Genomic DNA, 137,931 nt, shown 5'->3' on the forward strand with positions numbered 1-137,931 from the left:
TGCTGGAATTCCTCTGTCTCCCTCTCCCGTAATGAGGGGGCCGAGCTGTCCCTCCGAGGAAGGGGCATGGTGTGGATAAAAGAGCCGAAAAAGCAGGAGGAGGTTTCCAAAAATAAAAACCCTCCGAGTCCCCTTCGGACGGCTGCAGAGGGAGTCGCAGCGCCAACTCCAGGCTTTGTGGGGACAGCGTGGACCCCCTCCCCGCTCCCACCGGCTGCCCCAGGAATCCCCTAGACGAGCAGAAGCCGGTTGCTGCCCGGGCGAGTCAGCAGGGCGGTCCGCGGGCGGCCGGACGCTCCGACGACTAAGCCCCCCTTGGTCGCCCCAGCGCACTCTGCTCTCCTCGGTGCCATGGGGTCACCGGCCACCTCCAGCCGCCCGGCGGGCACCTGCTGGAACCCCCGAAAGGGCTTCCTGCCGCAGCTCATCCTGGTCCTCCTGGTGGCCATGGGTCATGCCCAGAGGGACCCGGTGGGGAGATACGAGCTGGCTGGCAGGGACGCGGCTCGGCTGCGGCGCCCTGGAGCCAGCCACCCCGCATCAGCAGCTGCAGCCAAGGTGTACAGCCTGTTCCGCGAGCAGGACCCGCCCGTCCCGGGCTTGCCGCCCGCGGAGCGGACGCAGCCGGGCTGGGGGAGCCCCAGGAGGCTCCCCGAGGCCGAGGCCAGGAGGCCGTCCCGCGCGCAGCACTCGCTGCGCCGAATCCAGCCACCTGCGCAGAATCGGAGAAGCAGCGCCCCGGGCCAGCCGCAGCCCGCAGCCTGGAGCCGGGCGGCGCCGGCCCTCACGCGCCTTCGGACCCCACAACGGCCCCCGGCGGCGCCGCGAGGGCGGCTCACAGGGTGAGCACCGGAGAGGGAAAGGTAGATGGGGAGGCGGGGGTTCAAATCACAGGCGCCGGAGCTCTCGCGCGCTCATTGGGGCAGGGGGTGCGCGGGAGCCGGGAGCGGGCACCGGGTCGTTCCTCAGCTCCGCGGGGGAAGCAGGCCAGAGTTTCCAGAGCCAGGCTCGCGGCTCGGACCGGCTTTCGAGGTGTTTGGACGAAGAGCGAGCCAGTCTTCACCCTTCTTGGCCGGCTCGCCGCGAACCTCGACGCTCGGTCCCCACACGGGGCACCCTTGTGTATGCACGGGCTCTTCTGTCCGCGTGTTCTGGCACACAGAAGCCAGCTGCGCCACCGGCTCTTGAGGGGGTGGGGTAGGGATCGAAGGGGGCACCGGGTGGGCACAACAGGCGCTGGAGGTCCAGGGAGGTTGAACCGGGGCCGAAAGGTGGGTGGCATTTTGGGATAGGAGACTGGCAGCGTAACCGTGCGCCGGGAGGAGTGAGTGGCTTGGGGCTCTTGTGGGTGTGGGAATGAGTGCGCGCTTAGGAACACTTGGGGCAGGATGCCCACCCGGATGTGGCTCCAGCCCAGTGGACCCAGTGTGTAAGCCAAGAATATGTATCAGCATGACTTGTAGGGCTAAGCTTCCTTCCAATCCTCTTGGGGTGTCACACCATTGCTCACATTGAGGGGCACTATCTCAGGGTGCAGGCCCCTCACCCAGACCCTCAACCCCGGATCGTCATGGCCTGGCCCGAGTATAATAGGCATTTTCACAGTGAAGGTGGGCACTGTGTGTGTGTGTGTGTGTTGGGATGGGGGCCGTGTGGGGGGCATCCTTGACAAGTCTGGAATAGGCAGCCCGTCGGGGCTGGGGTGGGGGTGGTTTCTAGTGGGGTCCAGTGCTGGAGAGCAGCATGAAGGGCTTGCACTGTTGAACTTGGCTAGGGCAGCACTGGCCTCATTCAGATCTGGATTCAAGAAGCCTGCCCTGCCCCCCTTTCTGCCCCAATGAGGCACCCTCCCAGAGGGTTTATACACCTCGTTCCATCTGACATGTTCTGTTTCTGGGTTGGGGGTTCTGGCCTTCCAGCCCATCCTAGTGCAAACTGTAAGGGCTTGGCATTGCTTGTTCCTGTCTTACCAGCGCTCAGACCATGCCTGCAAACATGGTTGGCGTTTGCTGAATGATGCCTGTAGGAGCCAGTGAACTCCCTGCTGCCCGAGAAGGGGCACCGGGTTAGACCCGGACACGGCACACGGGCAGAGCATTCAGCAGATGTTCACACACACCTGCTGTTCTCATCTTCCTCTCTTGACCTGTGCAGGAGGACAGGTGCTTCCAAAGAAGGAGTGTGGGAAAGGGGCTGGGGGCCCACGGGCCATAGCAGCCCAACTACAGAAAGCAAGTTGGAGGGACAAGGTGGATGGTGCAGTGTAGCAGGGGCAGCCACAGCCTTGGCTGCCTGCAGCTCACACCAGAGTCTTGCTCCAACCCCAGACTTACAGTCTAGCTTCCTGCTGCTTGCTCCTGGGTGAGCAGCAGAGGATGGCTCAAGTGCCAGGGCTGCTGTCACCCATATGCAAGAACTAGATCAAAATTCTGGCTCCTGGCCTAACCTTGGGTGTCATTTCGGGGAGCAATCCAGGAGAAAGAACTCACATAGATGGCCATAAATGAATGTTTAAAACATTCAAATTGGAGACATGGACATATACAAGTATGCAGCTTTCCAGAACTAGAAACTTCATGATAAGTGTTGGAGGGTTCTCTTGCAGCATGATGGAGGGGCTTATCCTGTAGGCATTCTGGTGGGAGAGAAACCTGGGGGATACGGGGTGGGGATTGGATGGGGCACCATCAGGGTTTATGAAATGAGCTGTGGGTGAGCCGAGTAGATTGTGGCTGTGAGGCTGGTAGACATGCAGAGGTGTGCAGGAGTATGGGCTGGGTGCCACCTGCAAGTACTTGCTGTCTGCAGTGCACACTGATCAGCACAGACTGGCATTGGTGCCTCCCTGGCATCGTCCTCTATGCAGCTTCCATAAAGAGTAGGTTCTCCTGGAACTCTGGTCAGCTGGGGAGGGTTCAGAGTGGCAGTCTTGTCCACTGACTTCATCTCCAAGTCCATTCTGGCTTGTGGCTTTGGGCCAGGCCCACTGCTTTGACCTTGGCCTGGTGGGATATATGGAGCCAATGACTAAGTGCCACCTGCTGGTGAATTCCGGAACTGCATCAGTGCTGCCGGGTAGTTTTCATTGGGGCGAGGAATGCTAGGCTGTGCTGGACCCCAAGCAGTGGCCAAGGCAGATTGTGTCCTCATGGTACTTTCAATGTGGTTGGAATTTAGTGCGCAGAACAAAGATTTTTCAAGTATGTGCCAGGCACGGCACTAAATGTTTGGGTTAGAGCTGTGACCGGGGCCAACACAGTTTCTGTACTAATTAAGTTTACAGTCTACGGGAGACTTTTAAGCCATGGCATGACCTTCATAGCATTTCTCTCCGATTCTAATATTGTTTTTTAAGTTTCTATGCTGTTAAAATATTAGCTGGAACTGGAGTTTTATTATTATTATTTTTTTTATTGGAAAGGCGGATTTACAGAGAGGAGAGACAGAGAGGAAGATCTTCCGTCCGATGATTCACTCCCCAAGTGAGCGCAACGGCCGATACTATGCCGATCCGAAGCCAGGAGCCTCTTCCAGGTCTCCCACGCGGGTGCAGGGTCCCAAAGCTTGGGCCGTCCTTGATTGCTTTCCCAGGCAACAGGCAGGGAGCTGGAAGGGAAGCGGGGCTGCCGGGATTAGAACCGGCGGCCATATGGGATCCCGGGCGTGCAAGGCGAGGACCTTTAACCACTTGCGCCACCGCGCCGGGCCCTGGAACTGGAGTTTTAAAAGACAAAGTTTTTGGAAAATGATAAACATATTGGAAATATTAAAATTCACAGTCCAGCTTTACCAAATCTCAATACTTTATTATATTTTGCTTCTAATTTAAAAATATTTCTGTCTTCATTTGAGAGGTAGAAAGACACAGGGAGCGAGTTCCCATCTGTTGATTCACACTCCCCAACCCTAGCTAAGGCCTGGGAGGGGTCAAAACTGGGACCCAAGAATTCATCCAGGTCGCAGTAACTGTCCCTTGAGCTATCACTGCTCACAGTGGGAAGCTGGAGTCAGGAGCAGGAGCCAAGTATTGAACCCAGGCACTGGGATGTCTTCACTGTTAGGCTGAATACCCAACCCAGTTTTAAATATTCTTAGTTGAATTGAAATTTCCTCTATAAATTTGCCTCTGTCTCTTCCCACAGTTATCTGGTTCCTCAGATTTAGTTAATGCTCATGCATACAATTTGTTTTTAAGATTTATTTATGTTTATTGGAAAGCCAGATATACAGAGAGAAGGAGATAGAGAGAGAACGATCTTCCATCTAACTGGTTCACTCCTCAAGTGGCTGCAGTGGCTGGAGCTGAACCAATCCAACCCCAGGAGCCAGGAGCTTCTTCCAGGTCTCCCACGCGGGTGCAGGGTCCCAAGGCTTTGGGCCGTCCTCAACTGCTTTCCCAGGCCACAAGCAGGGAGCTGGATGGGAAGAGGGCCAGCCGGGATATGAACTGGTGTCCATATGGGATCGCAGCAGTTGCAAGACAAGGATTTAATCACTAGGCTATCACGCCAGGCCCTAGTGCATATAATTTTTAAAATATGTTATCTGTGAGGAAGGGGAGAGAGAGAAAGAGAGCAAAGCCATGTGCTGACCTGCTCAAAGGCCCAATACAGCTGGGGCTGGGCCAGGACAAAGTCAAGAACCGACAGCCAAGGACGTGATTCAGGTCTCTCACATGGATAGAGGCAGGACTTCAACTGCTTGAGTCATCCCCACTGCCTCCCAGGGTGTGCATTAGCAGGAAGCTGGAGTCAGGGGAGGCAGTGGGACTTGAACCCAAACACCCCATAGGATGCAGGCATCCCAGCGTGTCTTAACTGCCAGACTAAACTCTCACCCCTCCAATTCGTGTTTTCAGGGTATAGATGTGAGTGCTCGTGATACACAATTCGACTTTTACATGGTTAAATTTAGATCATTGATAACTCTATTGTATTCTTTCACAATTTGTGCCCCTCGTTGCTACATGTCCGAGATTTAATCATGTTAATGTACAACTCACTCAGATTCATTCTTCTTTAACTGTTGTCCATTATGCCCTCGTCTGAGTATAGCATGGCTTTGTCTATCCTCCTGGCTTGGGATCTTCAGATTGCGTTTTGCTATTACAAAAAGGGCTGCACTCATTCTTCTATATGAGTAAATTCCTGATGGAAAGGAAAACTTCGTATCATTGTAGTAGATTGAAGGGTGGAGCGCCTGCGTGAGCCAAGTGTTAGGATGCTGGCAGTTTGTACTGTGGGGTGGGCACTATGTGGGATTGCAGAGGTGCAAAATGGAAAAAGAAGACCCCCCCTCTGCCCCCCACACAGAGCCACAGAAAACCCGCAACCCCAGAGAACTCAGCCTCCCCACTCGCAGCCTCTGGAACCTGGGGTGGGGACTGGGCAGGTGTCAGGGCAGGCGTGCTATCAAGGTAGGGACATCTGACTTGGCAGTCCTGTAGCATGCCAAGGATGTCAGTGAGTGCGCAGGTGAAGCCGGGCTTGGGCAACAGAGGGACCGCTTGAGGGAAGACGTGGCTGACCTTGTGTCCTCTGCAGTGGATGGGGATGGGCAGGGTGACAGGAGCCTCTGGCCGCCTGGTCAGGGGGAGCCGTGGGAGGTGCTGCCGTACCTGGGTGTGTTCCAGGCTGCTCCTCGGCTGTGTCCACAGCAATGTGACCACATGGTGGGCAGCTAATGGTGGCTCAGTGTCAGTTGGGAGAATTGGCTCGTGTGAACTCTGACCTGACACGGGAGGCCAGAATCCCAGACCATCACACTCGTCCCCCCTGCCAGCCAGATCCACTAGCACAGCCACCTCCTGGTGGGCCCCACATCTAAAACTTTTGCATTGGCCTCAAAAGGGACCTCTCAGAGGCTATCACATGGCCCCTGACTCTCTCAGCTAACCCCTCTGCTGGTGGTTCTGGGCAGTGTCCATGTGTCCTGACATCCCTTGGGGATCTCCTGTAGCCAGGTCAGCCTCTCTGCCTCTCTCCTGCCCCCCGCCCAACCAGCTGCGAAGCCATCCTGAAGGGCTCTGGAATGACAGCTGGCTTGGTTGCCTCCTTGGGCTGGGCAGCATGCCATGCAGCTGTGCCAGGCCCCTCATTTCTTTCCATCTGGGTACCCTGAGCAGACTCCCAGGGTCTGCATCCTGTTTTTTCCTCAGAGTGTCCAGGCCCGAGGAGGCCTCCTGGCCACTACCGGGGTGATGATGCCCCTTCCACCGGGGTTCACACTACTGAGCCCTGCATGGCGAGAACAGCCCCTTCCCCAGACCCCAGTGACTCCAGCCTTGGTGTTCAAGGCACCTCCTTGAAGCCAGCAGGCCATCGAAGGTGGCGGAACGTTGTGGGGGTGCCCTTGGAAGGCAGTTCCCCACAACTTTGGACCAAAGGGCCAGGAATGGACCTCAGCTTGTTTAAGCTCCAGGAATGTGATTTTGAATTCTTTGAAAGGCTCCCAAAACCGCACAGGCTTTGGGGTCCACTTCAATGTCAAACAAACTCCTAAGTGGGACCAGATGCTTGTGGCGCTGGCCACCAGGAGCCCAGCCATGACCACCAGGCTCTACCCTCAGTCTCTCCCTCTGGCCAGTGTCAGTGGGTGCTTGTGGGACTGCAGGAGACCTTGTCAGTGTCCCTCAGGCCCGCACCCGAAGCATGAAGCTGGAGTCAGTCCCAGGGAGCCCTCACTGGTGCTGCCGATGCCAGAGGCATTTGGGTTGGGGTAGGTGATACCCCAGATTTGGTGTCTCCTTTGGGTGCCCTCAGTGCCAGCACCAAGGTGGAGCAGGGTAATCAGGTCCCCCACTGTACCCTCCGACAATCTTGCTGCCTTGTAAGTTTTCCTTACGCAGTTCTGGAGCCCTGTTCCTTGTGGCCTGCCAAAGGCCGGGGCACCTCTGTGTGTAACTTTGGTGGCAGGTGATGCTTCCATGTGTCTTCAGGCCTGCTTCAGGCGTGTCCCCCAGCTTCTCTGAGAGGATCAGCATCTATGGGGCCAGCAAGGGTGCACTGTTTGTGTTTCAGTGAGCAAAAATGGAAGCCAAGAGCCAGCCCAGGTCTGGACTGAGCTGAGGCTCTTTGCTTCTGGATCGCTGGAGCAAGTGCCTGAGCCTCGCTGAGCCGGCCTGTATGTCGTCTAGATGATTGTGGTCCTTTTGGCTGTCTTGGCATCAGGTGGTGTGCATTTTTCCCTGGTTAAATGGTCACAGACCCCGAGCAGGCAGGCTGGACAGCGGGCACCAGGGAGCTGCCTTGGGGATGTGCCAAGACAGCAGACTCAGAATTCAGTGTTAGATTGGCACAGTCCTGTCCCTTAGCCATGTGTGGTGCCTGCGCCTTGGCCCCTTGGGGACAATCTTTCCCAGTCCTGCTGTTCCCCCATCCCAGCCCCACCTCTGTAGGGGGTGGGGCCAACAGGTGTCAGCGCTTAGCATCCTTGTACTGATCCTATGTTGGTGACCCACAGGAGGAACGTCTGCGGGGGACAGTGCTGCCCAGGATGGACCAGAGCCAACAGCACCAACCACTGTCTCAAACGTGAGTGCCTCCCACCCTGTCCTCTCTGTCTCCCGTGGGGCAGGCTGGGGCCAGCGACTTCAGCCCAGAGGTGTCTGAAATGGCTGGAGGAGACTGAAGATGTCTCCAATGGGAAGGAACATGTCAAAGCAAGCACCTGCTCCCAGCTTCTAAAGCTTCCTGCACTCCCTCCGCCTGTGCACCAGGTCCTCAGGGTGCGGGCGCTGTTGCCTGTGTCTGCAGAACATGTCTGGCTCTAAGTGCTCCACCCTATGTGGTCCCGAGGACCCCATTTGTGTGCATTGGGAATTCGCCTTCTCCCTGGTCCCCCAGCTGGGCAGTGTGGGCCTGTGCCCAGTGCTCTGGGCCACATGATGATCATTGGGGTGTGGACCCTACACCTGCAGCAGTCTTCTCTTGGCCTGCTCTGCCACTTAGCAGGTGACCCAAATGAGAGCAGAGATAGAAATTGTCATTGCTATGTGAAATTGAAGGTGAGGATGGAGGAGCTGGGGCCTCCGCCATGGACCCCTCCACCAGTGGCTTCAAAGGCAGTGGCAACGAAGACAGAGGCCACCACCTCTGCAGCAAGCGCTTTGTGTAAGGTGCACATTATGCAGCCAGTCTCACGAGCCTCTTAAAGGCACAGACAAGTAGTTGCCCAAGGTCACCTATGGCCAGGAAATGCAGCGCTAGGAATTGATCGTGGATCACCTGACTCCAGGAGCCTCTTTGGAAAACTTACCTAAGGTGCAGTGAGTTCAGCTACTGCCTCCAATGCTGGCATCCTGTATGGATGCTGTTTCATGTTCTGGCTGCTCCACTTGTAATTCAGCTCTCTGCTAACGAGAAAGCAGAAAAGGATGGTCCAAGTGTTTGTTAGACCTTTGCCATTCACATAGGAGACCCAGACAGAGTTCCAGGCTCCCAGCTATGGTCTGGCCTAGGCATTATGGTCTTTTTGGGAATAAACCAGCAGATGGAAGATCTCTCTCCTTCAATAGAGAAATAAATCTGGAAGCCATAGCGACAGCTTACACTCTGCTACCTGCACCTGGGGTCTGGGATGACAGTAGATGAGGACACTTCGAAAAGTTCTTGGAAAATGAAATTCAAGGATGAGTTTACTTTGATGCAAAGGAATTTGGAGTCCACACATAGTTTTTTCATAACATGAACTTTTCATGCACTTTTTGAAGACTCCCTATACTTGCTGGTTGGCTATTCATAGACTAGTATGAAGAACTTCACAAATTCACACAAAAAATGTGTGTTATGAAGAAGGCAGGCATAGGTTGCTATATATATGTACACATATACTTATTTATTTATTTATTGGAAGGGCAGGTTTACAGAGAGAAGAAAAGAAAGATCCTCTGTGTGGTTCTCTTCCAAATGGCCACAATGACTGGAGCTGAAATAATCCGAAGCCAGGAGCTTCTTCTGAGTATCCCATGTGGATGCAGAGTCCCAAAGTTTTGGGCCGTCCTCTAGTGCTTTCCCAGGCCATGGGCAGGGAGGGAGCTGGATGGGAAGTGGAGCAATCAAGTCATGAACCAATGCCCATATAGGATCCCAGCATATGTAAGTTGAGAATTTAGCCACTGAGCCATTGCACTGGACCTGGTTGCAACTTTTTTTTTTTAAAGATGTATTTATTTTTATTAGAAAGGCAGATTTATAGAGAGCAGGAGAGACACAGAGAGAAAGATCTTCCATCCACTGGTTTACTCCCCAAGCACCTGCAGCGCCCAGAGCTGAGTTGATCTGAAGCCAGGAACCTGGAGCTTCTTCTGGGTCTCCCACATGGGTGCAGGGTCTCAAGGTATTGGGTCATCCTTGACTGCTCTCCCAGGCCAGAAGCAGGGAGCTAGAAGGGAAGTGGAGCAGCTGGGACACGAACTGGCACCCATATCCTGGTGTTTACAAGACGAGGACTTTAGCCACTAGGTTCCTGATTGCAACATTTTTAAAAGATTTATTTATTTGAAAAGCAGTTAATAGAGAAGGAGAGACAGAGAGGGAGATATTTCATCTGTGGGTTCACTCACTGAATGCCTGCTACAGTTTAGGGTCCATGGCAGGAAGTCCTGGGGCAGGTTTAGTTTCAGCAGAGCTGGGACGGACTGCGACCCCCAAGCTGACTGCTTCCTGGGGATTCTGATGGAACCGGTCCTTGGCCTTCAGGGACTGGGAGGGACTCCGAGAAGGAGGGAACCATGGGCTGGTGTGACCTGGAGGGTCTGCAGCATGCAGAGTGTGGTTGAGGTCGGGCTGGCAGCCGGAGCCCCATGACTTCCCGGGGTGGGGACTTCGCTCCTCTGCCTGCAGGATGGGATTGGGGGAGGCTGGCTCAGATCTGCCAAACCACGAGGTTCCCAGTTTCTAATTTGCTCATGATTGCCCAGTGTTCCCTGCTGCCAAACTACAGTTTCCACACGGGGGACTCAAGGCTGGGAGAGCATGTTGGTTGTCACAGCCTCACCAGGGCATTGCTCCAGGATGGCACCCTTCCCCACTGTCCTTGTGTCCCCCTTTCCTGGCCCTGTCACCTGCTACTCCCTGCCTACCCTGGGGCTGTCCATCCTGCCTGGTCCCTCTCCACCCCGCTGGCTGGTGGTGGCAGCTTGGTGGCAGTGGCCTTGTCTGCTAGAGGGCTGTGTGCTGATCAGCCAGTCTTTTGGCTGTTTGCTTGTTGCTGTTTTGCTGCTAATGAGCCTAATGAGAAGCACGTGGGCACCAGGGTGTTGGTCTGGATGGCTGGGTCCAGGGCACTGCGCAATATGGAGCTTTTGGCTGCACACCCCAACAGCTGGCTATCTCTCCCCCTCCCCTCTCCACGGCGGCCCTCCTAGCTGGAGGGCAACTGCTAAGGCCAGGAATGTTCCTGATTCCCAGCTAGCTGCTCCATGCATGAGGGGTGTGCCAATAGTGAAGTCTCCTTCCAGATCCATGCAGAGACACAGTCTCTCCCTGGCTTACCGCCCACACACAGGATAGTCCTGCCGCCTCCCACTCCAGTCACCATGATGTGCTAGATCATTACCCAGGTGGCCTGCTGCCATCTGCCTTGCACCAACTATGGGACTCCTGGGAGCACGGGGTCAGTACTCTCCTACCTCCCTGCAGGAGGAGGCGTCTGGAGCTGGGCTGTGGTCCCTTCCTCTGGTCTCAGGGCTCTCTTTGCCTCTCCTTCTGTGGCTGTGCCGGCTCTCCTTAGAGACTTCTGTGCTTACATATTTGGGGAAGCAGCTGACTGTGGCATGGCCTGGCCTTCAGGGTGGGAGTGACTCTGTGGGGATAAACATCTGTCTCAGGCTGGCTTCATCCTCACCCTGACCCCAGGCAGACATCTTTGGTTATAGCCTGAATCCCTGGGGCAGAAGAGTATGCCAACAGCTGCTGCTGCTGCTCTAGGGGTTTCAGGGTGGACCACAGCTCCCTAGTTCCCACCCTACTGTGCAGCGAGGTTCAAATTTAAGACCCTGTGCATCGGATTCTGGGAGGAGCAGGTGCCTGGTTCCTGGCTCAGGGTGGTTGGGCAGTTGAGCATTTCTCCCAGATGTGATGCGAGGGTCGATGCTGTATTGAGTCATCTGGTGGAGCTCAGTGACGACGCTGTCCTGTAGCTCCTGCTGTGTGTTGAGGGCTGTGTCAAGCATGTTATATTATTAATTTTACAATCATATTTAGTTGAAAGGAAGAGAGATGGAAGGATAAACACACACACACACACACACAGAAAGGCAGACAGACAGAATTCTCACCTGCTGGTTTATTCTCTAAATGCCTGTAATGGCCAGATCTAGGTCAAGCTAAAGCAGGGAATCAGGAACTCCGTGTGGGCAACAGATCCAGTGACTTGAGCCCTCACCTACTGCCTCTTGGGGCATGCATTAGCAGGAGGCTGGAATCAGAAGCAGAACTTGAACGCAATCCCAGGCACTCCTATTATATATGGAGATTGAACCTCTGGACTGAATGCCCACCCCTGTGGTATTGGCACACAGCCGGGCACTGGCAGAGCCTGAAGGTGAATCCAATAGCCTGGCTCCAGAGCACAGGGCCTCACCACCATGCTGTCTGCTCAGGGAGCAGCTGTGGACACGCTGTGAGGATTGCTGGAGCTGGGACTCCCTGCTCGACTGCCTGAGCACCAGTACTAGTCCTTCCTAGCTGTCTGCTAATGCACACACACACCTTGGGAAGCAGCAGATGAAGGCTCAAGCACCTGGGTCTCTGCCACCTACATGGGAGACCATATGGAGTTCCTAGCTCCTGGTTTGTCCTGACTCCTCTCTGGGTATTGTGGGCCGTGGGGAGTGAACTCACAAATACGAGTATTGTTGAACCCTTCTTTCTCTGCCTCTGCCTCTCTTTCAAATGATGCGGTTCCAACAAGGACCAACGGGGACCTCCCTGGTGAGCAGGCAGGTGTCCCCCTGAGACACTTCACCCAGAGTTTAGAGACATCCTTGACCACCGGGTACCTGTGAAGTCCCATCCCATGGCCTGTTGGCAGTGGATCCCCCATATCCACTCAGCTTGTGCTTGCTTAAGGAACTCAGTGGGCAGCTCATCCATGGGGCACCTGGCACTTTCTTTTCATTTTTCTTTTTAAGATTTTTACATAATTGTTTATATTGCAAAGACAGATTTACAGAGAGAAGATCTTTCATCTGTTGGTTTCATCCAAATGGCTGCAATGGCCAGAGCTGAGCCGGTCCAAAGCCAGGAGCCAGGAGCTTCTTCTGAGTCTCCCACATGGGTACAGGGACCCAACACATTGCGTCAGCCTTTACTGCTTTGGGAAGTGGAACAGCCGAGACAGGAACCAGCACCCATACGGGATTTCAAGCTTGCAAGGCAGAGGATCAGCCAATTGCGCCATTGCCAGGTGTAGGACCTGGAGCTTTCCTTCCTGTATCACCAGCTCCTGTCGCTCACCCCCACTCCTGCTTTGCTGCCTTCACCCCCACTAATAGCCTTACAAGAACACTTTTAGCCTATGGAACTGTATCATAAAACAATTATAAAAATAACTAAAAAAAATTAGAGATTTACTTATTTATTTGAAAGGCAGAGTTAGAGAAAAGTATCTTTCTGTTGGGTCACTCTCCTAAATGACTGTAAAAGCCATTACTGGGCTTGGCCAAAGCCAGGAGCCAGGAGTCTCCTCTGGATCTCCCACTTAAGTGCAGGGGTCCAGGGGTTTGGGTCATCTTCTGCTGCTTTCTCAGGTATATTAGCAGGGAGCTGGATTGGAAATGGAGCAGTCAGGAATCAAACCCCAGGATTCTGAGATGTTTTAACCTACTGAGCCACAATGCCAGCCCCAGTACCCAACATCTTAATGTGATGCTTTTCTACAATCTTCTAAACTCCTGCCCCTAGGAAGGGGCCATAGTAGCCTAGCCAACCTAAACTATCACCTGTTACTGAGCTCTGGCAGGCCCTGTTGTGCCAGGCAATTAGCTTAAAGTAATAAAAATTAATAATAATAATAAAATGATGCTGTGCAGTGCTCACCCTGCTAGAGATGTACCAAATGACCACCTTCCTCCCTCTTCCAAGCCTATGAGTGGCCCCTCTGTGGGTCTGTGTCCTGGTGCCTGGCTGTGGCCTCTCCTCGACCCACTGCTGAGCCTTGGGCTTCCTTCCCCGGGTCCCCAGGCCCAGGGTTCCCTTGCTTCCTTCATTCCTGCTCTGCTCCCCAGCTGTCTGACAGGATTCTCATGAATGGAAAGCCCACCTTGGAGCTAAATGTGCCCAGTTCCGTCTCCATGCCCCACCAGACTGCCCGCTGACCCCAGACTGCACGTGTGCCCTTGGTGCCTCCCTCGGTGTCCCCTGCTCATCCAACACGAACTCATGATTGCTCTACTTTGGAGCCAGCCATCTCCCCTGCCTACCTCCTGCCCACCCTGGGCAATGGTGCCTCAGTCTCCTACCAGCCGCTCTGGCCTTGGCATTCAAACTTGGCCCCTTGCCTCTTTCTCCACCCAGTCTCACCTCCCCCATTCCACCTGTCTGCCCACTTGTCTCAGGAGAGTGCCTCTGACTGTCTTGGAAGCCCCGGTGCTCGTCTTGTTTACTGCCCTGGTGCTGACCGAGTAGATACTGAGTAGTTATTGACTATTGACTGCCAGACTGTGTCTAAGACCAGCGGCAGGACCTGGCCTGAGGGCTCGTGGTTGGGACCCCAGGCCCCCACTATACCCCTTGCCCCTCCAGGCTTCTACCCTGGCCTCCTCTGAGTCCCCAGCCCAGCTGCAGCTCCTAGCCCTCCTGATTGCTCTGGCCTGGGCGAGGAGCTGGTGCTGCCATGGAGGGATGAGGGCTCATGTCTTGCACACCCTTCTTCCTGGGGCTCATCTCACAGTAGCTGTCCCAGGTCCCCTGCCTGTCTCCTCTCACTTTCCTGTTTCCTCCCAGAGGAGGAGCTAGGGACCGACAGGGCATTCTGCTCTAGCTTTGGGGCAGCCACTGGAGACACAGCCCCCTGGTTGGTTCAGGAAGTGGTGGCATAAGCTGTGGCCAGAGACCCCCTCCACCCACATGCTATCCTAAGCCCATATCCATATTCCTCCCAGCGCTGGAGCATCTGTTAATACAATGAGCAGGGCAGTCCAGGCTGAGGGGCTGTAGGCCAAGGTCTGACTCACGCCCTCCCTTCCTCCCCTCCGGCCGCCAAACGGTAGAGGCCCACTTGGCCTGCCAGACGCTGTCTGCAGAGCACGCGCAAGGGGCCAAGAACGGCATCTTTCTCTCATTAGAAGCTTTTATGTGAATACAACTGCTATTCTGGAGCCGGGCGCTTGGCCGGCCTGCAGGTCCCCAGTGCTGTCTCCAGCAGGCCCAGTCGGCTGGCCGGCACAGCTGAGGTAGCAGCAGGGTGAAGACCTTGAGGCTGACCGTGGCTTCTCCTCCTGCTGTCTGGGGCAGGCTCAGCTGGGAGGACAGGTCCTGAGGGGACACAGCTCCTGTGAACAGGCTGAGGCTGTGGCTGGACCTGAGGGTCTGCATGGGGAAGGATATTTGGTCCCCCATCCCTGCTGTCGGCACCCCCTTCCTGTGTAAAGGCCAGGGTTACAGAGAAGCAGCTTAGGGCTGCTGCTGGACCTCCCAGCGAGCAAACTCTAGGGGCCAGGTAAGGTCTCCAAGTTGGGGATCTCAGGTGGAACACCCAGGCAGAGGTCAGAACTGGAGGAGGGTTGGAGAAAGTGCAGCCTTCTGGGTAGAGAAGAGGCCAGGACCATGGTACTGAAGCCTTGGAGGAAGAAGGGAGAGGCTTACAGGACCTCACAGAGAACATGGATGGAGTACAGGTACGGGAGAGTGAATGACTAACGCCCTGCCTGTGAGTTAGGGGGAGGCAAGGAAGGGGAGGGACTGCACCTGTGTACTGTGGTGCTTGCTCAACCATCACTCTAGCTGTGGATGGAGCTGACATGGATTTTCTCTGGCTAAGAGACCAGGGCTGGGCAGCTCTGAGGGCATCTTGCCTTTAGGGGGTTGGTAAGGTATTGTCGTGTGACAATGGACATTTCTTTCTCATAGTCCAGTATGGTAGCCAGGAGTCACAGGCAGCTGTGGAGACAGCTGGTAAGACTGAGGCACTGAATGTTTCATTTTACTTGATTTTAACTGGGTTACATTTAAGGAACTTATAGACGGCTTGTAGCTACAATGTACAGTTGTGGAAGACAACACAGCTAAGGGGTACAGAGTCCCATGCAGGATCTACTCTTCAAGAAATGATCAGCCCCGTTTTATGGGTGGGACAGCCGAGGTGCCGGGTGAGGCAGTTCCATGAGCTGCCATGTGCCTGAGGCCATGCAGCTGGCACGTGGCTGAGCCCGGTCCCAGTCAGCTGCCAAGCTCATGTTCTCTCTGCTACCAAGTAGCTGGTTACCAGAGAGGCTGAACAGATGCTAGGAGGATCCGGCCCAGCACGAGCTGTTTCTAGAATGTCCCTCAGGCCTGCCCATTCCTGGCTTGGTCTTCTTCCAAAACTGAGAGTTTTGGGTGGAAAATCTGAGTAAAGCCTGTTTACTTGCCTGCTCTGGAGCAGCGTGAAGGCAGAGGGGCACAGATGGGAGGGCAGGGGGCTCGCACAAACAATGCCTTCTCTCTTTCCTTTCTAGGCACTTTTGGGAATTTCTTCTTATCTTCCGTGTCTTTTGGTACCTGGCCCCCTTGATGGCCAGACTTGATGTGCATGCAGTGTTTGTTGAAGTAGAGGGTGCCAGGGAAGGATGGCAAGAAAAAGAATTCTGCCAGAGCCCAAGTTGTGAGTTGCTGAGGGCTGGCGCTGGCAGGAGGGCCCAGGGAGAGTGAGCTACAGCATGGGCCTGCATTGCCCAAGGATGCTGTCCCCCACCAGGAAGGGGCTGAGAAGAGATCTGTCCCATGATGATCAACCTGCAGGTGACCAGGTACGGGCACTTGCAGTGGCAGTCATCAGTCCATGAGGGTTAGGGTTTGAACTGTGAACATCCCCCCCACCTTGGGCTAACTTCCCCCCTTTCTGTAGGGAAGATGGGAGCGCAGAGCAAGAAGACTTCTCATCCCACCCTCTCTTCAAATTCCCACTGCTCCACATGGGGCTGCCCTTCCTGGTCCCCTTGGCACGCCTTTCTTGGCTTGGTGCAATGGTCCCTGGCACCGGTGATGCTGAGATGACAAATTTCCTTTGGGACACTTGGGTGTTGAAATCTGTGCTCATTGGACCTGGGAGTGTTCTAGGATGGCTCCCTTGAGACAAAGAGACATGAGACCATTCGTGCTGCTTCCTCCCAGAGGGTCACTAGCGTTTAAGCATTGGTAAAATCTCCAGAAGTTTCTTAAGTTGCAGACAATGGCCAACTTTCCGTTCCCCCGCCCCACCCCAAGTGAGGATGTTAAGGAAGGAAAAAGACAGCTGCTGTTCTTCACCATCTTCCACTAAAAAGAAAATTTTGCCATCAAAAACACGGGAAAGAAAGCATTTCAAAACAAAAGGTGCTTTTGTTACAGGGCAAAAATATCCTAACAGAAAGCACACACACAAGAAGCTCTGTTTTTGTTTGCTTTCTGGAAAACCAGTCAAAACTGCCAGGATGCTCCTTCCATAGATAGATACCTGGAGTGACCCTTAGGGGACGCGAGGGAGGAGATGTTTACATTCTAATCTCGTGGAACAGCCACTCAGCACAAAACAAAACATATTACATATTTTTTAAAGATTTTTATTTATTTAAAGTCAGAGTTACACACACACAGATATTTTCCATCCAGTGGTTCACTCCTCAAATGGCTGCAGCAGCCATGGCTGGAGCAGGCTGAAGCCAGGAGCCTTAACTCCCACATGATGGCAGGAGCTCAAGCACTTTGAGCCATCTGCTGCCACTTTCCTAGGTGCATGAGCAAGGAGATGGATTGGAAGTGGAACAGCTGGGAATTGAACCCCTGGTGCCTATATAAGATGCTGGCACTGAAGACAGCAGCTTAACCTACTGTGCCATGACACTGGCCCAAGGTCAAATCACTTTAACTCTGTGGGGTGAAGCTATGGGGACTCCAGTTGTTACTGAGATCTGTGTAAACCATCCCAGGGATAACACGAGCACAGTTAGTAAGAGCCAGTCCAAAACCTCAGACCATTAAAGCTAGTTGGTGACTCAGGCTCAGCACGTGGGGCCCTGGTGCTGTCTCCTAGAGGGTTGAACAGAGAGGGGACACCTTCTCTTGGGAATGTGGGCTGTCTGCCACCAGCTCATTGGCTGCCTTCGAAGCCCTTTAGACTCTTGTTATCTGTGATCCAGTGAGGGGACCCTGCCCCTGCAAAGGCAGAGACAAGAGAGAGCAGAGGCTGCGTTGGGGCTGTAGCCAGGTGACCCAGGGGGCTCAGACTCAGGAAGCTCTTCATGATTTGACTGTAGACTCCAGTCCTAATGGTACTGGGGAGCCACTGCAGGTCTCTGAGAGAAGGTGACACAAGTCAGATGCATTCTGGGAGAGTCATTCCAAGCTTGTGGATGTGTGGGTTTGACCTCAGACAGGGGGGTTTAGTGCATAACCCTCTAGGCACTTGCTAGGAGGGCAGTGGAGCATAGTGTTTGCACAGACGCACCTGGAGCAGCAGAAATGACATGACCTGTGGGTCTGTCCCCACTCCCTGGCTCACTCTGCCTCCTGCCTCCTTCAGCTGCAGGTCCCAGCCCCTCCTGGAGCTCACTGTGCTGGCCTGGGCTGCTGCCCTGTCTGGATCGTCCCTGTCCAGCCCCTTTGAGCCCCTCCCATCTCACCCTTCAGAGAGGTGCCATGCCCATGCCCTGCCCCCACCTCCAGGACCCCCTAGACAGGCCTGGAGTTCCTGGGTGTGAGGTTCTGCAACCTTGCCTGATGCTAGATTGTGTTCCCGACCCCTGGCCTCCTATCACTGTTTCTTACAGGTCTGAAAAGCCCATGGCAAGCCCTTATCCCAGCACCTAGCAGGGTTGCAAATCTGTCTGGGAAGTGAATGAGTAATGGGGTGAATGTGACATGGAGTTTGGAGGATGCAGTATGAGGTGGAGCATGCGTTCTCTGGAGCTCAATCATGGAGGGTGGGGGAGGGAGGGAGATCCCTGGGTTCTAGTGTGAGTCCCTGCATGGGCCTCCCTTGAGCACGTCACAGCACCTCTGGCTCTGGCCCTGGCCCCGTGATGAAGGGTGCAGGCTGGCTTGGACAAAATGGACCAATTTTAGCCCCACCTCTGCCTAGGCTGGACTTCATCCAGGTCTCTCATGCTGGGGGGAAAGCGGAGACCAATCACCACCTGCTACCCTTCCTCCCCGGAACTGAAACCCACCCATGCACTCTCCCCATATGGGATGTAGGCTTCCCAGGGGTCACCATAACCCAATGCCCACGGCCAGGAGGCAGTCGTCTCGTGGCCCCTGCTCTCACCACCCTCCTCTCCCTGTCTCCCCAGCCGTGTGCCAGCCCCCGTGCCAGAACCGGGGGTCCTGCAGCCGGCCGCAGCTCTGCGTCTGCCGCTCGGGTTTCCGCGGTGCCCGCTGCGAGGAGCTCATTCCCGAGGAAGAGTTCGACCCCCGGAACGCGCGGCCCGCACCACGGCGCTCCGCCGAGGCCGCCCCCAGTCCGCGCAGGGGCACAGCGCCCAGGGAACACCCCGAGGCCAGAACCCAACCGCGGGCATCCCAGCTGCCACCGCCACCAGCTGCCAGGTGAGTTTCCCTCCAAGGCGGCCTGTTGGGTCTGGAGGAGGTGGTGGAGGAGGAGCTGTCCTTGGCTCTCCCCTCCTGCCCTGCCAGGACTGGCTCCAAGATCATGCCTAGGAAAGTGGTTATTGCTGAGGGTGAACAGGCTCCTTAACCAGCCTGGGGCTGGGCGCTTTACTTGTGTGGAAACAGGCCCTTCTGTGGGGGCAGGTCTCTCGTTTTGCACACTGACCTTGCCACTCCCTGGGTGGATGGCCTTTGACAAGTTTCTTTCCTCTTTCTTCCTTCCTCCCTCCCTCCTTCCCTCCCTCCCCCCTTCCCTCCCTCCTTCCTGTCCTCTCTCCTTCCCTTCCTCTTTTCCCTCCTTCCTTCGTTCTTTCCTTCCTGTTAAGATTTATTTTATTTTTATTGGAAAGACAGATGAGATTTATGGAAGGAAGGAGAAATAAAGATCTTCCATCCACTGGTTCACTCCTCAAATGGCTGCAACAGCCAGAGCTGAGCCACTTTGAAGCCAGGAGCCAGGAGCTTCTTCTGAGTCTCCGACATGGGTGCAAGTGCCCGAGGCCATTCTCTACTGCTTTTTCAGGCCACACACAAGCAGGGAGCTGGAAGGGAGGCAGAGCAGCTGGAACATGAACTGGTACTCATACAGGATCCCGGTGCTTGGAAGGTGCAGTTTTAGTCATTGAGCCATTGCATCAGACCCTGGACAAGTTCCTTTCTTACTAGTTAGAGGGGATAAAGCTAGGAGCTGAGTAATGGCATTATTATGATTAGATGAATCTATGTAAGGAAAGTACTAGAACAGTGCCTGGCGCAGTGTCAGCTGTCTCTGATGCAAACTCCTGCTTTATCCTGCCTGTGGCCTTGGGACACTCCTGTACCAGAAAAGAACCCTTCTGTTCCTTCATCACCCAGCCTGTCCCATTAGCAGGAACCTGAGGAAGCATATGGGAGCAGGAAGAGAGGAAAAGGAGCAACCAGGGGCAAGCAGACGGGCAAGATTTGCCAGTGCCTGCCCGCCAGCCAATCTGGCCAGACTTCTTCCAGTCCAGGACAGGAAATCTGAACTCTGCAAAGCAGTCCACTTCTAGGGGCTGTGTTTTGCTATTGGTTTTTCATGTCCATTTTTCCAAAACCTTGCTACTTCGGAGTCTCTCTCTCTGAAATGTTGCAGCCACGTCTTGCTGAACTAAGGGGAAAAAGGACTTGCTGTCTTAGAGGAGGCCAGGAGAGCCAGGCAGGAGGTCAGCTGCCGCAGTGAGAAGGGCCAGGAGCCAGTCCTTGAGTCGCAGGGAGAGGGAGCCAGCAGCTCAGAAAGCCAGAGCCAGACAGACCTGGGTCTTGGGTAAGTCGGGTTCCAAAGACCCCAAAGCCAGCCAGAACAGGAAGAGCCTAGGTTGAGGTAAATACAAAGCTGGGAAAGTCAAGGCTTGAAGGTGAGGCCTTAGCAGGCTGTGCCGGGGCCAGGTGGATAACACGAAGCCCAGGATTGGCTGGAGCATGGGGGAGGAAGGGCTGGAGCCTCATTCAGGATTGGTCCTGGCCGCAGGTGCAGGGTGGCTGGGGCTGGTGTGGAGGCACCTGGAGGAGCATCTGAAGGCACCAGCTTGAGGCCTAGCTACAGGCCAAGTGGCTGCTGACTCCTTCCAGCCGGGCATTGCTGGTCTCGTGCCCGTGCCTGTGGCAGGTACTGATGCCTGTTAGAGGCTGCTTTGCCCCTTCTCCCTCACTCAGAGCCCTCGGAGGGGACCTGCTCCATCTCCCAACCCAGTTTACTCCTCTACATCCTGCAGGCCTGGCCCCTGCTGCTGCCTTCCAAGCCTCCCACTTGCCGGACCCTTGAAGTTTCTACTTACTGGCATGACCTGTTAAGGACTGGGTGCTGCACTTCCAATACCACTGTGGTGCCTGTGCCCTAGAAGGGGACAATGCAACCTGCACAAGGGGTTCTCCACTCCTAAGCTTTTATGAAGGGCCAAGTTGTCTGCCTCATTTCCAGTGCTTGGTCAAACCCCAAAGCTGAGCTAGCCAAAGGGCCCACTCGGCATGGGACCCTTGTCCTGTACCTGGAGCCAAGAGTGGGAGAAGGGCTTGAGCTTCCTAGGCAAGGGTGGTCATACATTCACTCTCCCAGGAGCTCCCTGGGAGCCAAAGCCATGATGGTATCTGTGTACTGAGCACACTGTAAGCACATGGAAGCACAATGGATGATGAATGCAGATGCACGTCATGGGACTTCCACCCCTTGGGATGGGTGTCCTGTGTGCAAGGGTCAAGAGAGGGTCAAGGTCCTGGGTGGCTGTCTTCCTTGCCTGTCACAGGCTCCCTCGTTGGGGGCTACTGTGATGTCCTTAATGAGCGGCAGTCTCCAACCTGGTCAGATCTTTTTCCCTCTGCCCCAGGGCCTTGGTGCCATAGTATCCAGGAAAGTTCAAGCGCCCAGCTGTCGGCCCAGCTGTGTTTTACTTTGGGAGGCCAAATCTCACTTGCCTGGTGGTGTCAGACATTTCCTGTGAGCTTGGCCAGTTTTCCCAGGCTGTCGCTGGCCTCTGTTCCAAGAGCAACTTGGACCTGCCCAGTGTGTCCAGAGAGCATTGGAGGAGGGCCTTATGCTCAGGGCATTCTTGGAGGAGAGGGAGCCGGGAGACCGTGTGCAACTGGGGGATGGTGGCCAAAGCAGGCAGAGGCCGGGTCACTTGTGTCCCCAAGGGAAGGACAAACCCGTGGGGAAACAGGCAGCAGATGAGATATCAGAGTGACATTGTCCAGTGGCAGCTGGGGATGGCTGCCAGGTGCCTGGAGACTCCCCTGAGTGGTCACCTGGGCTTCCTCCCAGAGGCCAGGCAGCAAGAAAGGCCACCGGGGAAGGAAAGACCTCGGAGATGGGGAGAGGGCTGCTTCTAGGAACTGGAATCAGTGAATTTTTGGAAAGCTGGGATTTAGGCCAGGAGGAGGGGATGTAGGGGCAAAGAGAGATTTGTGTGTGTGTGTGTGTGTGTGTGTGTGTGTGTGTGTGTGTGTGTGTGTGTGTATAGTGGCTCTAAGAAGGCAGTTCCTACAACCAGCTCCATGTGTATGTGAGTATCAGATCCCACGGGAACTGATTAATGTGGGAGCAGCTATATCCCCAGGCCTCACATGTGGTCATCTGCTCTCTGGGAAAGGGGCTTGCAGGGACGTGTAGGGAGGGCTGGGTGACCTCTGCTCGGTTGCTCCTTAGGCCAGGTCTGGGGATCTGGGGACATCATGGCAGGCTCAGTCAACCCATGGGGAGATGAGGGACCTGGACAGAGGGAAGGATGGGGAGGTGTCCTGGGGAACTGGGCCCCCTCCTCCCTTTCTGCTTACCCTATCTTTATCATCCATCTGCCAGTCTCACTTTCTGTCTGCCATAGGAAAATACCATGAAACAAAGGTGCAGACGGGCCTGGTTTCTTACCAGCAAGGGCCTCAGCTGGTTGTACCCAGAGCCTGTAATGCTGGAGGCCCAGGCCAGTGTGCTGCTCCCTGACTTGCCCCAAGACCTGGCAGTGTTCAGTTCCTTATCACTGTGGGTCTCAGGTCCCTGCTTCCCACCTGAATGGCCCTTTGAGGGTCCTTCCTAGCCTCAAAAAGCCAGCCCCATCCCTCAACTGGTTGCCGCCTCACTGCATCTTCAGTGCTGGCCTCAACAGGTGCCTCCTGCACAGTCTGTCTCCCCCTCTGCCTCCCTCTTTGCTGGCTCTCCCCGTGGCTCTCTTTACTCCCTCTTTCACTTTTAAGGGTCCCTGAGTTGATACCAAGTCCACCTAGATAATCTAAGACCCTAATTTAAAAAAATAATAAATAATTTCTTTATGTGAACGGCAGAGAGGAGAGGAGAGGGGGAAGAGACAGAGACAAGTTTTCCATCACTGGTTCACTCTCCAAAAGGCCAAGAGGGTCAGGGCTGGGCCAGGCCAAAGACAGGTACCTCAACTCCGTCTGGGTCTCCCACGTGGGTGCAGGGTCCAGCCACTTGGACTACACCTATTGCCCATCCTGGGTGCATGAGCAGGAAGTTGGATTGTCCTAGCAGAGCAGCTAGGACTCAAACTGGTGCTCACGTGGGATGCCAGTGTTCCATCGCTGGTCTCCCCGCCCCCTATTTCAAGATTGGTTCATGACAAGAATAGCGAATATTTTACAGAAATGGGAAAGGGTTACTTGGATACTGGAGAGAGGGCAGCTGGAAACCACACTGCATGTGGCCAATTAGCCTGGCTCCTTGTCTGTTTTCTCTTCCCTCTAACACAGAGCCTTCAGGGCAGGGACATCAGGGCCAAGGCTCCCTGGGGACCTGCCATGGACAGTTGTCCTGATGATGCTGCGAGCCCTGGTGGGGAACTCAGTCCTGATTGGCAGGAAGGAGGCCCTGTGTTTCCTGGCTGTCCCAAGCATGGAGGTCTGGTTGATGGAGGAGGGGATAACAAAGGGGTGCCAGGAGGAGGTGGCTCTGTGTACACAGGCCTTTGGCATTGGGTAGGACTGAAACCTTGGTGTCCTCACTAGCGAACCCCACAGCCACTTTAGCCCCCAAACTCCAGGTCCGTGCCTGCCTCAGGGGGTGTTTTTGAGAGAATTCCAAATCCTGCAAGGAGAGCAGTGGATGGGCATCTGTCCCACAGACGGACCAGGTCCTGTAAATCTCTAGCTATTTGCTCTGCGCTTGTGTCAAATCAGAGTAGGGTACCCCATCTGCCAGGATGCACTTTCCTCTTCTATGTTCTCCAGGCTTACAGATAGGGAAGCTGAAAGAAGGCAAAGGTTGACAGCCAGCTTGTGTGCCCACAAGGGGCACCCAGGAATTGCTGCCTCTGTGCCACCTGGAAGCTTGTGCTGGCCCCCTGTGCTCAGCTGCTGCTCCAGCCCTCACCTAGACTCCTTCCCCAGCGCTGGACATCCTTCTGCTTGCTCCTTTGAGCCAGGAGACCCCCTTCCTTATTAGAGTGTTAAGCTCCTCCCCTTCCCAAGGCTGGCCCTGGTTGGAGTGCTCACCAATGCTTTTGCTGTTTCCAGTGACTGGGAAGTAAGCTTCTGCCTGAGGCCTGCCTCGAACGGCTCTCTAATGTGAGGGCTAGCCTTCACTGCCGGATACAACACCAGGGCCATCCTTGCTGAGGTAATCTCTGCCACAAGGAGACCAGATGTTATGCAGTGCACCGCTGGGGCAGCTGTCCAAAAGGACCCCAGACCTGGCATCCTCCCAGAATGGAGAGAACTCCTGTTTCCAATATCCCCATTACTGGATATTGTCAGCCTCAACTTAGGAGTGCTTTCATCTGGTTTGCCTTTTATATTTGCTGCTTCCTACACAGCAGATAATGTGTCGATCTATTTTGTTTGTTTTGTGTCTGTTTCCCCACCCCCTGTTTCTGAGCGCTCCTCCAGGGCGGGCATGTTTGCTGTGGTCACCAACCTATCCAGGGCCCCCAGCTTGCAGCGGGCTCTTGGGAAGTGGGGACCTGCCAAGTGGACATTCCTTCCCCAGGTGTCCTCCGTTCTGTCACCTGAAGCAAGGCTGCTCTCAGTCCACTCCGAGCTGACCTTCAGCCGGCCCCCCAGCACTCCCTGCTGGCGGCTGTGACTCAGAGGAGGCAGATGCTTGCTGTAGACTTCCAGCCAGAAAAGTGGCAAAGGTTCAATTCTCCCAAGTCTGAAGCTGCAGACGCCCAGCTACCGCTTGGGGAGAAGAGCAAAGACCTTGACCTTTACTGTCCATGCCTCTGTCCCTACTGCTCACCAGGGAGGCGTTCTGGAAGTACATCTGTGCCACATGAAGGTTTCTAGAGAGTTCTTTGACTGAATTCAGCTCTGTCTGCTTGGCAGAGACTGCTTGGTGTGGCTGGGCTGGGCTGGTCAGAAGCACTCTGTTTTAGCTGGGCTCGGTGGGGAGAGAGAGGCAGATTGTGAGGTCCTGAATCTTACAGCTGCTGGACACTGTGCCAGGGCCCGTCCTTCATGTTGCAGTTTCTAGGATAGTTATACTGAGAGTTGTGCGGTCCACAGCCTGTGCAACTGCAAGTGGCGACGCTAGACTTGGCTTCTTTGCTACAGAGAGACAGAGAGATGCCTCATTTCTTCCACAAGGCATGTGGCTTCAAGACTGTCTTTTATCATAGGGTTTAGCTTACTGAGACTCCTTCTGGGTGCCTCTGCTGTGAGGAGCATGGACATTTAGGCTTTGTAATATTGATGTGCATCTCCCACCCACACACATACCTGAAGCACAAGGCGTCCAGTTCCTAGGCAGGGCTGAGGCTAGTCATCTAGTGAGCTTGTGGGTGAATTACAAAAAGACTTTTGTGGGCACAGTGTGCAATCTGGCTGTGCTTTGACCCTAGACTTAGGCCCCCGAGGAGAGGCTATGGGGGTGGGGAAGCCTCCTTGTACCTTCCTCTTCCCATGTGCTTCCGCCTCTGCCTTCTGCCCCCACACTCTGCAGCTACCCTGGGGTAGGGAAGTACTGAACTCAGGCCTCTCAGAACAGCATTAACGCTGGATCCCTGCACCAGCAGCAGCAGCAGTGGCAGGCTGGGACAATGGCAGCTGGCAGCTACTTCCTGCTTCCACTTATCCCTGTTCTCCCCCACATCTCAGAAGACCTGCAGTACCCCTTTTTCCAGGAGCTGGGGTTGTGAGCACCCCCTCCCTTCCTGGCCCAGCTCCTTTGCTGGTCTCTGCTATACTCACAGCCTGCCTCTGGGGGACAGCAGGCTCTGTTCTGATTCTCTTGCTCTGTCATCAAAGGTACTGTGTCCTGTGGACAGCGTGCCGCAGGCCCTGGGCTAGATGTGTGCTGACTTTGCCTTCCCCTCCTGTCCTAGTTAGTCTCCACATCCTGGTCACTGGCTCAGGGACAAGTAGGAAGTGGGTATTGCATAAAAGCCTCAATGGTTGACTGGGCGCAGGTGTTACATCCACCAAATGGGGTGGAAGTGGACTGGTCTGGCGTACTGCACCTGCTGCCCAGGGCAGCAGAGCCGGGATATCCCCGATCCTCACCACAGTGTTAGTGGTGTGTCCAGAATTCTAGCTCCGAGGGTGGGTGTCTGGTTAGGGTGGTCATACTCTGTGGTTAGGGTGAGATTTGAGGTAGAGCTGAATGAGACATGAGGGTGAGGTTTTAGAGCCTTGGGATTGTGGTTGGGCTGAGCTGGGGTTATGCTCCAGGGGAAGGGAGGACTATGGGTGTTTTGGAGTCCACTGCGGTTGCTGGTTGGATCTGCCACTGGTGGGCCCTTTCATGAGTGAGCTGGCGTTTTATGGGCTGCGTGTGACTCAGTGCTGGGGACATCCCAGTGGAGTTAGTAGTGCAGCTAACTTGTGAGCTGCACAGGCCTCCCATCCAGCTAGCCTGCTGCTCTCCAGCCCTTTATATGTGAAGTGATGCTAATGCTAATACTGGCGGCATAGGGTTGTGATCAGAAGAAAATCAGCTATGTGAAGATGAGGCTGAGTCACATACTTTAGGGCTCTGTCCTGGATGACTAATTTTTTTTAAGATTTATGTATTTATTGGAAAGGCAGAGTTTACAAAGAGAGAGGGAGAGACAGAGAAATCTTCTATTTCCATCTGCTGATTCACTGCACAAACGCCCACAATGGCCAGAACTGAGCCAGTCTAAAGCTAGGAGCCAAGGGCCAGGAGTTCTTTCTGGAGCTCCCTTATGGGTACAGGGACCAAGGACTTGAGCCATCTTCCCTTGCTTTCCCAGGTACATGAGCAGGGAGCTGGATTGGAAGTGGAGGAGCCAAACTTGAACCAGCTTCTATATGGGATGTCGTGTCACAAATGGCTGCTTTCTGTGCTGTGTCACAATGCTGATTCATAAAAATTTATTTTCTTAATTATTTGAAAGACAGAAAGACATACAGAGACAGAGATCTTCGATCTGCTGGTTCACTTCACAAATGCCTGCAACAGCCAGGCCTGGGCCATGTTGAAATCGGGTCCCAGGAGCTTCATCTGTTTTTTTCCATGAATGGCAATCAGCACCCGCTGCCTCCTGGGGAGTGCATCAGCAGGAAGCGGGGTTGGAAGCAGAGCTTTGACTTGAGTCCAAGCACTCTGGTATGAGATGTGGACATCTGAAGTGACATCTTAACCTCTGTGCCAATTGCCCACCTTGATACCTGATACTCTTCTTGTCTGGATCAGTCAGAGTTCCAGTGGCAAGGGGCTGGGACACTAGTTTGAGACTGTAGAATACAGAGTCCACTTACAAGTTTAGATGGAGCCAACACAGGGTTGAGCACCCCAGGGGAATCCTCTGGGCCCAAAGAGGCCAGGGACCAGGAGTTTCTGGGACCCAGACTAGCCACAGCCATGGGGCAAGGGTGCTGGCAAGGCTGTGCGCTATGTCAGAGGAACACAGCTACCTGCAGGGCCCTCCACAGGGAGATTGGTCTGCCTGTCCCCACTCTCCTACCTACTGCCTCTTGCTGGGACTCCCCATTGGCTGAGCTAGCCTGGAGAACGGCCAGAGCAGAGTGTAGGAGCCACACAGGGCCCAGACTGGGCTTCAGAGGGTTGGATAGGGTTCTAGGGACAAGTGGAAGGCCTTTAGTGCCTTCTGCACCCCACGGTGGCCCCATGAGCCGAGAGAGGACAATTCAAACTTACTTGTATCCAGCTTCGTTTGCTGTGCTCCCAGATGCTGAGTCAGCTTTAGGTTGGGGGAACAAGGCCAAGTGCAGGAGCGCGCTGCATGGCCAAACTCTGCACAGGATCCACTTGTCAACCCCTCCCCTGTCCCAGTGTCTTTGCAGAGACACAATGAAAGCCTGGGGCAGCCCCATTCACAGCCGTATAGAATGGCAGGGTGGGCAGCTTCCGGCAATTGGCCCGAGGAAGGCAGGGACAACACTCTGAGTCCTCCCAGCAGTGGCCTGACATGAATCCTACATAGGACTTTTATTCATAAGTCAAAGGTGAGGAAGCCACGAGGTAAGGAAAGACTGGAAGGAGAGACCAGGCTACTATTGCAGAACTCTGTGTGTGTGTGTGTGTATGAGAAAGGGGAGAGAGAGACAGAAGTTGTGGAGTGAACATGCCTCAGAAGTCCTAGTGGAGATTCTTTAGATCCTGTGAATTTTGTTTGTTTTTAAGATTTATTTGTCTTGCTTGAAAGTCAAGGTTACAGAAAGAGAGTTTTCTCTCCACTGGTTCATTCTCCAGATGGCCACAATGGCCAGAGCTGGGCTGACCCAAAGCGAGAAGCCTGGAGCCTCTTCCAGGTCTCCCACTTGGGTGCAGGGGTCCAAGCACTTGGGCTGTTCTCTGCTGCTTTTCCAAGCCATAGGCAGGGAACTGGATTAGAAGTAGAGTACCTGGGACATGAAGCAGTGCCTATATGAGATGCTGGCACTGCAGGTGAAGGATTAGTCTGCTGCACTAGTGTGCTGGCCCCTGAAATCTCCTCAAGTTGCTCACATCCATGTGGGTTTGTTGTTGCTTGTCGTACACGGAAAGGAGCTTCTGGCTTCCGGCCCACCAGGCTGTGCAGGCACTCCTGCTGTAAATTGGCCATCCACTAGAAAACTTGGCACCACCAGAAAAGGCCCTGTGAATAGGGGAGCATCCCTTTAGCAGAGGAGAGACAATAGGGTCACAATAATTTAAAAAAGAAAGAGAGAGACTGAAATAAACATGTATTTCCATGTGTGGTGCTAACTGGATCAGTGCCACCTCTTTACCTCCTGTGCCCCTGCCACGGGGCGTGTACACACACAGACACAGACACACACACACACACACACACACACACACACACACACACACACACACCTCACCTCTCAGGAGCTAGAGATTTAAGCCTCACAGGATCATTTTTTCCAGAAAAGGATTAGGAAGTAAAGGAAAAGGGAAGAAGTTCAAAGCCATCTGATGACCTCGTGGTGGGTCCCAGCAGGGTGCGGCCATGTGTCTGTTCCTGTTTGCGGATGACAGAGTGAAATCACTAAATGGTTCCCAAGCAGGAAAGGCGAGCGCACACAGCCCTCTTGTGGGCCACATAGTTGTGGTTTGGTGTCGTGATTCATTGTGGAAGTGAGTGGCTCTAACAGGCATGCTGTGATATTTTTTTCCCTTCCTCTCATGGTCGCTTTCTTATTCCTCCTAAAAAAATATTTGTGAAAGGTCTAAAATTCAAGCAAGTCGAGTGCTTTTTTGAAGAGAAAAATCCCTGGCCCTTGCAAAACAGAGATTACCCATCAAGCCCTCCGGGTAACCACATTTCTGTGTCCAGCCAGTTTGCCCACGCTTCGTTATCCTCCCCGAGCCTCTGCTCCTGACCACCGCCTAACGCGCATGCCCATGTGTGCTCTGTGGCGGGTGGAGGTGTACCCCAGCCTGGCCATTCTCTCCTTCTGGAGTGGCAGACGTGTGAATTCCATATTGCTGGGCTGAGGCCCCAGGGCACAGATCACATGTGAGGATGAAACTGTGAAATAATTTATGTCCTGCCATAGAATAAGCCTTGAGAGTAAATCTCTGTTCTGCCTATTACTGGTTATGCTCCCTGGAACAGGTGACTTCCTGAACCTCAGTATTCTCATCAATAGAATGGGAATCACCAATTCCTTCTAGAGTTGTTGAGAGGATTCCTATTTGGATATGTATCAATGCGTCTGGCACCTTTTAGGTCTTCTGTGAGTGGCACTTCTCTGGCACTTGTCAGTGGCTGGCACCCACTCTTAAAACTTCCCTGAGCAAAAGTGGCCACTCAAAGTTCTGAGCTTTTGCCCAGAGTACTCAAGGGTATTTCAATCCCTGGTGAGGTTCCTGTCATAGCCAGCCAGAGGTTGAATAGTCAGCTGGGACGGCGGGGGTGGTGAGGAAAAAGAGCCCAGACCTGCTGGACATGACCTGGGGCAGGGCCATAGCTTCCCCATGCTTCCATTTTTGTCTTCTGCAGAACAACCACATGAGGTCACAGGTGTAAAGGACACAGCAAAGCAGGAAACCGGAGATACCGTGGCAGGTGTTGCGCTCTTGGCAGAGTGGTGGGGTTGGGCTGTGTTGGCGACTCAGGTCACAGTCATGGTTTATGGTCCTGCATGCATTTCTAGCCCCCGCAACCGCAGGCAGGGCAGGCCAGCTGCAGGCTGCCAGGGCTTTAGCCATCACCTCCTTCAACCCTTTCCCCCTGGAGGCAGTCCTTGTCCCAGGGCCTGCTGCAGTAGGCTGTTCTGGAAGGGCCTTGGGAGTGAGGAGCCATGACTAAAGTCACAGGCCTGGGTTGGCCAAATGTGCACCTGTGGGAGGGTGCATCACGGCAGGTGGAGAGAGCCCAAAGGTTTAGGAGGCTTGTACCTCTTGGCCAAGTTGGTGGAGATGAAAAGACCACATACAGGACCATTGTCAAGCTTCTTAGAATCCACCTGGCTGATTTGGCTTCTTCTTCTTCTTCTTTTTTTTTTTTTAAGGATCATAATGGACAAATGAAAGAAAGTTGTCCCCTTGATTTGGCTTCTAAGGGCTTCGGCTCTCCAGACACTTTCGTCTGCCTGGTGTGGACAGTTTCATAGATTCTGCTGCAGGTGTGGGAGGGGCAGGGCAAGATTTAGAACACTGGGTCTGGCCATTCATGAGCCCAGTCCAGCTTTGAACTTGGAGCAGCTCCTTCCCCTCTCCATCCTGAGCCCATCTTACCAAGCATGGTAGTGTAAAGAAGCCTGTTTCTTGGCTTAGAGAGGGGCTTCTGTAAGGTCAGGTGTAGGGGAGAGTCTTCAAAAGCTTCCTGGGGGGAAAAAATAACAAACCTTGGCAGTGAGTTCAGTTTCTTTTGCACCAAGATAAACTTGTTATTTAATTCTGTTTTCTATGAACTTTATGAAACACTACCATGTGTTTGCTCCCTGGTGGTGCTCACTGTATTCAGCAAGTGTAATTGAGTTTGGTCTTTTGCAGGGGAGGGGGAAGATTTACGATCCCAGATTTATGTCCCAGGCACCCCCTGGAAATAATAGTCACCCCAAGAAGATGTCACCACCGGGCAAATGTCATACAGGTGGGCTCTCTGCACCCATGATTGTGGGACGAGGAGGAATGACCTCGATTCAGTGGCCAGAGATGGTCCAGCTTGCCTGCACACACCTGGTTTCCTGCAGTTCAGCATTCCCACGCTCCCCAGGCAAAGAGGGTGTGTGCTGCCCTCAGCTTCTGGAGCAGGAGCTGTAAACCCTAGGAAGAAGCACTCTCCAAGGTGGCTGCCATCTCCTGCCATCCCCGCCAGCCACTCAGTTGTGTGTTTTGCATGTCTTCTGCGGACTAGGCAGGGTTCAGAAGGGATTCTCAGAGTGGAAACAGCCCCTGCGGCGGGTGGGCCATGCAGACTTCCCTCCCTGCCTCCCAGCACAGGGACTACTGGATGACTTGGACTCCTGCCTTGCGTCCAAGGCTCAGATCCAGCCCCATGGCGGGTGCCAGCAGCCAGAGCAGCTTGGTGCTGGGAGCCAGGGAGTGAAGAGTGGCTCTGAGCCGTGCAGATCACGGGGGCAGGTCTGAGGTCTCCAGGGAGGGATTGTCCAAGACTCTCCCTTCTTAAGCAGTCATTTTCTGCCCTTGCTCTTTCCTCAGTAGAAATAAAGAAATAAACCCTTGCAATTGCAAGGCCCACATGCTGAGGCTCTGAACCTCGACCTTCTCCAGTACAGAGGGTAGCTCTCGGGCCAGGCTGCTGAGGAGAGCTTTAGAATGTGAGCACTACAGCCAGCGTATCTGCAGAATTCTTGTCTTTTTGAGTTTCAGATCTGTCAGCCCCTGGCTGTGTGACCTCAGGAAAGTCACATCATGTCTCTGTGCCCCAGCTGTCACCTGGAGGTTGCAATGCCTATTTCCTATCTTCAGTGATGATCAACTAAGGGCACATGGATGAAGCACCATTGTACCTGGTGCTGTGTATCGTCCTTGGCCCCTGCTGTTTCGCATGGGTCCAGATGGGCTGCCTGTCCCCCTGACCACCGCTGTGGGTGCATGTCCCCATTTGTCTCTTTGTGCTCTGGATTCTCTTGGGCCTCCCCCACCACCTTCCTGCAGCTCACAATGCCTGGAACAACTGCCCCCACCCTCTGGCCCAGGGCCATGCCTGCTGGAAGAAGCCTGGCACCTTCTGGTTGCATGGCTCTGCTGTCAATGGGACAGGTGTTCCCGGAGCCCCGAGTTCTTGGAGTCTGGATGGGAGGGGGTGGCAGAGCAGACGAGACTGGTGGCAGTCTCCAGGCCCTTTGCAAATGAAGATGACACCTGCTTCAGGCTGCTGTGGGGACAGGACACAGGCTCCTAGGCAGAGGCTGAGCATCCCCACCCAGGGCCCCCAGCCTCCTACCTGCTGGGATTCTGCTCTGTTCTCTGCAGAACTGGCTGGGAAGCAGCAAAGCAGGGTATATAACTGTGAGCAGGCAAGGCTTCCAAGGTACCACTCTCTCCTCCATCCTGACCTGGCAGGGATGCCCCGGTACTGTGTGCTATAGCTGTCCAAGTCCTTTCAGCCCTGTTTGGCTGTGGCCACAGAGAGAGTTGGAGGCCCAGAGTGGGTATGACTCCCAGAACCCAAGTAGGGGAACTTGAGCAGATTGGGCACCCTGGAGACGGCAGACTCTGCCCATGCAGCTTGAGCACCAAGGAGAGAGGATGCCAGTGTCGACAGTGTCTGCAGCAGGTGTGTCAGGCAGCAGATGGTGCTGGCCTTCCCCAGACACTGCCCCTTGACCATGGTGCCTCCAGGAGGACTGCTGGACTCTGCTGCAGGTGCAGAGCTCTGCAGGGCCCTTGCCAGCACCTGAGTCCTTGGGGAAACTGAACCCAAGGGGGTGCCGGGCATTGCCTGCAGTTACAGGAAGAGTGGCCCCTCTGCTTTTGACCAGAAGTAGAGAGGGTTCTGGAAGGACTCCAACTCTTGGGCTCTCTCCTTGTCTTTCTTCCAGAGGCCTGCACAGCCTCTCCCTCTCTTTCATCTCTCAGAATGTTTAGACATCAGAACATCTGCAGGTCTTAAGCAACACCACAAACCATCATTAATTGTCACCATTAGGGCTGGCAACGGTTTTATTAGCAGGAACGGTGATGATGGTCTGTGTGCAAGCCCCTCAGTTTAGCAGTAGACACACACCAATGTCCACAGAAGGGCAAAGCAGGAGGACTGTGGCCATGCGGTCCCGTTGCCATGCACACACTGCTTGCTCACTAGCTACAGCATGTGCTAGCAGGCAAGTGGTAGCAGGCGCCGAAGGCTGGAGGATTTAAGGGAGCCAAACTTTAAAATCTGAGACTCTTCTGTTGGCTCACAGGATGTCCCTTTTCCAAGCTGGGAGGTGTGAGCAGAGTTAATGTCCCTGGCCAGCAGTGACGAACTCTCACTTCTGTTAATTCTGCAGCTACCTCCTCACTGCTTAGAAGCCCTGTGTCCCAGTCCCCCACCCCCTGCGGAATCTACAGCCCCAGCACTCTCTCCTGATTCCAGCCTGCCAATGTTCCCATCTCAAGGTGTGTCCTAAAGCAGGACCCCCAATGGAGCCTGGGACTCCCCGCCTCCCGTGGGCCTAAGCAACAGCAGGGAATGACTCGGGTCTGTGTATCTTATATCTCCTCTGAGTCCTTGTTCCCCTCTTGATCCTGTTCTCCATCCCTGCTAGCCTAGACCTTGACCTACACTTGCCAGTCGGCCTCTAGCCTCCCTTCTCTGTTCCGCCTACCCTCAGGACAAAAATCCCAGAAAAGCTCTGATGCCTTCACCACCTTGTCCTGCGTGAAGGCCAAGGATGGGTGTCTCAATGCTGACATGCAGCTCCCTGCTGGGCCCCGTTGTGCTAGCTGGGGTGCTGGTCCCTTGATCAACCTCATTGGAGGTGAGACCCCAACGGCACGTGCTAGACCCTCAGCATGTGCTCCTTGCATGAGTGGGAGAAGAGTGAATTGGACAGTCCTCTGTGGCAGTCTGCCCTTCCCTCGTTTGGTACAGCCTGGATCTCAGACCCTCCTCCTTAGAGGCCCAAGCCAATTTTCTTTTATCCCTTCCTGGCCTCTGTGCCCTCACCTTTCAAATGGCCACAGAGGTGAATGGTTGGGTGGACTTAGCCTAGAGGTGCCTGGTTGGGAACTGTGGCCTCCGCTCAGGGTGCAGACTGCCCTGCCTATATTTCCTCTTCTAGAGCATGGGCATCGTGAGTGTCTAACTCCTGGGGCTTGGAAAAGCCTACATGAGAGAGTGCCCAGGCTGGCAAAGACTAGCGATCACTGGCTTGGGTTTATTCCCCGCCCCCTTCTCCACTTCTCCCACCGCCCCCCCGCCACCTCCACCCCTGAGCACATATAGGTGATCCCTGTTTCTGATTTTCCAGGCCTCTCTTCCAAAGTCGCTTGCTTAATATGCAAAGAAATGCAGCATGCACACTCCCATTCTGTATTTTACCCAAAAGGTTATATACCCTGCAGTCAGCAAACTTCTTCCATAAAAGGCCAGATAGTAAATATTTGGGACTTCCTACGACATGTGGCTTCTGCAAGCACTCAACCACGCCACAGGAGAGCAGAGAAGTCAGACAATGTGCGTGGCTGGGCTCCAATTAGGCTTTATTTATGGAAATTCAAATTTGAATTTGATATCATTTTCTCATGTCGTGAAATATGATTCTGCCGATTCCCTTCCCCCTCCCCCTAGCCATTTGGAAATGTAAAAAACCAAGGTTGGGCCCGTTTGTCCAAGAACAGGCAGTGGATGGGAATTGGGGGTGGGGTGGCTGTTGGACGTGTTCTTTGCAGTAGAACTGGAGCAGCTTTTCAGCCTGGAGGGGCAGGGGGATGTGGGAGGCGTTTCTGGCAGGCACTTGTCGCCCTTCCAGCTGTGCACTGCCTGACCCTGGGTGGTTGAACCAGTCCTGTTCTGGAGGACACCTGAATGTCTCTTCTCAACATCAGCAGAAATGCCAGTTAGTACCACTATGCATAACCCTGTTCCTGTGTCATTCTGGACATTGGCAAGTGTCTGCTGTCAGGTCCCCTGGATGTGGGACTCGGGGGTGTGGGATTTATTGGGGAGGAGCTGAGGGGGGACCAAGCTGAAGTGCAATGTGCACAGGGATCCGAGTTGTGACATAGTACGTTAAGCTACCTCTTGTGCTGCTGGCAGCCCATATCAGAGCGATGCTCTACTTCTGATCCAGCTCCTTCCTAATATACTTGGGAAATCAGCGGAAGATAGCCCCAGAGTTTGGTCCCCTGCCACCCATGTGGGAGACCTGTATAGAATTTCTGACTTCTGGCTTCAGGCTGGCCCAGCCTCAGCCCCAGATGTTGGCTGCTATTTGGGGAGTGAATCAGTGGATGGAAGATCTATCTATCTCTGTGTGTCACTCTGCCTTCAAAGTAAACACATGAATTTTCTTTTAGGAAAGAAGAATGGTGGCAGATAAATCAAGCTTTAGTTGATTTTGATGGCTCCTATGAAGTCATAGTATCTTGAGGCAAGGGAGTCAGGACATTTTTTTTTCCTTTTTTAATATTTTATTTGCTTATAGTTAAAAGGCAGGGAGACAAAGAAAGACATATTCTAGCCTCTGGTTCATTCCTCAAATATTGCAACAGCCCTGGGGCTGGGATGGCCTGAAGCCAGGAGCTTGCAACTCAGTCTGGGTCTCCTCTATGGGTGGCAGAGACCCAGCTACTTAAGCCTTCACCTGCTGCCTTTTAGGCTGTGCGATAACAGAAACTGGACTCAAGTGGGGCTGGTACTCAAGCCCAGACACTCTAATATGGGATGTGTGTGTCTCCAGTAGCATCCTAACCACCATGACAAACATCCACCCGACTCCTTCTTGGGGGATGGACTTTTAAGCTCCCACGTCAGGCAGTCATGGGCTTCATGTACATGGTAGTGGGCAGGGCTTCTCAGGTGGTTTCGATCACTCAAGTGCAAGACTTAGCCATCTTAGACTTAGCCGTGCACGTGTGAGCCTTTGGCTGCTGCACCTGCAGCTGTTGGGGTGCACGGGTCAGAAAGGGAGTCTGGGCAAGACGGCAGTGGCTCCTAACACAGCAGGAGACACAGGGAGCTGCAGGTTCTAGCATTGTGAGAAGGTGGAACCAGAGAGTCATACGGGCCTACCTGTCTAGACACTGTTCTCCCTAAGGGTTATATCTGTTTACATCCCAGAGTGCGTTTCTGTACTGTCTCGCCAAATGCATGTTTTGGATGTTGGCTAATCTGATATATTAAAAAAAATCTAAGAGTCTTTTTTATTAGCACATCTAAGCTTAAGGAGAAGGGCTTGAGCACATTTTTCTATTATAAGACAGATGGTTTTGTCTGTGAATTGCTGTTTCCTATTCTCTGCTTATTTTTCTTTCTGGGCCGTTGGTCTCTGCCTTTTCTGTTTCTAGGAACTCTTTAGATATTCTAGAGATTCATTTTTCATCCAGGATAGAATTGCACATATTTTTCCCATTTTGTCATTGGTCTTTGTGCTTTGTTTAAGGTGGTTGGGGCCAGGCAGGGGATTTTGATCCTAGTGTTGTTTGGCTGAGTCAACGATATATCACCTAACAACATTCAGCAGGATGCCTGCCACCTGGCACACTCTGAGTGCTAGCCTTATCCTTCCCTGCCCTCCCCTCCGCTCTGTGCTTTGCTCAAACTGTGTTCCTTGTTCTTCCTTAAACATGGCCGTGTTGCTGGTCATTTCTCTTATCAGTGATGTCTTCCTCCCGGTGGGCTGTTTAAACCTCATCCAAACCTGAAAGCCCAGTCCAGATGCTGCTTCCTGCCCACAGCTTTCCCTGGCTTAACGTGAGATAACGGTGCTTCTTGCGTTTGCACTCCTTTACCTGTTTGTCATCATGATCTTCCTTAGTTTCTTGTTATTTGCAAGCGTTTACTGGGTGGCGTGTGTGTGTGTGTGTGTGTGTGTGCGTGCGCCTTACTTCCCTTATTTATAAAATGGAGGTGCTGGGAAGACTAGAGATGTATTTTGAAGACAGAACAAATATGCATTCTGCATGATTCACGCTGCTGGTAAACATGTTCTAAAAATATAGAAAGTTTAAAATGGCACTTAGAGGGCACAGGTCCTTTCATTCCCAAGGAGCTGGTCCTGTTCACACATCCTTCCAGAACTTTCTTACAACTGTGTGAACATCTGAGGATGCTGTGGGATAGTGCAGGGGGTTAAGCAGCTGCAAGCGTCCCATATTGCCATGCTGGTTTGAGCCCCACTGCTTTGCTACTGGTCTAGCTTCCTGCTAATGTGCCTGAGAAAACATGAAAAGATAATCCAAATACTTGGGCTCCTGCCTTTTACATGGGCAACCCAAATACAGTCCCTGGTTTTCCTGTTTCGGTCTGACGCAAGCCCAGCTGTTGTGGCAATTTAGGGTGTGAACCAGTGGATGGAAGGTCTCTCTCTGTCAAATAAATATTTTTAAAAATCTATAGGTGTCAGGGGAGAGAGGCTTGGCTTAAAACACAAAACTAGAAGCATACCATCTGTATGACTCTGCAACTTGCTTTTTGCAATTCACTGAAGTTATGTGGATACGATGATGCAGCTAAAGCAACTGGCTCAGGGCTCAAGGACTATGCCATTGGTAACTATGCCATGTACCTTGTAGTGCTATTTTTAATTTTTCTTTTACAACTAGTACTTCTCAAATAATACAGCATTTGAAAGCCCTATTTACAAATTAGATCGAGTACACTTGCTGCGTAAGGGAACAAATAGAGAGGATGGAGGGCTCCTCATCCACCTGTCTCCCCATCACAACTTGAAATCTTGATGTGGAAGGCAGGATGTGGGCACACCGAGCTCATCTCACTGAATAGCATTCCTGGGGATCCACTCCGTGCTCCTGGTCTTCATGTGGGCCTTGAGCTCTCAGCCAGCTTGAGCAGGAATAGTTTTTGCTTCCCAGATTGTTTGAAAGGGAGTCTTCAGTGGGGAGCACTGGATCCAGTGGCTCCCCTGGGGCTTGGTGTTGATCTACAAAGGAGTTTTCAAGGTCTGTGCAAAAATGAAGATAATAAAGGCAGTGTGTGGCAATTTGCAGAAAGCCAAACTTATTCAAATGCTTTTTTTTTTTTTGTCATTGAACTCTTTTCTTTGATGAAATAACAGTAATTGGTAGCTCTATGTCTATTAACGGTTTTTTTTTAAAGATTTTTTAAAAAAATGTTTATTGCAAAGTCAGATATATAAAGAGGAAGAGAGACAGAGAGGAAGATCTTCCATCCATTGATTCACTCCCCACGTGACTACAACGGCTGGAGCTAAGCTGACCCGAAACCAGGAGCCTCTTCAGGTCTCTCATGTGTGTGCCAGTGAAAAGCTTTGGGCCGTCCAGGAGGGAGCTGGAAGGGAAGCAGGACTGCTGGAATTAGAACCAGTATGGGAACCCGACATGTACAAGACAAAGACTTTAGCCACTGAGCTACTATGCTGAGCCCCTGTGTTCATGTTTTAATCTACCTAAGTGAAAAGCTGGCATCTTGGTCTGGATCCCTAAATTTGTTTCAAAATAAATAAAGCTTAGAAATGTTGCTCCTGCCCTTGTGGCAACTTTGCCAGGATTTCTCTGAAACAATCTCAGGGTGATAGCAAGCGCCTTCCTCGTGTAGGGTGAGTTTGACAACTGCTCTGCTTGCTTGACATTGTGCCAGCTCCTCCAGGACTAGAGGCTTCTCTTTGCCTGACCCTTCTACCACCCTGTGACCCTCAAGGGAGCACTCACTGCCTCTCGAACCTACAAATGGGTCCCCACTGGGCTGAGCGGGGAGCCAGGGGCTGGGATCTCAATCCTGATTGGGGGGGGGGGGTGGTGATCCAGATTGATTGGGAGGTGGGGACCTAGGAGACTGAGCCACCTAGGAGCTCTGGAGCCGTGGTGGAGCTGGGAATCAAATCCAGCCACTGCAGTGTGGGAGGCAGGCCTCCTAACTGCCAGGCTAAATGCTTGCTCCAAGTCCCTCCTTTTGATGTTCCACAGCCTTAACTGAGCCTCTCATGAGACATGCCACCAGGGCGAGACTGAAGACCAGGGATTTGCTGAAGGAGCTGAGCACTAATATTCCCCCAAAGCCAGCAGACTGCACAGCTAACAATCTCCACCCATTCTAGGCTGCCTATGCCTTTCCAAAAAAATGGTAATGGCAGCCATGACCAACTGGAGGCCACAGGAGTGAGGGGATGGGGTGGAGCCTAGAGCTGGCAGCCCCCATGCATGGCCAGCCTCTCTCCGTGCCTGACTCTGGAGACTGGTCCAGTGTAGTGGCAGTGGGAGAGAGCCGCCTCCGTCTGCAGGTGCTTCTGATGTCAGACGTGGCACCTGTCAGAAAACCTGGGGCTTCTTTCTTCACTCTGCCATAAAGCCCAAATCCCCATTGCAACAGCAGAGGATGATGAATTGGGCCTGGAGCAGTTTATGTTGATAAGAGATTGCACCTAGCACTTTTTAGATAAGGGTACTTAGCCAGTAGAAATATGTTTCACTGGAGTCTTGAGGCAAGGAATTGTGAAGGGACTCCATTGCATTTTCTTACTTGGCTTAAAGATCAGGTCTTTAGGCTTTGGGGTCAGCCTGCTGTAGGTGTAACCAGAGGCGAGGACTTAATGTCTGCCATCTTGGATGTCCACCATGTGCTCACACCCACTGCCATTCACATACTGTGTCTGGTCAGTGGTTCACAATGGCCATGACAGAGTACTGGCAACAGAAGCTGCCAGCAACAAACAAGCAAAAACAATGTATTCAAATGTGTGAGACAGACACTCAAGCCACTAAGATGTCAAAGGACATGAGCGGAGTTTTCACAAGTAGTAAATAGGTTCATGAAAAACATTTCAGAAGCAACAACAACAATAAAGAGGAAATGAAAGTGACCCCGGTGTACCACAGTTTATTCAACTAGAAAAGCATGGAAAATGAATAACACATCCTGTGCTGGTGAGGCTGTTCTCCAAATGTTACATTTTACACATTTTGATACAACCTTTTCAGAAAGTGATACAGCAGTGTGTGCTTAGAGCACTCAATGTTTATAGCCTTTGAGACAGTTGCTTTAGCTCAGGATCTTATTCTAAAAGAATCAACCTTTCAAAATGGTTCTTATAATTTTTTTTCAAGCATACAGGATAAAATAGAGCAGTACAATGAACTCCCTCTGCTAGAGGAACATTCCAATGGAAGAAAAAGATAATGTAGAAGAAAAAAGTATAGTGTATAAGAGGTTGAATCTAAAAATGTGATAGGAGAATGTCTGACTACATTGTAATTTATCTGCAGATGGAACAGCTGAAGTCCACAGCCTAGTCCACAGTGTGTTAAATATAAAAAGAGCAGGGAACTGCACTGGCTATGATGTAACACTGAGTGAAATCAGAATTCCCACTGTATCTCTAAATGACAATCAGGTGTAGACATTTATGAGCGCACAGGTTGAACGGAAATAAGTAAAAGGGTTTGCTGAGTTAGGGTGGGAGGGTGAGATGCCTTCATTTTTCTCCCTTAAATATCATCATTATGTTGTTTTTATGATACAAGTCAGATGGAATCCAGGCTGTGATTCCATCCATGAGCATGCGCTGTTGGGAACCTCAGGCAGAGATGAGTCCTTTAGGCTGTGTTGAAACATGACAAGGGAGGTCACAGGACTTGGCCTCAGGGCAGAGGCTTGCCCATATATGGGCATGTCAGAGCTACCCTGGAATAGTCTAGAACCTTCATTTTGTAAGGAAAGGCTCTGAGACCCAGAGAGGACAAATGACTTGCCCAGAATCACCCAGCAAAAGCCCAGCTACATCATGGTAGATAGCTCCAGAGCTGGCTCATTAGCCTTAGCTCAGGTCTCTTGCCTCGGATCCCTCTGTGGCCAGCAGTCAGTCTCAGTTAGCTAGAGAGCAAGTAGTGATTTCAGCAAGCGTTCTTCCAGGCCATGGTGGGAGGAAGTGGACCCAGACACCTGTTCCAGGATTCAAACCCTATGCCATGGTTGCCTCCACAGGACCCTGAGTGGACTCAGCCAGACCCGGCCTCCCCAGCAGCACGCTGGGCTCTCACGGACTGTCCGACGTTACCCAGCCACGGCTGCCAGTGGCCAGTTGACTTCCAATGTGCTGCCGGTGGGGGCAGGGCCAGAACCCAGGGCTGGTGCCCAGCAGGCCGCACCGCCCTGGGGTAAGGATGCCCTGTCTTAGGGCCCGGAGGAACAGAGGGTCTGCATCTCCGATCTCCCATCTCCCACTGACTCTCACTGAAGGGCTTTCCTGTCAGCTCATTCCTCGTTCTTTCAGCCAGTGAGCACTAGGTGTTTGAGCACGTGCTTTGGACCAAGCTCCAGGGCTCCCAACTGATCTGGGCTTGGTGGAGACCTGAAGAATCCCCTCACCTCTCTAGTCTTGGGAAGGCCCGTCCCTCTGTCCCATCCCAGGGCCTGCCAGGAACCAGCATGCAGACTTGGCTGCTTGATTTCTGCCCACTCGTGTTATCCTTTCTGCCTTGACTTCCTTCATAGACAACTTTGAACTTTGACTCCCAGGCTTCAGTCCACCCACCTCCTTCCTGCCAACTTCAACCCTTCTAGATGAACCAGCCAGTTGCTGCCTTAGGGCAAGGTCACTGCTGCTCACTGGAGCCCCTGGCATCCTGGTGAACTCATGCCACACTACACTCAGTTGCTGCCTGCCACACTGCCCCAGGCCTGGGCACTTTAGTTCCTTCATTCCTCATATAGACTCCTCAAGGACTCCCCCCTCTTTTCCTTAAAAACAAACAAAAAATTATTCGAAAGTCAGAGTTGCAGAGAGGAAGAGATCTTTCATCTGCTGGTTCACCTCCCAGATGGCTGCAGGAGACAGCACCAGGAGTCAGGAGCTCCATCTGGCCTTCCCACATGGGTACAGGGGCTCAAGCACTTGGGTAATCTGCTGCTGTTTTCCCAGGCACACCAGTAGGAAGCTGAATGGGAAGTGGAGCAGCTAGGACTCAAACTGCAGCCCAAATGGGATGCAAGTGTGGCAGGCAGCAGCTTAATCTGCTATATCACAACTCCAGGCCCCCTTCCCTGGCTTTTCCAAGCCTCCATCCCATCAGTGGACATCAGAGACGCCCCATCTTCCTGCCACCCTTTCCTTCTAGCTGTGTCTGGGTGCTCCTCCTTCCTGTTTGTTCCGTATTGAACATGGCCTGCTACCCACGTGGGAGAGGTGGGCTGAGTTGCTGACGTAGGTCTCAGCCCTGCCCTCTGGACCCAAGCCCTCTCTCTGCAGGGCTGAATCTCACGGAGAAGATCAAGAAGATCAAGATTGTCTTCACGCCCACCATCTGCAAGCAGACGTGTACCCGCGGACACTGTGCCAACAGCTGTGAGCGGGGTGGCACCACCACCCTGTACAGCCAGGGGGGCCATGGGCATGACCCCCAGTCTGGCTTCCGCATCTGTGAGTCCTCCCTGACCTGCATGCTGGTTCCTGGCAGGCCCTGGGATGGGACAGAGGGACGGGCCTGCCCAAGACTAGAGAGGTGAGGGGATTCATTATAATGCTATTACTGTATCCCTTGGGATTGTCTTAGGGGACAGACAGGGCTTTTTAGAAAGGCGAGGTAGGGATCTTCATCCCTGTACCATACGGTAAGTTCTTTCATTTAAGGGGTGCTAGACTGCTCCCCACAAACCATCAGATCCAGGGTCTTGCTCTCCCAGCCCTGCTGGCTCCGTGTTGGGTGCTGCCTGCTGCCCACCTTTTACCACTGCTCACCTTCGGCATCAACCTCGTAGATTTCTGTCAGATTCCCTGCCTGAACGGAGGCCGCTGCATCGGCCGGGATGAGTGCTGGTGCCCCTCCAACTCCACCGGCAAGTTCTGCCACTTGCCTGCCCTGCAGCCCGACAGGGAGCCCCAAGCGAGGGGCTCGCACCGTGGGGCCTTGCTGGAAGGCCCCCTGAAGCAGTCCACCTTCACTCTGCCTCTCTCCAACCAGCTGGGTGAGTGCTGGCACAGCTGGGTCCAACAGGAGCTCCAAGGAGGGTGGGCATCATCCTTGTGAACCTGCAATAGATGGACTGGGATGGGGAAGCTGCCTCCAGACCTTGTTTACCAGTCAAGGCTCCCTCAGTCTCCCCTGCCCTCCAAGGGCTTCCTTTCATTGCCTGAACTTTACTTCCTTTCCCAATGGATTCATCACAAGGCAGTCAGTGAAGGGTGCTGCTACTGGGATTAGGTGGCAGTGGAAGGACACAGAAATGCAAATCATCCAGATTCCTGCAGGAGGTCAGCGGAGGGAGGAGGCCGGAGTCCGGGAGTGGTGCAACCAGGATGAACTTGAGTTAGGTCTGCAATGCTGAGTAGCTGAGGGTTAAGCAGAAGGACTGGCACATTTCAGTGAAGGCCGCAGGGGGGTGGGAGCAGAGGGCTTGGGGTATTTGGGGCAGGGGTTTTACAGGGCCATGGCAGAGAGATAGATGGGGGTGAAGAAATGGAAGGAAAGTTCTGGGGAGGTACCCAGCAGTTGCCCCATCGACTCCCCTGCTCTGAGCTCTGTCCCTCTGCCCAGCCTCTGTGAACCCATCGCTGGTGAAGGTACACATCCACCACCCGCCCGAGGCCTCTGTGCAGATCCACCAAGTGGCCCGGGTGCGGCCCGAGGCCGAGAGGGCCCCAGATGACAACAGCGTGGAGCCCAGGCCCCCAGCGCAGCTCCCTGCCGGTCCCGGCCCTGGCCACTGGGCCAGCAACACCATCCCTGCCCGGTCAGGAGAGCCCCCTCGGCCAGCTCCCCCGGCAGTGCTCAGACCCGAGGGACTGCTGGGTCGCTGTTACCTCAGCACTGTGAACGGACAGGTGAGGATTTGGCTTTTACCCCGGCCCTGGAAGCTTCCAGAACAACCATCTTCCCTTCTTCCCGACTCTACACTTCTCTTCCTCTCTTTTTTTTTTTCTGAACTGTGAGTGTCTGTAATCTCTGTCCCACTTGGGAAAGTCTGGGACATAGGACTGCCTAAGCATGCAGAGGCTGGGCCTGCTATCTGGGTGCCATATGGTACTTGCCAAAGGCAGACCCACTGCAGAGGATCAGGGGGTAGGTAGGGCTGGCACGAGGCAGCCCAGAGTCTGTAAATCCTGGCACTCAGAGAGCTGACCTAGAACCCACTCTCCAGGCATGTGGAATCTTGGGAGAGTCTGAGGTGCAGACACAGATGAGATCTATAATGGCAGGTGCATCTCCAAGCGCTGCAGGTGCAGGGAGAGAGCCGTGCCACTCCCCAAGAGGCAGCTGGTGGGAAGGCAGGCACCCAGGAATGGGGGATACACCAGACCCAGATGGTGCTGCTTGGGGCTGCAGCTTGGTGTTTCCTGAAACTTCTTGAGAAATCAAGGGGCTGGAGGAGGAGGTGGAATAAGGCCCTGCTCACAGCTGGCCCACACTGCAGACAACCCCACAGATGGCCTGAGGAGGAAACTCCATCCTTGGGATTCTTGTCTGCAGGCTGGGGCTGGGCTATGAAGGATGACAGTCGATAGCATCTGGGCAAGGCAGATCTTGTGAAGTTAGAGTGTAGCAGGTTTATCTGTTTTTTGGGGACAGCATGGGCTGGTTCCTGGGGAGGAGGTATTCTCTGGTAGAATACAGAAATGAGCCCTGTGTCCTGGGCTTTGCTGGGACACAGCAGGAGAGGGAAGTGGGGGTGAAGGGGGTCGCATGTGTCCCTGCCTCTCTTCCAGTGTGCCAACCCCCTGCTGGAGCTGACCACCCAAGAGGACTGCTGTGGCAGCGTGGGGGCCTTCTGGGGGGTGACTTCATGTGCCCCATGCCCACCAAGACCAGGTGAGTGCTGGCTGCCCAGGTCAAGGGAGGGGAAGTGGGGGCTTTTTGCACCCCTCCACAGCCTCAGGGTTAGGCTAGTGGCCAGGCTGCTAAACCAAGCAGGATTTTCAGCTCAGCCTTGAAGGTTTTTTGGGCCTCTCACCTCCCCCAGGCTCCTGGCTCAGCCCTTCCTCCTAATTACCTGTCAGAGGCTCCTCCCTCTGTTGGTTCCTGCTCAGCTGATGAGGAGTCCCCAGCAGCTTCCCCTCCCCTCACACAGGTTCCAGTGGCCCCAAGTGACTGAGCATCCTGCAGGCCGAGGGTGTCTCCGTTCCTCTGCCTCTTTCCTTCTTCCTTTTCCCCGCCTCCCCTCTCACCCCCAGGCCCATCCTTGCGACTTCTGCACCCCACATCCCAGTTGGTCACACTCGTTCAAGATTCCCAGAGAGTGCACATCCAGACTAAACAGTGGGGAGGGAGGAAGAAAAGCACCTGCTCTATTCCATCTTGTAGTCTAGTGGGGGCCACAGGCCATGGGTGGGCATCAGAGAGGAACCAGTGTAGTGACCAGAGAAGTGCCACATGTAATAGGGATGCAGACAGTGGAACCAGGTCCTGGTTGTACAAATTTAAAAGATGCCCCTTTCCATTGGTTCAAACCATTTTCCTAGATTAAGGGAGCTAATCTAGGATGCCAGAGGGTCAGGGCAGGAGCAATATGGGAGACATGTGACTTCATGGTTTCCCCTGGTCACCAGCTGCCCGAGTGTCAGGGAAGGTTCCTGCAGAACACTGCTATTTGTGACACAGAAGGCCCTGGAGACACAGTCACATGGCCCATACTCATGCCTTTTCTCCCAGAATCCCATGGAGCCCCTCTTCAGAAGCAGGGCTTGGGGAGTGGGTTTCAACAGCTCCCCTCTTCTGCGTTCTTGCTTTCTCTGTGGAAACCATGCAGCATGTCCCCAGCTGGCCTCCTCCCAGGACCCATCTATGCCTCATCTCTCCCTGACCCCTGGGAGGTACCAAAAATCCCCAGCCCACAACCTCCTGGTCCTCCCGCTAGAGTCTGGAGACCATGCAGTCCTCACAGCCACGCTGACTGAGCCCACATTTTGGAGTTTCCATCAGCGAAAGACAGACATCTGGGTTGACTGGAAAGTTGGCTGCTGCCCCATCTGGCTTGGCACGGGCCATGTCAACCCCAGGGCCCCTCTGCCGGGCTGGGCAGAGCTGGCACAGGGCTGAAGGCCCCAGAGCGGTGGGCTCCAGCTGTTCACCCAGAGATCGCCTTTCGTCTGCCTGGCACGGATAAGTTCACCTCTGCACCCTGGCCGCTCCCTGCCGCTCCAGGGAGAGCTGATTCTTGCTCTGTCCCTCCAAGGGCCTCTTTCCCTCTTACAACCAAAGACAACGGTCAGTTACTGAACTTCTACCTTGTGCTGGGCCCTTTGCTTGTAGTATCCCATGTCATCTGCTCAGCCACCTGCCAGCTAGGAATTTAACTCTCTTTGACACAGCAGGACAAGGATGGGATGCTCATAGAAAGCCGAGAAGCTGGACTGAGGTCACACAGGATGGGTGGAGTTCAGTGCTTCTGGCTGGTAGCTGGCAGAGATCTCCCTCATCATTCTGGGAAGACTGATTGAAGGTCTAATAACATATGTATATATATGCGCTAGGGGATACCCTGAGTGTTCTATTATGTGAGATACTCCTGTGTACAGAACACATGGCTGTCAGGATTAGCATTAAAGAGACAGGCAGGTTAGCAGCACAGAGCCCAGGCCCAAGCAGAATAAGAAGAGACAAGTTGAAAAGTTCACCTCTGGGAAAGGAGACAAGCTTACTCCATGTGGTTCTGGAGCCAAACAAACAAACCAAGGCACAGATGTTTCTGGAAACAGAGCTCTGCTTGCTGAGCATAACAGATAACCTCTGAAAAGCTATGGGTGACCAACATTGAAGCAGCGGGTACTCGGAAGCGCTGGGCTCCCCTTTGTAAGCGTCTGCATGCCCAGGCCAGATTTCTTGAAGGAGTTGGAAAGAGAGTTTTAAGGGAATGGAGATTTATATGCTCAAATATGTCAGAGAATTCTTGTATGCCATGCTTTGGTTTGCTCCTGACCCTTGCCCCTGAGGAACATTCTAGGTGTGGATCTGTGGTACCTGCTGCTGGGGAGGGTGGGTTTGTGAGGATGATATGGGCAGGGATGGGGTGGGAGTGGAAAGGCCAGGGCCAGCCAGAGCAGCAGCTGTGGTCTGGTCCCTTTCTTTGTTTTAGCAGTTGTTTGTTCAGGAGCCTGCCTGGGGGCAGGTGCCATGCTAACTGCTTAGCATTTTGGTGATGTCTCTGATTGGCAGATGTCAGGATCCCCATCCAAGCAACGAGGAAGTCGGACCTGAAACTGCAGGTCCAGTGGCCTCAAGGAACTCTGTCATTCACCTGCTAGTGCAGTTTCTAGTGCATTGGCGCCTTCGGAGTTGGCCCACCCAGAAGACCCCGGCTCAGGGAACAGCTGTGACAGGGTGGGGCTTCCACTGGCCAGGACACCCAGTTCCCTGCCATCAAGAAACAGGGTTTTTAGAATTCCAAGTTGTTTGGGCTGCACCAGCCATGGTGACGGTGGCTGGGAGAGGTTCTCAGAGTTTCTTCCAAGGGACTGGAAACCTCCTGGGAATGGTGTCTTGGGCAGAAGCCCCAGCAGGGGAGGCGGGTGCTGCCACGTGGCGCCATTCCTGGCCTGAGGAGCTCCAGGAAGGGCTGCAGTGGGGGCAGCTGGGTGGCCCCCATCCCACTTGTCCTCACTGGTGGGTATGCCTGGGGTTTCTGTGCCCCCAGAGGAAGCCAAGGGCATCTTTGGGTGGAGCATGCAGTTAGAAAGCCAGGCATTGTGATCGTCACGACATGTGACAAGGATGTGCTCCGAGGGTCACGTCCTTGCTGTGTGCACAGCGGCACATGAGACAGGGCTTTGACCTCCAGTTTGCTGATAGGAAACTCCAGCACCAGCAAGATGGGTAACTCACATGATCGGGTATGGCGGCTGGCCAGGGAGCTCTCCTAGAGCCGGTGGAAGGAAAGAAAAGAGGAGGAGCGAGAGAGGGACCCGTGGGAAGCATCCATGGACTGTGCTGGGATCCCAATTCTTCAGTCTGACAGGCCCCGTTTTAGCAAAGCAAACCCCCAAAACAGCTTCACACCCCAAGTTTCTGTCTCCACTTCAAGCTAGGAAACGTGCCCCGGGTCACACACAGAGCCAGAGTAGACTCAGAAATCACAAGTGGGTCTGACTACCCCGGCACCCCCTCTTTGTGTACTGAGAGTAGAAGTTTCTTGTTAGCTCATCTGCAGGGCAAGGGGCCAAGGCTCCAGTCTGCTTGCAAGTCGCTGCGGCACTTGCCCCTGCCCTTGTGGGATGTGTGCTTGCGTCTGTTCCCTAAGCTCCTCCCCCTGCTGCAAGCACCTGTCATCGCAGCTGAGATGGGCACAGCCCGTAAACAGCCCTGAGGCCAGACACTTGTCTTCACCAGCTCCTCCCCGCTCTGTTCTCACAGTCAAGGCCAAAGCTGTCAGCAGCAATTAACTTTGCCTATGCTGAAGCTGCCCAGGGAGACGCAGCCATTGAAGGAAATGTTTCCTGATTCCGCCAAGCCTCAGTTTGCTCATGAAATGGGGGTAATATGACTGACTATCTGGAGGGTGATTTAAATTGATGCTAACCAAGTGTGCCTAACTTAAAGGCCAAGACCATGATAAGTACCATTGTGTGTTGTTATTACTTATTTCCATTTTGACCGAGTATCTGTATTGCTCCAGGTATACCTGGCACTAGACAGAGAAATGATGGAAGAAGAAGTCTCTGGAATTTACGTGTTAGTGAGATGGATGGGTGAACAGCATGTTAGGGGCTGTGACCAGGGCAGGACAGTGTATTGGGAATGGTGACAAGTGTCACGTGCCTCCCTCACTTTGGCAGTTACATGACTCCTGGGCTGCTGAAGGCCTGTGTGAGCCATGTGAACCTCCACTTTCTCCCCAGGAGCTTCCAGCTGAGTTTTCTGAAGTGAATGAATGCTGCACTTAGCCTCACACTGGCCTCCTGCATGCCCCTGGGGACCCTGCTCTGGGGAATGCGTGGGGAGTGATGGCAGAAGGCAGCGGTGGCACCTGAGAGGGTGACTGCATTTCTTTATCTCTGAAACGTGCCTTTGCAAGGCATTGCCCTGCAACATGGTGTTCTTACGGCTCGCCCCCATGGTGGGCAGGAAACACTTCACAGAAGAGGCACTCAACCATACCCATACCCACAATGGCCCTCAGGGTCCTGGAGCTTGGCACAGTCCTCCAGGGAATGGGAATCACTGCTTCTAAACATGCCAACAGGTGCCCACCCCCTCCTTCCCGCTCCCAGCTCTCAACATAAGCACTCCATCACTTTTCCTGGTCACTTACAGTGTAAGGAGTTTCTGCCTGACTTCTCCCAAGAGGGGACCCTGGGGTAGGTATTTGAGGTCCACTTTCAGCTTCCTAGTGAGGTGGACCCTGGGAGGCAGTGGTGATGATGGGTCAAGGGGTTGCCTTCCTGCAACTTGCCTGGGAGAGCTGGCCTGAGTTTCCAGTTCCCAGCTTCAGCTATTGCTGGCATCCGGAGACTGAACCAGAGGACAGGCTTTCTTTCTCCAACAAATGAAGAAATAATATTTGCAGATCATTGGCCTTAAAAAAAAGTGGTTCTGCCACAGCCTGTTGGATCTCCTAGGTCCCTGACCCATACCCTGACTCAGGGAAGGGAGGTGGGTTTAGTGTAGAGGATGTGGTCTTCGTATCTGGAGCCTGGATTCACCCCTGACTCCTCTCCAGCCGACTTTCTGACTTCAGCAAGCTGTTTAGTCTCCCTGGAGCCTTGCTTTCCTAGTCTGCAAAATGGGGGATGAAGACAGGATAAGAAACCTAGTGACCATGGTCAGGGAGCATAGGTCTAGTCTCATGCTATAACTCCATCTTCTGTCAGTGGCCTTGCCTGTTCCTGCCACTTTCTGCTCTTCATGGTGTTCTCAGCCTGCAGCTCAGCAGCTTTCTGAGTATCCCAGAAAAACCACCTCTCTTTCTCCCTTCTGTTCCCACCCACCCCTAGGTACCCTGTCAGCCACATGCCTGCTCTGTAGCATACCCATCTGTCTTTCTCTCCGGGTCTCAAGATTTTCAGAGCTGAGCAGCACAATACAATGCAGGGGAGCAAAAATTCTTGAACTTCAATCTAACATTTCATAGTCTTAAAAAAAAATGCAGCTTTGCTAATTTATGTCCTTACTTGCTCTGTCCATTTGTCAGACTGTCACATGTTGGGTTTGGCATCTGCGGCGTCCTTGGGGGAAGAATGGGGGGGTTCCAGGAAAATGTGGCACCTCCTTATGTTTGTCCTTGTCATGTTACGACACAGTGCGGTTTGCAGTGTTTGGCTCCTTGGACTGCTCAGTTAGGTTGCCCAATGTTCACTGTAGAGTGGCCCTCCCAGCATGGAGAAATGCTTCAGAATAACTCCTGCAAAGAAACTGAGTTTGAAATCATAGGCATCAGCAGTCCTGAAAAAAACACAAGGCTGATGCTTCCTGCCATGGCTATCTCCAGGATGGCAGCAGCCGTGGTATAAGCAGCCGTGGTACAGCTGACCTGGCCTGGAGCAGGTAGCTAGCCTTGTGGTTAAGGTTACTGCCTTCCACCTCAGAGTGCCTGGGTTCAACTCCCAGCCTTATCTCCTTACTCCAGCTTCCTGCCAAAGCTGGGAGACAGCAGTGGTGGCTCAAACAATTGCATTTCTGTTACCCAAGCAGGAGGCCTGGATTGAGTCCCTGATTCCAAGCTTTGCCCTTGTCCAAGCTCCAGTATTTACGGGCATTCGGGCTGATGGGAACTGTTCTCTCCATCTGTGTGTCTGTCTGCCTGGCCTCACAAAGAAAGCAATAATAAATACAACCAAAATGTACCCGGTGCCTAAATGTTCCAGAAGACTCTAAATACAGACAACAAAGCTTGCCTCAAGTGTGTGACAAGCCCCAAGATGGCAGTGGATACTAGAATAAATTTATATTTATTAGAAAAAAACATTTTTCAAAGATTTATTGATTTGTATTAGAAAGGCAGATATACAGAGAGGAGGAGAGACAGAGAGGAAGATCTTCCTTCTGATGGTTCACTCCCCAAGCAGCCGCAACGGCTGGAGCTGAGACAATCCAAAACCAGGAGCCAGGAGCTTCTTCAGGGTCTCCCACATGGGTGCAGGGTCCCAAGGCGTTGGGCCATCCTCAACTGCTTTCCCAGGTCACAAGCAGGGAGTTGGATGGGAATTGGCACCCATATGGGATCCCGGCGCGTTCAAGGTGAAGATCTTAACCACTACACTATCACACTGGGTCCAAGAAAAACATTTTAGAACACCAACACCTTCAAGCTTGGCTATGCAGTGGGATGAAAGTATAGCTATTTCCCTTGGTCTTTGCAAGAACCCAGCTCAATAATAAAGAAACTTCTGGGAAGCTACTTAAGGCAGGCAGAACCAATAAAGGAGTTCCTGTATAAAAACAAATTTCGCCAAACAACTCTCCATGATGCAACCCCTGGAGTGAAAAGGAATGGGGCGTGGGGGTGGGGGGGAAACGGTCAAGTGATAGATGGCCCTGGGTGTGAAATGTCCTCACTGCAGTGCTCAGAGACAAGCCAGGGCCCCACAGTGTCAGGGGCTGCAGGTGGTCATGGAGTTGGTTTTACAAAGTGACACCTCTAAGGGGAAAGATGTCTCCAAGGAACAGGGTTTGCCGTAATTCTTAAGGCACTTGAGCTTCACTTGCTACCTTTTGATGAGGGGGCCCTCCAGCTGCCGGATGAGTGACTCTTTGCTCATTCGTGTTCATCTCATTCTACAGAAATCTCCTGGACCTACTCTGCCCTCTCACTACAGTTCTACATCCTTGGGCCCTTGGCTCCCTAGAAACTGGTGCCCACTGTTTTAGACTCACTGCCTCTGGTTGCAAATGAGAGCATGCGCATTGGTCTTTCCAGGTCTTACTCATGTGCGTAGTGGGCTTCCTGGAGCTAGGTGAGAACAAGCAAGCATAGCCCTCTAGGATCTGGTGGTGGGGCAAGGACTTGCACCTGCGCTCAGCTCCCTGGCCCTCTGATGACACCTGCCCATGTCCACCCCTGCAGCCTCCCCAGTGATTGAAAATGGCCAGCTGGAATGTCCCCTGGGGTATAAGAGGCTCAACCTCACTCACTGCCAAGGTAAGGAGAGCCAGCAGGGGAGGGGATGCAGGGGTGGTGGGACAGGGAGGTGCTGAGGCAGGAGCACCTGCCCCACAGACATCCTTCAGCTCCAGCTTTAGGATAAGGGGGTGGTAGGGACTGCATTCCAGGGGCCCCTCCCTCCACCCCTCAGCCCAGCCCTCCTGAGGCAATCCCCATGGAATGGGAGGAGTTTCCACTGCCACATGGGAGATCAAGTCGGCCTGGAAGGGCTGTTTCTGGCCAGGCACCTCCAGCCCCCCAGGCTGTGCTTCCACCTGCCTTGCCCCACAACCTGGGTGGAGGAGACAAAGATCAGGGGACTGGGGGTACCCAAGGGGGAGCATGAAACATGGCCTCATTTTCATCACCTACACAATGGGAACTTGGGGGTCTACTTAACAAAACTGTGAGAATTAAAATAAGGAGTCAGGTGTTGAAGACCCAGCACAGCATGTGGCATACAGTAGGCATATCATAGATGTTATCTCTTAATTATGACCATTAGTACTAGTCAGGTATTACATTAAGTTATTTGCCATTTTTAACCTTATTTTACCCTTTTTAAAAAAATTATTTATTTGAAAGGCAAAGTTAGAGGGAGAGAGAGAGCACACACATGCTAGCTTCTGTCTATTATTTCACTCAAATGGCCGCAACAGCCAGAGCCGGGCTTGTCTGAAACCAGGAGCCAGGAGCTTCCTCAGAGTCTCCCACATGGATTCAGAGGCCAAGGCACTTGGGTCATCCTTTGCTACTTTTCTCAGGCCATTAGCAGAGAGCTGGATAGGAAGTAGAACAATCAAGACTTAAACCTGCACCCAAATGGGATGCCAGCATCACAAGTGGTGGTTTTCTCCTCTGTGCCACGGTGTTAGCTCCCCGATAATGTTATCCTTCTAGCAACACACTCTGGTTACTATCATTATCCCAATTTTACAAATGAGAAAGCCAAGGCCCAGAGATGGGCCTCACCTTTAATCAACAGTGACTCTCTTCCTGTTGTTGTTTTATCTGGACCAAACATCTGAAGGTCTCGCCTGGCCCGGCCCCCATGCTAGGCCTCGGCGGGGTGAATGCCTGCTCATCTCCTCTAACCCTGCAGATGTCAACGAGTGCCTGGCCCTGGGCCTGTGCCAGGACTCGGAGTGTGTGAACACCAGGGGCAGCTACCTGTGCACCTGCAGACCCGGCCTCATGCTGGATCCGTCACGGAGCCGCTGTGTGTGTGAGTGCTGGTGGGGCCGGGATTGGGGATACCCTGGGCTGCAGTGGCCAGTGTCTGCTATTCAGCTTGGAGCCCGGCCCAGTGTCTCCTCCATGAAAGCAGGGCCCGTTCCTACTCATACTTTCTGATCCCTCCAGGTTTTGTCTCTCACAACCTTTTCTGTTCCATTTGTCACCCCACACACCCTGGGGGCTATGAAGTCCCACTTGTCGCCTCACACACCTTGGGGGATGCGAGGTGTGGCCAAGCTACAGCTCCTTCTTATAGCCTGGTCACAGGGCCTTCGGAGTGACTTTCCCTAAAGGGCTACCTCAACGTCGATGGCACCAATGTCTCCATCCCAGGGGCTTCCCACAGTCCCTGTCCTGGATGTGTCCTTATATCAACGGTTGTGGACATGTGCTGTGGCACTGCCTGTGTGTGTATGTGCACAGGTGCACCCTGGGCGGTGTGCCTCTAGAGATCTTTGTGGTTTCTGGCTGGGAGGGGCCCAGGCTGACACCGCAGCCCTGATGGGGCTTTCCATGGGCAGGACGGCCCAATCAGTGCTGAATCAAAACCAGCCCTAGCTGGTTTGTGGATAGCAGCAGCCCCAGGCCGGGTTGGGCACCTCCCCCCGCCTCTCTGCCCCTCTACCCCACCAACAGCTAGCTCAGCAGAGCTCCAAGCCAAGCCCTGGTACTACAGACTGCTTGGGATAGGTCTCGGAAGGCCATGGCCAGAAGAAGGACTCCAGTGCCACCCAGAGGGAGCGTCCAGGGGAAAGAGACAATAAGAGCCTTAGGGGGCAGGCAGCCAGGAAAACCAAGGTGCTTATGCAGAATATGGGCCCCAGAGGCAGGGCAGGTGGAAATCCAGGTGCCCACTGCCCTAGTGCAATCACCGCAACTTCATCTGACACACAGGGGGCTGAGGTCTGGAGAGGTCACGTGGCTCATGGTGCAGCAGGACGGGCACTTAGGGTGCCGAACCTTCCAAGGTCCTTGATTCTACAGCTTTTGTTGCTGTCCTCTCCACACCTGCTCTGTCCCCTTATGGTCCTCTCTCACCTTCTGTTGAGAAGGACCACAAGAAAAGTCTCTTGCTCTAACTTAGCACCCCACATGGGCTGATTTGAAGAAAACAGAGATGTAGGTAGCCCACGATGGTGGAGCCAGGGACGTCCACAGGCACGATGTGGCTCCTGCTGGGGTCTCCTTGTTGCACTCTCACCTAGCAGAAGGTACCGCTTGGCCAAGACAGAGAATTCCATGTATAACAAAGTCACTTCCAGGGGAAACTGCCAACCCCTCAATTCCAGTCATGAGCCAGTCACCTCCAAGAGACCCACCTCTCAAAGACCAGTCGCATTTGACTTTAAGGGTTGAGTTTCCAGCTAATCACATTTGAGGGACACATTCCAACCACAGAAAGGGGACAGCATAGCCCACAGTATTTCCCAAAAATCACTGATGCAGTGTTTGATTGATAAGTTGACCCAGTCAGACATCCAGCAACCCAATCAAGTTACTGAACATCAACCCCATGCAAGGTGGTGCCTGAATGACAGAGGTGACCATGACAGGGCCTCTGTCCTCCAACCTCCCCTTTGGACCTTCGGTGGTCACCTTGTCTCATGGTCCCAAGAAGGCTGCTAGTGACTGGGCACACTGCTCCCCACTCCACCCCAGGTACACACAGAACTTTTAGTCAACTCTTGGGAACCTGGAGACAGCGGATGTACCCTAATTTCCCACTCTCAGAGTCTCTGCAGAGGCAGGGGTGGTCAAGAGCCAGTACCATAAGGATGGGCCAGAGCATTTGCCTATAGCTGCCCCTCCCCCTACAGTTCTGGCAGGTAAATTTAGGACCTCCAGACTTCCAGATTCAGGTATGAGCCAGACCAACCAGAGTGCATGAGGCTGGCCACCCCTCCACCTTTTGTCCTCCCATGACACTGTCCCTTCCAGGAGTGGGCATTCATCCACTCTTGTCCACCCTGTCTCTTGCAGCGGACAAGGCTGTTTCCATGCATCAGGGACTGTGCTACCGGTCCCTGGGGCCTGGCACCTGCACGCTACCTCTGGCCCAGCGGATCACCAAGCAGATCTGCTGCTGCAGCCGAGTGGGCAAAGCTTGGGGTAGCCAGTGTGAGAAATGCCCCGTGCCTGGCACAGGTAACCTCTCGTTCTCATGTCAGCTCTGGCCCCTAGGGCTCTTCCTTGTTCCCTCCCCCAAGCCTGCCTGGGTACAGACCTCTTTCTCCCAACCTGGGGCTCGCATCCTTCCTGTTGCTACAGTGGCCATGACCTCTAGAGTGGGGTGGGGAGGGAGGGCTGTGACTCTGGCAGTAACCACCGTCTCTCAAGTTGTCTCCCTGCCACTGGCTTTGCAGAGGCCTTCCGGGAGATCTGCCCTGCCGGCCATGGCTACACCTACTCCAGCTCAGACATTCGCTTGTCCATGAGGAAGGCTGAGGAGGAGGAATTGGCCAGGCCCTCACGGGAGCAACAACAGAAGAGCAGCGATCCCCTGCCTGCAGCAGCAGAGAGACAGCCCCTCCGAGCATCCACTGACACTTGGCTTGAGGCTGCGACTGTCTCTATGTCTGACAAGGGTATTGGGGCTAGGGGAGCTGTCACAGGGAGGGGCTGCCTCTTCCTAAGGTTGCTGTACCTCAAAGAGGCCCAGGGTATTTCTTACAGATCACTGGGGTCCCGTCTCTGAATATTAGAAAAGGCAGCCTGAAACAGTAGCAACAGTATCACCCAGCCCTGGCCTGGCCCAGCAGAGGCCTCATCCTGTCCTCCCCCACACTAGGTCCAGAGGCACCCAGGAAGTCACTAGTGCAGGGGGAAGAGATCAGTAGCAACTCATGTCCCAGGTGCTCAGGCCAGTGTCACCCCGGCCCTACCATGACAGCCCTAAAGTGCTTGCAGGGATGCCCTAGGGAGTTTCAGGGTTTTTGACCCCAACCCTAGGCTTGGAGTTAGAGCACTTGCTCCCAGTGGGCATGGGGCAGGTGAGACACTGGGCTTGTGCCTCCCTTGGGAGGTGACCTGGAAAACCATGCAGAAGTCATCCCTAGATTGCTGGTCACACTGAGGGCAGGAAGCTGGGCCTAGATTAGGACCAGGAGGACTTTGGGATCACCAAAATTGCCCCAGAAATCAGACTAGACAATGAAGACAGAGTCCCTCATCATAGACACTGGTCAAGCCGGCAGTTGCCTTTATGACAGGAGCTGAAGGGCCCGATGTGGCTAGGAAACAGGAGAGGAGGGGCTGGGCTATGGAGCTGCTGGGTGAACTGGCCCTTGAGTGGCCAGAGGCTCCTTGCAGGCTTCCTTTCCCCAATGGGAGGCAGAGCACAGCTTCCTTCCTGCCTCCCGGACCTGGATTCTGTGCTGGCCAATTTCCAAGGAGGGGTGTGGCAGATGGCACCTGCCTGTCCCGCCCAGAGCTCATGCTCTCACTGTTCCCTTCCCAGATTCCTCTCTTGCTGTGGCTGGCCAGGTGAGTGAGTCCTCTCCGGGGGGAGCTGGGCTAGGGTGGCAGAGGAGAGCAGGAACTGGCCATCACTGAAGCCCCAGGACGCTGTCCCAGTGCAAAGGGAAACGAGAAAGATGAAGGCCAAGTTGGGCTTTACCAGAGAGATGACCAGGTGGGATCCCAAAATCCAGTGATCCCTAAGAAAGGAATGACACTGGGTCATGTTCACGGGGCAACTGGCATGCATGCACCTTCTGGGGCCTTCCAGAAAGGAAATAGGACCATGTACAATTAGTCCTAGCTGTTGCTTAAGCTTTGAGCATGGCAGACAGGATCTAGAGCTGGCTCCAGTTCCTTCCGACTCTGGCACGTTTTGAACTAGGTTAACTGAAACTTTTATCTGAGTGGTTCAAGGGGAAGTTGTGGATAACCTCAAATCACTTCACTCCTTTCCCTGGGCCCAGGATACCCTACTGTTAAGAGTTAGGCGTCCTTCTAGAACATTCCAGAAGAGTAGATATGCTGCTTCCTTTACCAGTCTATCAACCCCACCCTGTTCCCTACCTCCTGACCTGCATGCCTGGCTGAACCCTTGCTTTTATGGGCTGCTCTTCCCTTGGGATGCCACATTGTCCTCCCATACCATGGTTCTCACCCCATATTCCTGCAGATCCAACCATACCCTGACATCACAGCCTTCTGCTTCCTTGCTACTCAGCTGCTTCTGTCCACAGCTGTGGGGAGGGCCAGCAGGTGTGGCTGTAGGTCCTGGCTTCACCACAGTGGCGTTGTGGCCCTAACGGCTGAATGTCAATTGCCCTGAGACATGCTGACCATGGCATTAATATCCTGCTGGCTGGGAGTCTCTTTTGGGCCAGACCCTGGCACAGCGCACTGCCTAGTTCATTTCATCAGCGGGACTGATGCCCTAGCTAAGGAAGGACCCAGTATGGAGGAGGTGGCAGTACAAGGAGGGGGAGTAACAGGATAAGCTAGTTGAGGAGACAGATTAAGACTAGGTGCAGTGTCCTGGATGAACATCCAGCATATGGTAAGTACTCATCAAATACCTGGAATGAACAAAAAAAGCAAAAGAGCAAGTTGGATGGGACGTCCTGGTGAGGGGTGAGTGGGTCACCAGGAGACATGACCTTCTGTTTCCATACAGGCCCCAACCAGGGTTGCCCACCTACCTGCTTGGGTCCCAGGTGAGTGTTTGGTGTCTCCCACAGGGAAAAAATGAGGGGCATGAGGAGGTAGGACTTACACCTGGTAGCCAAGTGAGCTGGTTGCTGGGGCTCAAATCAGGGGAGACATGAATGATATGGCTTGAGATGGTGCCACTGAACATTCCATGACACAGGCCGAAGGGGAAGCCTAGGCTGAGGCCTGGAGTGTGTTGGTTCCAGAACGCTTCCCTCGGGGGACTTTTCCTGCCTCCATGCATAGCCTTGGGGACCACAGGGCTGCCTTCCTGCTCTCTGCCCCTATACACTGGGCACCCACCCCTGACTGGCTTCCTCTCCAAGCCCCTGAGGCAGCGTTAGCTGTGGCACAAGTCAGTAAGACTGTCTGCAAACATAAGACAATGCAAGCAGAAGTGAAGACCAGCTCACCTGAGACTCTTGGCTGGTTCTTCCAGCCTCAGTCTTTCTTACCTGTGAAATGTGTGTGCCAGAAGACCTTTTCGAGCTCCCTGATTCCCTGACTGTGTAGGGAGCCCAGATGCATTTCAGGAGGCCCAAAGGGGTGACCCAACCTGAGCTCTACCCCTGTTCCACTCATAGCCACTGACCTGTCTGGTCTGTCCCCTGCAGAGGATGTCACCGGCAGACCAGCACCACCTCTACCCAGACAGGAGATTGCAGAGACCCTGAAAGTGGAACACATGACACCTTCTGTTGGTGTGCCGGTGACTCTGAGCCCCCCAGGTAACTGCAGGCAGCCCTTGGGGGCTCCGTGCTCCCTATCCTATGAGACTGTTGACCAGTTGGTGCCAGAGCCCCGGGGCACAAGTAGAGTCCCTCTTGCCTCCACAGTGTCTGGTGACCCCCATGCAGGAGACTCAGTGGCCGTGGTAGCAGGAGCTCATCCTTCTAAGAGCACAGTGCCCCAGCGGAAAGGGGAGCCCTAGTGAGGGCACTGACAAGGCCAGGGAGGCAGAAGGCGTGATTTTCCCAGGAGAAAGATGGATTTTCAGGAAGCCATGCGGTTTTGGGAAGCCACACAGTTCTTAAGATTGTTTTTCATCCTGAGTCTGCGCTGCTGTCCCTCTGGCCAGCTCCGGGGGTGGCTGTGGGGGAGACCCCTGGCAGATGCACCTGGCTCTGGAATGTGGCGTCCTCAAAGGCTCATTGTGTAGAAACTGAGAAGCCGGGCTACCGCCCCTGCCCCATGCTGACTGCCCCACCGTGCATGGGTCTCTTGCGTGCGCTGTTCTAGGGTTCTGCTGCTCTCAGAACCTCATGGGCCGAGTGGGAGGCCAGGAAGGGTCTGGCTTTCTTCTAGTGAAAAGGAGGCCCCTGCAGCCTGAGGAAATGGTGGATTCCAAGAGCAAAAGTGGGAGAAAGATGGGAGCATGTCTTCCCTGATCACCTGCTACCCTCTTCCCTCCTTCGTGGTGCAGCCTGCTGGGCTGGGTGGGCTGGGCTGGGCTGGGCTGGCCTGGACTGGGTTGGCCTGGACTAAAGCCTTTGGCAAGAGGAATGAGCTGCAGTTCCCTAGCCCCCACAGCTCTCGTCCACTCTACACTCAGCACTAGGCTTTGCTTTGCCCTGTCTCCTGCAGGCATTGACCGATGTGCTACCGGGGCAGCCAACATCTGTGGCCCAGGAACCTGTGTGAACCTCCCAGATGGATACAAATGTGTCTGCAGCCCTGGCTACCGGCTGCACCCCAGCCAGGCCTACTGCACAGGTATTCTCTCTGGTCACCCTGGGCCTGCTGTGTGCCTGGTGTAGATGGAGCCAGGGTAGCAGTCCAGGCAGCAGAAGGCCCAAGCTGTGTTGTAGTTGTCAGTGAGTTGTAAGGAGCACAGTCCTTAGGGACAACCTTGACCTTTAAGGGAAGACTCTCCTCTATGGGTGCCATTCTGTGAGTCTCCAGGACCTGAGGAATGGGAATATACCCCAAGTATAGCCCACCAGCGTTTGGCAGCCCTCCTCCCACTCCTCCACCTGGATGGTTTGCTGCCTGCAGAGTAGGCCCAGGTCTGCCCCAGCTATAAATGGGCTGTCCCTGGGGAAGCTCTGGAACCAGGATAAATCAAGAGTGGACATCATTCCCCACCCCCAATAGTTTTATACAAGGGAGACACCTCCACTATGGTCTTGAAGGAGAGGAAAGGTAGTCAGGGGGCCACTGGGGCAGGGGACAGTCACCCAGCCCCCACTGCCAACTCCCCCTAACTTGGCTTCTGCCTCCCTCTGGTCAGATGACAACGAGTGTCTGAGAGACCCCTGTGCAGGAAAAGGGCGCTGCGTCAACAGCGTGGGCTCCTATGCCTGCTTCTGCTACCCTGGCTACACATTGGCCACCTCAGGGGTGCTGCCAGAGTGCCAAGGTAAGCCACGTCCACCATGATCCCAAGAGAGGGATGGGAGGCAGCATCTTGGCTGGGCCCCACGCCTTGGGGAGGGTGGGAGAGCATCAGGCATTCCTGGTCCACAGTAGATTCAACCTGGGAGAAGGCTGAACCTGCACCCCAATATACAGGAAGGACAGGAGTCCATAAAGCAGTTGTGCTTGCTCAAGGACCTAAGGGATTATGAGATGAGAGGGGATCGAGGGTGAGGCTGGAAATTGGGACCAAAAGCAGGGGCCCGCACTCTGAGTGACAAGAGTTGCTTCCATCAGGTGAGAGGGTGAAGTGGGAGAGGAAGGTGACACATGACATGTCTGTGCCTTTGAGGGAGGGACATAGACACTGGCAGCTTAGGGACAGCTGCACGGCTTTGAGCTTTCCTCTAGGAGACCCTCACTTGGTGACCTTGCATCCAGTCCGGTGCAACCCATTTAGGAATCAGAACCTCCCACAGAGTTCTTTCATGAATGAGTTCATGGAGACGAGGACACAGCACTTGCCAAGAAGTGCCTTTGTCACCAGCCAGCAGGAAATCCTTCTTCACCTTGACCTTGGGAGTGTCACTGCCTCCTGTTAGGGCTCTCATCTCTGTGGTCATTTTCAGGATGCTGGGTATCCTCCCATTGCTGGGATCACCTCAGGTCTGTTTTGCCACCCAGGGCTCTTATGGTGATGGAGATGGGGTTGGCAGAAAAGATGACATTAATCTTGTGGAAGAGGAGGACACTCAAGTGGCAGGCCCGTGTGAGCCAGGCACTGTGTTGAGTTCTGAGGACACTGTGACCAAGGAGGCAGGGATGGGGATGCTGTGGGTTTCAGGAAGCAGCAGGCGCCATGGTGGGGAATTCAGGAGGAATATTTCCTGCTTGAACTGGAACAGAACAGTCCCAGCATCCACCCAAGAAGCTTAGAGGAGCAAGCCCTCTGTGGGACAAGCCATCCCCATTTTATAGTTTAGCAAACTGAGGTTCAGAACGTCAGACTGAAATACCAGGACCCACATGCCTACTCAAGGCTGAGCTGGGAACAGAATCCAAGTCACTTCAGCTCCTAGACATGATCTGCTTCCAACCACACATTCCCCTGCATGCAATATTACACACCACAGTGGTGCATGAATGGAAATGGAGGGAACTGTGGGTGTCTAGGTAACAGTGGGTCATTTCTGGAGAGACCAGGACAATGAGCAGGCCTGGCAGGCTCTGGCCATAGTGATGAGGTCAGTGTGCCCAGAACACAGAGGAGTTGAGGCCAGTTCGGAAGTGCCTTGAGTGCCAGGCTAAAGTGCTTGGATGCTGTCCCGCAGCAGCAGCCAGAAGAGGTTGTAAGCAGAAGGGCAGCGATGTGATCCGCTGGCCTTCAGGGAAGTGATTCAGGCAGCAGTGCTCAGAGCAGACTGGAGGAGCCCTGGGAGTGGGGGAGGGGAGCAGGTGCCAGGCAGCTGCTGTCCCTTCCAGCAGCCTACAGGGGCCAGAGGCAGCAGCCCCAGGAGCTGGCCCAGGGCAAGCAGTGGCTGCTATAGGGAATGGTGTCACCGGCACTGGCCCAGATAAGACTTCTACCCTGTGCCAGCCAATGTGTCCGGCTGTCTTTACCAGCCCCAACAGCTGGGACTAAGGAGGTGGGGCTCAAGGTTGACTGTAAGCATTTCTCCCAGTGGGGCTTGGCTGCCACTCGAGATTTGTCATCCAAGATCACATACACCTCCTTAATGTTGCCATCTCTTGCAGTGGTATTTCCATGGATTTCATTTATATTTAATGTCAACTATAAGAACTCATAAGTTACTTCATACAAAAATAATTCATCTAAACCATTTCCATATTGGGTGTTTAGGTCAATACTTAAAATATGTACTTTCCTGGCAAGGATCAGTGCATTGGCCCCTGGATGTCAAACTCCTCTGTGAGCTGCTGGCTCCTGTCTTTTGCTCCAGCTATGGGAGCCATTTGGCTTTGTGGCTTTGCATGGGTCCCTTACATATTCTAGATCCTTGACTAGGTTTAGATACTGTGGTTTAGATACTGTTCCATTCATTCTCGGTGTGTTCACCTGATTCACATGCCTTTCTTTGAACAGCAGTCCTTCATTGTAATGTGTTTACATTCATAGTCCTGTCTCATTGCTTATGGCTTGAGGACCTTGTTGAAGAAGTCTGACCCTACCCCCCAAAGATGTTCTCCTATGCATTTTTTAAAAGACTCATTTATTTCTTTGAAAGACAGTTAGAGACAAAATTGTCCACTCACTAATTCACTCCGCAAATGGCTGTTGTGGCCAGGCTGAAACCAGGAAAGGAGAGGGCAGTATCACTGAGAGTTGAGGAGGGGGCCAAGGCTCTTTGAAGCTCCTGTGTGGTCAAGGCCAGGAGATGTGCAGGAGGCAGCAATGAGAGGTAATGCCAAGTGCTGACCGATCGCACCTGCAGTCTGAGCAGCTTGGATCGTCCAGGGCAGATTCAGTGCCAGAAGCATAGTAACAACTGACATCCTTTTATATAAAATATATAATATTCACCCACTGAATCCTCACAAGGATTCCTTGAGATGTTTGAACACGTGCTAGGGGCAGGAGGTACAAAGCTGAGATCTCCATGAACGTGACCATGGGCAGGGTCTGGGAAGTGGCCTTGCACTCCTAGAGTTGATGCACCAAACTAGCCCTAAAAGCTGTGGAGGAATCAGATACCGTTATGATAAGGAAAGAGATTCCAGGCAGAGGCATTTGTGGGAACAAAGGCTTGAGGCTGCTTCTAGGGGATTCTGCTATGGCCAATGCCAGAACAAGAAGCACAGGCCAATGAACAAACACAGCAAGTCTGGGGCTGAGTGGCACAGGCTTGGTGAGCTAGACTGGGGAGAGCAAGGGCCCCCAGGAGCAGAAACAGAGGAGGGGCATGGTCATGAGCTGGTTGCAGAGCCGCCATGGAGCACTGGCATACCCTAGGACAGTGATGTGAGCTACACCTTGCAGCTCTATAGCTGCCTAACATGTGAGCTCTCTCTGCTTTACTCCTAACTTTAAGGAAGGCCCAGAAGAGGGGCCAGCATTGTGTTGTACTGGGTTAAGCTGCAGATTGCAATGCCAGTATCCTCTACAGATATTGGTTCAAGTTCCAACTGCTTCTCTTCCAATCCAGCTCCCTAGTAATGGCCTAGGAAAGCAGCAGAAAATGGCCCAAGTGCTAGGATCCCTACACCCTTGAGGGAGACTGGGATGAAGCTCCTGGCTCTTGGCTTTAACCTGGCCCAGCCCTGGCCACGTAGGCCATTTGGGGAGTAAACCAGTGGATGGAAGACTTTTGTCTTTCAACTGTCTCTCTATAATTCTACCTTTCAAATAAAAATAAACAAATACATATATATATATTTAAAAGCAGCAGCTGTAGCAGCAGGCCTGAAGAGCTGTTATAGCTGACCCAAGGGAATTGTGTTGGTGTTGGGACATGATTGGGGACCTTGTTGACCTCTTCCAATTATGCTGAGTGGACTGCCACCCAGCCCCAGTAGCAGCCCTCCCATCAGGCTGAAGAAGCAGCCTCAAGGGCCTCCATGTACTCTAAGAGTTGCTGCCCTGAGAGAAAGGAATGTAGGATTAGTAGGAACCTGTGCTAGATCAGTCTCGGACCCAGTGCAAGAACCCCTCCAATCCACTTGAAGCTCTAACAAGGAGCCATCCCTTCCCCAGGCCCAGCATCTCTAGGGATGCCCGCAGGGCCCCTCTAGGGCTGCCTGAGGCTCAGGACTTGCCTGTGTCTTCACAGATGTGGATGAGTGTGAGCAGCCAGGAGTGTGCAGTGGAGGGCAGTGCACCAACACAGAGGGCTCCTACCACTGTACATGTGACCAGGGTTATGTCATGGTGAGGAAGGGCCACTGCCAAGGTAAGGAGTGGGAACAAGGTGGGCAGCCTGCTGGCTCCTTTCCAATATACCGTCCACCCCTTGCCCTCTGCTCCCCTCCGCGCCCAGCCCCTTGAAGCTGAGCCACCCTGATGACAGGGGCATGTCTGCTCGTTTTTGAGTCCTCGCATCCTTTCAGCTTCCTGTCTGCCTCCTATGGTAGCTGTGTAGACAGCTGAATCTCCTTGACTCCCCAGGAATGTGTCTACAGGATACCTCCATTTCTACTTGGGTGGCCTAGGAAGTGTGCATCTGTCTGAGAATCACAGCCTTGCTAAAGCTTGTTAGGCTGCGGGCTGCACCACGTTCTTAGGCCACCAGGCATGGACACCCATAAGCTCCCAGGCAATGCTGGTTGTGTGAACGAGAGATTCCTGGGCCCAGCCAGAGGGTGGCTGGCTGCTTGCTGAGTGGTCTCCTCCCAGGCTTTCTGCAGTGGAGTTTGCCCCCATCACACCAGGAAAAGGGAGAGAATGTGACACAACTGCCATCTGCTGGGTGATGGGACTGCGTACCAGGCAGTGCCCATTCATACTGCGTTGGGTAGAAAAGCAAAAGTGCAGGAAAACATGAAAAACTCAAGTCATCCTGACCACTTTAGGTTAAGGGCACAGGCTCCTGTGCAAACAGGCCTTGGGTTTGGCTTCAAGCTTGTGTCTGGAAATGGAAACCACCAGGCCCATGGCAGAGGCTCGTGTGGCGATGCAGAGGTTCTTCGCCCTGGCCCCACAATGTGAAGGTGACCATCAGAGACACACCCTCAACCCCCATCTACTTTCTGGCTTGTCCCCTTCCCTCCCAGAGGTAGAGGTCTGAGAGATCACAGCGAGTTCCTGGCCCGGGGCAGGCACTGTGATTCTGCTGAAAGCATGAACTATGGAGCCGCCACATGGCTCCAGGTTTCCATCAGTAACCGCTGGCCCAGCCCGGCACCCTGGGAGCCAGTCCACTTCCTCTCCCTCTTTCTTCTGTCTCCAAAGAAACCACTCTGTCTGCTGAAACCCCAAGTGTCTGGTGGAAGGCTGAGCAGTCTGGGCAGCAGCCCCGGCCACAGTCTTGGCGACATCTCCATCGTGCCAGGACTCTGACTTCCCACGATCAGAGAGTGGGTGTGGACTGCCCTTAGACCCCACCCACACCCGAGGGCGCAGAGCTTCTGGGCCCTGGCAGAGTGCCGGCCCCAGCCCCAGCTCCAGCCCATACTCCCACTGAGCACAGCTGTGCTGCCTTAACACGCCAAAGCACAGCCCCAGTTAGGGAGTGCCAGGACTCTTCCTCCGACGTCCAGAGAGTAGGTAGATGGGCCTGCTGCTCCATGGATGCCTTTGGGGTCTCTTCAGCAGCTTCATGCCAAGAGGACGATCAGTAAGGCTTTAGACACCTCATTGTATTATTCATCCCAGCCAACATCTGTTGAGTGCCTAGCCATGGGCTGGGAACACAGCAGTAAGTAGGATACCTGCTGTCCCCCACCCAACAGAGCATCCAAACTCACCAAAGCACACCCTAACATCAAAGTTAGGAGAGGCCATCGGGTCTAGGGCCTCAGATGCCTTTAGGTCCACCTCCCTTATCAGAGGGCCTGGCTTTGGGTCCAAGCCCCACCTCAATCCCAGCTCCCTGTTACTACCCCCTGAGAGGCAGCAGGGGATGATCATTTTAGGCATGGGATCCCTGCCCCTTGGGTGGGAGACTTGGATTGAATTTCCCACTTGTGCTTTCCACCTGACCCAGCCCCAGACACTGAGGGTATTTAGAAAGTGTACCAGTGGGTGGATTCTCTCTTTTCAAATGTATTATATAATAAATACATACATATTTTTTACAGAAAAATGAAAATCAAACCCTATATACTAGGCAAAATGACTAGCACCAGTCTGGGCCCTGAGGTTTAGGGTCAGGATCTGCTGCTGGCTGTTTCAGCCAAGCCTGTGTCTGGATCCTCTGGCCTGGCTTGGCAAATGACTCTCTTGTGTCCACTCCTGCACAGGGATTTATTTCCTGGCTCAGCTGCAGGCTGGAGATGCTGCTTGGGTCTTTTGCTCTCACTCACCTGCTGCTAACAGATGGCTTCACCTGTGGCCAGGGTCATCACTGGCCTGGATCTAAGGATGGAGCCAGCAGGAGTGGGCCAGGATGGTTTGGGTTCTGCTCCATCAACACACAGGCCCAGTCTTAACCCAGCTTGGGTCTCATCAAGGCCTTCACAGGTCTTTCATGGGTCAGCTGGAGAGTCTCTGATGCTGGTATCCTCCCTGAAGAACCAGATCAAAGTGTAGCCAATTCCCTGGAAGGAAGAAGCCATCTGGAGGATGGCACACAGTTCAATAGCATCATTCATAAATCACACACGCCTTGTCCATTCGTGGCTCATTGGCCAGCACTAGTCTCACAGCCCCACCTGACTACAAGGGACCAGGAGGCAGATGCCTACCATGGCCCAGAGCATGGAAGGCTGGCACACTACCTGACCAGTATTAGTGGGCAACCCATGTCTCCCGAAGGTGCAGTATGTCATTGTCACCTGTCGAGCTGGTGCCCAGCTTCATCCCTCCTAGCTGATTTCTTTGAATCTCAGCAGAGTGGAAGCTCTCTCTTGCTCCTGGCTGGAAAGAGGGTCTGACCCCTTGCCCAGCAGAGAAGCCCTGACAGCTTCAACCCTTGAGGCCACCCTCAGCTTCAGGGCTAGGCTGGGTGCTCATCCTCGTCTCTGGTGTAGAGCAGCACATCTCTTCTGCCCACCCATAGGGTGATCATCAGGGCCATGGGCAATAACCTAACTGGCCTTGGTACTAGGTACATCCAATCCCAGTAGTGGTCACTGCTTGCAGAGGATCAGGAGTTGACCCAGAGCAAGGCAAAGCCCATCTCCTTGGGCTCTCTGAGTCTCCCACAGCTAGTGGTGACCACAGCCTCTTGCACCCAATCAGGGAGTCTCCCTTTTTCTCTCCAGGACAGTGGGTGGGCGGTAGAGCTGGGAACATGGTGAGACTCACTTTTTCCTACTCCTCATCTGTATACAAACTGACTGTTTCTTCAGCCAAGGGCAGGGTCCAGGGTGTGCATGGTCATCACCTGGTCCCCCTGGGGCTGGGGCTTCCTGGCACAACTGTGGGAGGGGCCGTTGTTTTGCAGATGTTGACGAATGCCATCACCCGGGCACCTGCCCCCATGGGAGATGCATCAACTCTCCTGGCTCCTACACCTGCCAGGCCTGCGAAGAGGGGTACCGAGGCCAGAGTGGCAGCTGTGTAGGTGAGGACTGCCTACTAGGGTGCAGCAGTGGGGGAACCTCTGGGTGAGGCCACACACAGGGAGGAAAATGAGGGAAGAGGGAGGTGGCTGTGTACTCCAGCAGGGTTCCTGGAGGAAACATGGCATGAAGTGGGTGGTGCTGCCGGTCCCAGGGCTCTATCCTCTGAGTCAGTGAGTCAGAGCCAGGGGCTGCCTCTACTGCTTGGCCACATCCGCTCTCCAGCTGGCGCCTAAGGTCACAGAAGCTTATGTGGCCAGATCCTTTGGGGTGGGTGAGGAGCCCTTTCAGGATGAGACTGACCCCAGTGGTGAGGGTAGGCAGCCAGTATTTCTGCAGTCCTGGGGCTGTGGGGACGTGTGTCTTCTGCTTGTCACAGCAGCATACAAACAGCCTTCACTGAGCAGTGTGTGCCTCCTCCCCCAGGCCCCCTCCTCCAGGCATCAAGAGAGGCAGGAGGGGCGTTCTCTTGGGCCCCCACAGGAAGAGAGCCCTGGCTGCAGGATGCTGGGAGGGACTGACGAGTGAATAGATTCTTTGAGCCCCTGCAGAGGGCAGCTGTTTCCCAGGCCCTAGGGACAACCACAGCCATCCAGCACAGCTTGGCTGCACTCCACACTGCCCTCCCACCTGCTGAGGCTGGGTGTCAGGCTAGAAACGCACATTGTTTGGTTGGCAGGTAGGAGGCCAGTGGGGGATCAGGTCCACACTGAGGTGTTAGGAGTCTCTTTCCAAGTGCTCCCAGATGGCCAAACTAGCCCCAGGGCTAAAGGGCCTCATTCCCCTTTCTGGAACATGGGCAGCAGGGTTGCTCTGTGTTACTGGACAAAGATAAAGTAGGCACAAAGGGAAAGGGCATGCTGCCCTGCCTGGGTTGGTGGAACGAGGAGCATGACCTGGTGGCCTCCCCAGGATGGAAGCTGAGACATACCAAGCCAGCCTGTCATCTTGAACTTATGTCCTGCAGATGTGAACGAGTGTCTGACCCCCGGGGTGTGTGCCCATGGAAAGTGCATCAACCTAGAAGGTTCTTTCAGATGCTCCTGTGAGCAGGGCTATGAGCTCACCTCTGATGGGAAAGGCTGCCAAGGTATAAGGATGCCAACTCAACCTACAGGCCCATCTTCTCGGCACACACCCCAGCCAGCCCCATCCATCCCTGGTCTTGTATTCCCAGTCACACTGACCCAAACACTTCCCTTGCTGAGACCCCATCCTTCCCTACATCCTTGCATGTTCCTTGGCTTCTGGCTGTCCTGGCATATCTGTCTTCATGGCCTGTTTCAGATGTGGATGAATGTGCCAACCGAGCCTCATGCCCCATGGGTCTCTGCCTCAATACCCAGGGCTCTTTCACCTGCTCGGCCTGTGAGAGTGGGTTCTGGGTAAATGAAGACCACACTGCCTGTGAAGGTATGCCCAGGGAGGATGGAGCAAGGCTGGGTGCAGGGGAGGGGGCACAAAGAGCCATAGGCCTTCTTATCCACCTGTAAGAATTCTGCCTGCCCCTCAGCTTTGGTTCCAGCTATGCCAAGAACCCAAAATGCCCAAGTGGAAAGCCCAGGGCAAGCTGCTTCTGCAGCATTCTGGGGGCACAGCAGGGAGTCCAGTGGCTGGGAATTGGCCTGGATGGAGGGGGAGACTCACCAAAGCCTCAGCCAGGGCCTGCCCTTCACCCAGAAGTTTGGTAAAGCCCTCCCAGTTCCTGCAGTGATGAGCCTTCTGTCTGCCCAGATCTGGATGAGTGCACCTTCCCAGGAGTGTGCCCCACTGGAGTCTGCACCAACACCGTGGGCTCCTTCTCCTGCAAGAACTGTGATGGGGGCTACCAACCCAGCCCACTGGGCCACACCTGCATAGGTCAGAGTCCCTCTCCCCTACCAGGGCTGGTGGGAAACAGGGCGCTAACCTTTCACTCTTAGAGAAGGGAACGAGTCCTTCCGTCCACCCAGGGTGCCAGATTGGGAAGCAGGGGTGGAGTGGGTGGATGATCTGGTCTCATTCCTGCCTGGGTACAGGAACCAGAGGAGTGGCTGCAGATCTGGGTGAGGTGGGTCACAGGCTGCCACACCACTGAGGGGCCATAGTCCACACGCAGCTTTGTGGGTCTGGCCTTGGATCTGGGTGAGCAGACTCTGGAGAGGCCTCGGACTGGGCTAATAAGCTCCCCCACTGCCCCTTCCCAGAGGCTGTTGGGTCCCACGCAGTCTGTAGGCTGCCTTTCAGAGTTGTCATTCTGTTACCTTCTCAAGTTCTCTGGGTTTGTGTGTTCTCCTTGGTTTCTCTGCAAATCCCAAACCTGTCTCGATGTGACATGGTCAGCAGGGCTCCTGGCCAGCCTCTGTCGAGACTCCTGGGCTTGGTGTGGGCAGAGCTGGAGAAACCCAGCTCCCCTGGACCCTGCCCCAGAAAACTGCAGCCACTAGCTGCCTTCCTTCCTCTGCAACATGGTCCCGCAGATGTGGATGAGTGCGAAGACCCCCAGAACAGCTGCATTGGTGGTGAGTGCAGGAACACAGCTGGCTCCTACCAGTGCCTGTGTCCCGAGGGCTTCCAGCTGGCCAATGGCACTATGTGTGAGGGTGAGTAGCACAGCCCTCCCCAACTGGGGGTCGGATGAGGGTGGGGTGGGGGAGACAGCGATGGTGCAGGAACACACACCTGAGATACTCCCTGCCCGCCATCTCTTGGCAGACATGGATGAGTGTCGAAGGGAGGAGCATTGCGCACCTCATGGCGAGTGTCTCAACAGCCCTGGGTCCTTCTTCTGTCTCTGTGCACCCGGCTTCTCCAGCGTGAAGGGAGGCACCAGCTGCCAGGGTGAGGAGCCTGAGTGGATGTATCCAGCGGCCATGTCCAGCGGCCCCCAGTGGAGGCCATGTTTAGAGTTAATGCTCATGCTAGTCCTGAAATAGAATGCTCATGGCCCCACACAGGGATGAGAAAATGGGCGGCAGGAAGTGCAGAGGAATCTAGTGGGTTGGGAAGGAACTTGAGGGTCTTTCCCTGGGAAGGGGATCCTTGCCATACTCCCTGTGCTGCCCAGTTCCCAGGCCCCTGCCTCTAGCCCAGCCTCTGGTTTCCAGACTTTTCCTGTCCGAAGCCACTCCACAGCCCTCTTGTGGGCCATGGGACCCTCTGACGGCCATCCCTGTTCTAGATGTGGATGAGTGTGCAAGCTCAGACCCATGTCCGAGGGGACACTGTGTCAACACTGAGGGTTCTTTCCACTGCCTGTGTGACCCTGGCTTCCAGCTCTCTGCAGACAGCAAGGAGTGTGTGGGTAAGGGCCCCAGGACCCTCCCCCGCCTGGTCCTCAACTCCCTGAGAAGCAAGAGCTGCCCACAGAAGGCTCCTCCAGTGTGTGGGGGGGAGTGCATTTGAAGAGGTTCCACAGGCTCAGGGATGGGCTCAAGATGGGATGAGGATGAGAAGATGATGACAGTCATGCACATTGGTCTAGTTTTAAAGGGCAAATCGATTCAAGATTTACTAGCCGCCTGCTGCATTTGCTGCCTTTTGCTGGGACAGAGAGACATTTATAGGCCATCTTGAACAAGGCGGATATGACGATGACTATGTTGCCATAGAGAAAGCCTCCTAGAAAGACATAGACACAGCACCTGTGGTGGAGGCTGGAGCAGGGGGAAGGGGAGGAATTTTCAGAAGATTAGCAGCTCAGGGCTTCCTGCATAGCATGCAGTTCTCTTCCTAGATGCCCAAGCCTGTTGGGTCAGGGGACTTATCCTAAACTTGGTGTGCTGCAGTTGCGCTGAATATGGTCATGTGGACCAGACAAGGACCCTGGAGGTTGTGGGACATGACCTTGGAGTGCTAGTGGGCATCAGGTAGAGCAGTGACCTGGCCACCTTTCTCCATTCCTCTTGGCTCTGAGGACAGATATCGATGAGTGTGAGGAGCGCAATGGAGAGCTGGTATGTGGGACCGGGAAGTGTGAGAACAGCCCTGGCTCCTTCCACTGTGTCCTGGGCTGCCAGCCGGGCTTCCACAGGGCCCCCACTGGAGACTGCATTGGTGAGTCAGAGACCAGGGGATGACGCCTGCTTTCCAGCCCCTGAGGATGCTGCCAGTGTGACTGTGTGAAGTCGGTGCCCCTTGCATCTGCAGAGCTAATACCCAAATGCAAGAGGAGGGTTACAGTGTTCATTGCTCTGGGTCTAGAGGTGGCAGCTAGGGAAAGTATGGGGTTCTCATGCCTGTTCTGTCCTGCAGACATAGACGAGTGTGCCAACGACACCCTGTGTGGAAGCCATGGCTTCTGTGACAACACAGATGGCTCCTTCCGTTGCCTCTGCGACCAGGGGTTCGAGACCTCACCCTTGGGCTGGGACTGTGTAGGTGAGAAGCCTGTGGGCTACCCCATGTCTGGCCCAGAGCAGCCCTCCCCCAACCCTTGGGAATCCTTAACACCCCATATTCCAGTCTGTCCTGAGTGGGGATCTCAAGGCTTCACAGCAGCTCCCCATGGCATGGGCGAGGGGCAGCTGGGGAGCAAGCCCAGGAAGGAGGGTAGCCCTCTGTCTGGAGAACATGCCCAGGGGTAGCTATTTTGCTGGCTCCAGTTTTGTGGACCCCTTCTTTGTCATGCCTCTCTTTCACTCCCAGGCCCTGTGTGATGCCTGCCCTCTTCCTGCTAACTCATCCCCACTCTTACTTCTTCCCCTAAGACTGCACCTGTTTCTTTTGGAGAGCTTGGGGAGGGCTCCCCTGGCCCCTCTCACCCTGAGCCTGGCCTCTCACTTGGCAGATGTGAATGAGTGTGAGCTCATGTTGGCCGTGTGTGGGGATGCGCTCTGCGAGAATGTGGAGGGCTCCTTCCTGTGTCTCTGTGCTAGCGACCTGGAAGAGTATGACGCCCAGGAGGGGCGCTGCCGCCTGCGGGGTCCTGCAGGTGAGTTCCCAGGAGACTCTAGGGTGTGGAGCTTATCTACTTGCTGGAACCTCTGGCCGTGGCAGGGTCAACGAGGGGCTGGAAACTAGGGTGACATGGGAAGGTGTGGGCCAGGGAAGGAGCAAGGTGGGCTGTGAGTCTGAAGAGGGCTGAGGGGTCATCTTCTCCAGCTAATAGGGCTGTGTCAGTCCTAGAGAAAGCTCAGACATCCATCTGATATCTGGAAGTCCCCTAGCCAAGGGAGGGTCTGAACTGTGCTGAGCTGGGCTCACCCTCCTGGCCGGACCTAATCCTAGGGCTGGGCTAGGACCTGGGCCAGGGGACCTTCACTGCTGAGACAAAGGGGGCCCTGGAACAGAAGGTAGGAGGGGCTAGCGTATACATGGGAATAGAGGTCAGCCTGTACACCCTGGACCTGGGGCCCTTCCACCACAGCAGGGGTGGGAGGAGGGGACTTAGACAGGGAGGGGGCAGCTGCCTGGGGAGATGAGAATACTTCTCCTCCCTGAGGAGCAACTGTGTGGCTGTGGTGAGTCAGGAAGCTTCTCTCAGCTGGTCGCTTCCTCTGAGAAAGTTAGAGGATGATAGTAACACCCAATTCCTAAGGTTGCTCAGAGTCCTGAGTGAGGGAAGCTGGGTGGAAGTGTGTTATCTACAACAGTGCTGTTTACTGTTCATTGGAAGGGACCCATTCCAGGGCTGAAGCAATACCCCAGAGGGTGGCAGGCAGAACATAACCAGGGATACCTGTCCTTGCAGGTCAGAACATTCCTGAGGCTCCCACAGGGCACCAGCCGGTGGGCCCCATGCGTGCCGAGTGCTACTCCGGACAGGTTGGCCAGCCAGCTTGCTCCAGCCGCCTGGGCCAGAACACCACCCAGGCGGAATGCTGCTGCACCCAGGGCATGGGTTGGGGAGACACCTGTGATCCCTGCCCATCTGAGGACTCAGGTGAGGCCAGCTCTGCAGGGGACACTGATAGAAGCTGGGGGTCAGGTGGGGAGTGAAGGGGACATGGTGCCCTTCCCTCCCTGAGCCGGGACACCTCTTTGCACAGTGGAGTTCAGTGAGCTGTGCCCCAGTGGCAGAGGCTACATCCCTGTGGAAGAGGCCTGGATGTTTGGGCAGACCATGTACTCAGGTAACTCCCCTCCCACTCCTGCCACACACCACTCTACCGACTCAGCCCAACTTGGCCTTCCAGGAGGTTCTGGGAAGGTTCTGCATCCAGCCACGCCCTCAGGTCACTTCCTGCAGAGTTTTATTTACCCATTAAAAGAAAAAGATTCATTTATCAATTTCAAAAGCAAAGTGACAAAGAGAGACCTTCTGCCCACTAGTTCACTCCTTAAATGTCTGCAACATCCAGAACTGAGCCAAGCCAAAGCCAGGAGCCAGGAACTCTATCTGGGTCTCCCACATGGATGGCAAAGAACCCAAGCACTTCTCCGCTGCCTTCCCAGGCACGTTAGCAGGGAGTTGGACCAGAAGTGGAGCAGCCAGGACTCCACCTGGCTCTCTGAGATGGTGTGCTGGCATCATACGCAGCAGCTTTAACCTGCTGCACTACAAGCCAATCCCCTCTGACTGCAGGGCCCCCGGCGTGTCCCCACGATGCTCAACTCTGTCTCATGCTACCCTGCAGGGAGAAACTACATTGTCCTGCCCAGCCCTCACCCCCAGCCTCGTCTAAGCCTAGACAGAGCAGGGAGCACCTCCAGACAGAAACTCCAGGCGGTCCCCACTTACCGAGGCAAAGCCCACATGCCTACTGGCAGTGATGTCAGGTAGTATGGGCTCCTGAGAACCCTGGGCCCAAAGCCAGACTTGAAATGGACACAGCAAACCCAGAGTGGCTTTCCTTGAGTGCCTGATGAAGCCCAAGTGGCAGAACTGGGACTGCCACCCTGCTTCGCAGCTCTCCTCATTGCACCTCACCCTGACACTACCTCTACAGATGCCAATGAGTGTGCGATGTTTGGACCTGCTCTCTGTCCCCACGGCCGCTGTCTCAACACCGTACCTGGCTACATCTGCCTGTGTGATCCTGGCTACCACTATGACGCTACCCACAGGAAGTGCCAGGGTGAGGATGTCCGCTACCCCTCTCTCCCCAACCTGCCATGACTACCCTGGGCCACCAGCAGGTACCTCAGGAGGGGCCTCTGGCCTGGGCCCCTTGTTATGATCATCATGGTTGGTGCCAGGGAAAAAGCCCTTCCCTGGTGAGACGGGGATCCACAGCCAGGCTGCCCTGGTATGGCCCACACCCTGCAGTGTGCCTCCCTCCCAGATCACGATGAGTGCCAGGACATGGCCTGTGAGGATGGTGAGTGTGTGAACACAGAAGGCTCCTTCCACTGCTTCTGCAACCCGCCCCTCACCTTGGACCTAAGCGGCCAGCGCTGTGTCAACAGCTCTGGCAACCTAGGTAAGTGGTCAGGTGGAGGAGGGCATGCCCCAGCCCAGGCTGGGCTGGGTTGGGCTGGGCTGGGCTGGGCTGAGGGGTAGAGTGCTCACTGTACCCACAGAGGACCTCCCTGACCATGACATCCACACGGACATCTGCTGGAAGAGAGTCACTCATGACGTATGCAGTGAGCCCCTACGCGGGCGCCACACCACCTATACTGAGTGCTGTTGCCAGGATGGCGAGGCCTGGAGCAGACAGTGCGCCCTGTGCCCACCCAGGAGCTCTGGTGTGTGGGGAGGAACACCCTGCCTGGGGGGGGGGTGTAAGACAAGGGCAAAGCAGTGCCCCTCCCTTTCATCTGTGTGGGTGGACAAGGAGAGGATTGCCCCCTATCCTGTACCCACATGCCCCCTCTTGCAGGCTTTGGGGAAACAGGGGCTGCAACTAAGCCCCATGTCTTCCTCCTTCTTGGCAGAGGTCTACGCGCAGCTGTGCAACGTGGCCAGGATTGAGGCAGAGCGGGAGGCTGGGGTCCACTTCCGGCCAGGCTACGAGTACAGCCCTGGCCCTGATGACCTGCACTATGGCCTCTATGGCCCGGACGGAGCCCCCTTCTACAACTACTTGGGCCCTGAGGACACCATCCCTGAGCTGCCCTTTCCCAACGCTGCCAGCCCCTCAGGGGACCGCACTCCAATTCCGGAATCTCCTCTGCAGCCCTCAGAGCTCCAGCCCCGCTATGTGGCCAGTCAGCCAGGTCTGTGTGGCTGCAAAGGTTGGGGAGAGGTAGATGCTGAAGCTGTTCCCTTCCATCTCCCCCATTTATCACTCATGCCACCAGTGGGAGCTTGGGGAAGGTGTAAGGAAGGGGGAAAGACAAACCATGCCAGGTGTGTCTGCTTTGGGGGCCCTCGGACATGGCTCTTTGAGACGAACTAGCTCGGGGACACTGAGAGGCTCTGGGTGCTACCCCACCTCCACCTCCGGAAGCCTCGCCTTGGGAGGTGAGAAGGAAAGCAGGTGTGGATATTCTGGGCCTGCTCCTCTCCCTAACACCATTCAGATGCAGAATAACCTGTCCCATAGAGACCCACCCCCCACACACAGCAACTTTGGGGAGCCAGGATTCCTGGCGACAGGAGAGGTCCATGGGGGTGACTCAGTGACTGGGACAATTCTAGCCCTTGGACCCTGGGTTCTTGTGAGGAAGTACAGCCTGGCTCCTGTGCCCACCTGGCTCCTGTGCAATGGGCACAAGAGCCTCCGCAGATGCAGGCACCTTGTCAGACATCAGGCCCATGCTGCCAGGGAGGGGCAGGGGTCCCCTCAGGGATGGGAGGTGCTCAGAAAGAGGGCCAGGCAGATCTGGTAGAAGCTTTGCTTAGTGTTGAGGGAGGTCCCTCTGCCTCCCAACATAAAAACAATGCAAAGCTTTAGACAAAAGTCCCCGTCCCCATCAACCACAGAGAAATGGCCAACCAATGTGGAGACTGGTACTGAGACAGCAGGGACAGCCCACATCCACACTTACATGTGGGACCCTGCTCCCCATGCCTGAAATGAGCCCAGCTGACCCATCACCACCACCACCACCACACCACCCCCGCCTGAGTTCTCCAGGGCAAGCTTTGGTGTCAGAGGCGAGGGTTCCAGGCCTGGGAGAGATTAGAATCCTGGCTCAAGGCCGCAGCTTCCTTTCTTCCCACCCCCTCCTCCCAGAGCCCCAGGCTGGCTTCGAAGGGCTGCAGGCCGAGGAGTGTGGCATCCTGAACGGCTGTGAGAATGGCCGCTGTGTGCGCGTGCGGGAAGGCTACACCTGCGACTGCTTTGAGGGCTTCCAGCTGGACGCAGCTCACATGGCCTGTGTGGGTAAGCTGAGAGGGATGGAGCTATCCTCCTGGCCCACTGCCCACAGGGATGACTCAACTGAGGATGGCTAGGAAAGCCACTGCTGCCCCCTGGCGGGGCTTCCCCACAGCAGGTGAGAAAGCTGCAGAGACAGGTGGAATGTTAGGATGGGAAAGCCCTTTCTGAGGAAACTCTTCCCCAGAACCAATGTGAGGGCCAGACGGCATCCCTGGAGCTCGCTGCCCCCACTCTCTGTCCTGAATGGACTTGGTTTGGGGCAGTGACATTAGCCTCTGGCTGTCCCACCTAGGATTCCACTGCAGGACACAACCTAGGCTTAGTAGCCAGAAGAACAGGGGGTGCCCTCCAACTCTCTCCTCCTTCCCTCCTTCTTAGATGTGAATGAGTGTGACGACCTCAACGGGCCTGCTGCGCTCTGTGGCCATGGTCATTGTGAGAACACCGAGGGCTCCTACCGCTGCCACTGCTCCCCAGGTTATGTGGCTGAGGCAGGCCCCCCGCACTGTGCTGCCAAAGAGCAGCAGTGAGGGGTCCATGTGGGCAGTTGCCTGAAAATGGCCTCCAGCCGCACGTGGGGCACCCCCCAAAGGAAGCTTTCCCAGCTGGGAAGCCACTGTGATGACGACGTCAGGCCAGGGCCCAGCAGCTCAGCTCCCGGTCAGCCTCACCAGCTTTCATCTCTCCCAGCTTGGGCTCTGGCTGCGAGCTTCCATCACTGCCTCCCTGTTGCCATGTCTTGCTTGGCTCCACATCAGCTTCAGCCACTGTCCACGAGGCCCAATGTGCCACCTGTCCTGGTCTTGCCCTGGGATGTTTATCAGAGGATGAGCCTCACCAACTCCACGTTGTGCAAATGTGCAAGGACCTGAGACCTCATGTGGCAGATAGCCCTGTCCAGCCGTGATCCAGGTGCCACACTGATGGTCCCACAACTGGGACCAGGGCTGCACCTGCCAGGTGTTGATCTTGCAGACTTAATGGAACAAGAAAGGCATTGCCCAACTGCAATGCCCCCTCCCAACAACTATCACCATCACCCAGCCAGTATGGCTGGGACCCTGATCTTACCACATCTGCATCCTGTAGCTGGTCCTGTGTTGCACAGAGGGCCAGAAGAGCTCCTCACCTCAGAGAAGACAGATTGGTATCAGCTCATTGAGTCTAAGAGATAAGGACAAGCAAGAGCCTAAGGAAGCAGTATTAGAGAGGTAAGAAAAAGGAGATAAGGGATGGAGAGCCAGGGCTTTGTACGAGTCTAAAAAAGTTACTCAGTCACTTCAGGTCCACCCAGGAATAGCCCCTGTGCACCAGCAGCCAGGGCCAGTGCAGTGGTACGTAGCTTAGCCCTTTATTAAACACACACTGCTTCTCACAGGAAATACATCTTTTGGGCTCTCCTTCTGTGAACACGAGTTTGATGAGCCAATAATAAAAAGGTCTGTTTTCTAGAGTGACCTTGTTCAGAGGCATCCCTCTCTGTTTATGAGCAGAGAGCCTTCCCACTCAGACTAGCTGGAGCTCAGAACTGTGGTGGGATAGACGTGTACATCCGGCTTCTTCTGTTCCTGGTTTCTTTTCGTATTGGGCCACATTTCTTTGCCACGTTGGCTAAATGTCAGAGATGAGACTAGCCCCCCTGCCAGCCTTATGACAGCCTTTGATCCTCAACGGGCTCCCATGGCAAAACGTTGTTGGCTACTACACACTGGGAAGCTTTCCCAGCACTCCTCTGATGACTGGCAATGGAAATGGACAAGGCAAGGCCCACGTGACTGGGGACAAAGAGATGACTGCCACTCTTTCCTAATCTGCCCTGAACTGCCTGCTGCTCTGCCCGTCAGCCATCAGTCACTTACTGAATGTTTGTCATGTGCCTTGCATGGCGCTGGGTTCTTGTACAGAAATCTGTTGTTCCACACTCCCTCTTTATTCCCAGAGTACAGGTGTGGCAACCAAGACCCGGAATGCTTGAGTGATTTGCTCTAGGTCATTATATTTGTTGGAATGTTTCTGGCAGACAAAAATAAACGGCTCTTAAACACATTAACTACTATCTCATTCATAATAAAAAGACATGCAACTTGAAACCAACTGAGATCATCTTTTTAAATTGCGAGACTGGCAGAAATCAAAGCTGGTTGCCACTCCTGGCTGGCAGCACAAGGGAAATGGGCACCCTTGCAGCAGCTGAGGCGAGGAGAGACCACACGTAAGGAATGTGCCAGAACAAGGTCTTGCCAAAGCATAAAGGCACTCTCTGATTTAGTAATTCCTCTAGGAATCTGCACCTTCAGATACGTTCTTGTCAAGTGTGAAATAACATATGTAGGAGGTAACATTACAACATCAATTCTAAAAGATTAGAAACATTTCAATGCTACCAAACCTTAAGAGAAAAAGTAACTCTAAATGCCTGAATCTAACTAAAAATAGACCCTAGCAGAAAAGGAGGTTCAGTAACAGTGCGTAGCAAATGTCACTGCATACTGTCTCAAGAAAGCAGCAAGGGAAGTGGATAGCCATAATCTCTTCCTGGTCATTGTGTCTTATAACCCCTCATCCACAAAACTTCATACCCCAAACACCCTGCTGTTGCTGTCTTCTCAACCTTCATCTTCCTGCTGGTCCCTCCAGAAATAACACCCACCTTACACACACTGCCTCTTACTGCAAACACAGATAGTGCACCACGCTTGCTGCTGTGCAGTTTGTTTTTTCCACACTTTGTATTTATACCTAGTTCTATTTTAGTGCTGTCTATGGTTTCACTGCATGCATTCATAGTAATTTATTTCAACAGTCCCAAGTCAGCTCCTACGTTCTCCTATCTTCTGCTATTATATATATATATATAAGCTGTAATGAATATTCTTATGTATTTGTTATTTCATATTCTATCTATGGGATAAATAAATTCTTAGAAAGAATGATGGTTATGAGGAAGGATTGTAGGATGGATAGGTATGGACTGGGAAATTTCACTGCATCCGTTTTTGTGTGTGTGTTTTATCGTTTTTATTATGTTGTAACATGTATAATCTATTCAAAAAATAAAGTATTTTAAAAATACAGCTACTGGCCACAAACTGCTTAAATGCTTCCCTTCTTTATATATTTGTTTTACTGTAACTTGTAATTAAGACCAAATGATAAGTATTTTATAATTTCTTGAGGTAAACATCCACTCAGCAGCCATGTGGCGTTTTTTAAGAGATTTATTTATTTTTACTGGCCAGATATTCAGAAAGGAGAGACAGAGAGGAAGATCTTCCATTCAGTGATCTAATCCCCAAGTGGCTGCAACGGCCAGAGCTGAGCTGATCTGAAGCCAGGAGCCAAGAGCTTCCTCTGGGTCTCCCACACGCGTGCAGGGTCCCAAGGCTTTGGGCCGCCCTCAACTGCTTTCCCAGACCACAAGCACGGAGCTGGATGGAAGGGAAGCAGGGCCTCCAAGACATGAACTGGTGGCCATATGGGATCCCGGTGCATGCAAGATTACTAGTCTTCCTGATGAACCCCAGCAGAGGCAGCAGGCGAGGGCTCAAGTGTTGCAGTTCCCACCACCCACTTGAAGATCCAGACTGAGCTTCAGGTTCCAAGCTTCAGTCTGACCCAGTCTTAGCTGTTTGAGGAATGGGCCAGTGGGAGTCTTTCAAATAAATCATTAAAGGAGAATGTGGAAACGATGGTCTTACCCGCTTTCCTGTAGCCCTTGACCCTTTGTGCCTAATCAACTATGTAAAGATCATCAAAAAAACCTTTTTTTCCTTTCAAATAAAAAAAGATCATCAAAATAAAATAATAACGAAAAATCTTTATGGTTTAAAAGCTTTTCTTTTAGTGACCCTAAAATAGGGTTGTCAGGTAGTAAAAGCAAAAATACAGGATGTTGGGGCAGATATCATGGCAGAATGGGTTAAACCACAGTCTCCGAGATTCACACGCCATGAGTCCCAGCATCTCTGCTTCCAATCCAGCTTCCTGCCAATCATCCTGGGATGCAGCAGAAGCGGATGATGGCTCAAGAGCCTGGACCCCTGCCATTCGCGTGGGCTACAGGAATGGAATGTGGCATACCTGGTTTCGGTCTGACCCAGCCTTGGCTGTTCAAGACATTTAGGGAGCAAACCAGGAGACAGAATATCTCTCCCTGTTGCTCTCATGAAAATATTTTTTAAAAATATATAAGATATTCAGTTAAATTTGAATTTCAGAAAATCAATAAATAATTTCTAGCATATTTTATTAACCTACACTAAATTGTTCATCTGAAATTCAAATTTCCTGAGCATCCTGCATGTCATCCAGTAACCCTATCTAAAAACAGGTCCCTACATATTTATTATCTATTCCAACCAAGCGACTACTCACTACCATGTAAAAACCAGTCAGCCTATACCATAAGATAGGTGAATCAGCATATTTTAACAACTATTCAGTTGCTGAACCTTGACATGTTCTTTGAGTATACAGTGGGGAAGAGCTCTTCAAATAATTCAGCCAATAGAGGGAGGTCAGGCAGGTTCCCTGGGTGATGAGCTCTTCATTTCATGACTCCTAGTAGACAGTGAAGCGCATCTGTCCTATCACATGGGAAGCGCAGAAGGGGACTCATTTTGGAAGGAAGAGAACAGTCAAGCTGCCCAACTTACAACCCTAAGTCCAAAACACTAGTAGATGAGGACTTTCTTTCAAATGAGATTTTATGCAGGATTTTATGTACATATATATATATATACACAAACAGCTCGGAAAACGCAGAGAAATGATTTCCAATGGTGAAGGACTCTATTCGTTATCCTGTTCTCAACCAGTGACTAAATCTGCGGTCACTGTGGGTCTGTGTCAGGTAGCGAGGAGGGAGCCAACGAGTAAAGACTTCACATTCTGAAATAACGGTGGCAAAACACAATATCCGTGTGGGCTCCACTAAAGGAAATAAAAATTGGGAGCGGGACATGATTAGAAGGATCTACTACCAATCCCGGGTTCCTCATATTGACACTTGGGGGCAGAGGGGAGAAGGTGGTTAGAGCCACCCATATCCCACTCAGAGTTTCACGGAGAAGGACGACCCGCATGAACAGCCTTGCTGTGCCTGAGGGTTGTTCAACACTTGAAATGAGCTTCGGATCAGTTCCTGGCTGAAGTCCACCTGGGCGCCTTTCACGAAGGTCAAGCTCTCTGAGTCCACCACCACTCTGGCTCCGCCCTGTTCAAACACCCTGAAAAGCCAGCAGGGAGCGGTGAGGGGTTAATCCCTCACGACCTTCTCCACAAGAGATGCTGACATTCCTTCAGGCTAAAGAAATGTCAATGAAGAACAGGGAGAAATGGTGAATTCTATTTAAGCCTTGGAATCCCGGAGCCCAGCCTGACCCTCTACTAACCTAGAAAACTAGGAAAGTCAATCGTCCCCTTAGAAATTAACTATATTGGATCAAATTAAACCCTCAAAATACACTGGACACGCTCAAGTGCCCCGCTCCCCTCCATCCGGCTCCGGCCCCCGGGCTGTCTCCTTGCCTGTCATCGGGATTGATTACAGTGTCCAGCGAAAACTTGTATTGGAATCCGGAGCATCCACCTCCCTCCACCTCCAATCGGAGGAACTCTGACCCTTCCGTGATCTCCAGAAGCCTCTGAAAAGCAGGGAGGAGGGAAATCCAGGAGGCCGGCCCGTGGAGGAAGGATGGGTGAAAGGAGGTTCCCCGGAGCTTGCGAGCCACCTCGTACCTGGACGCAGCTGTCGGTGAGGTGGATCTGCCCTTCGCCAGCCTCGGCGCCCGAGGACGACGCTACCCGACGCGCCTCAAGTCCCGGAGAGGCCGCGAGAAGCCTGCGGCGCAAGGCAAACAGAGTCTGGGAACAGAAGGACACCTGACGACTCCCGTACGGAGTCGACCGGCGACCTCCGCCTGCACAGCCTCACGCCACACCCTGACCATCCCACTTTCCCTCAATTGCCCTTCCGCAGTCTTAGTACCTGTCCCTCGGCCAGCGGGCGACAGTTCTCAGCGTCCAGGCAGTTAGGGACAACCCCCGGGCGGCCGCCATCTTACCCCCCCAAAGTCCGCCCCTCGCGCCGTCCTTATCCCCGCCTCCCCCCGGGTCTCGGAGGCGGGAGCTTTCCTGAAACCCCGCCCTCCAGGCGTGCCTATTGGGTCGTGAAAGAGAAGAAGGGATTGGATTGGCTTAGAGATATTCCCGGTTGCGAAAGCGGGGACGCTCCAAGACCGACGGGGCGGAGCACTGAGGGGAGGAGATGGAGCAAGGCGGAGCGGGGCAGGGCGGAGCGGGGCAGGGCGGAGCTGGCCTCTAGCAGCCGGTCGGGTGGGCGGGACAGCGAGGGCCTGGCACCCAACGAGCGGGGCCTGGCTCCCGGGACCCAAGCGCGGGCGGGCCTCGGCCGTCGTCGCTAATGACCAGTCGCCTGACAGGGCTCCTCCCCCCGGTCCGCCCCGTCAGGTTTATCTTGTGACCGCGGCGACCACTGCTTACTTCCTCGAGCCTGGAATCACAGGATCCACGATGGGTTTCCTGTCGGCTGCGTTCTTGCTCCTGGTGCTCGGTGCCGCGGTCCAGGCCGAGCCGGTGCGGTTCAAGGACTGCGGTGAGTCCCGGCCCGACCCGAGGGCCCTGTCCCCTCGCCGGAAGGCTGTCCCCTCGCTGACCAGTCAGGCTGCATTAGGTTGGGTTCCTTGCACGGCTAGCCCGAGCCTCGGACTAGGGTGGAGTTTGGGGTTTAGGGGTAGAAAGACCGCGCTGGGTTCGCGGAAACCTGGCGACCCACAACTCTGCTTTCCTTGGAATGCGTGCTTTGCGGTCCCTGGGCGCTCCCGGAGGTGGCTGTTTCACTGAAGTTTCCTCAAGTTTGTAGGGTTATAATCGCGGAAGGGGAGAGGGGGGGAAGGGTGTAGGGCTTTCTCGCGCTCCCTTTTGGGGACCACTCGCGAGTCGCATCCCCTTTCCTGAGATTTATTTCTGTACCGTACGGCGTCCTCAGACTTAAAGAATCTTGGGATTCTTCCTCGTGGTTTTCTTTTTTTTTTTTTTTTTTTAACTTTTCTTTGCTGCAAGATGTGTCGCATTTCCAGTCCCAGACTGCGACACATAACTCGCTCCGGGCTCTGTGGTTGGATTCTTCCTTGGGAAATGCAAAGGGAATGGGATGGGCAGATTCTGAGCGACTTCCTTGTGGAGGGGCAGTGATGAATGGCAGGCATGGGACACTGATTCTATAAAACCGTGGGAGCAGAAAGGAAGCCTGGAGCGCACCTAGACTTCTTGAGGTACTGCCTAACACCTACATCCTGCAGAAAGACAACCAGATGTTTGGGACTTTATAGCCAGTGCCCAGGTAGCAGTGACTGGGAAAGATTTACAAAATTTTTCATGGGAGACACTTAAGAACCTAGATGTTTTCTGCTTTTATGATTCTGCCTTAATTGCTTGGCTGGGGGCTATGTGAATTCCAGGCCTGATAGTCTACGTGACACCCGGCAGGACACCTGGCAGGTCAGGACACCTGGCAGGTCACGTAGGCAGACCACTCCTCAAGAAGGAGGTACCTGGTGTTTGATAAGATCCACCGCCCAAAGCTCATCTAGCTCATCGATTTGTACCTTTTGAAAGTTGCTTGCCTCAAACCCACCAATAGAAGCCTGCTAAATCATGACTGTATAATTGATAGCCTAAAATGCATAAGAACACTGGGCTGTTCAACCAACCGGGGGCTCGCTCCCTCTCCTCTCCTTCTGTTTTGCCCTCCCTGCGGATCCTGCAGCAACCACAGCTGCAATGGCCCCTCCCCCGCCCAGCTCTGTGGCTGGGAGACCTAGGTTAACCTGAGTAAACCACCTTTATTTCTTAGCACCGACTTCAGACTTGATGATTTTTCTGGGGATTTCAAAATCTGGCACAACAACACATTATGAAAGAACTTGTGCGTGTTTGTCAAAAATATGTGCCCCAGAACAAAACTATCTTTTAATTCCCCCTTTTCCATGGAAGTTTTGGAGTATAGTCGTCCACATTGAAAAAGGAAGTGAGTGAGTATATATATACTCTTTCCACTGAGTCTTCAAAATTTGTGTTGAGACTTAAGTGACATTCGGAGGCAGGACAGATTCGAGAGTGAAGACCCCAAGGCTGTGAAGGCTCCGGAGCTGGGAGACTGGCGCTTAAGAAATGCTGTTTTCACCTCCTGTTGAGGGCTCTCCCTCATGAATTCATACACTAGTGGTCAACATGTGGATGGAAAGACTGTATTACTTTACTAACTCATTTGGTCCTTACAGTCTGTCTTACAGATTGGCAACCAGGCACCTGGCTTGCTTGCTACCCAAAGTCTCACAGCGAAGTTAGTGATAGGAAGCTGGTAGGGCTTTGTGAGTCACTTGAGGTTCCAGTGGTGACATTCATGAAATAAAGCAAATCCAGAGATTGTCAGAGTCCCCTGAAAAGGTGAGGTGCACAGCTCTGGAAAGAGGTTCTGAAAGGAACAAAGAGCATCAGCTACAGATTTTCAATTTACTTTTGGATTGGGAAATAGAAGGTAGCAACATTCTGCAGCCACATCAAAAGACTGCTGTGCTCTACACCCACCTTCCTCTGCTGTGAGATTTCCTCAAGTGGGTGATATGGGGCTGGCAGCCTTCAGTTGTGCAATCTTTGAGGGTACAGCTAAGGAGTTTTGTTCTATTGACATCCGAGGTCCAAGAACAATTTGTCAGCAGAAAAAAAAAAAGGCAGCCTGACACAGCTATGAGTACCACCCTTTACTTAGTTCCTAACTAAGTGTCATGTGACTCATGCTCAAAAAGGAGCTTGTAGGAACTGGACAATCTGAGAGCCTCCCACGACAATGCTGATTTCTGACATGCTGTTGTTTCCAGTTCAGGGGATATGTATGTGTCCGCAGATGATGGGATAGGGAACAGCTGTGTGTGCTTATGAGAGAGAAGTCGGACTGGATAGTAGGCAGTTACGGTATTCTGGCGCCCCCCCCCCCTTCCACCCCAGTCATCATTTTTTTTCCTCAAATATAACTTCACCAGAATACGCTTCCCCAAGGGACAAGGGTGACATTAATATACCAATTCCCCACCTAAAGTGTCAGCTTCTCTGGACATTACCAAAGGGGTAGTTTTGCCGGTGACACCTTTCTGGGCCTTTTGTCCCAGGGCAAGGTACCATGAAAGCAGGAATTCTCTTTTGTTTATGGACAAACATCTTTGAGGTGAGCCTTTAAAAGATGGAGGGTATTTCCTCCTCCTGCTACTATGGCAGGAGGTACAGGTCCTTCCTGTCTCAACGCCCCCTCCTGTCACTAAGACAGGAGTTCCTTTCCTCAGCTTTTCTAATAAATCTTGCTTTAAAACTCAATTCTTTTTTCATGAAAATTCTTTCCTGCAAGACAAGAATTGAGGCTGCTTCCGTACTTAGAGTCGAAAACCCTACAAGCACTTAGAATGTGTGCAGCCTGAGAACTTTGCAATGGTGGCAACCCCAAGGCTGACATGCCTGGATTCAGGGACCCCAAGGCTGACATGCCTGCAGCCTGTTTCATCTCAAGGTTGCAAAATGGAGGGGTGGTGCCTGCTTGGAATATCTAAAGCTCTGCAGAGTACCCAGATTGGAGTCCTGGCTCTCTCTTTCCAGCCCAGCCTCCTGCCAAAGGGCACCCCAGAAGGACAACAAGGGGCAGCTCAGGATCTTGGGTCCTGGCTCCCCATGTGGTGATGTGGGTTGAATTCTTGGCATCTGGATTTGACCTGACTCATTTTGATCACTCTCCTCCCCACCACTGCCTCTTCCTCCCCGCCCCCCAGCCCCTTTCAAATAAGGGAACAGGAGCCTTAAGCTTGAGCCACTTTAAAATCCTGAGTTAGCGTGGAAGCATCTCCCTGATGATGCAGCCGTCTCCCACTCGCCCTGCCCTGGTCATAAAGCAGGGCTCTTGGCTGAGCTTTGTAATTTATTCCATTCTCCTTTATCAAATATGAACCAACTGTGGCTCTTTCTAGAAGTACAAATTCACAAATGGCTAGAGAATGTATAGGGCTGTCCCTGGGGGCTTTATTCCTCCTGTTAGGTGATTCCTGAATTCAACAGAGCTGGTGAGTCCCACAGCAAATTGTGAAACCAGTGTCTAGAAACAGCACTAGAGGCCCATTGAGTCCTGCTTCTGGCTTTTCCTAGGACCTTGCTAATGTCCAACCCTTATTTTTCAAACATGTGTGATATTGGGAAGCGATTATTCCCAGCAGGGATGGAGACCTTGACCAAGTAAGGGCTTGAAAGAAACTTAGACTTACGGAGCAGGATTGCTGTTTAATGCAGAATATTGTGTGACTCATAGATTTCTTCCCACCAAAACAAACAAACAAACAAAAAACCATGACTGAAAACAGCACAGGAGTGCCGTGGGCACATTGTGGATCTCACTGTAGAGGTCACAGGCTAGGCCCCTCTTACACGTCATTCCCAGTTTGGAGATGGCAGATCATTCCTCCGAAATTCTATGGTCTACTTAGCTGAAAGCCAGCAGAATCAGCCCAAACTCAGAAGCCTAGCCTGACTGTCCTGTTTGGCTTATGGCTTTAATGGTACTGTTCATTTCTCTAGAAATCTAGGTTTGGGTGAAAGAATGAAGTGACACCGAGGATTTACCAGGAGTTTGCGGAAAGGATGTAACATTTGGTCATATGATATTTCATTGCTGGCAACACAGAGGGTATTGACAGGGATGCGGAATTAGCCTCTCAGAGAACAGTAGTGAGGGGCCACCCTATGAGGGTGCATCAACATACTTGAAAAGGCTTTTTGTAGTTGAATTTGACATTTCATCCACATGCCTCAAAGAGTAGACAACCAGGAATCCGTGGTGGAGGTCTTCTTCCGTCTATCACCACAGCTACAAAATTGAAACTTCACTCAAGGTCTGAGTCAAGTTGACCCAGAAAGTCCCAAGCTACCCTCTGCCGGCCATGTGGCCTTGGGCATGTTGCGATCCTCTTTATACACTTCTGTTTTGTATACTTTCAAGTAATGTCGGGGGGAACTTGATGTGGTAAGCCTCTTTGGCCTTGGGTTTCCCCCATTCTTGCTGCCCAAGATACAGTGTCCCCAGAATCTAAGAATAAATGACTCAGGAACTCCACAAAGGGTCTGTCTGTTCTGAAAACCAGTAAACTTCAACAGGCAGTAACAGGTACCCTGGCATAGTAGTCCTTGCTGTTGTAGAACCTGAGGTAGAAAGTTGATGTGACTCTCTCCCCAGAAGTCAGGTTCTGGTGTTGCTGTTTTCTCGGATAAGCTGAATCAGATTTTCCTGTGTATCTCCGTGCCAGGAAATGAAAGTGGAAATAAGAGTATTTTAATTAGAAAGAAGGAAGCAAACATCTTTAAAGTTTAGATCTGAAGTGTAACTCCTTACTTACTGTTAAGAATACAAGATACAGAGGCCAGCACGATGGCATAGTGGGCTGATCCTCCACCTATGACACTGGCATCCCATATAGGTGCCAATTGGGATCCTGGCTGCTCCACTTCTCATACAGCTCCCTGCTGGTGACCTGGGAGGGTAGCAGAGGATGGCTCAAATCCTTGAGCCCCTGCAGCAACCACATGGGAGACCCAGAAAGAAGCTCCAGGCTCTCAGATTCAGATTGGATCAGCTCCAGCTGTTGCAGCTATTTGGGGAGTGAACCAACAGATGGAAAACCTCTCTCCCTCCCTGTCTTTCCTCTTCTCTGTAAATCTGCTTTTCAAATAAAACTAAAATAAATCTTAGAGAGAGAGGTACAAGGTACAGGTCCAGGAATACCTGGCATTTCTTTGGTTGTAGTGTAGTCCACTTATATAATCTTGTGGCCATGGCTTCTGGATTTTTGGTTTGATAAATATTCACTGTGTCTTGGTCAGAACACCAGCTAGTTCCCTTTCCCTCTGGTTGACAAGCTGTGATTTCAGGAGGAAGAGGGATCAGGGTTCTGACTTTCAATTCCATATTGTCATAAAGATTCCATCCACTGGTCTGACCACTAGGATAGCAGATTGCCTTTCCACGAGGGAAGGAGAATCCTCCACAGCTTACTTTCCTTCCAGTTCCAATTTGTTGTTCTTTATCTGCAGGTTCTGAAGTTGGGGTGATTAAGGAAGTGAATGTGAGCCCGTGCCATGTCCAGCCCTGCGAACTGCAAAAAGGCCAGTCCTATAGTGTCAATGTCACCTTCTCCAGCAGTGAGTACAGACAGCTCCTGTTAAAGTTGGGCTAAGAGGGGTAGCATAGATCTCACAGATCCCAACGAGCCCTAGAATGGGGAAAAAGGTTGGGGACTGGCCTCCTGGCCTCCGTGACCTGCCTCCCGCCTTGTGCAGAGCTGTGGTTCCTTGGGCCACTGGCCGCTTCTCTTGCACTGGGTACAGAGGCCCATTCCCCAGAGTCCATGCCTGCCAGACCCCCTGTAAACAAGTGGGGCAGTGACTGCCTTCCCAGGTTAGAGAAAACGGTTTGAGATTTCCTTGTACTATTATAGCACTTGTTGCACAGCAGGCTCTGTGGGAAGGTCAGCTCTGCGTGGCTGTAGATGTGGGAGACCTTGCGCAGACAACAGGGCTGTCCACTCTAGAACTCCTTCAGCTAAAAGTAAGGGTGTGGCTGATACTTAGCCATCTCTCTAAAGTCTGGGGAGCCCACTGAATGCTCAGAACCTCCAAATCCTGAGCTTTCTTCTTCACTTGAAGAAATGCTACTAGAAATTGTTGCTTTCTTTTGCTACATGTGTTACCTTCAGATTCCCAAACAGGAAATTTTGATTTCTACACAAGGCATCGGTTTTGGATCTTGTCCTCCTATGGAGCTAGACTATACAGGGATCAAAAACAAAAATAAAAACTTTCAAGTTCCAGGGCTCAGCGCAGTGGCCTAGTGGTTAAAGTCCTCGCCTTGCATGTGCTGGGATCCCATATGGGTGCTGGTTCTAATCCTGGCAGCCCTGCTTCCTATACAGCTCACTGCTTGTGGCCTAGGAAAGCAGTCAAAGACAGCCCAAAGCCTTGGGACCCTACACCCACGTGGGAGACCAAGAGCAGGCTCAGGGCTCCTAGCTTCAGATCGGCTTAGCTCCGGCTGTTGCAGTCATTTGGGGAGTGAATCATTGGAGGGAAGATCTTCTTCTCTGTTTATCCTCCTCTCTGTATATCTGATTTTTCAATAAAAATGAGTAAATCTTAAAAAAAAAAATCCAAGTTCCTGTCTTTTTGTGTTTATAAACCTAAAGTGAGCTCTAAAGTACTAGTTCCCTGGGTTCTTTGCTGGACCCTTTATTGCTCCAACCCCACGAAATACCTTCAAAACCAAAGTCATCCCCAACTCGCACAGAAAGAAAGACACAGAGCCAACAGTTGGGATTCCCAGATACCTGGCAGCTCCTAACTCGGGTCATACTAATGTTGTGCATACTTTACTCCTCCTGCCCTTGTTGGGGTGTGAAGATGAAGTTTTTCATGAAACATATCTCCTTCTAATCTTCCCCAGTCCCCAAAGAGCTACCCACCGCCTTCACTGTTGTCACAGACCACAGCATTTTAGACACACCAGAAACTTTGTTAGAGTCTGGTGTGACCAGAAAGTCGGAAGTTCACTGCCAAGAATCAGGTGCCTTCTTGGCTGAGGTTATCTGTCCAAGTAGCCGTGATGTTCCTGAGAGGCAGTGAACAGCAAAAAAAAACAGCTCCTACTGATTGCTCCTTTTTGCATAATTCAGTAATTGATCATGAATTGCAGAGAACACCTGTTCTATGCAAGGTACTAACCCCAACAACAAAAGGAAACATAGACTCTGGGAACCAAATGTTGAGTTCTGTGGTTTGGTATGGTGGCAATGTTGTTGCTTAAGAACATGTCTGAACCTTTTGACTTAGAATTTGGAAGCAGCCTCCCCACCGTCTTGTTGTCTTTTTTTTTTTTTTTTTTTTTTTTTTTTTTTTTTTTTTTCCTTTTAGATATCCAGTCTAAAAACAGCACAGCTTATGTGCATGGCATTTTGTTCGGGGTTCCGGTTCCTTTTCCCATCCCTGAGCCTGACGGTTGTAAGAGTGGAATCAGCTGCCCCATTCAAAAAGGCCGGACCTATAGCTACTTGAACAAACTCCCGGTGAAGAATGAGTACCCTTCGGTGAGTGACGCTGTATTTGAGGTCACTGGAGGTCTTGGGGCTGGACTGGCAGTCTGAGGGGCAAGGGACAGGACATAAAGCCTTGTGATCAGGGGCACCTCCTGACTATGATGAAGTGGAAGCTGAGGAGTAAGAAATAGGCTAGGGTGCCAGGAGTCCTGAGGTGGGGAGGGTGTCTTCCTCTGTTCCTTCAGGTAACCTAATGATGGCATTTTCACATGCATTGTGTCCCTGGAGCCTCATGACTGCCCTTTGGGAAGGTGTTAGCCTTTCCATTTTACGGATGAGGAAATTTGATCCTCTAATGTCATGCGATACAGAGTCCACTCCATTAAGAAATATGACATCCAGGGTTTCGAGCTGGATCCTGTGCCTCCAAAACCTGTGCAGGGTTAAAAGATGTGGCTCAGGTACCAAAATAGCTGAAGAAGCAGCGTGTCTCAGCATTATCTTCAGAAGATGGCTGCCCCACTTAACCTCACATTGGGAGAGCAGGGGTCTGCTGGCTGTAACAGAGGTGGCTTTTTTTTTTTAAACTCTTTTTTTTCTCCCCTTGGCCCCCAACAACCTCCACCTTCACCTCTGACCCACCACAACCACTTGTCCTGCCTCTTTTTCTGCCAAGCTCTAAAGGTAGAGATTTTGATGAGAATAGTGAAGCAAAGGGGTTAGTTGTTGTTGTTTTCCCATGCATTTCTTAGTAGGAAACCAATTAGAGCCTAAAGACATTCTGGTCATTTATTTTCTGGAAAAGACAGTCACTAAAGGACATTCTAAAAAGATTCAAATATAAGGACTCCAGGCTTAAGGAATGTTGGAGATAAAGATAGGTTTGTAGCTTTATTAGCGAAGTATCCATATGAACATGGGCATTTCTGGACAGCACAGTGTTGAGCCGGGGCATTCAATGTATGATAGCTTTTACCCGTTAAGTGGAGTGCATTTGATTTGAAAACCAGCTCAAGCTAAGTCTAAGCACTTGGTAAAGCTGTAGATAATGTATGGGTGGAGATCAAGTTCCAGTTTCACATTTCCCTATTCTTGTTCTCTTTCTCCAGATAAAACTGGTGGTGAAGTGGGAACTTAAGGATGAGAAGCAGAAAAGTCTCTTCTGCTGGGAAATCCCAATTGAAATCGCAGCCTAGAGCCCTCCGAGGCCAGCCTGCCTGTGTGAGGGCTAGCGGCAGGGTGGAGGAAGGGAGGTGGTGGCCAAGACTTCAGACCTGAGACTTGTTCCCCGCCCAGAATGAAATGAGTGTCAAGGCGCTGTTTGCTGCCCCTCAGCCTCCGGCAGCACCTTGGACCCGATTTCCTGAGAGCCCAGAACTGTTGCCTTACGAAAGCTAGCAGAACAGCAGGGATCAAGTCGCCCGTCTCCGAGGGCCCAACCAGGCCATACCTGAAGGAGGTAGCCTGGGGGCCTTCAGGCACCATGTCCTGTTGGTCCTCACCGTGGAGGCTGGCTTCCAGACCACCACTACCCCCCACCCCACCAGCTGCAACCTGACCCCCGAAGGTTCCTCTTCTCTAAGTGCCTCTCTGGATCCAGTGCATCCGCCACCGTGTCCTCTGGCGAGACTCCAATGCTCCCACGACAGTGACCTCTGCTGGGACCTGGTGACCTGCCGGAGAGGAGCCTCCTAGGCTGAGTCGGCTCCGGATGCCTGCTTTTCTGTGGTGGTGTCCTCTCTTCTGTCTTAGGAGGTTTTCATTAAAGGCAGCAGTTGATTCACACATGCTTGATTTGTCTTTTTTTTTTTTTTTTAAAGAACATTAACTAGTAGCTTCTCTGCACCTGGGAATGTAGCTTTGAATAAATAATATCCTGTTGGTGTTGTCTTCTTTGTTTGGGCTGGGGCCACCTACTTCTTTCTGACAGAGTATGTTTCCTTAGGCCTGCGAGTGACCAGCACCCAGTTCCATGGTCCCAACATTCTCCCTGAAGAGCTGACTCAGAAACTACCTTTCACTCTTTATTTTTTCCCAGTTGGACCTATCCATCTTACACAGAATGGCCTTGGGCTTCTTTATTTTACACCATCACATACCACCAAACACAGCTGAAAGAGACCGTGGAAATATTCATCACCTACTTGAATACTGAAATACCTAAAAGGGCAAGGGGACAGGTAATGGACTAACGAGTCTGGAGTTACAGATTGAGATAGCACATAGTGATCTTCCGGGAGCCCTCTGCCTGGGTAGGGGAAGCCTAGACACTTAAAGATGGAGGGGCAGGTGTTCAGCAGTTAAGACGCCCATGTCCCACATTGGAATACCTGGGTACAGTAGCTGCTTCTGACTCCTGCCACCTGCTGCCTACTAATTGCAGCTCCTGGAAGGCAGTAATGAGGGCTCAAGGAGCTGGGTTTGTGCCACCAATGAGAAACCAGCCCTCTGCCTCAGCCTAGGCCCAGGCATTGGGAGAGTTGAAGCATCCTAGGGGAGCACTCCCAAATTATTTGTTTTAAAGAAGATAGTGCTGGATATGGGTGTTTCAAGAGGCTTCGTGAAAGGGCCTTAATGCAGCAAAATCATCCCAACACCACAGCATGTGCCAAGGCTGATGCGGTCAGTGGCAATATATCCCTTCTCTGTCTTGGTCCTTGAAGTCCCCAGGAGATGAGATTAGATGTAAGCCTGACTCCTCTGGGAAAGAGGTTGAGATAAGAAACAAACCATATGACCCTTAGGACATGGACACGCAGAAAGCCCGCAACAGACCCTTGAAGCATTTTCCCAGCTTTGCTGTAAATCTAAGTAGTTAAAGTTTAGGTTATTTCATACCTGGCTATACGTCAAATGCCATCAGATTGTAGATGGCACAGGAATTACAAGCTTATTGATAGTTGAATTAGATAATGTGGATCTTGGAGAATCATCTCTTGTTAGGGCAAAAAACAGGAAGTTCTTAACTTACACAATGTGGTTAAATGCAAATGATCCATTTGGCTCAGTTCTCCCATCGTCACGGTTTCACTACAACCTTTTGTTTGGCCTGTGAGTTTCCCAGAGGAACCACCAGGGGTCAGGAATGCACCAGGTAGAAAGTTATCCACAGTAAAACTGCCAGTTGATTCTGAAGCCTTTCAACCACTACTCTTTTAGCTGAGATCTTTTATTTATTTTAATCATATTGGGTCTAAGGGAACAATTCGCTCTGGCTCCCCAAGCAGGCCCTAGGTGTACCAAAGTTATGTAAATCGCAAAGGGGTTAACCACTACGGGTTCTGCCTTCAGACCACTTGGAATTTCTCTCTTCACTTCAGTACCCTTATTTGCTGGCCAAGGATGATAATTATAAAGCTGTGCAGATTAAATGAAATGAGGCATGTAAAACACTTAGAATGACCTCCTTCTTTGCTCCTCTCCCCTGCTGCCGCCCCCTTGGTGTGACACATACTCTGCAATGGCTGGCTATTGTTCTGGGAGTCAAACACTCCTTTTTGTCTAGAAAAAACTGGGAAAGCAGAAATTTCAATCTGCTGCCTGATGAAGTCTCCTCCAAAAAATGGGGCTTTTCTCTGTGTACATGAACTTCCTACGAGGCTCAGAAAATCCCTGCTCGGTTCTTTTGGGTGGCTGCAGACTCCCTCAGAGAATTCCTTGTGTTTAGCTCCTTTGAAGCCAACAGCCACCCCCTTACACTCCATGCCCCTCTATCTTCCTATGTTAAATGCAGAGAAGATGAACAATTTGGCCAGTCCCTACCCTATGTCCAGAATGGAAGGGGACTGTAATAGTTTGCATCTATTTTCTGGCTGTATCTATGGGGAGGCTCTCTGGCCGCAGCAGTGAGTTAGGTGGGACACCAATGCTGGGATTAGTTTGAAAGGTCATCCCCCGCAAATGGTTCATGGTCATTATAACAGCCAGAAGCGTTGGAGCTTAGTCTCTAAAGGTCACGCTCTTTCCCATGTCAATCTTGGGCTTTTCTAGTCCTCTGAGCAAACCTAAGAAGTTCAGACTCAACTCTTGCATGAATTCCAGAGCAGCTAAATCCCAGAGCCCTCTCCCACAGTCTAGTAGGTAAAATAAAAAAGAAAGAAAGAAAATAAACTGAAGATCACCCCCTGCTTACAAAATAAAGGGAACCAACGCCTTGTATCCCCAATTTGGAAGAAGGTTAGGTGTGAAGTCTGTTAATTAAGTCCAACACGCATGGAGTCATTTCAAAGCCTGTGTGTTTGTTTTTGAAATCTTAGTTGACTTTAAAAAGAAACAATGATCTCAATTATGCTTTGCAAAAGCCGATACAACACAGTTCTTTGGGTTAGCCCCAGACATAGGAAGGACGACTTGACAACGGTGGGTTGACAAAGAGATGTTCTTGAAGTAACCATTCACTTCAGACCGTCTAGAAATGAATACTGGCTAAGTGATCAGTTGCTGCATGAGGACCGGGTCATGGTACCCAGGAAGGGAACGGGCACAGACAAAAGAGTTCTGTGTTGAGTGTCAACAAGAGAGCCATACTAGGCAAGTATCCTTCACAGGGCCAGAGATTGGGACGTGCCTGGCAGGGATGAAGGCCTGCGATGCTCAGCCAGGTAATCTGTGTGTTGACATCCTGGTGGGAAGGGCAGTGGTGTGTGCCCCATGGTGGAAAGTGGCTCTGCATCTCTGGTGGAAGGGTGTTACCCGCACGTCTTTGAAGAGGTTGAGCCATTTTTGTATCTTTATCTTGGAGGAGACTCCCTGGGCTGATTCCTCAGCTTCTAAACTGAATCCGATTCACTTACAGCTGTCAGTTGACTAGCAACTAAATGGTCGGGGTGTTGGTTGCCATGGAAACAGCTGAACGGCCCATCACTATGGGAACCTACCATGCTCTCTAAACCAGGGGTTTGATTCCTAAAAAATTAGATAAAATGAAAGGGAGTGAGGTGGGGGATAGAAGGCAGGGTGGAGTCCAGAAGGGGCAGGGCTGCATAGGTGTCCTAAGGGTCCCAGAGGGTGAGCAATGTGAGTGCCACCCCCCCAGCTGACTCTTCCTCCAGGCTGTGGTGGCAGAGCAGTGTCCTCACCTATCATCCCAAGCATTCCCTGCCCCTGCTCCACTGGCTGCCCTGTGCTAGTTACCAGTCGCAGATTCCTTGCTGTCCCCCATGGAGAGGAAAGGCATGCCATGCTAGAGCTGAGCTGGTGTGGCAGTACTTCCACCCTGTGTGCAGGGGCTCTGGGAGATAAAGTCTTGGCTCCTCTCTGGCAGGCCCCTGTCCACAAATCATGCGTCCCAGCTAAGCAGCCAGCAGATCAGTTTAACTCTGACTGCCAGCAGGGCAGGCCAACAAGGAACCTGGCCGACAGACATCCGTCTGCCGGCTTCTAGCATGGTGGAAAAGCTGGAGACACCAGATCAGAAAGTGAAAGGGCAGGCCAGTCGCAGCAGTGTCCGTTCTTGATGTGAGGGAAGTAAACGAAACTCCAAAGACAAAGATTGATGGAGCACGAGATACTGGGAGAGTCTTCACTGCATTTTGCAATCAAGGGAAATCACATTCATGTCAGTTGTGCAGTGGTGAGAAGATCTTTCAACAAAACAGCGAGGACAACCCAGTGGTTCTGCTCTCAGCCACAGTTAAAACAGGTGGCTTAGGATAAACCAAGGGGTCAGACCAGATGCTCAGATGGTGTCCTCGTTTAGGACTCAAGGTTTGTGATTTACTGAGACCCAGGAGGGAACACTGAACACTGCCAGGCTACCCATAGCTGTGGGGCGAGCCAGGGACCTGGAGCCCAGAGGGCTTTGGAATTAAGCCTAAAGCCAAGATACTGGATTGCAAGACCATCTGAAAGGTGCTGGGCCCCAGGGCTTTGCGCCTGAGCTTCAAGAAACTTCAGCTGTATGGTGTTGAGCTTCTGTTCTAACCCTCATCTTCTCCTGCCTGCAGATCTTGGTCTCAGCTCCAGCCATGGAACTCCAGAATCTAGGAGCCTGGCACCAGGGAGAGAGGATGGGACCAGCTGTGGACTGTCCCACAAGACAACTGGGCATCTCCCTTGAGTCTACAGGGAAGCTGCTCACCTTGGAAAGTTGTTTCCCCATTTCTAAAACATTTAATACTTTTTGCACAACTATGTTTTTTCAAACTTTCATCTATTTTCATTTTGTTTGAAAAGCAAAGAAAAAGAGGGAGAGATCTTCCATCTGTTGGTTTACTCCCCTAGATCTCTCGACATCTGGGATTGTGCCAGACCAAAGCCGGGAGCCAAGAACTCCATCCGGGTCTCCCAGGGGGATGTCAGAGCCCAGTTCCTTCAGGCTATCACCTGCTGTCTCCCAGGGCGCATGCTAGCAGGATGCTGGAGCCAGGACTTGAACAAGGCACACTGGTAGAAGATGCAAATGGTGTTTTCGCCCTTGCAAATGTCAGTGGCGTTTTAGCTGCTGCACCAAACAATAGCTGGGTTTATGTCTCCCTGCCAACTTTTTCTAGCTGATTGACTTTGGATAAATCACTTAGCCTCCGAAGGCCACTGGTCTCCTCAACTGTGAAATAGGAGATAAGAACAGATAAGAAAACCCAGCTGGGGCAGTTCTAATGAGAACACAGGGTGTTTGAGAAAGGCCCTTCATCTCATTATGATCTCCTGATTTGTCCTCCAGATTTAACTCCAGGCTCCTTTCAAGGCTGATGCCCTACTGGTGCCCCCCTCTGGTTTGCCCTGAGCAAGTCAGATGCCAACTCTCTCCTTGGCACATAAAATCACTTTTTCTTGCAAGCAACTTTTGGGTGTCAGCTCACCAGCCTGGAAATATCTGTGTAGTATAGACTCCACTTTCAGCTTTAAGTAACTGACTAAGACTCATCACTCAGCCAACTGTTTAAGAAATCTCTCTTTTGTTGTTGCTACAAGGGAGATCTTCCCCCAGATGCCCACAACAGCCATGGCTGGGCCAGGTCAAAGCTGGAATTCCATTTTAGTCTTCCACGTGGGTGACAAGGACCAAAGTACTTCGGCGTCATCTGCTGCCTTCCCAGCAGCACATGGCCACCCTTAAAGATTTTGTTTTTAAAGATCAATTTATTTATTTCAAAGGCAAGATTACAGAGGCAGGGAAACAAAGAGAGAGATCTACCATTTACTGGTTTATTTCCTAGGCGGAGGCCAGGCCAGGCTGAAACCAGAATGCCGATGTTCCATTAGGGTCTCCCTCATGGGTGTCAGCGCCCAGGGACCTGGACCATCTTCTACTGTTTTCCCAGGTGCATCACAGGGAGCTGGATCAGAAGTGGAGCAGCCAGGACTTGAACCTATACCCAGATGAGATGTTGCTGTTACAGACTGGCTTTAATCTAATGCAGCACAGTCTGGTCTACATCCTTAGAGAATTTAACAGTGAAAAATGTGATTTGGGGACTGCTATTGTGGTACAGCACTTTAAGTCACCTCTTGCAATGCCAGCATTGGAATGCTGGCTCAAGTCCTGGCTGATCTGCTCCTGATTCAGCAGCCTGCTAATGCATCCAGGAAGGCAGTGCAACACCCAGGTAGGCGATCAGGATGGAGTTCCTTGCTCCTGGCGTCAGCCTGGTTACCACGAGCAGCTGTGGCCATGAGAGGTGTGAACCAGCAGATGGAAGATCCCTGTTTCTGTCTCCGTCTCTACTTCTCTGTGTGCCACTTTCCCTTTCAAATAAATACATTTTTTTAAAAAGCCACATTCTTAAGGTTTTGCATCTGGTCATTTAACTCTGCAGCACCCTAGTCTGCAAAGGAGAGAGAAGAGTGACAGTTGGCTTGGTTTTATTCTTCTCAAAAAAAAGCCTGGTGGTGGCCTCTCTCCCATGGGAGGCCCTGGAACAGGACCAAGGGGTTACAGCTGGTAGTCAGCCATTACCTGCCACCTGTATCCAGAAATCACTGATAAGAGCTTGTCTCCACCCTGAAGGCTTTCTGGACCTGCCCCCCACCACCACGCCTTCCCTGGCTGTTGTCTGTCTGTACTTCAGCAAGCTTTTCCCTCCAGATTATCCCTGTCAGGGTCACATGGGGATGTCTCCACAGCTGCAGCTTGTACCCAGATGTAGTTGATTCTGGGAGGGCAAGAAAAAGCGCATCTGACTTAGGCAGCCCTCTCTCCTCTGGGATGCTGGCTCGCGGCAGCCCCCCTGAAGACTCCTTTCAGCTGCCTGCCAAACCTGAAGGGCTCTCGAAACATCGCCCAGAGTGTGGCCGCTGAGAAGCCACTCCCTTCAAGATGGGTGACAGGGACAGTGCTGGGGCAGACAGCAAGGCTATGAAGTGCAGGAGGAAAAAAGCCTGACTGATCTGCTACGTGACCTTGGATGACTCATTCAACTTGTTTCGGTTTGATGCCTCACGCGGTATATGCAGACCAAAGGAAACAATGGGTGTGCATGTGTGGCTGAGACACACAAAGGTCACACATATTCAGAATGTTAATATCACAGGCCAGTGCGGTGTGGAGGTCGAGCAGTGAATCTTCTGGGTATTCCCACCTTGATCCTGTTGACTTAATAAGATAGCTGGGCCCATTTGCAGCAAACCAAATCCTCTTCCAGAAAAAAAAAAAGTCCTGGACTTAATTGCCATAGGAACAAGAGGAGTATTAACTCAGTAAATGCTTCTCTTTGGCTACAAAACAGACCTGCAAGGCACCTGGCTCTCCTGAAGGTCGTTGCTGTTAGTTCCGAGGACTGAGAATGGCTTCTCGCATTCCTGTGCTGTCCGGCTGAATGAATGATGCGAGCATTGCTTCTGCCAGTGCTTTCTGGGCACGTGCTGGCCACAGGGGGTGGAACATAGGAGTGAGGCCAGGTCAGAGTCTAGTGGGAGTGGCAAGCTGCAAATCACTCCCTGGAGGTATCGCTGTGACAGTCACATGTGTAAAATGCCATGGGTACAAGATGGCCCAGCAGCACCATGGGAGATGGGCTCTAAGGGAGGGAGGGCTGGGTCAGGATTCTGCTGGGAACATGGCTGGAAACAGACATGTCTGATACTGTAACTATGTCTTTCTAAATCTGTCTCTCTTTTTTTTTTTTAGATATATTACTTTTTACTGGAAAGAAAGATTTACAGAGAGATCTTCCTTCTGCTGGTTCACTCCTCAAATGGCTGCAACAGCCAGAACTGAGCTGATCCAAAGCCAGGAGCCAGAAGCTTCTTCCAGGTCTCCCACATGGTAGCAGACTTGGGCAATCCTCTGCTCTTTTCCCAGACTATAAACAGAGAGCTGGATAGGAAGTGGAGCGGCCAAGACATGAACAAGTTCCCATACGGGATGCTGGGGGATTAGCCTGTCACGCTATTGCTACAACCCTCTCTATCCATTCTTTCCTTCACTTGACAAGCTTATTCTTGCTCTGTCTCCTGTGATTTTTTCTGGAAATTTTATTGTAGTCAGCAGCCTCCTGAACTGATGGTCTCCAACCTGCTTCCTTCTTAATTTATGCGGGCACTAAGTATATTTGGTTAAATCCTGGCTATAAACCTAGCATGCTAGGGCACTTCAAAAAGTTCATGGAAAATGGAACTTAAAGATGCTTCTCTTGCTGCAAAAAAAAGACAAGATTGAAATCTATAGCTATGAAGGGTCTTCAAAGAATCCTGGAAAATGAATATATGAGAAAAACCGTGCATGAATTTCAAGAAGTTTTTTTGCATCAAAATCAACCTTTTTTAATCCTACTTTCTGCAAATGTCTTAGAGTCCCCTGGTGTGTTCAGCTATAATTATCTAGTTGGATTTCAGTCTTCCAGCCCCGCCTTCTCCCCAGGCTGAGGGACCCACTTCTGGAAAGCTGAGGGCTTTCCATTTCCTCTGGCTGTCCGTTCTGTCTTCCTCAACCGTGGATGCTCACAGCTGTGCAGTCCTCTCTCCCTTCCTCCTTCACTGAGTTAGCTCCTACTCAGCCTCCACATTTCTGCTGAAATGTCTCCTTCCCAGGAGTTTCTTACCCAATCACTTCCCCCCAAACAGATAAAGCACCCTACCAAGGTTTGTCCTCCACCCCCGCTCAGTATTCAACAAGCTGGAGACTTGGTTCTCCATTCTTATGGTCCCTTTTAAGAGGTGGAGGTGGGCCCAAATGAGAGGTGATTAGGTCACTGGGCATCATTTCTTTTCTTTTCTTTTCTTTCTTTTTTTTTTTGGATGATGTTTTCATAGTTGATTAGGGTGAAAAGGACCAAGGGTTAGGGGATTGTGGGTAAGACCATTGTTTTCACATTTTCTTTCTCTCTCTCTCTTTCTTCCTATACATGTGGAAAGCGGGGATATACAGGAAAAGCTGCACCAAGCCTCCCAACTGCCTCAGTGCCTGGGGATTGGGAATAGCCACCTGACATCATCCCAGGGTCCCCAGTGTGGAACATGCTCCAAGGGTTCTGCTCAAGTGGTTTCAATAATTCAGTAATTCTGAAATGCTGTTTATCTCACCAATCCAAAGATGAGAAAATCCTTCCAAGGTCCATTGGCTGATATAGTCCACCTTACAGTCTCTATTCACCCAGATATTTGCTGCCAACAGTTGGCTGGGGTAATTGACCAACTTGTTCTGCCCTCCTTCCTCTGTTATAACAGATGTCTTCTGTAGCTTCCAATGGGCTGTCATATCTTCCATGTGTATCTTGGTATGCACACCTCCATCCAAGCCACTGAGGAGTCCCAGCTCTGACACATGCACTCCAGGGTCAGACCACAGAACTGTAATTCTCTCTACAGTTGGAGTTCTGATCCAGTGGTTCAGTTGGGGGAATCCCCAAAGAAACCTTGTCTGAAGTAATTCCAGACATGACTGTTATGCTTGCTTACCAGTACGGGGTCCAGGTTTGTCTGTCCCCCACATCAGCCTGCTCACACACTAGCAGTTGCAATTGCTGGGTCAGTTCTGTCTCCAGTCTCATCTCTTACAAAAACCAATGAATGCTGAAGCCCAGCCCAACCCTGCCCACCACACACTCAGCCCTCATGTTCACCATCAGGGGCTGTAGCTCAGTCAAAGTGACCCCTGTTAACCTCCACTAGGCCTGCCCCTACCCTTGGTTCCTATGCTTGCCAATTTGCACAGCAGACTGGTCCAATCTGTCCCACATTCCATTAAGCTCTCTTACATGTCAATGGGCATTGAAGCCTAGCTCAACCCAAGCAACACCACTATTCAGTCCACATGCATGCCAGCAGGTACCACCATCTGCCTATCCATGCCCGCCCACAGTCCTGGTTCTCAAGCTTACCAGTGGGAGTTACAACCCATAAGAGAAATGCCAACAGTTTCCCTACTGGGCCACTCCCAGTTCCAGATCTTGCACTCTCCATGTGGTTCTGGAATCTAGCTTGACAGGATTTGCCCCCAACTCCCAGCACTTGCCAGCTGATGCTGTGGCAAAGCCCAACCTGCCTACATTTACTTTGGCTTAGGCATGCAACACTGGGTCAATTGGTTAGCCCACCCTGGTTCTCCCCCTAATCCAGCTCACATGTAGGCTAACAGGTGTTATATCCCTGCCTGGCCCGGTCTGCCCCCATCCCAGTTCTCTCGCTTACCAGTGGGAACAGTGGCCCATTTGGGAAGTTCCCACATCTCCCCTACCAGGCTTGCACCCCCCAACCCAGGTCTCACATGTGTTGGTGGGTGCTGCAGCCCAGTCTGGCATGGGCCATGTCACATCAGCATTTGTCAGTGGGTGCTATAGCCTGACCTACCCCTGCCTGCACCCAGTTCCAGCTCATGCTGGTGAGTGCTGCAACCTAGCTCAGCCCAGCCAACCCCCAGCCCAGACCCTAACATGAACTAGCTGGTGTTGTGGCTTGACCTGGCCTGTCTTGCACCCTGTCCTGGATCTCACATCTGCCAGCCTGGCGGGTTAGCCTACTTGAGCCAATCCTCCCAGGACCCCAGCAAGTCTGTGTCTCACTCAGAATACACAGCAGCCTCTCCCTTTCCAAGCCATGGCATCCCCCATCACTCAGCCTTCCAGGAAAGGGAAGGAGTGAGTTGCATCTGCAGTGAGGATGTTTCCACAGAAGCAGCCATTTAGACAAATGCACCAGGCCTACAAGCAAACTGTAGCAAAGCCAGGGGGCCTTCTTGCAAGATGCCAGCAGGCAGGCAGTGATGCAGTTCATAGCAGGGGACCAGGCTGCACCCAAATCAGTCAAGGGCGAGAAATCAGCCAAATAAGAGTGAGAACAGTGAGAAAACCTGCAGCTTAAAAAAAAAAGAAAAAACTGTATGTTGGTGGGGAGAGGGGAAATAGAAAGTCAAGGACACCAAGACTTGTCAGAGAAGTGAGAGATGAGGTCAAGAACTTGTGGAACAACCTATTCTAATCCTCCCTCCTCCACCCTCAGCAGCAAATCACCTGTGAGTGTCTCGGCTCTAGCTGCACCCACTTGAAATTGCAATCTGGCAGGCCGAAGATTGGCATTCAGGGACTAGCTTTGTCACGGAAAAGCAGAAACCTTGTTTATTGTGATAAATTAATTGCTGGCAGCGAAAGCTTTTCATTTTCCAACCAGAACAGTCAACAAAGAAATTGCGGAGCTGCAAAACGCCTAAAGGTTGTACTCTCTGGGTCAGGTCGCTGGATTGAGCAGCCAAAACATGCTGTTCTTGGCATCTCTTAATTGAAACCCACACAATATGCCAGGACAATGCACGGAATTGAATCCAGGCACCTAAGCAGCCCTGCATGCTTTATCTGCCAGCAAGGTGCAAAGAGGCCAGCCATCCTAACTGCCCTTCAGTGACAAGGTGACAAGGCCCACACCTCAACTACAACCCCTGCCACAGCTCACGCATGATGGGTGCTGCAGAGCAGGGACAAAGGACGACACCAGGTGACCACGTTTTTGTGAAAATATTTTAGCGTGAAAGTCAATGCTACCACTGAATCTGGTACTCTCCTGCCATCTTCCTAGACACCAAACCTGACTAGTCACTGCTGTATATAACAAGATCCCAATTGGTCAGCATCCTGTGCCAATCTCATTCCAGAGGTAACAGGGGGCGTGGTCCCTTTGGGAAGGAAGACGCTCCACCCCCATCAGGACTTAACGAAACCCACACACATGGCTCACACGTGCACACACTATGGAAATACTGATGTTGTTACAGACTGCCAAATGTACCCATGAAGGCAACACTACAACAGGGTTATTTGGAGAAGGCTTCCTGGAGAGGAGGGGAGAAACCAATTATTCAAAGGGCATGCCTTTGATTTAGCAGAGAGAAAGAGAAGGCAATGCAGGAGGGAGTGAGGGGATGATATGCAGGCAGGAAGAAGTAGATAGCAAATTGTCTACAGAAAACAGTGGTGCTCAGGATAGGTCCAGGAGTCCAACCAGTGAGAACAGTATGGGCCCCAGCACGTCCTTGGAGAGTCACACCTGACTGTCCAGCAGGGAGGTGGATTGTTTCAGGCACAGTGAGCAAGAGAACGAAAATTGGGAAGCTGGAACACAGGGACCCAATGAGAACATCCGCTTTCTGGAGAGTGCATCTGGGGAACTTGCCCAAGGACCCCAAAGGCTGGGGGTCTCACCTACGAGGATGAGGGATGAGCTAGGTGAGCCAGGCTTCCCTTTCCACGGAGGCTTTGCTGCCTTGCCCATGACCTCATTGCCCAGACTCCATTTGGCCAGCACAGAGGGGCAGGCAGCCAGCATCCCAGGATGGCAGGCTACCTGATGTCCCCTGAGACCTCAGATGTCAGCCATGCCATGTCCTAAGATCCACCCGCTTCAGCGTGTACAGAAGAGGACAGATCTTCATCCCACTTTCCTCCTTGGCAGCTACCCTGCCTCCAGACTCCGCATGTTCCTCCTCCAGGTCTGGCTTGGTATTTGGTCAGCCCCTTCCAATGCACCCTGTTGGTCCCCTGCAAGGGCCTACCCTGGGCTCCTCCTCTCCTTTCCTTGGTGCTAATTGGATAATACAGTTGGTCAAGTGGGAGCTTGCCAGTGTTCTATAGCCCAGATAAGGGGTTTTCACATCAGTCTTGATGTCAGGTAGTTGATAGTCTATTCTGCCACCTGCTGACAAGACTGGTTGCATTTAGGAAGCTGAGTTGCCATTGGAAGTGGGAGGGGGTGTCCATAGTTTCATAAATTAAGCCCTTCATCCCTCACCTGGGGCTGAAAAGACATTAACTTCCCGCCTAAGGCAAGTGAGGTGGAAACACATCCAGGGTGGGTTCTGCCACTGCTCAGCCCACACATCACAATCTGACTCCTGGTCCCACCCTCAACCAAGGCCTCAAACTGTAGAGGACAGGGTGGAAGAAGCTCAAGATTCTAGATGACTCCATGATAAGAAATATGTTTATGCTAGTCCCACTTCAACCCTCAAAGTCAGAGCTGTACAAGTTTTCCCCAAGCTGCTGGTTCAAATAATTCTCCCCATCAGTGCAAAGGTTTTCTAGGGAAGAGGAGGGAAAGGCATACTCCAGAGGTCTTCATGACATCTGTGTTCAGTAAAGCTTGTGTTTTATTCTGGAGTGGCTCCTGGTGCTGGCCACAGACACCCAAACATGTATGAGGGGTGACCAAGCTTCTGAGGGATCCTAGCTATTGTTAGGCCTCTCAGCCCAATGGCTGCCACCTCGTTAACCACAGGACCCTTGGCCTAACACAGTTCTTCCAAGAAGCTCAGGATCTAGGACTGATTGACCCAGCCTAGATGCAAGTTGCAGGAGAGCCCTGTCAATCAAATACTTTCTTACAGGGGCTAGCACCATGGTGTAGTAGGCTAACCCTCCACCTGCAGTGCCAGCACCCCATATGGGTACCAGTTCAGATTCTGGCAGCTCTGCTTTTGATCCAGCTCCCTGGTGGTGCTCTGGGAAAGCAGCAGAGTAGCTTAAGTCCTTAGGCTCTTGCACCCACATGGAAGACCGGAAGAAACTCCTGGCTCCCAACTTCGGATTAGCCCAGCTCTGACTGTTGCTGACATTTACGGAGTGAACCAGGAGATAGAAGATCTCTTTGTGTGTCTCTCCTTCTTTCTCTATAACTTTGCTTTTCAAATAAAAATTAGTAAACCTTAAAAACAAATAAGCCAAAAAAAAAAAACAAACAAACCGAAAAACCTCCTTGCAACTCAATGCCACCTCTCAGACATGAGAGATGGTAGCAGCAGTATTGGTGGTGGTCCAGAGAGGTAATCCAAACCATTTTGCTTGTCCACTCTTAAAATTCAGAGACTGTAGCCAAGAGGGGATTCCTTTGCTCAGATGCCACGCAAGCTCCTCCAGGGTCCATGACTCAGGTGGTAGACCAGTTGGTCCTGCTCTGATCCTCCCGTAGAAGCCTGTACACAATTCATACAAGGATCTATGCATCCTTCCATTCACCCATGTGTCCATTGATTCATCCTCCTGTCTTTCCAATCAACCAGAGTGGAAGGAGCTGCCCACCTGCACCCACACTGGCCGCAGTAGCACAGTGAATAATTCCTGGGCCCTTCTTGCAGTCAATGCCATCTTCCCAGCAAACCTGGAAGCTGCCCCGTTTCCCCAACCCAGCACAAACCCCTCCACCCCTGCCTGTCACTCAGGCTCCCGGCAGCCAGAGCTAAAGATAGAATTGAGGACAGCATTTGAAGTCAGCAGCTAGCAAACCTGGCTGGCCGGCCGAGTGGGGAGGGGCAGCTGGGACCAATTGGGAATGATGGACCATTCCCCATGAGAATAGTAAACCTTATCCTGTAGATGGAGTGCTGGGCAGGGCTGGTGGAGTTTTGGCGTGCCTCTTCACTCCAGGTTCCACCCTTGCCTGGACCTCAGATGGACTCTCAGTCTCTCCTCTGCATTTACTGCTTTACCTCCCCTGGGCCCTGGGTGAGACACAATGCCAGTGGAGACCCCACATCTATTCATCTGCTCTGCCCTTGGGCTGACCTTCAGAGCTCAGGACAGGGACGGGGATGCTGGAAGGTGAGGTCCAGGATTGGGGAGATCGGGCCCAGCATTGGGACCCTGGAAGTCTCAGATTCTGCGGATTCTGGGGATGGACAGGATGTAGACGTGGCATCCACAGGTGTCCTGGAGGAGGTCACCATCGGAAACCCAGATCTGGGCACCTCTTTCTGGCTCTGGGCCACCTGCTTCTCTGCTCTGCCACTTCCTGGCAGGCTCTGGCTGATGCTTCCAAGCATTACACTCACAGGGCAGGACAGTGAGCGGTGAGAAAAGGAATAATCCCTGGAATTGTTCACCTGCTCCACAGGCACTGAGGCCTCCCACTTCGAGGCTTGGTGAATTTAAGGCAGGGGTGCAACCCTGGGAAATAATATGGAGGACAGAGAGGCTACACCTCTGGGAGCCCTTCTCTCTGAAATACCCAGGAAGGAGCAAGGCTGCTGCCTTTGGTGTCTGGGCCCAATTGAACTCTCAGTCAAGGAAGTCTATAGCAGATGGAGGGGCAGCCTTTGGCAAAGAAGTTGAGCTACCACTTGGGATGCCCATATCCCATATTTGAATGGAAGGTTATAGTTTCCTGCTGATGAATATGCTTTGGGGGGGAGGGAGTAGGTGATAGTTCAAGTACTTGATTTTTGTTTCCCTAGTGGAATAACCAGAATAAGTTCCAGGCTCCCAAATTCAATCTGGACCAGCCTCAGTTACTGCAAACATTTGGGGAGTGTACCAGGAGACGAAGCACTGTGTGTGTGTGTTCACGCACATATGCGTGCCTTTCTAATACATGAAATCAACAAAGGGGAAGATGGCCCAAAGAGCCCAAAGAGACACATCACATCTGTCCCGGCCCCACCCCAGGATTTAACCCTCTCTGGGCACCTCACCAGCATCTCTTCCTTTCACAGAATCAAGAGGAGTGACAAAGATAAGATGTCACCTGCTATCCTCTTGGAAGGCTTAGGTCCCAAGGCACGCTGTGCTTCCAAAATCAGAGGGGAGGACAGGGCGGGGCAGCCTGCACAGCCAGCCCTCCTCCGGGGTCCCCCACAGGACAAACCCATGACTACCATGGCAAGAACCTGCTTTCCAGGTACAGAAATAGTCTGCAAGGGTGGGGAGCGGGGGCCGACTGCCACACACTGCTTTTCCACAGGCATTGTGGGTAAGAATAATAATGAATCTATTAATAACTTCTTACCTCTGTTCAAGTCTTAAAGACCTTTCTCAGTGTTTTCTCACCACCTGCACACCCAAGAGCGCATTCAGTTCTGAGACATTCCTGTGACCCTGAGGGCTCTTCACCCCCTCTTGACAGATGAGGAAACTGAGGCCCATGGAGGAGACTGTTCTGGGCTAATCAGGTCTGGCCACGATGAAGTGGCTGAGCGGGGAACCTAACCCAGATCTTCTTGGATCCACTCTTCAGTTGTCTCATGGCAATGTGGTTCCGGAAAGCCAAGACCTCTGCCGGGCATTTGTGAGGTTACTCTCCTGAGGATACTTGCAAGCACAAAGTCCCCCGAAGAGTGCACTTGTTGCCCAGGTCAATCCAGCAAGACCTGTTTACCCAGCACCGTCCCTGGCCCATGGTCCTAGAACCAGCCATGGCCAAAGTAGCTCTCACCACCAAAGGGCTCAGAAATCCTTAGGTCATCTCAAGAGCACAGGTTTCATGTAAGGACCAAGATAGCACAGGGTGGTGTATGTGTGTACGTGTGTGTATGTGTGCATGGCATGTAAACACAAGCACAGAGCAGGAACCTTCAGCCTGCCTGGAGATATCACAGTGGGCTTCCTGGAGGGGGTGGCTCACTAGCCAGCTCCTTTGCTAAGGGGTTTCTCCCAGTCTGTGCTCCTGCTCAATCTGCCACCCGACACCCCTCCTCACTCCAGTGCTTCCTGTCACTGTACCTCTGGCCTCTCTCAGAGCTGTGTATGACCAAGCAGCACTAGCCAGGCTACCCTGACCCTGCAAAAGCCGGAAGAAGAAAACCTGCATGCTAGAGCCCAGAGGTTTCCCTGGTCACACTCCCCTGGCAGACCCGGGCGAGAACTGTGTTCTGAACCCAGCCCTGACTTGGACTTGCTCTGAGGCAGTCACAAACGCTGTGAATCCTGGGGCAGGGAAGGTTACCAACCCACCCAGCCACCCACCCAACCACCCTCAGCTAGTCTACCCAGGAATCATCAGCTATGCGAAACTCTAGCCTACTTAAAAATCTGCTGATTAGATTCCACATTGCTCTAACTGGCATTTGCCACTTCTCTGTGTCTAACCTGAATCTGTCATCTCTGTCATTAGTGAGACTTAACATTTTGTTACTTGCTCCTTGCAGGAGACAGGGCCATAGGTCACATTTCTCAAAGCAAGGGACTTCCTTAGACTCAAAGCCACAATCCCAATGGCCCTCTGGCTTCTCCAGACAGATGCATCTGCTAGGTCCCCTCGTTAACCTCTGGCTTGGTCATCAGGCCCTCTTAGGGCTTCTCACCTCCTTCTTCATTGAGGAGTCTAAGACCAGACTAAAAGCAACCTTGCCTGGCTGATCCTGACCTGAGGGCATCCTGAAGGGTCAGGGGGCGATGATATGGGTGGGGTGCAGGGAGTGGCCGCAGACAGTGTTAGCTGAGGCCTGGATAATTGCACTGGTCCCTAGAAGGTTTGCAGGTTCATTCACAGGCTCCTGGGATATTAAACTGGTTATGATTCCTAAGGCTGGGTTGGGGCACAGTCAGGTAGAGGGGAAAGGGGGCACTAGATGTTTGGGAGATGATCTGCTTGGCTTGAGGTCAGCAGAGAACACAAAGCTACCCTTGCTGGACCCCTGAGCGCCAAGTCCACCCCCGCCCCCCCATCAGAGGCTGAGTCATGTGACACTCTGTGCCCTTCCCAGATGGCCCTGTTGGAACATGGCAGCCGCTTGCCAGCACAGTGATTCCAGGAGCTTTGCCCACTCTGTTGAGTGACTATTCTCAACTCCCACCACCATGGCCGACTGTTTCGAAAGCTGCACTACTCATTCCCTTCCCTCCTCCAAGATGCTGCACACACACGCTGCACATACTGTCCCTGTCAGTCCCCCATGGGAAGAGGCGCAGTTCCAATCCACTGCATAGAGTTGCAGGGCAGAGGTAGGGAGGGAGGGTGCAGAGGAGAGGGGAGAGAGGAGAGGCAGGCCAAGTTCCCACAGCCCAGCTTTGGGCTCCTGCCTGTAGAATGGAGCTACAGTCTGCTTTTCTTACTTCATAGATCAGCATATGCCTAACATCTCTGTAGATAAGAAATACTCATCTAATTATTTGTTGGGCTTGTCTATAACGGTTAGTATTTGCATGGCATTTAAAAAAAGTTTATTTTCATTGGAAAGGCAGGTTTACCTAGAGAAGGAGAGACAGAGGGAAAGACCCTCCATCCTCTGGTGCACTCCCCAAGTGGCTGCAATGGCCACAGCTGAGCTGATCTGAAACCAGGAACCAGAGCTTCTTCTGGGTCTCCCACATAGGTGCAGGGTCCCAAGGCTTTGGGCTATCCTCAACTGCTTTCCCAAGCCAAAAGCAGGGAGCTAGATGGGAAGTGTAGCAGCTAGGACACAAACGAGTGCCCATATGTAATCCCAGCATTTATAAAGGGAGTATTACCCAATTGAGCCACTGTGTCAGGCCCCCGCACTTACTTTAAAACATTATTCATTTCATCTACTTGAAAGAGTGACAGAAAGAGAATTTTCCTTTTTTTAAATGTAAAGTCACTCTTCCAAATGCCTACAATACCTTAGGCTGGACCAGACTAAAGCCAGAAGCCAGAAACCTCTCCATCTGGGTCTCCCACCTTGGTAGCAAAACCCCAAGCTCTTGAACAATCATGCATTCCCTTCCCAGGATGGACTGGAAGCAGAGCAGCCCTGACTTGAACCAATAGGACTTGAACTGATAGGGAATGCCAGTGGACCAAATGGCACTTTGACCTGCTGGCGTCTACTTTCTACTTTACAAAGTGCGTCTCCAGGCTTCTTCAAATGCCCATTTGAAGGTGCCTGGCATGGGTCCTGAACCAGAGAATGCACTGAGTCAGGAATGGCTTCACATTCCTTCACTAGATGCTCGCAGCTCCCTAAGTTGCTCAACCCCAAGGATCAGAAAAGGCCACAAATCAGTTCCACATTCGGGAGGCTTCCTGACTTCAACTCTGGGGTCCTGGCAATGGCCTCGGCCCCCTCTGTATGTGACACCGTGCCGCAGGGACCCTGTTCTTTGGAGAGGGGCCAGAGACACTTGGAGAGAGGAAATGGAGCGGATGTCTCAGGGCTTCTCTGTGGAATGAGGCGGGTCAGCAGCCTGCGGGAAATCAAGAGCGAGACGCAGGAGGGAGAGGAAGCAAATAAACAAGTGCGTGGAAGGCAGCCCGAGAAAGCCAATGTAACCAGCCAGGCAGCGCACTGATGGATAGCCGCGGCTGGGTGGGAGGAGGCGCCATCCCCCGCCCCAGCAGGGCAGGGCAGTGTGAGCAGCAAGAGGCCAGGCCGGGCTGGAGACGGATTCGGGCAATCAGGCGTGCAGGCAGCTGAGGTTCCTCCAAGGGGTGGGAGGAGATATTGATGGCTTATTGACGCTGGGTACGGGAGGTGAGAGCAAGGGAACTCAGCTCAGGGCTGTGGGCAAGGGTGACAGGGGAGACAAGGGTGAAGAGGAAGGTCAGAGGAGGAAGAGAGGAGGGGAGGGGGGAGCAACCTCCTGTGGAGCCCATAGGCGCCGTGGCCCAGCACCAGGTCTGGTTGTCCTCCTGGGTTGGGGCGATTTTGTCCGGGACACTAGGAAGCACCAGTCACTGTCTCGTCCTGCTAGTGTCACCTCTTTCTGAAGGCCTTGGACACCCAGGGCCCTGCTCATAAGGCCACGCTGGTCCTGGATGCTTAACATGCATGGGACAGCACTCCAGTGGCTGCTACAAAATTAGCCAATTTCCAAAACCCATTAAATATGCTTTTCGATAGCATCTCCGTCAGGGCCGTTTTCAGAAGCATTAGTCGCCTGGGAAGGCTTCCCTGGAACTGGTTCTGGGCTGTCCCCCACCTCCTGTCTGATCAGATGTTGACTCCTGCAGGGATGCAGCCCTCCTGGAATCCTGCCACGGGGGCCACTGGAAATGCAATCGCATTCACCAAGCACTGAGGAGAAACCCTGCCAGGTGCCAGGCTCCTCAACTGTGGGGCTTAGCTCCAGCTTGGCAGAAAATTGGCTAGTGACCCCAACTCTGAGCTCTGGGAACCCTTCTTATCAGGTGGAAACAAAACAAATTTATATCTGGCTGGGAAAATGAAATGCAATTTTTTAAAAAGATTTATCTTATTGGAAAGTCAGATATACAGAGAGGAAGAGAGACAGAGAGGAAGATCTTCCGTCCAATGATTCACTCCCCAAGTGAGCGCAACAGCCGGTGCTATGCCAATCCGAAGCCAGGATCCAGGAACTTCTTCCGGGTCTCCCACAGCGTTGCAGTGTACAAGAGCTGCTGCCGGCATGGGGCTTCACAATCCTACAACAGAGAACAGGGTACCCGGCACCTGCTAGTGATCTGAGAGCTTTTCTTCAGCCTTCTCTTGTCTTCCTCTTTCCCTGCCTCATAAGGAAGTCTGCCTTCTATTCTGCAAGTGAGGACTGTGTTGTGTTTGTAATCCCAGTGCCTGGCACGCAGTGGGGCCTCAGTAGAAGACTCTGAAACACTGGAGACGCGCCACAAAGCAGTCCTCTGTCTCTGGGGAGGTTCTCACAGGAAAGCTCCTGGAGTCCAGTGCAGCCTGATTTGTAGTACCGGAGGCTGTCCCCTGGTCCCAAGTGGTCTTGTCCCTCTCCCTGCATGCAGTCTGAAGGCCGTGCACCACACCATTGAAGAGAGCTTGGTGCTGGTGGAAGATGCACACCTGAGGAGCCATGTCCTACAGGCATGGAATTGGAGGGATGGGAGGAAATCTCTGGGCCAGACAGGGCCCCAGGGGCTCAGCAGTTCCTGCCAAGACAGGGCAAGAGAGGAAGGGAAAGAAGGACAGAGTGTGAAGTGGAGGCAGAGGTCACAGCACAAAGTCTTAGTGGCCAAGTGGCCTGGGAAGGACTAGGACGGGCACTGCCTGCAGCAACCACCCGGGGCCGGGCAAGTAATAACTAGTAGATGAAATATGGCTGTTGGGCCATCCCTGGCTCCATTTAAGCAGTGGCTCTCAGCCCCACCAGGCAGGAGAATCTTTTGGGAGAACTTTGCAAAAATTACACATGCTCACGCTGTGTCCCCCTCAGAGACCCTGATGACAGTATTCTTGGATGTTGGTTTTTGTTTTTGATTTATTTATTTTTATTGCAAAGTCAGATATAGAGAGGAGGAGAGACAGAAAGGAAGATCCTCCATCTGCTCATTCACTTTCCGGGTGACCGCAACAGCCAGAGCTGAGCTGAGCCAAAGCCAGGAGCCAGGAGCTTCTTTAGGGTCCCTTTTGGGCCCAAGGACTTGAGCTGTTCTCCACTGTTCTCCCAGGCCATAACAGGGAGCTGGGTTGAAAGTAGAGCAATCAAGATGCAAATTGTGCCCCCCTCCCTCAATTGGGTGCCAGTTCTGCATGCAAAGGCTTAATCTATTACACCATGGTGCCCTCTCGCACAGGTAGACCCTGGGAATGAGCTCCAACAGCCTTGAGACATCCTGGACTAAGATTCTAGGAATGACCTAGCTGGTGGTGACTCTTCTTCCTCCCTCTCCTAGCCCTACTGCTTCACGTAGGTAAGTGAGTTCCAGACAGAGAGGAAAGCTAACCCAAGTTGCTTTCTGCTTTTTCATTGCCTGATTCAGAGAGAGAGAGAAAGAGAGAGAGAGGAGTCCTCACTGTGCCCCCTTGGACCATCACCTCTCACTTTCTTTCTTACTTTACCTTAGGAAGAATGGAAGAGGCCCCAGCGCAGCAGCCTAGCAGCTAAAGTCCTCACCTTGAAATGCGCTGGAATCCCATATGGGCACCAGTTCGTGTCTGGGCAGCCTCATGTCCCATCCAGCTCCCTGCTTGTGGCCTCAGAAAGCAGTTGAGGACAGCTCAAAGACCTTGAAGAAGCTCCAGGCTTCCGATTGGAGCTGAGATCCAGCTGCTGCAGTCACTTGGGAAGATGATCTTCCTCTCTGTCTCTCCTCCTCTCTGTGTATCTGACTGTCCAATAAAAATAAGTAAATCTTAAAAAACAAGAAGAGAGTGGAAGAAAGTGCAAATTCACAGGCATTTCAGACAGTACACGAGTGACATGGGCATGGTGGCACAGGAAGTTCCACGAGTACTTGGGATGTCCAGATCCATGTAACTGGGGTAGAGTCCCCACTAGGCTTCCGATCCAGCTTCCTGTTTAGGCTCAGCCTAGGAGGACATCAGACAACAGATAGTCCAAGCACAAAAAAACTTTGAAATCCATGCATATCTTTTTCTAATTATGCATTTTTCATAAACATTTTTGATGACCTGTTGAATACATGGATTTTAATTTTTGACATCAACATAAATTTATCTTTTAATTTCATTTTCTGTAAACCTCAAAAAAAATTTTTTTTGAAAAATAGAGGGAAAGAGAGAGATCTGCTAGTTTATTCCTTAAATGGCCACAATAGCCAAGGCTGGACAAGCCAATGTCAAGAGTTGAAAATTCAATCTTAATTGCCCACATGGGTGGCAGGGGTCCTACATCCAATGAAACCCCAGTGCACCCATAAGTGGATTTAGAGAATTACCTTTTAAACACTGAGTCTTCTGACCCATGAACAAGGTGTAACTTTCCATTTATTTATCACCGCTTTTCTCAGTAACATTTGTCAGTGTGCAAGTCTCACGAAGCTTTTGTGAGATTTACTCCTAAGAATTTCACTTGTTTATGTTACTATCAATGGTAAAGATATTTTAAAGTCTTCCAGCACGGTGGCCTAGTGGCTAAAGTCCTCACCTTGAACGTGCCCAGACCCATATGGGTGCCATTTCTAATCCCAGCAGCTCCACTTCCCATCCAGCTCCCTACTTATGGCCTGGGAGGGAAGTCCAGGACAGCCCGAAGCCTTGGGACTCTACCCCCGTGTGAGAGACCTGGAAGAAGTTCCTGGCTCCGGATCAACACAGCACTGGCCGTTGCGCTCACTTGGGGAGTGAATCACTGGACGGAAGATCTTCCTCTCTGTCTCTCCTCCTTTCTGTATATCGCCTTTGTAATGAAAATAAATCTTTTTTTTAAAAAAGATATTTTAAAGTTTCTAGTAGTGATTGCCCAATGGTGGCAGATAGAAATACAACTGGGTTTGTGACTGAGCTTGTATCCTGCATTTTTGCTACCATCACTTGAATGCCTTTTTTGGTAGGTTCCATCAGTTTTCCTGCACACAGTCATGCTGCCTGCCAATAAAGACAGCTTGATTCTTTCCGACATAAATACTGTCCTGTCTTTTTCTTGCCTATTGTTCTGGCCAAGACTTTATTACAAGGCTTAATAAAAATGGAAAGAACATACATTTTCTTCTTATTTCTGATCTTTGGGGAAGCATCCAGTCCTTCACTACTCAGTGTAAAGCATGCTGTAGATAGTTAAGGTTGAGGGAATTCCCTTTTAGTCCTAGTCTGTTGAAAGTTTTTTTTTTTAAGAGAGTTATATTTTGTCTATTGTTTTTCTCTTTTGAAAGATTGATGGATGTGTTGATCTGAAAGACAGAGTGACTGGAACTTGGCCAGGCTGAAGCGAGGAGCTAGGAACTCCAGTGTGTTCCCCAAAAGTGTGAAAGGAGCACAAATCTTCGAACCAACATCTGCAGCCTCCCTAGGCATGTTAGCAAGACCTAGACTGGAAGTGAAATAGCCATGACTTAAACCCACATTCCAATGTAAGATGCAGGCATCCCAAGTAGTAGTTCAACCCACTGTGCCACAACTCCTGTCCTTATCATACATATTTTTTAACTTGCAATGGTCTTTCTCCAAGTGCTACTATTCCACTTCACATCAAGTATAAGAACTTCGTAATGGTGTACTTCCTTATTACACACTTATCAAATATGTTATAAATAACATAATAGACTCCATTTGTATATAATATGCACATTTTTCCATTAATCACATTTGAGTCTTGTATTTCTCAAACCCTTGAGACTTTCCTAACCAGCCCCCTTAAATTTATCGATCACTGGGGCCGGCCTTGTGCAGGTTAAGCAGCTGCCTGTGCTGTCAACAGCCTATATGGGCACCAGTTCTTGTCCCCTTCTGATCTTGCTCCCATCCGTTGGCTTGGAGTCAGAGAAGATGATCCAAGTGCTTGGGTCCCTGCCACCCAAGTGGGAGTCTTAGATGAAGCTCTTGGCTCCTGGTTTCAGGCTGGCTCAGTACTGGCCATTGTGGTCATCTGTGGAGTGAGAGGCAGATGGAAGATCTGCGTGTGTGTGTGTGTGTGCCTCCCTCTCTCTGAAACTCTGATTCAAATAAGTAAAACTTTTTAAAAGTAACAACTTAGCAACCATTGGAAGAAGTGTTCAAATATCTCACTAAGAAAGTAGATTTGTCCAGTTTGTCATTGTAATTGAAATTTTCTTTTTTGAGACTGTGTTATGAACAACATGAAAGTCTGGAGTACTTGTTGTTATTATTTGATTTTTGGAAGAATTAAACTTTTCATCTTTGTGTATTACTTTACGACACAGGAGTTTTTCTTCAGCTTTACTTTATTATATAGTTACAAGAGATTTTTCTGCTAGTGTCTGCTTTATATATTATTTACATTCTTTTTATGCTTTTTAATATTTTAGGTGTATGTCTTTTAAGAGTACAGAGAACAGTTTTGTTTGCATTTAAATTGTTCTATGATCTCTTAAAAATTATTTATTTACTTATCTGAAAGGAAGAGTGATAGAGAAAGAACAAAAGGAAGAATATTCCAAACTCTGATTCAATCCACAAATAATCACAGCGGCCAGGGTTGGACCAAACCGAAGTTAGGAGGCCGGAACTCCAACTAGATCTCCCATTGTTACAGGATGCAAGCGAGATCACACCAGACATGTCTAAGATTTACTAATGAGTCTTCATTAATCAAGCTTGGTGATAATAGAGCACACTAGAAATAGCAAATCACAAGTCCCTATGGCAATCCAACCAATCATAACCAACCAAACATAACCCCAAGAGGAACAAATGGTCATTACCATTAAGCCCATCCGTTAAGCTGAAGATCTATGTCCCGATCTATGTCCCAGCTTCCCCAACAATATAAGTTGTCCTAAGAGACATGCAATGAATAACCTGGACACACAAAGCTGCAGACATTCACCTTTCCCTGACTTCTCCGCCCACATTCCATCACTGCTAGGCCTCATCTCTCTTGGGACTCCTGATAGTACACAAACCAGAAATAACATTGCTGTATCTGTTGTCCCATCTAAACAGTACACAGGGACCATGCTAAGGGGATTATCTGTCCTGGGTCAGCAAAGAGTTGAGGTGCCAGAGCAATGGAAGCACCTGACCAGAGAGAGAGCGAGCCCCTGCTTCCTGAGCCTTTAAAAGGGGCTTTTGAGATGCATGGTTATACAACAATGTAATACTGTCCCCTCTCAGATGATAGGTGAGTCACAGGCAGGCAGGAGCGAATACCTAGTGGGGGTGGGGGGGAGTGGCTGAGGATGGAATTAACATTCCATTGCTGTTAGGATCCACCTTTAGGACAGAGGGTAGGGGATACAGTCACATTCCATTTGCCCACTGTCGATGGGTGCCGGCTATCACCGGCTGCACCCCACAAGACCATGTGAGTGGCAGAGGCTCAAGTACTTGGGGCCATCTTCCACTGCTTTCCCAGGCTCGTTAACAGAGAGCTGGATCAGAAAATCCAGCAGATGGGACTCAAACAGATGTCCACAAGGGATGCTGGGGTTATAAGCCTTGGCTTAGCCCACAGTACCACAATGCTGGCCCCTGTTACCTAGTTTAAGAATCTCTTATTAAAAATAATAAATAAAATTTAAAAATAAAAAAGAATCCCTTGCTACAGCATTTAATTTACTTTCACTCAATACAATTGCAAGAAACAATATTTGAGTTAATTTCTGCATCATTCATTACATCAATGTTTCGTTTCCCTCTCTCCTAAGTTTGCTGCACGTCAACTAAGGGGTTTTTTGGCACTCCCTTTGCTTCTGGTACTGTTGGAAAGATAAGATTGCTCATTGTTCTTTCAGTTCCTATCCTAGAAAATGAGCTTACATAGTTGAAACCTAAGGCTAACTCGTGGTTTTACCCGTGCTCACAGTTCAAGGACCTAGGAAGGGGAAGGCTCTGTCTCCCAAGATCTGCCTAGAGTCACAGCCTTAAGTTTAGGAAGCCTGCGAAGCCATGAGCAGGTAAACTTCTGTGGATTCCTTCTTTCATTCTGTAAATTCCTTACTTTCTGGTCAGATCGCTGATGCATTACAAATATTTCATCCAGAATTATAAGTCATTTTCAGTGAAAGTGTCTTCTGATAATACCCAGCGCCCACCTAGCCGACAGACAATCTAGAGTATTCTAAGGAATTCGTTTCGCCTGCAGTAGGAGAGGATTCTCATAGACGTAGGGAAATTAAGGTAAGGGGAAATTTACAAAGGAAAAGGCAAGAAATACTCAGGGTTTGGTTTGAAATGAAGAAATGTTGGTTGGTTCCAGGGCCTCTCAGGAGCTGACGTCAGTTCATTAGCGGAGACAGTGTGTCAGGCAAGTGTTCTTACACATCCGGCTAGCCGTCCTGTGACTCACGTAGCAAGCTGTAATTTGGAAAGCTCTTGGCAAAGGATCCGTGAGTGTGAGCCCTTCAGAGAGAGCCTGCATCGGTTCATACCGTTGGCAGGTGCACATGAGGCCCTCCCTTCCGAAACTCCTGGCGTTGTTTGTAGGGCTTGACTTCAGTGACTGCATTTTGGTTCTGACAAGTTTCTTGTTTCCAGAAACAGAAGTCTACCTATTCTAAGACCCCGTTTTTCCACATCACATAGGAATGATAATAGCTACTTCCAAGGGTTGTTTTCAGACATGAATTTTGCAAAATATAATGAAGCATACAGTGCACAACATTTGGAAAATGAGTTGCCAAATTTAAATATATCCATGTTTCTATACACACATGTCTTTATAAACAGACAGCATAGAAACTTAGCTATGAGTCATAGTTTTGTATTCTTATTTATTTATTTGAGATGCAGAGAGAAAGGGAGAGATCACCCATCTACTAGTTCGTTCTCCCAATGCCCACAATGGCTTGGGCTGAGCCAGGCTGAAGCCAGGAGCTGGGAATCCAAGCCCGGTCTCCCACATGGCTGGCAAGAACCCAATCATGTGAGCCATCACAGCTGCCTATCAGGGTCTTCATCAACGGGCTGGCCTCTGGTGCCAGAGCCAGGCATCCAGCCCAGGCACTCCACCTCAGGACATGGGCGTCTTGACTGACATCTCTGCTAGGCTAAACAGCAGCCCCATGTGTCATATTCCAACACACTGGAAGCTGACTTAGTTTCTAGGTCAGCTCATTTGTGTAGACCTTAGAATAGATGTTCTTCCATCTTCGATTAACAGGTATTCTGCCTTTGCAAGGTAAAACTGTGATTATTGGTGACTTAATGATTTGAATGAACCAGGACTTGGGAGTTCTTCCACAATCAAAGAAAAATAAAGAAACATGTTGATCTCTGAAGCAAGTGAAATTCCTGATTTCCTTGAAAAATGATTTATGTGTTTGAGAGGCAGCAAGGCCGAGACAGAGGGCAGAATGACAGGGAGCTTCTACCAGCTGGCTCACCCCAGTGTACCTGCAACAGTTGGAGCTAGACTGGGACCAAAGCTGGGAATCAGGAACTCAATCCCACGTCTCCCACCTGGGTGGCAGGAATCCAACCTCATTCTCCAACTGAGTCTCCCATGGAGATAACAGGAACTCAGCTCCTGGAACCAACACAGCTGCCTCCCACGGTGGACACGAGCGGAAGCTGGAGTGGAAAGCCGAGCTGAAACCTGAGCCCAGGTGCTCCATTACAGGATGCAGGCATCCCAAGCCAAGTCTCAGTGCTGCCCTGAACACCCAGCCATTCTTTTCTTCTCTGACATCTTCAGAACAGCCTCATTGTTCTCATTTACTGATCCTGTAATAGGTAAAGATTGTAAACATTGAACTTAAAAATTCCTTCTACTAAGCCCCATTTCATTGGCTCCATGCAGGAAAGTCTTCGACAACGATGATCTTCCCCTTCCCAGGAAAACCTTCTCTGGAACCCCTCAGCACATGCGAGCCCTCTGTCATAAGCAGTGTTAACACCATGTGGCTGTCATTGGCAGCACTTGTTCACAGTTACAGGTTTGATTTGTCAGCATAGTTCTTCCGTCCCTGAGCTCCACCCTAAACCGTCAGTTCCATCTGGTTTCTTTCACAGTTGCCTCACACTGTTCAACACAGGGCTTCACGGTGATCACTCAGCAAATATTTGAACAATTAATAGACCCAAAAAGCTAGGTTCTATTATTAACCCCACTTTATATAATGAGAAATTTGAGGCCCAGAGAAGTTAAGCAGCTCAGTTAAGAAGAGACTGAGGGCTCAGTGTGATGACTCAATTGATTAATCCCTCATATAGGTACCAGCATCGCATAAGGGTGCTGGTTCATGTCCCAGCTGCTCCAATTCCCATCCAGCTCCCTGCTTATGCCCTGGGAGGGCAGTAGAGATGGGCCAAGGCTTTGGGACCCGCGTCCATGTGGAAGACCCAGAAGAAGCTCCTAGGTCCTTGCTTCTGATTGGCTCAGCTCTGACTGTTGTGGTCATGTGGGGAGTGACCAGAAGATGGAAGATCTTTCTGTCTCTCCTTTTTTCTGCCTTTTCAATAACAATAAATAAATATTAAAAGAGGAAGAAGAAAGAAGAGGAGGAGGAAATGAAGAGAAGAAAGAGGAAGAAGAGGCTGAGTCAAACTATGAGCCTGCCCTTCTGAGCCCAGAACCTACATAGTTTAAACCATTCTTAGCTTTCCCAGGTTAACTAAACACCAAAACCAGGTTTACCTGAAGTCTCCTAAGGACATCAGCTCCCTGCAGCCACAGCTATGTGGCCTAGGAATCTAAAACAGTAGAATACTGAAAATCAGAACAGAATCTTAGAAACTTGGAGCAGGATGGGATTTAGAAATATTCTGCTAAGAAATGGCAGCATCTACTACTGAATGTAGTCCCAGCTGCTCCGCAGCTGATCCACCTCCTTGCTAATGTAGCTGGGAAGGCCACAGAAGATAACCCATGCGTTGGATCTTTGCCACATATGTGGGAGACCAGGGTGGAGTTCCTGGCTCCTGGCTGTTGGCGCCATCTGGGAGTACTCCAATGGGTGGAAGATTTGTCTCACCATCTCTCTGCCTTTCACATGAATAAAAATTATTTTTAAGAAGAAAGCAGTCTCCTTGTGAGAATCCACTGTAGACCCACAACTCCTAAACCAAAATTCTGGAATACAAACTTTTTTTTAAAAAAATAAAGACATGTATTTTTATTACAAAGCCAGATATACAGAGAGGAGGAGAAACAGAAAAAAAGATCTTCCGGCCACTGATTCACTCCCCAAGTGACCGCAACAGCAGGTGCTGTGCAGATCCGGAGCCAGGAGCCAAGAACTTCTTCCAGGTCCCCCATGCGAGTACAGGGTCCCAAGGCTTTGGGCCCTAGAATGTGATTTCAAAAAGTTCATAGGGGGCCCGGCGCAGTGGCCTAGCAATCAAAGTCCTTGCCTTAAACACATCTGGATTCCATTTGGGTGTCAGTGCTAATCCTGGCAGCTCCACATCCCATCCAGCTCCCTGCTTGTGGCCTGGGAAAGCAGTCGAGGACGGCCCAAAGCCTTGGGACCCTGCACCCACGTGGGAGACCCAGAAGCTCCTGGCTCCTGGCTCAGGATCAGCACAGCACCAGCCATTGTGCTCACTTGGGGAGTGAATCATTGGACGGAAGATTTTTTTCTTTGTCTTTCCTCCTCTCTGTATATATGACTTTGTAATAAAAAAAATCAATCTTTAAAAAAAATTTTTTTCTGACACCTTCTCTTCAGTATTTTCTACAGATACAGAGTACTACAATGCAGCTTGCCTGAGAGATGCGTCTACGTGTTTTTTTAATAGTTAAACACAAGGTACAGGGGTGCGGGTGGGGGACAGTTGATGTGAACTGAATAAACAAATGTGTTTCTTATCTTTGTCCTCCAGCTGGTCCAAGCTCTTCTTTCTGACATTATTAAGAACCCAACAGGTGCTTTAAATGTTTGTTTTCATTAAGTTTCTTTGCCATTTTAATCTGCAAATGATTCTGGGTAGTCCATGTTGTTTGGTCATTGGATTTTCCTCACCTGCCCAGCAAATGAGGTACACCAGTAAGACCTTGTTAGGAGTGGTCAGGAAGTCCCTAGCGCCAGCCCTGTAATTCTAACAAAAGACATGAGTGGGGTCCAGTGCGGTACCCTAGTTACTAAATTCTCACCTTGCATGAACTGGGATCCCATATGGATGCCGGTTCATGTCCCAGCAGCCGCACTTCCCATCCAGCTCCCTACTTGTGGCCTGGGAAAACAGTCAAGGACGGCCCAAAACCTTGGGACCCTGCACCTGTGTGGGAGACCTGGAAAGAAGCTGCTGGCTTCATGTCGGCTCAGCTCCAGCCGTTGCAGCCACTTGCGGAGTGAACCAGCAGATGGAAGATCTTTCTGTCTTTCCTTCTCTCTGTAAATTTGTACCTCCAATCAAAACAAATAAATCTTAAAAAAAAAAAAAAAAAGCCAGAGACTGACAGACAATGAGAAATCTTATATCTACTAGTTCATTCCCCAGCTGTTCACAAGAACCAGAACTGAAGCAATCAAAACCAGAAGATGAAAATTCAATCTGGACTGTGGGGGACAGGGACACAGCTGTACAAGCCATCAGTTGTACAGCTGCCTCGTGGAGTGTGCGTTGGCAGGAGACTGGAACTCGAAGCAGAGCTGGTGCTCGAAGCCAGGCACTAGCAGAGGGATGCAGGCATGCAAAGCAGCATCTCTTTCTTTTAAAGATTTATTTCATTTATCTGAAAGACAGAGTTACAGAGAGAGGGAGACAGACAGAGATCTTCCATCTGCTGCCTCATTCTCCAAATGGCTGCAACAGCCAGGGCAGAGCTGGGCAGAAGCTAGGAGCCTGGAGCTTCTTCTGGACTCCCACAGGAATATAAGAGCCCAAGCACTCAAGTCATCCTCTGTTGCCTTCCATTAACAAGGAGCTGAATACAAAGTGGAACTACTGGGACTCAAACCAGCAGCCATGTGGGATGCTGGCACCACCATACGGCAGCTGCACCAGCTGCCAAATGACCCTCTTCAAACAACATGCAAAGCACTGCACCAAATGCCCACTACAAAGCTTGTCTTTTAATTCCATTTTCTGCATACTTTTGGAAGTATTCTCATTTAGCAAATAATGGTGATCAATGATAATGGGCTCAAGCCCAAACTAAAGAACTATAGCTGTGCAAATGACCTCAAGGTGGAAACCAGAACCTTAGAACAGATGCCTCAGTCTCATGCTGGCTTTGGTGTTCAGGAAGGTGCACTAGCCTGAGGGCGCCATCAGACTGAAATAGCTCCCGACTTGCCATGACTGCTTCTTGCCCTGGAAAGTGCATGGCTTAGCCTGAAGCCCTTTTAAGGGCCAAGCTGCAAGCCCAGAACCGACAGTCATCAGCCCAGAGTTAGCAGGGGAAATTCCAGAATAGATCTGAGCTGCTCATTTTCCACCTACTAACATGGAGCTTACACACATGGCTTACCTTCTTCTGTGTGTGTTAGGAGGTCCAAGAAGGGTCGTCAGATTCACCAACAAGCCCTTTGAAAGCACAAAACATCCCTCCTTCTAAATAACTTCTGTAAAAAAAAAAAAAAAAAAGATTTATTTATTTTTATTACAAAGTCAGAAATACAGAGAGGAGGAGAGACAGGAAAATCTTCTGTTTGATGATTCACTCCCTGAGTGGCCACAACAGCCAAGGCTGCGCCAATCCAAAGCCAGGAGCCAGGAACCTCCTCCAGGTCTCCCATGCTGGTGCAAGGTCCCAAAGCATTGGGCTGCCCTCTATTGCTTTCCCAGGCCACAAGCAGGGAGCTGGATGGGAAGTGAGGCCACCGGGACTAGAATCAGCGCCCATATGGGATCCTGGCACATTCAAAGTGAGGACTTTAGCTGCTAGGCCATCGTGCTGGGCCCCTCAGTGACTTTTTTCCTGGGTAAGAAGTCAGAAAGCCCCTCCACCTCCTCTATCATCGAGCTGTTGGCTCTGGCCCAATCTTCTCTTTCTGGACCTCATTTCTCTCCCTGTGGTTGGGCTGCACAGATGACCCTGGAAAAACCTGACGTCCCATGATTTCATTTTCTAAAGTTTTGGCTTAAAAACTGGCCACTCTGTACACAATGCTCCTGGACAACTGGACAAGTGCCCTTGCTTCTGTCCTGACTCATGCCCACTGCGGCCAGGGCTCCTGGGGTTGGCTGGTGGAGTTTGCAGCAGGGATGGGTCTAGTGGTCCATGGCACATTGCAGTAGCTGCAGTCCAGAGAGTTCCTAGTTGGCTGGATCCTAGAGTGGGGGCGGGCAGCTGGGAGAGAGAAATTTGAGTTGCAAGCCTGCAAAGAGGATTCCCTCTGATGCAAACAGCAGCATTTACCCGCAGGGGGGGAAAGTAGTTTCTGTAACATTGAAGCAATCACTGCAGCTTAGCCAGAACTTGGCAGATGGAAAGACTTAAACCTCTTACCAATTTGCTATGTGTTCTTTCTCCCTCCCTCTTCCTTCTGCCCTCTCTTTGTCTGGCTCATCCCTCACTCACTTTCTCCTCTCCCAGCTGCCCAACCCTCCCAGAGAATGCAGCTCTCCTCGCCCTCTTCCCCTCCCCTCCCACAGCTTCTCCCTCTTCTTCCATCTCCTCCTCTCCTGCCACTCTGTTCCCCACTTCCTCCCTGCTGCTTTCTTGTGTGCCTTCACTAGGGCTGCAAGGAGAACAGAATCCTTTAGAAATGTGGCCTCATTTACAATCATTCTCCCACTGAGGCGGGCCAGAGGTGGAGGTCACCATCCCCCAATCCTTCCCTGCTGGGAGTGAGATATTGAGAGAGGAGATGTGTCTTCAAAGGGAACCCCATGTTTCAATCATCCACTTGGGGGAACAATTGGTTTTATTTAAGCTTTAAAAGATTTGTAAGGTAATACATACATGTTGCAGAGAAGTTAGAAAATAGGAAAAAAAATTAAAGAATCAAGAGGCATATTGAAATGAACTACAGTTGCCTCCAACAGGAAACAAACCTTAACAGCATTTTGTTTTAATTCCTCCTGGGATTTTTTTCCCCTGCATACTGTGGCTTTATTATATGCACAATTTTTGTAACCTGATTTTTTTCCCACTTCATATGACAGTAAGCATTTTCTCCGAGGTATTATATATTCTTTGCCCATCTCTCTATTTCCTGGACATTTGTACATGCTCCACATTTTCTATGACAGCAATTTTTTTCAATGATAGTCATGTACTTATTTATCTAAGAGGCAGACAGAGAGCTAGGCAGGGAGAACCCCCAACCCCTGTTTCATTCCCCAAATGGCTGAGGTTCAAGCCAAGAGCCAGGAGCCAGGAGCCAGGAGCCAGGAGCCAGGAGCCAGGAGCCAGGAGCCGGGAACTCAATCAAGATCTCTCGCTTGGGTAGCAGGAATCTGGTTACTTGAGCCATTCCTTTTAACTCCCAGAGTTCCCGTTAGCAGAGAGCTGAAACAGAGAGCAGGAGCCAGGTGTCTTGAGCAGTATCTTGACCACAAGGCTAAATGTGTGCCCCTGTGAGAACAGTTAATACCACAATGGCCAGTTTTATGTAGGAAGTTTATACAACCAGGCTGTCTGCCTGGGAATCTGGGCTCTGCCCTGACAAGTCATATAACTGGGTAAATGGTGTGACTTGGTCTTCAGAGACATATTGTGGCAATGACAATTGTGCCTATTCCGTGGAGCTGTTCAATTATTCATCTGAAATCATTCAGAACAATGCCAGGCATTTAGTAGTTACTCAGTCAACATGATGTCACCTTAGGACAAATTCCCAGGGATGTATTTTTGTCTGGTTCATGATGCACCATGCCAGAGAACTCTTCCAAAACGGACAAATATGCCTTGATCAGTTTCCCATGATCTGAACTTGGGCTTATCTGAAGCCAACTGCTCAGTTCAGCTCTTGCCAATGGTTTCTTACAGTGCTTCTACAGGGCCCCTTGCAATCTCTGTTCTCCTGGCACAAGGGGAATGGTTCGTGGAGCAGCCAGCATAAGAGTTGGCACCTGTTTCATCATCTGACAATCAATATAAATTGTATTTTATAGCGAACACCTGCTTCACGATGTTGGTAGATTATTGAGATAAGGCATATGAAACTCTCAGAACACTTCCTGGTGTATGAGAGACACTCAAAAAAGCCTACATCCATCCACACACCCACCCAGCCATCCTTCTACCCATCTCTCTCTCTGTCCCTCCCTCCATGTCTCCCTATGTCTGTTGGGGCCTTTCTCACCAGCTGGCCAGTGCCCAGCCTGGTTCAGAGTACCTCCATGACTCTTCCTGTTAATATTCCCATGGACATGGCAGAGCCCTACAGTCAAAAGCACAATCAGGGGCCTGGCAGCGTGGCCTAGCAGCTAAAGTCCTCGCCTTGAACACGCCGGGATCCAATATAGGCGCTGATTCTAGTCTCGGCAGCTTCACTTCCCATCCAGCTCCCTGCTTGTGGCCTGGGAAAGCAGTTGAGGATGGCCCAATGCTTTGGGACCTTGCACCCAAGGTTCCTGGAGGAGGTTCCTGGCTCCTGGCTTTGGATTGGCGCAGCCTTGACCGTTGTGGTCACTCGGGGGGTGAATCAACGGACAGAAGATTTTCCTGTCTCTCCTCCTCTCTGTATATCTGACTTTGTAAAAAAAAATAAATAAATCTTAAAAAAAAAAAAAAGGAGCACAATTATGGCCCCAAATCTGGGCTGCTGTAACAGGCGTAGGAGCCAGCAGGTAAGCACTACATAGCAGGCTGGATGGGGGAGACAGAGAGAAACCAAATGCATGTGTCCTGAGAGGCAGGACCCTGCTTGGGTGTCCCCAAAATCTGCTGGGGCTGTGGGAGCTCAGGGATCAAGATGATGATAATTGTAACAGCCTTGGCCTCTGAGGATGGTTCTTCTCTCTCTCTCTTACACACACACACACACACACACACAGAGCTTTCCAAGGCTCAAGTGGTGAGCTCTTAGAAGGCAAGGTGAATTGCAGCCCCTAGTTTTTGCTCTGTCCTCTCTCACCCACTCACTCTTGGTTGAATTAAGCTGGGATCTTCAAAAGGAACATGGTAGGGGGAGGACGGGCATGGCATAAGCCATGTGGCACAATGGGCTAACACACTGCCTGAGATGCCCATATCTGACATCGGAATTCCTGCTTTGAGTACTGGCTTCTGCACTTCTACTCCAGTATCTTGTTCATGCACATCCCGGAAGGCAGATGTTGATAGCTTAAATCCTGAGCTCTGGGCTCCTGGTTTCAGACAGCCCTGTTTGTTGTGATCATTGGAGAACTGAACCAGTCAATGGAAGGGAAGACCTCTCTCTCGCATTCTGTGTGTGTGTGCATTTGCCTTTCAACTAGAGGAAAACAAATAAGCATTTTAAAAATATTTATTTTTATTTAAAAAGCAGTTACAGAGAGAGAAAGAAAGAGGGAGAGAGGGAGAGAATCTTCCATCTATTGGTTCTCTCCCCAAATGGCTGCAACAGCCAGAGCTGGGCTGGTTTAAAGTCGGGGCATTCTGCTGGGTCTCCCATGTGGATGCAGGAGCCCAAGCACTTGAATCTCCCTCTGTTGTTTACCCAGATACATGAGCAGGAAGTTAGATCAGAAATGGAAACTGCAGGGCCCGGCATGATAGCATAGTGGCCTTCAAAGCGCCAGGATGCCATATGGGCGCCGGTTCTAATCCCAGTGGCCCTGCTTCCTGTGAATGCATAACTCTGACACATCAGCCTCACTTCTTTTAGACTTGATTCAAAGCATCCTATGGAATCTTTCTGAAGATTCAAAGATGGATATGTTTGCTGCAGAGTAGACACTCCAGCCATGCTGCCTTCTGTGTGTTGCCAACTGAAGAGTATGAAAAATCTTCCCCATCCCTTAGCTCCTCCAGAAGTGTTTTCTTAGTCCCAATAGCCCTGTCAATTTCCAGCATCCCAAGAAACACTAAGGGGTCACTTTTCTCAGCAGATACAGGCAGCTGGAAAGTGTCTTTTCTTTCGCAGCTCAGATGTCACCCCTGGGGCTGACACTCCGGTCGTTTCTGTCTGCACATGCACAGGCATGCACGTGCAGACACCCAAGCCTGCACGCACGCACTCCGGGGCCCTGGGCCTTAGCGCTTCAGTGGGCTCCAGGCAGGATACTATGTTTGTCTGGGGCTCACTCTGGATCCTCCTAGGAAAAGGTGAAAGCCAAGAGGGCCTTTTTCTGTGGACTCCACCCAGCTGGCTGTGGTTGCAAGGGCATAGAGAAGACGTGACTTGTCATTCATTTCATCCTTTTTCCTTTGCTGCTTTCCCAGGCCAAGAAGCTGGGAGCTGGATCAGAAGGCGCCGGCGCTTGTGGAGGATTAGTCTGATACACCACCATGCCAGAGCACTTTCTGTATTTATTTTTCCCCAGACAGAAATGACCTCCTCCGGACTCATTTTCCTTATATGTAAATTGGGGACAACATATGCAAATGAGAATAATCAAGGTTGAGCAGATGCTTCAAATCCAGGGCTCCATGAAGCAAACATGAGGCATTCCCCTTCTGTCACCTGTTTTCATTTTTGTCACTGCACCAATGGAGAAAACCCTTTGATCAGCTTGACACTGCAGGGTGTGCCCACCCCCAGCGTGCCCACCCTCTCCCACACCCAGGCTCCAAGTTAGTGAGGGATGGCAAGAAGGCAGGCTTCTCTGCTGGCTCCCTCCTCTCCAACAACAAGGCAACTTTGGATGCCGTAGGACATGTTGGGGATCTGAGCGGGATCCACAGTTGCTGCCCTGGTCCTCCATCTGCATTCTGGCTCTGCCTCTCACCCATTGTCCTCCCTAGGCCTAGGTGAGCAGGTGCATAGTGGGAGAGCAGGGAGCTGGCCTTGGCTGGGGCTGGGGATGCTGGTCCTCTTCTTTCCTTCACATGAATCAGTGGGTTTCTAAAGAAAAGTTCATGTACCCAGTGGTGCAGTCTGCTAGAGAGAAGTGGGCAGCTGTCACAGTGTACGTCCCAGGCCCGCCCCCCAGCAGGGAAACTGAAGAGATAAACTTTGTGCTCTGCCACTGGACAGGGTCGGGAAGCAGAAGCATCCTTCACTAACTGAAGGGCCAGGGAGGGTTTGAGGGTTCTTTCTGGGTACAGTCAGGAATTGGTTCCCACTTACATGCTTGCACCCACAAACACACTCACTGCTTGAAACTGTTATTTGGGACCCACACCCCAGGGTACAGAATTCAGTTGCTGGGCAACCCAAAAGCTTGCCTGTCCCCGTCCTCTGCTAGCCTGCTCCTCCCAGGGCTCTATGAGTCACAGCTATGTGACCTTGACCGTGAGTTTGCTCCCTGGGCTGGGAGAAAGACACATCTTCCCACCCATGGGGAGTATCTCTCCCACCACCACCACGTGGTTTAGGGAAGCAAGAGCCATGGAAGCAGCTCTCCCCACACTTGGTGCAGATTTCCATTCCCTAGGAAATGCTGTGAGGAAATCAACCCCTTGTAAAAAGAATCCAGAGTTTATGCATGGAGAAGCTGATGAAAAGAAGTCCCCAGGTGGAAAGAGATTAGCAGCCCCAGCTGACTTCCAACAAACCCCAGGCCCACCAAGGAAATGTGAGTGCAGAAACTACGACAGAAGGGCTGCTATTCCCCCACCCCACCCCTTGCCCCGCCCTGAGTCGGCTGTCCCAGGAAGAACACCTGCTGCCTTCTCCACGTGGGCCTCCAGAGCTGCTCTGCCCGACTCAGCCCTGCTGGCCCAAGCCTGGACCTTGCCCTTTTCCTGAGGTCAATCAAGATAAGATGGGAAGTCGGCAGGGAGTTTCACTTGAAAGCACTTTCCCAGAGAGAAGGAAAGTGAACAGCAAGTGTGAAAGTCTAGAAAGGAGCAGATCATGGCCCTCCACTGCAGGCAGTGCCAGCTTTGCCAGCTTGCCACCCTTCCCCACAGCCACTCTCTCCTCTCTGCTCTCACTCAGAAGCACCTTAAGCCCTCCCCCGTTCCCTATTCTGCCCCCATCCCATGGACTCTTTGTTCAATCTCTCTCTCTCTAGCTCTTGCTCTCGCTCCTGGATGCTGCTCCAGCTCCCAGCCGGAATTCCCGCCTCCTCTTCTTTTATCCTGCCTGTTGAATGTTTCATCCTTTAGTAAAATGCAACCCAAATGTCACCTCCCCCAGGAAGCCTCCTGGGACGGTTTGTTTCCTTCTCTGTGAACTTGTCACTTCCTCCGTGTGCCAGAGTGGCCAGTCAATGTGTCCACCTACCCTGTCTCCCTTCAGGCAGCTCCTTCAGCACGCTGGACCTGGGCTTACTCTTCGCTTTTCTGGGAGCTGAGCTTCTTTGCTTACCAGGAAATGCCACAAGAGGGAATGGCAAGAAGAATGGAAAGGTTGCCTAGTAGCAGATCCGTCAGTCCCCGAGTCACCCCCTCAGCCTTGCCAGGAGCAAAGGTAGTTTTCTGGAAGGAAATTCTTTGCTGTGGCAGGTTTGTTTGTCACTCCCCAGCTGGTTTCTACAAAGCTGCTAAAGGGGCCTGGGATTCTTAAGCGAAAGACCCAGGGAGATTATGCAGCCACCCAAGGTTGCATAGCCAATTAGTGACAAAGGCAAAACTAGCACCTAGCTCTTCTGGCGCCCAGGCCAGGGCCCTTGACACCATAGCAGTGGCCTCTCTTTGAGTTTCCCTCCAGGCAGCAGCATATAATTACCAACATTAGTATTTGGAATTTATATGCGGCTTTTGCTTCACTGGCTTTTGTATTTTCCTTTCAATTAGTTATTCAGTGTGCGGTCCAGGCGTGGAGCAAAGCCAGGGTAGAGAAGGGAGGAGCAGATAGAGGTCAAGGCCACATGTGTGTGGGTAGAGGTGCGGGGAGTGACAGGAGCAGATTGCAGGGGCAGGAGGGCATGCCAACTTGGTGTACAATGTCTCCTCTGTGTGTGTGCATGCGTGTGATGTTGGGGCTGGGAGCATCGGTGTTTCTATAGATGTTCTATGGGCTGCAGACAAGTGGTCAAGCATGGGAGCAGCCACAGAGGGCCTATGCTGAGAGGCAGGGAACATGAGGCCATTTAACACCCAACCAAGTCCACAGTACCTCCAGTCCTAAGACAGGACCACAGGCTGGGAGTGCTCTCCTGGCCACCACTGGGCATTTGGTCCTGGGGGCATGTGAGGTCCTGGAACCCATTGTTCTGTGTGTTATAGTTTTTTGCATGGGCCAACTTTCGTGTGCTCCGGGTTGATGTGGAAGCCCTACTCACCCTCAGCATGTGAAACAACCCCTCCTACAACTCCTCCTACTTGGGAAGAAGCTCAAAAATCTCAACTTCACCCCCTCAAATCCAAGATGGTGGCATCCCCGTGCTTAAAAACAACAACAAATCCAGGAAACTGGAGATGGGACTGGAGAGATGATAGATTAAAAAAAAAATAGCTGCGTGGGGCTGGCACAGTGGCTCAGCAGACTGATCCTAAACCTTGTGGTGCCAGCATCCCATACAGATGCCAGTTCATGTCCCGGCTGCTCTACTTCCCATCTAATTCTCTGCTTGTGGCCTGGGAAAGCAACAGAAATGACCCAGGTCCTTGGGCCTCCTGAACCTACGTGGGAGACCCAGAAGAAGCTCCAGAATCCCAGCTTCGGATCAGCTCAGCTTGCGGTGTTGTGGCCATTTGGGGAGTGAATCAGCAGATGAAGTCCTCACTCTCTGTCTTTCCTTCTCTGTAAATCTGCCTTTCAAATAAAAATAAATATTAAAAAAACAAAAAGAAAGAAAAACAGCAGCATAGGTGACATGCCCAAGTCCCATAGGTGACAGGCCTATGCCCAAGTCTCAATCAGGGCCACCAAGAACTCCACTGTCTCAAAGAAAGCCTTGGGTGTGGGGGATACCTGTCACTCAGAATCTCACATGACCCCTGTCCTCACATGACCCCTGCGGTGGATCCAGCTACCCTACTCTGCCTTTGGAAGTCTGAGGCTTTGAGCGGATAAGCAACCTGTCCTGGGTAGAAGCAAGTGGGACTCTGGAACCCTAAGGCAGACTGATGAGCTTGAAAGCCCGTGCACTTCCCAGATTAGGAGAGTCTGTCTCTGCGAGTGCAGCCTTCTTACTGTAAAACGGAGGGGGGGGGAGGAAGGGAGGAATGTGTTGCCTAACAGAGTTGTTAAGAAAATTCACTGTGAATATGTAGGTTAAAAAAAAAAATCTGGCTCAGCGCCTGTATGCAGTCGGTGCTCAATAAATGCCTTCTGTAGGTTTTTCTCTCTCTCTCTTTTTTTTTAAGGGCAGATCAACATTGAAACTTGGAAGCCGAGATGCTCCCAAATACCTCAAGGAGCTCAAGAGCCGCCCATCGCATCTGGGGGTGCGCGGAGGAGGGGAGGAGGAGGGCTGGAAAGAGGCTCGGCTCCCCGAGCCAGCGAGGCCGGTTCCAGCCGCGCACCCCTCGCTCCGCCGCCGTCTTCCTGGCCCGCCCGGCCCCGCCCGCAGCCCCGTCCTGAGTGCCTGGTGGGTTGATTCCCGGGCGTGCAAGGGAGCACGAAGGCGAGAGGGAGGCGGCGGCGGCGGGAGGAGGGGGACCCTCCCGGCAGCTCCCCCAAGTCGGCATCGAGCCGCCTCGGGCCGGGCTGAGGGCTGCGCGGCGGCGGGGCCGGGCCGGGATGCGGGGCTCCCGGGACCGCGCCGGGCGGGGCGGGCGGCGGCGGCTGCTCCCGCAGGCGGCGGGCGGGAGCTGTCCGCGGTGCTGAAGCGGCGGCGGCGGCAGCTGCGGGGACGCGGGGCCGGGCGCCGGGCAGCATTCCCGGGCACTACGCCTCGGGCACCCATTGCTTCTCCGGCCCATGTCGTGTCCCCGAGCCCCACGGAGGAGGCGGGACCGTCCACAGCGGGACAGGTAAGGGGCCGTCTGGGGGCGCAGCAGGAGCCGGGAGTGAGCTGGGGAGGCAGGGAGAACCCTGCCCTGGCTGGGGATTCCGTCCGGACCTTGAGCCCGCTCAGCTAGAGCTCGCGCTGCAGCCGCCCATTCCCCGCAGGCTGGGATGGCTTGGAGGAGGGTTAAAAGACACGGGCCAAGCCAGGCACTGGGCACCCTGACCCCACACCACCAGGCCTTGACCCCAACCTTGAGGGATCGAGCTTTGAGAGTTTCTGCCCACCGGTTGCCAGGTGCGCTGTGAGCTTCTCAGACCCGTTGGTGCCCTGAGAGCCCGTGAAGATTCTGGGACATTAACAACATCCTTAAGGCTCCCTTCCTCTCCCTCCCAAGCCAGAGTGACTGGGGTGGCTGTGTCCTCCTCTTGTTTTTTTGCCCCAGTAATGGCCCCTGGGCGTTAGCCAATCTCTGCAGGAAAGGCGAGCAGTTCCAGTAGATAACTCGGTTTTGTCCCAGTGGCCCCCTTGAATCTTAGGGAAGCAGCTGGGTTTTCACATCGCAGTCTTGGTGCACGGAGGCCAGGAGTGGGGAACTCGGTTCCTGTTTTTCCATTACATGCCTGAATGCTGGTGACCCTAGATAAATAGAGCTTGCATTTGGACTCTCTCTCTCTCTCTCTCTCTCTCTCTCTTTCTCTGAGTGTGCCAAATGAGCTCACTCGGGCCTGCAAAGTGCTTCCAGTTCTTCACAGCAGAGTTCTGTGAAGTGGCAGGAGAAATGGCATGATCCAAATCAGACTACACAGGGGAGGGCTTGGTCCAACCCTGTGCCTGACCCCTGCTCTGCACTTGTACCCAGTGCAACTTCCCCACCTTAGCAGCAGAAAGAGTCCTAGATGGGGTTGGTGCTGTGGTGTGTTTCCTAAAGCTACTTCCTGCAGTGCCATCATCACATAGGGGAACTGGATCAAAACCTGGCTGTTTCACTTCCTATCTAGCTCCCTGCTAATGGCCTAGGAAAAGCAGCAAAAGATGGCTCAAGTATTTGGCCCCTGTACCCATGTGGGAGATCGAGGGGAAGTTCCTGGCTGCTGGCTTCAGCCTGACCCAGTGCTGGCTATTGTGGCCAGATAGGGAGTGAATCAGTAGGTGGAAGACATTCTCTCTCTCTCTCTCTCCCCCGCTTCTCTCTCAGCAACTTTACTTTCCAAACAAATACATAAATCTTCAAAAATAAATAAATAACTAAAGCGAGAAGCAAGCCCTGGACGGGACAGTCCCGGCTGTGCACTGGAATTTACTGCTTTTGTTGAGCTACTCAAGGCCTCAAAACCTTGGGTCTCTCAGCCCTAGGTAAGGGATAGTCCTGGCACTGCTTGCCTCAGGGGCCAACCTGGGGACAGCATGAAGCAGCACAGCAGGTGGAAGGGTTGGCATTTGGTTCCCATCTGCTAGCCCAGCCTACTGGTGGTGACCTGGTCACTGTTACCTCACCTCCTCTGTGCTGGACCTCCCTGGGCTCCAGGAAACAGGGAAATCTAGGGTGGTACAAAAGGCTTCCCTCCCACCTTCCCCTCTCCCATCAGCACCTGTAGAAGATAGTACAGGGTATATGTCTGACTCACAGTTTTTATCATGATTTTTTTCCCCCAAGAATCACAGATCTGGGGACACAGTGCCTTGAAGGAAGGGATGGTGTTGTTTTCATCTCACTGCCTCCCTCCAAGGCCCCCTCCCCCTCAGCTCCTGGAAAATAGTAAGGACACAGTAATTGGGTGCAAAATTAAGGACTGAAGTGTTCAAACACATCAGAACAAAAGCACTTGACTGGGAGTGGAGAACCCTGTGTTCTGGTCCCAGACCTGTGACAGTCTTAGGCAGATCCTTCCCTCTTGTGGCCTTCCTTTCTCCCTTCTATAGAGCAGAGCAGGACCGCACGAGCTGCGAGACTTTGGGGGCTCTCTGCGGCTGTCCCAGGCCACAGACCCCACAGCCCTCCCTGGGTCCAAGATACTGGCTCCATTAGCACTGGGATAGAGTAAAGCAGTGACCTTTCAGTGATAAACTGGATTTTATGAATGGGATGGAAGGAAGCAACAGGGGGGAAGAAAGGTTATGTGCCTGCTGAGCTTTTTTTTTTTAAGATTTGATTTATTTATTGGAAAGGCAGAATTATAGAGAGAGAAGAAGAGACAGACATGGAGAAAGATTTTTTTTTTTTAATCTGGAATTCACTAACCCACTTTCCAATGGCCATAATGGCCAGGGCAGGGACAGGTCAAAGCCAAGAGACTGGAACTCCATCTGGGTCTCCCATGAGTTCAAGCACTCGGGTCATCTGCTGCTGCTTTCCTGGGCACATCAGCAGGGAGTTGGATCAGACAGAGCAGCTGGGACCAATGTTCATGTGGGATACAGCTTTCGAGGTGAGGACTTGATTGGCTGGGCCATCATGCTGGTCCCTTGCCGCCTTCCCAAGATCTCTCACCCTCCCTTATTTCCCTGAGGAAGTCCTAGGTGTTTGCAAAGTGGCTAAGCTGGGAGGGCCCTGCTTCTAAGCCAGAAGGTCAGGAACACCCTCCCCATAGCTATCCCTAACAAGCAGCCCTGGACCAAGGGATGAGCACACCTGCCTGGCTGGGATATCCCCAGTAGGGAAACTGGAGGAGGCCACAGCCCTTCAGAGAATGCTTCTTTGTAGAACAAAAGAGTTAGCCTCCAACAACCCCCCAACCCACCCCGCCTTCGACTATAGCAGGCCTGTGCCCTGCTCAGAAAAGCCTCAGCTAATTGGCACTCAGGTTAAGGTCTAAGGAAGCTGCTCCAGTGACCTCCTGACCCACTCTGCAAGTTAGGGGGGAACCAGCCCCCACTCCTCCCCACGTCAGCACTTTTTGGCTTGCAGCTGCTGGTGCAGACTAGCGAGAATCAGCTCTCCGGAGTTAATGGACAGTCACTAACCCTCATGAAGGAGTGACGTGACAGCAGCAACAAAAGCAAGCAGGGAGGGGGCTTTCTTTACTGCAGGGCTGGCTTGTGTTGGAGCTGGCGTGCTTCTGGGGTAAGGAAAATATGTTCCTCTTCCGTCTGCAAGGGATCTCTGGTCGCCCAGACAGACAACATCCGGCCCCTCTCCCAGCCAGAGAAATCTGTCACTAGCTGCTTGCTCAACTCCCCATCCTGCCCCCTCCTTATTGCAGCTCCTACTTTGGTCCCTTGGCAAGAGCTTGGGGGTCAAGAAGGGAGTGGACAGTTGGACCCCCTTGTGATCAGCTGGGGAAGCTATGCGGGGAGCTGAGGAAGAATAAATGCAACATGGTCATTAGCAAACGGGGTGTGCCTGTATGTGTGCATGTGAGAGAGAAGAGATTGGAACATAGCCCATCCCCTGAATGACACAGGCAAAATGGGAGACACCAGCACATTGTTCATTACCTGCAAATCCAAAGGCCAGTTCATGTCTACCTTCCTGGAGGGGCATCCAGCCCTTTAACTCCACCTCCCAGGGAGGAAGAAGCAGAAAGACACAATCTTGCACTTTGGAGAGAAGAAACCCTCAGTTTGCTGAGCTCTCTTCCCATGGTTTCCAACCCTCTCCTTTTTCAAGGACTCAGCTGGCTTCCTATCCAGGACAAGGTGCCCTCTGCTGCAAGCCAGGGGACATTCTCACCCATCTTCAACCCTGCTCTTCACCCTACTCCCTGCAGCTCCCTCAAAGCCCCCCTCCCAACTCCTACCAGGCAGAGAATGAGGGCCAATGTTCTCCCCTCCCATTAGATGTGCTATCTTCTGTCATTAGTTGCGCCGCTTGCTTCTAAGTGGTTGGGAATGAGCTGCTCCAGTGAAAAAAACAGGTTGTTTCAGTGAGAATGAAAATTTGATTTCCGCCTGAAAATGGACTAATTTGGGGGATGTGGAGTCACCATCCCAATCATCCCTGCAATCTTCACCCTTGTCAACCAGAACCCCTTCTCCCCAGGCAGGTGAATTCTGCCAGTCAGGCCCAGGGGAGTCGAGGGTGACAGGGCACAGGAAAGAGGGTGGGTGGGTTTTCACAGGAGGATAGCAGCCAAGAAGTCACCCCAGGAGCAGAGAAGCCACTCAGCTCTTTATGCGTCCTTGCAGGGGTGCCTTCTCTGCCTTTTCCTTTCATGCCTTAGGCTGGGATCAGCTCAGGTCGGCTCGGCTCTCAGATTGCTCTCCAGCCCTGACCAGCACCCTGGGCTTCATCTCCATATATGCAGCTGTCAGGCAGGATTCCCAGCCTACGGTTCGAAACCCAAGGCACCCAGTTCTCCCCCTCTTGCTCTCCTGTGTGTGTATGCCAACAGATACACCCATGTGCCATTCTCGTTTTTCCAGTTTATTACTTCTTTTCAGCCCAGGAAATACATTCTGCTTCTTTAAATTTAACCTTAGTGGGGGAAAAAATTGCATGTGTTTGCAGGATATGATGTGATCTCTAATTGTTACTTTTCCCCCTCTACTGTCTCTATCTTATCTTTTTTAAAGCTCCTGTCAGGTGGATATGAGACACCCTGGGACTCTCCAACATGTCTCTGACTCTCTTCTCATATCTGCCATCTATTTGTCTTTTTGCTCAATGTCTAGGGGGTATCATTCATTTTTTCATTAAAACATTATGGGCCCGGCACTATAGCCTAATGGCTAAAGTCCTCACCTTGCATGCACTGGGATCCCATGTAGGTGCCAGTTTGTATCCAGGCTCTGCTTCCCAACCAGTTCCCTGCCTATGACCTGGGAAAGCAGTTGAGCACAGCCCAAAGCCTTGGGACCCTGCAACCATGTGCAAGACCCAAAAGAAGCTCCTGGCTCCTGGTTTCGGGTTGCGGCCGCTTGGGGGGATAAATCAACCGATGGAGGATCTTCCTCTCTGCCTCTCCTCCTCTCTGTATATCTGACTTTCCAATAAAAAGCAAAATAAATCTATAAAAAATATTTTATTTAACTGTACCCATCTTATTATCACATCTGTACATGAATTCTACTTTTGACATTAAAAATCTTTGCCTGATCTTAGGTTCCTCCTCTTTCATGGCGTCCTGTTCTTGTTTGGTAGATGTAGCAGCCTCTTGCATCTCTTTGCGGATATAAATCCAAAAGAAATGTAAAGGTCTTTTCTCTCTAGCTTGA

At 52.0% G+C, this 137,931-nt stretch overlaps 3 protein-coding genes across 3 annotated transcripts; 2 read left to right on the plus strand and 1 right to left on the minus strand.

Annotated features, from left to right (window-relative positions):
- The first annotated feature begins 213 nt into the window (after positions 1-213).
- Positions 214-77,096, plus strand: LTBP2 (latent transforming growth factor beta binding protein 2). Its single transcript, XM_040975288.1, has 36 exons — positions 214-842; positions 7,462-7,532; positions 18,470-18,725; positions 40,736-40,908; positions 42,000-42,170; positions 42,509-42,715; positions 43,285-43,571; positions 44,454-44,556; positions 51,743-51,817; positions 52,923-53,045; positions 55,037-55,201; positions 55,420-55,641; positions 56,514-56,539; positions 57,684-57,723; positions 58,333-58,446; positions 59,303-59,431; positions 59,949-60,077; positions 63,862-63,981; positions 67,135-67,254; positions 68,220-68,342; positions 68,540-68,665; positions 68,987-69,112; positions 69,712-69,834; positions 69,947-70,072; positions 70,413-70,535; positions 71,153-71,287; positions 71,486-71,611; positions 72,021-72,164; positions 72,924-73,115; positions 73,222-73,305; positions 74,122-74,250; positions 74,458-74,595; positions 74,696-74,863; positions 75,053-75,334; positions 76,297-76,446; positions 76,822-77,096. The coding sequence occupies exons 1-36, from the start codon at positions 352-354 to the stop codon at positions 76,971-76,973; spliced, it is 5,469 nt and encodes a 1,822-aa protein (XP_040831222.1). The 5' UTR covers positions 214-351; the 3' UTR covers positions 76,974-77,096.
- A 3,833-nt stretch (positions 77,097-80,929) lies between these two features.
- On the minus strand, positions 80,930-82,515 carry ISCA2 (iron-sulfur cluster assembly 2). The gene is made up of 4 exons (XM_040975598.1): positions 82,433-82,515; positions 82,183-82,285; positions 81,973-82,088; positions 80,930-81,671 (listed from the first exon to the last, which is right to left on the minus strand). Exons 1-4 carry the CDS (start codon positions 82,501-82,503, stop codon positions 81,497-81,499), a joined length of 465 nt encoding a protein of 154 aa, XP_040831532.1. The 5' UTR covers positions 82,504-82,515; the 3' UTR covers positions 80,930-81,496.
- Positions 82,516-82,823: 308 nt separating this feature from the next.
- NPC2 (NPC intracellular cholesterol transporter 2) lies at positions 82,824-92,452 on the plus strand. Its single transcript, XM_040975290.1, has 4 exons — positions 82,824-83,059; positions 88,585-88,692; positions 90,457-90,629; positions 91,688-92,452. Exons 1-4 carry the CDS (start codon positions 82,978-82,980, stop codon positions 91,772-91,774), a joined length of 450 nt encoding a protein of 149 aa, XP_040831224.1. The 5' UTR covers positions 82,824-82,977; the 3' UTR covers positions 91,775-92,452.
- The last annotated feature ends 45,479 nt before the right edge of the window (positions 92,453-137,931 follow it).

This window comes from Ochotona curzoniae, unplaced genomic scaffold (genome assembly GCF_017591425.1).
Source record: "Ochotona curzoniae isolate NIBS_2020 unplaced genomic scaffold, NIBS_Ocur_1.0 contig_2688, whole genome shotgun sequence".
Classification (NCBI taxonomy): Eukaryota; Metazoa; Chordata; class Mammalia; order Lagomorpha; family Ochotonidae; genus Ochotona; species Ochotona curzoniae.

What these genes read in the sequence shown, in the direction of transcription:
- LTBP2 (XM_040975288.1), top strand. Translation starts at nt 352, where the DNA reads ATGGGGTCACCGGCCACCTCCAGCCGCCCGGCGGGCACCTGCTGGAAC. An exon ending in GCCTCTCTCCAACCAGCTGG is followed by an intron (nt 42,716 to 43,284) that starts GTGAGTGCTGGC and finishes CCCTCTGCCCAG; the next exon opens with CCTCTGTGAACCCATCGCTG. An exon ending in GGGAGGCACCAGCTGCCAGG is followed by an intron (nt 70,073 to 70,412) that starts GTGAGGAGCCTG and finishes TCCCTGTTCTAG; the next exon opens with ATGTGGATGAGTGTGCAAGC.
- ISCA2 (XM_040975598.1), bottom strand. Translation starts at nt 82,503, where the DNA reads ATGGCGGCCGCCCGGGGGTTGTCCCTAACTGCCTGGACGCTGAGAACT. An exon ending in GCCCGCTGGCCGAGGGACAG is followed by an intron (nt 82,286 to 82,432) that starts GTACTAAGACTG and finishes CTTGCGCCGCAG; the next exon opens with GCTTCTCGCGGCCTCTCCGG. An exon ending in GTAATCAATCCCGATGACAG is followed by an intron (nt 81,672 to 81,972) that starts GCAAGGAGACAG and finishes CTGGCTTTTCAG; the next exon opens with GGTGTTTGAACAGGGCGGAG.
- NPC2 (XM_040975290.1), top strand. Translation starts at nt 82,978, where the DNA reads ATGGGTTTCCTGTCGGCTGCGTTCTTGCTCCTGGTGCTCGGTGCCGCG. An exon ending in CAATGTCACCTTCTCCAGCA is followed by an intron (nt 88,693 to 90,456) that starts GTGAGTACAGAC and finishes TTTTCCTTTTAG; the next exon opens with ATATCCAGTCTAAAAACAGC. An exon ending in TGAAGAATGAGTACCCTTCG is followed by an intron (nt 90,630 to 91,687) that starts GTGAGTGACGCT and finishes CTCTTTCTCCAG; the next exon opens with ATAAAACTGGTGGTGAAGTG.